Here is a 121896-nt window from a genome sequence, read left to right on the forward strand (position 1 = left end):
AGAGGCCAATAGATTTGACTGGTTTAGATTGCTACTCCTATGCAAAAGTGAAATTGTAAAAATAATTAAAATTGTAAACAGGACTTGCTTGAAGCAAGAATACTTGGAATGGTTGTAGTGTTGCTGACATCTACTGAGGAAAAGTGAAATAGCACCTCTTGAAGAGTTGATTAGAGGGAGGGAGTTGGACTCTGCTCTTGTTTTTCAAAAAATCTGCATTATATTATTTATCATCATGTATTTATTTAATATTTATACTCTGAGCACTCAAATGTATCAATCAGGATAAGGTACCATATAAACACATACAAAGAAATGGCCATTACCCTGAAGAAATTACAATCTAAGTCCGTGATCCTGCAAATTGTTCTTGTGTGGGTACAGAAGTCTGAGTGCATGGAACAACTTAACTTGCAGGGAAAGGGCTTAAAAAGACTAGTGCAAATGAAGGCAGAATCTGGCCCTGAGTGCAAAAGAGTGAATGCCCATGCTGCACAGCTGATAATACCTGTAGAACATGATGGACATTCAAATATAATTTGCCTCATTGTGAAAAGGGAATTTCAGATAAACTACACCAGAAACTAAAAAGGATAAAAATATCCTCATTGTGAAAATGTTAATTCAAATAATGATACAAAGGGGACCTTTTGGATAGAAGATAATTGTCTGCTGCTGTAACTGCTGCTCATGATGCATGATCATTAAATGCTTTCAGTCAATTCAGGAATGTAGTAATGTTTTTGCTAGGATTATGCATCTCATAAAGTTCATTTTTCCCAGTCCGAACATGGAACAATTTAGTATTATCCATTATTACAGCGCTTATCTAGTTATGAATTTTATTTACCAAAAAATAAAACAAAAGGTCTATATATCTATCTCAGGATATGATAATGATTATGAACCCTTGTTTTAAAAAAATGACAGCTACATCATGCAAAGGTGTAATAGCTCTAAAAATTCTTTGAGAATCTTGATGACTGTGATCAAACTTGTGTATATCCCTTCTACTGGGCAAAATTCTCATCACTGAAGTTATTATAAATTTACAGGAGCATAGATTAAATTAGAATTTGACCCAGTAAGTGTTTGCAGAACAGAGTGACACAGTCACATTGTTAACAAAACAGCTTAATTAATTTACCTTTTATAACACACACACATGCACACACTAATTTGAATGTGTGATTATTACATTCATTAGGAAAAAACCTAACATTCAATAGGGCCAGGATTTCACTCACTGCCTCCAGTATATATTTCTCTATATGTGTAATTCTCTTTTGTTCCTGCATATTGTTTAATGGAAATATACATTAATGGAGATCCATATCCTGCATATCCTATTTGCATAAATGTATCACTCAGAGATTTTTAGTTATGCAGAACCAAATCTTGCTTGCCTTTTTCACATATGTAGTTCCAGTGATTGATGGAAAGCCTCTTAAAGAAATATTATACATTTATACTCTTAAATCCATCCAATTTTAAAGGACAGCCCTTACATTCCAGAGCACCTAAGTATTTAGTGGAGTGAAATCCTACAGCCTAGCCTTTTAGCTTCTATAACATTCCAATATAATGTCTCAAATAAGAATTACATTGATTAAAAATTGAAGGAGGAGGAGGAGGAAGACACAGCTGAGCAGCCCTTCATTATAAACTGAACAAAAATGACTTCCTTATTGAATTATAAGTCAATTTCAAATTACCTAAAGAGAATGTTGAAACATTTGGCTTGTTAGAAATAACCCAGTTCCAAAGATGAGTCCCTAAAAGAGCTTGTTCTGGATTGGGCTCAGATTAATATCAACATTTTGGAGATTCTAATAACAAAAGACTGCCAGAAATATGTTATCTATCAAATGTACACAGAAGAAACATGTGAGAATATTAAGACCAGATGTCACAAATATCTTAGAAAATACTTATACTCTCTAAGTACTGCGCAAGGCTAGACGTCTGAAAAGTTATACAAGATAAAATTAATGTAGCTTTTTTCAGATTCCTTCCAAATACCTATAAGTTGTTATAGACCAATTTATGCTTGATGACACCATGGTGGAAAAGAAGGTTTGTATGTTTTCTTGCCAGTGGCTCTAACCCTTAAGAGTCCTGAGCGACAACAGTTCAAATAAATAAATAAAGTCACCTTTCCTTGTCTGTTATTCAAAACATCAAGCTCTGTTTTAGAGAAAATGTATCAGACTGTTCAACTATCCATCACCATCCAGCTGTTTAAATTCTAATTCCTCCTCTAATGACCGGGAGACATTTTTTTCTACATACCTAAGTGAAAGGGGCCCAGTAGAAGAGTGACTGCAAATCTTACTCAAAGTAATTAGTGCATTAAAAAAAAAAATAGAGGCTAAAAACAAAAGGCCATTTAGATCAGGGTTTTGTGACCCAAAATTGGATCACCAGAATGCATCAAGGGGTCACAGTATTGGCTGGGCTCATCTCTCCACCCCAGGCATTGTACTCTGGTGCACGGGGTCACAGCACCACTCAGATTTAGTCAAGCTGCCCCTCCATCAGGGGCTAAATTTGAGTGAGTGGTGCTGCAATCCCATGCACCAGGTCACAATGTCACTTACATAAATGTGGCCTGGCCAGCGTCGCCGTCCCTCAACAGGAAGGCTGGGCCAAACCTGAATAGCAGTGCAACCTCGGAGGTCACAACACCAGGGGCAGAGAGCCAAGCCCAGCCAGGCCCACAGGACAGGAACCCCATCTTCCATATTCCGACACTGCAAGACAGTAAAATCACCAGAGTTGGCAGTACTGTATTTCTCATTGGAGGAGTTTTTTAAAGTCAATAACCAATAAATAAACCCAACACAACAACTTGGCATGCATGGATTTGAGCACATTCTTAAAATTAAACACATGAATCAAGGCCTAAAATATTACAAGTGAAAAAATATGCATCCTCTTCACAATTATAAGATGTGAAGGCACACATGGCATGTATTAATGGCTTAGTGTCTTCCTTTTGAATAATCTGATATCCAGTTTCTGTAGCAAGTGGAATAGGGTTTACATTGTTTTTTAATTTCCTTTGTTTACTAATAAAGAGCAGTCAATGTGTCTTATTTACCTCATGGAATATAGCAGAGCAAGAAGGGATGCTTCAGTCTCCATCAGTGGAATGTGCTGATGGGAGTAGAAGGAGGTGCTGAGGTTTTATTTACTTATTTTGTTATTATCTTTAAGCCCCAGGGCCCCATTCCTGCTCACCTTGGCTGAAATTCAGATCAGGGCTGTCAGCTTGGGAGAGCATAATACCTTCAGGTTATGGACCATTTAGAAGTTTTTCTCAGCTCTCACTGAAATTTTTTCCTTGGCTCAGTTAGCCAGTGAAGGACACAGTGGTTCCCCAGGTCCCTCCAGTCATTCCCTATTAATTCAGTTGCCACCTATGGTGTCAACTTCAGAGACTGCACCCTAAGAAGGAAGCTGTGCTTGAATGCCTCATGTGGGGTATGATCCTGCAACCCTTCCTCACAGATATAGTCCTCCACTACGAGCCTTCCTGTGAGTTAAGGTGGCAGGACTTGGGTCCTTCATGTTCCACAGATGTATTTCCCGCTCATGCTGGCATAAATCCATTGACATCAGTGGACTTTCACTCATGTAAAACTGGTGTATAACATTCAGCCTCTTAGTTGGGTGCCTGATCCCAGGCAGCCCCAGGACATACATTATTACTATAAACATTTAATCACCATAGCTTTCTAGGTGACAATGCATGAATTTCATATCAAGTTCCATGATGAAGAGCAAATTGACTCAGTGCTCCTGAACCTCAGCAATAAAACTACTTACTTAGACCTTGATTCAGCAAGGACCTTCAGCAAATACTTAACTTTAAGTACGTGAGCCGTCCCATTACTTATTCATGCCCCTAACATAGGTTAAGAGAACGCCAGCTAGACGAGATGCCCCAATGATTGCCTTACTCAGGCATAGGCTGGTCTCTGGCAGTACTAAATTGCACAACAACATCAGAACCTTTTGGAGTTGCCCTTTCCTGCACCTTGATTTATCGACAGCTTTAGAATTAAAAAGAAAAGAAAAGATACTTTTCTGCTTGTTACGTTTCATATAATCAGACATATCAGACCGTAACCTCCTTCCCTTTGCAGGCGGACTCTGGCATCTGTGGAATGCCGTGGTCATATAAGGTTAGAACCTGAGCTGCTGTTCTCTTCTCCCCCAACTGAAGGACTTCAACTGACCCTCCATGTGCCTAGAACCAGGAATTGCATTTGGAAGCTGGAAGAGCTGCAAGTTCAGGTTACAGTCTATGTCATATCACCATTTGGATTCCCTCACAAATGCCAGAGTCCTCCAGCAAAAGGGGGGGTCTGATATTTCTAATGAGAAAGAAGAAGCAGACAGGAAAAACATTTGTGTGGAAGAAAAGAGTGATACTTCATAAAAGAACACTAGTGGGCAAACCTTGTAATGTAAAACTTTGCAGATTCCCTTTATGATAATGGCAATAGACTTTATGGGTCAAATCCTCAGCTGGTGAAATGGGATACAGCTCAACTGAAGATCCAACTGAGGATCTGGCCCACTTTATTTATTTTATATAAGAACTGTGGTATCTTAAGTATAATATCTGTTTACTACTATGATTTTATAAGACAAACATATTTTAAGTTGTATTTAAACACTGCAAAACTTTAGAACTGTCTCTTGTTAATACTGATGTAAATCAGGGATTTAATCAAGGTTAAGATTTTTTCTGCATCTTAACTTATACTATTGTATAATGACAGGTTTCAGAGTAGCAGCCATGTTAGTCTGTATCCGCAAAAAGAAAAGGAGTTCTTGTGGCACCTTAGAGACTAACAAATTTATTTGAGCATAAGCTTTCATGAGCTACTCACGAAAGCTTATGCTCAGACAAATTGGTTAGTCTCTAAGGTGCCACAAGTACTCCTTTTCTTTTTATACTGTATGTCAGGCAGCTTTTAAAAGGCAAATATGGAATAGATTGCTGCGTATTTTTAAAATAGTTAATTAAAATTACACCCCTGCAAAACTTTAAATATCACTTTAGAAATGAAAAATAAAGACACCACATTTAGGAATGATTTAAAAATGTAAATATGCTGGTATTAAGTATCCAATATTCATCAGGCTAAAACCAAAAAGCACCATTAAACGGACCTTCACTATACTACGTGGGAGTTTGCAGGTCAAAAGAGGGGTCAAGGCAACCAATATGAACACTTTTCGCCTATATACAAAGAACGCATTAAAAGAAATGTAGGCATGTAAATTATTTGTGCTAAAAACAGCTTGAAGTGGGTTTTACTACTGTTTTCCATCAGCACTTTTCAATGAGTTATCTTCCTTTTCTTCAGGAATGAGTCAACTATCACTTGGGGAGAATGCTATTAATAAGTAAGAAAATTACCCAGAGAATCCAGTCCCTGTGGTGAGATTGGATGGCAAAGATGGCCAGGGTAACTTTGACAGTCAATTTTCAGAGTAACAGCCGTGTTAGTCTGTATTCGCAAAAAGAAAATGAGTACTAGTGGCACCTTAGAGACTAACCAATTTATTTGAGCATAAGCTTTCGTTAGCTACAGCTCACTTCATCGGATCCGATGAAGTGAGCTGTAGCTAACGAAAGCTTATGCTCAAATAAATTGGTTCACTTCATCGGATCCGATGAAGTGAGCTGTAGCTAACGAAAGTTTATGCTCAAATAAATTGGTTAGTCTCTAAGGTGCCACTAGTACTCCTTTTCTTTTGACAGTCAATGCATTTCAAATTAAGGGCCTAGATGGCAGTCCTCATTGAAGTACAACTTCCGTTAATTTCAGTGGGAGTTACAAGACAGCATAATCAGGCCTTAAGTTTTTCCCCACATATAGAAGTGAAGAGTATTGGTGCCTCATAAGAGAGGAGTATTTTTCAAATATGTAATGAGACAGTGCAACATATATAGAATTATAGACATCAGTAATAAGAAACATTGGTTAGCTCCTCCAGTCCTACCCTTTACCAATGCAGAATTGTTCCCTATAGTGCATTTATTAGCACTTTGTCCAATTTAGTTTTAAATATCCTGCCTCTGCACAGGGGGCTGGACTGACCTCTTAAGGTCTCTTCCATTCTTACATTTCTATGATTCTGTGAAAAATGGGACTTTCCCTTAGGAGACTATTCAACAGCTAACATACCTTAGAGTTAGGAAGTAATACTTGATATTCAATCTATATTTTCCTTTTCTTAATTTCATCCTCTTGCTCTTATTTATTCCTCCTCACACCCCAAATACACCACTCTCAATACTTCCTTTCCCTCATCAGTGTTTATACAAGAGTGAAATGAATTACATTGCATCAGCTACAATGCTGACAGCTTATGGTGCAGTTTTAACAGTAAGAAATCAAGTATTCTAATAAATATAAGGTTTATAATTAATTTCCCCTACTTATAAGCTATAGATCAATTAGCAAGAAGTGAAATTGCAAGAGTGAAGCTTTTAGATTATCATACTTAAGGTTGATTTGTAGCTTTCTCTATACTCCCCTACCCATCATTTTTATAGTATATAGAAAAGGCCTACAAAGCACAAATTGCATTTTATTTAATTAACATGGAAATTTTAAACAAAGATTCAGATGAGAATAACCAGGATAAGTTACTGGTTATTTTTAGGATATCAAAGCAGAAAATGTATTTTACAGATCTCAGAGTTGTGATAACGTAGAATAAATTCTCTACATCGTACATATCCCTGCAAACCTGCATCTCACTAATTCACTCCGCCCACCCCCCATGATTGGCACACACAAGACAGCAGACTTTTCCCTCTTTTCAGCACACTTTTGATGGCAGAGGGCCACTTTGGGCATCTCTACAATGCAGCTGAGAGGCGTGATTCCCAGCATGGGTAGACAGACTTGTTCTAGCTCTGCTAGCTTGGGCTAGCCATGCGAGCACAGACCATATTCTTAACACTATTACTTTTACAGAACTAAGCAAAATCAGAAAAGACCCTTTTAAAAAGATATTGGGAAACAGCTTTTTTTTAAAAAAAAAAAACTGTAATCTTCTTTCACCACTATTTTAGTGGGCTGCATGGCTGGAATGAACTATAGTGCATGGCCAGGGTTTTCAGAAAAGGCCCTTCCACCCAAGGAAAAGTTCAGTTGCATTCTGCTTTAATAGCATTTGGCAAGCTTATGCTATTGTTTTTATACAAACAGAAGTAAATTTGATATGAATAAAAACTGCATTTAATGTGAATGAAACAAAAATCAAATTCTGTAACCTTCAAAAGAAATTATATACTTGAATGATTAACTATGATGTATTTATAAAACTAGAATAATTGAAAACAGGATTTTAAGGTGATTCATGTAGGCTGTGCTGAAATATTTATTATTGCAAGTCCAGAAGATCTGTCTGGGTTTTGTCACTGGAAATGTCTAAGCTCAGTGTCCAGATGTTTATTTAAGTTGCTCCCACATAGTTCTAATGTCAATTACCAGAGGTTATCAGAGAGCATCACTGTGTATCTTCCTTGACTAATATTCTCATTTCTTCTGCATCTTTGATGTTTTCTTTCATTAAAATTCCTGGCCTACAGCCACAAAAATCTGCTGTGCTAGCAAAAAAATGGTCTGCCGGCATGACATATGATGATGCCCTATGTCTGTGCAAGGATAATATTTATCATCAGCTATCATTTAAGTAGTATTATAATCAGTACAGTGCCATTTTGGAACAGCTAAAATGAATAATATGAAATTAGGGGCTGAGAACTTATAACTAATATGAGACAACATAAGTCAGTAAAGAAAATATTATTTCACATAATGAGGATTTTGGGAATCCATATATTTATCTTATTCCTTAAGTGGGAGGAAAAACCAACTGAAGACAAAGGCATTTCACACATAATTAGGAATGGATCTCATGGATCTGTAACTCCAGAAAACACAATTGCACCAAGAAGCTCTCCTGAGACATTTAGGAAACTGTGGAACTTTCATAGTAACCAGGAGGCAACAGAGCATTCATAATCTAACAGAGACTTGAACACATCTGTCATCTTACACACAGACCTGAGGTCTTTCCTAAATTCAAATGAAAATATGAATAATTATTGTCTTGCAGGCTAACTGCTTTCTTTGAAAGCTCATTTATGCTCTTCATCCCCTTGGAGATCAGCAGTCTCCTTTGGCACGTATTAGTTATGAATAGGGCCTTATCAAATTCACATCCGTGAAAAACACCTCATGGACCATGAAATCTGGTCTTTTGTGTACTATTACCCTATACCATACAGATCTCATAGGGGAGACCAGCGTTTCTCAAACTGGGAGTCCCGACCCAAAATCGGGCCATGGGGGTGTTGCAAGGTTATTATAGGGGAATCATGTATTGCCACCCTTACTTCTGCACTGCCTTCAGAGCTGGGTGGCTAGAAAGTGGTGGCTGCTGGCCAGGCACCCAGCTCTGAAGGCAGCACTGTCAGCAGCAGGGCAGAAGTAAGGGTGGCAATGGGCAGCTGGAGAGTGGCAGCGGCTGGCCGAGCTCTGAAGGCAGCAGCGCAGAAGTAAGGTTGGCAATACCATACCAGGCCATCCTTACTTCTGCGCTGCTGCTGGCGGGGGCTCTGCCTTCAGAGCTGGGCTCCTAATCAGCAGATGCCGCTTTCCAGCCGCCCAGCTTTGAAGGCAACACTGCCACCAGCAGCAGCGCAGAAGTAAGGTAGGCAATACCACAACTCCCCTACAATAACCTTGCAACCCTCCCACTTCCCTTTTTTGGGTCAGGACTCCTACAGTTACAACACGGTGAAATTTTAGATTTAAATATCTGAAATAATGACATTTATGATTTTTAAAATCCTCTGACCATGGAATTGACCAAATGGGCTGTGAATTTGGAAGGGCCCTTGTTGTGAAAAATGTATTACAATTAAGGCTCTCAAGCAATTTAAAAAAATTAAACACAGGATTAATCACGCTGTTAAACAATAATAGAATACCATTTATTCAAATATTTTTGATGTTTTCTACATTTTCACATATATTGATTTAAATTACAACAAAATACAAAGTGTACAGTGTTCACTTTCTATTTATTTTGATTACAAATATTTGCACTGTAAAAATGATAAACAAAAGAAATAGTACTTTTCAATTGATCTACTACAAGTACTGTAGTGCTATCTCTTTACCCTGAAAGTGCAACTTACAAATGTCGAATTATGTACAAAAAAACCTGCATTCCAAAATAAAACAATGTAAAACTTTAGAGCCTACAAATCCAATCAGTCCTACTTCTTGTTCAGCCAATTGCTCAGGCAAACAAGTTCGTTTACATTTGCAGAAGATAATGTTGCCTGCTTCTTGTTTACGTCACCTGAAAGTGAGAACAGGCATTTGCATGGAACTGTTGTAACCAGGGGCGTCGCAAGATATTTACATGCCAGATACGCTAAAGATTCATATGTCCCTTGATGCTTCAACCACCATTCCAGAGGATATGCGTCCATGCTGATGACAGGTTCTAATCGATAACCATCCTAAGCAATACGGACCGATGCATGTTCATTTTAATCAGCTGAGTCAGATGCCACCAGCAGAAGATTGATTTTCTTTTTTGGTGGTTTGGGTTCTGTAGTTTCAACATCAGAGAGTTGCTCTTTTAAGACTTCTGAAAGCATGCTTCACACCTCATCCCTCTCAGATTTTGGAAGACATTTCAGATTCTTAAATCTTGGGTCGAGTGCTGTAGCTATCTTCAGAAATTTCATATTGGTATCTTCTTTTCATTTTGTCAAATTTGCAGTGAAAGTGTTCTTAAAACAAACATGTACTGGGTCATCATCCAAGACTGCTTTAACATGAAATATATGGCAGAATACAGGTAAAACAGAGCAGGAGACATACAATTCTCCTGTGTGCAGTCACAAATTTAATTAACCCCTTCTTTTTTTTATTGAGCGTCATCAGCATGGAAGCATGTCCTCTGGAACTATGGCCAAAGCATGAAGAGGCATATGAATCTTTAGCACATCTGGCACATAAATATCTTGTGACACTCGTAAATGTAAACAAACTTGTTTCTCTTAGTGATTGGCTGAACAAGTAGGAGTTGAGTGACTGAGTGAACTTGTAGACTCTAAAGTTTTACATTGTTTTCTTTTTGAGTGCAGTTATGTAACAAAAAAGCCTACGTTTGTAAGTTGCACTTTCATGATAGAGACTGCACTACAGTACTTGTATGAGGTGAATTGAAAAATACTACTACTTTTGTTTACCATTTTTACAGTGCAAATATTTGTAATCAAAAATAATATAAAGTGAGCACTGTACACTTTGTCTAAGTCCCATTCAAATTCAACAGGATTTAGGCTCCTAAATCACTTCAGCACTTTTGAAAATTATATCCACAGTCCCTATGACAAGGAGCTTACAATCCAAACCAAGTGACAACTGCAAGGCCAGGGATAACAATCACATATAATATTTTTTTGCTAAAAAAGTTTGTAATAAAATATCGTCATCTGCCCCTCAATCTGGGCTCACCCACTTCACAATAGAAGCGGTATTGGAGCTCTACATGGTTACCACAGCACATCAGCTCAGCCCCTGGCTGCCACCAGCCTTCTGCAGTCTGGCTCAGACCCTCTCATCACTGCCAGTCCTGGAAGGACAGAGCTTTACGCAGCTGCCACATACTCCCCCAGCAACTGGACGCTGTCTATACAGGGAACCTGAACATCAAGCCTTAGTAAGCATACATTTCTCCTTACTCAGGCCTTTCACGCTGCACTTCCAGGGAGGACTCAGCAATGTATTATGAAAACAATCACCAACTCATAAATCTAAGTAACATTGTCATGGAATTGTGGGTTTCCTGCCACAGAATTTGAATTTGTGTCACAGATTAGATAGGGCCTGGGGTTTAAGATAGCAGTGGGGGAGATGGTAGAACTGCAGCTCAAATATTGGTGCAGCAGAGGAGATTATGTTATAACCAGCACAAGGCTAATCCTATCACTATTGGGCAGTCTTTTAAGTAAAAGACATCACTACCGTGAGGGTTTCTCTTAAAAGACATTTCTATGATCAACATCAAAAGAAAAGTATAAACAGAAATCTTTCAACGAGATGGGCAGTCAGCAAAAGTATACAAAGGGAGTCTTATAAAGTGTTCATCTTTAGACTAAGACTAGATTTTGGATTGCAACAATTTAAGCCTGTTACAAATACACAATTATACTGGACACCTTGATCTAATAACTAACTACATTAATACCATCTGTGTACACAGAGAGGGAAGAAATATAAATATCTAAATTAAACATTATGGACTTCAATGACCTCAGTGATGACTTCAATGGATGTGCACTGATTTACACTAGGTGATGACCCAGTCCATAATGTCAAATTTAAAATGTAAGCTGGAGGGATACTACTTAGTAGAAATTCCTGTAACTTCCCATGGTAAGAAATAACTCTCACCACATACTGGTATCAATTGCCAGTTGTATTTCACTGTTTTAATATGAGTGTTTCCATTTTCCTGGTGAATTTTCATCCTAAAGAGCCATGGTGATTTCGGTAAAATCTTTTATTGGACCAACATCTGTTGGTGAGATACAAGCTTTTGAGCTTACACAGAGCTCTTCTTCAGATCTGGGAAATGTACTCAGTGTCACAGCTAAATACAACGTGGAACAGATTGTTAGACTGTTGTAACAAGCCAGAAATCTAGTGTGTCTATTCAGTCCATAATTCTTAGTATCTAGCAAAGTTATGCATTTAAGCTCCCAGGCTCGTCATTTGAAGGTGTAGTGCAGGTTTCCTCTGAGGACGAGGACTGAGAGGTCAGATGCAGAGTGATCGCTCTGTGAAAAGTGTTCACCCAAAGGTGATCACTCAGACTCAGAATGAATCTGTAGGGGAGGAAGTCAGCCTGGTCATGGGATTTCAGCCAGGGACACACCACAGCACAAGAGCAGGAGCTGAGGAAGCAGATGTTGAGGGTAAACCAGGCTAGCAGTTGGCAGAACAGACCTTGTGATGGAAGAGAGAGGCGCAAAAGAGTCAAGGGTGGAGGAGAGTGAAACATGGAGAGAATCAACAACCATATGGACAAAAGACAGGGACAAGAGGACAAGGAGGAAAGGGCTGAAAGCAGATGAGAACTCATTAAAGCTGATGGAGTGGGTATTACAGAAAGGCCAAGACACAGGGCATGCTGGGGGAGCTCATGGGCAATGCTGAGACCAGATGATAGTCATGGGGGAAATCAGCTAGAGAGAGATCAGAGCAAGAGCACTGCTAGTTGAAGAGCTAGGCAAGTCAATGGCCTTTTTAGTGAATGAGAGAATTGAACCAGGGCTGTGTGGTACAACAAAGAGATGAGGGTGAGGAAACTTTCAGAGAAGGGGTCAGGTGGGTCATCAGCGTGGAAGCTGAAATCACTAGAGAGAGATAACAGGAGTCAAAATCAGAGAAGCAAGCTGATGGGGAGGAGTTGGGTGGATGGTAGATGACGGCAACACAGAGGGGAGAGGGAAGAGTCAGATGCAGGGTTGTTCAAAACACAGAGTGGGAAATAGCGAGAAGTTGGAAGCAGCAGGAACAGAAGAGGAGAAACTCAGCTCCCTCACCGTGTCTGATCCAGGGCAGGAAGTCAGAGAGAAGGACAGGCGTTTATGGCTATGTCTGCACTGCAGCCGTGAGGTGTGATTCCCAGTGCTGGTTGAGACTTGCGCTAGCTCAGCTCAAGCAGGCGCACTAAAAATAGCAGTGTGGATGTTGTGGCATGGGTGGCGGCTTCAGCTAGCTGCATGACCTTGGACCATGGGGGTCAGGTGAGCTTGGATCCAGGTGGATAGCCTGAGTTCTGGCCCGTGCTGCAACATCCACACTGCTATTTTTAGCCACTTGCTGGAGAATGAGCTAGTGTGAGTTTGTCTACCTGCGCTGAAAATCCCAGCTGCAGTGTAGACATACTCTAAAAGAGAGGGCAGCTGCAGAGCCAGTGTCAGATGAAGGGATTCTAGTCTCTGTGAGGGACAGGAGCCAGGAGGGAACAAGATATGGAGTGGTCCTAGATGGCTGTGATCTTTTCAGAGATGGAGTGGGTGTTCCAGAAACAAGAGGAGGAGAAAAGGAGTAAGATAGATGCGAGGTTAGGAATGATTGACTAGAGGGGCAGAGGAAGTGGCATAGATGGGTGTGGGAGGTGGAGAGGATGAAGATGGAGGGAGGACCAGGGCTGGAGCAAATCTCACCAGAGATGAAGGGGAGGAGGTAGAGGAGTGTGTGGATGTGAGAGCTGGATTGGTGCTGGGGGAAGAAGGCGAACCTTTTGGGAGCTGCACAGCTGGGAGAGTCAGAGTGGGACAGTGGGGCTGAGGAGGATACTGGGACAGAAGCCTCTTCATAGTGGAAATACGTAATAGGGTGCAGCAACAGTACTTAAGCCAAGAACCTGAAGTGATGAATATTGTATCCAACTGAAACTGAAGAGGGACTTTATATATGCAAAATCTAGTCTCCAGAGCATCCTTACTCTTAAGAGAGACCTGAGATCTACATTGATTAATAACTTGACATTTGGTGGCGCTGAGCACCTGCCACTTTCATGGACTTCAACCGAGGTTGCTAAGTTTTAACATTCTGAAAAATCAGATGTTAAATGGTCAAGACTACGGGATGTCCCTCGTAAAAGATGAAAACTTCAACAGTATTCCTTAATAGCACAGTCAGACATTGATTCATGAATGACTGAATGCCACTTATGAGCTGCCAGCACTTCCTGCACGACCTGGCTTTGTCCTTGGGAGATTCTCTGCTTGCCCCTCCCAGTCAAGAACTGAGCTTAGAAGAGCAAACCAGATAGCAGTTTAAAGTGGTATGGTTGCAAGAATCACCAGTAACTAATGCATAAGAAGGTTTAAGATTAGTGTGGGTGGGACTTACATAATTAAACAGGAGCAAAATCCAAACTCTTCTGGCAAGCTTGCTCCTAAAACCCACAGGATCACAAATTAGACATACTTACACAGTTCCATCCCTTTAAACATGGGGCACTGAGGAGCAGAGTGTCTGCTATTCAATCTTTCAATATACAGGAAAGTTAGTTTATTGCAATTGTGTCAGAAAACTTGCAGGATTCCCAAACTTTTAAACAAATATAACCAATTTCCAGTCAGTTTGCATTCTAATATAATTTTTAAAACCTGAAGATTCAACATATGTTTTCCTAACCAGTTCAACTGAGTTATTTTTGTACTAAAGGTTAACTGTCACTAAACAGAATAAAATTTTAAAAGCATGCATAACAGAAGTTAAAATGCTGAAAGTTTTGGATCTAATCGGATGCTTCATTATTCCAGAATGTACAAAACAACTATTCTGACTACATCCTGCAAGCCAAGGCTTTTCTCCTTTTCGATTAGCATCCTCCAGTTTCCTAATACAGCAACACAATTTCAGAATTATCCTTTAGATCAGAGGTGGGCAAACTACAGCCCGACTGTCCTACCCAGCCCTTGAGCTCTTGGCCAGGGAGGCTAGCCCCCGGCCCCTCCCTGTTGTCTCCCCCTCCCCTGGGATGATGCAACCGCACAGCGGCTTGCACCCGCCTACCTCCCAGGCTATCCAATAAGCCTGTCCTGCAGCTCTGAGCAGCATGGTAAGGGGCCAGGAGAGTTGGATAAGGTGCAGGAGGTCCCGGGGGGGCAGTCAGGGGACATGAGGCAGTTGGATGGGGCGGAGGTTCGGGGAGGGGGGCGGTCAGGAGCCAGGGAGCAAGGGGGGGTTGGATGGGGGTGTGGTCCCGGGAGAGCAGGGGACAGGGAGCAGGTGAGGTTGGATAGGGGGTGGGGTCCTGGGGGGGCAGTTAAGGACAGGGGTCCTGGGAGGGGGTGGTCAGGGGACAAGGAATGGTGGGGTGGATAGGTTGTGAGTCCCGGGGGGCCTGTCAGGGGGTGGAGGTGTCGATAGGGGGCAGGGCAGTCAGGGGATGGGGGGGTTTGATGGGGTGGGGTCCCAGGGGTCGGTTACGGGAGGGGGCGGTCAGGGGACAAGGAGCTGGGGGGGGGTTGGATGGATCAGAGGTTCTGAGGGGGGGAAGTCAGGGGGCAGGAAGAGGGATGGGGAGATAGGGGGTGGGGGGCAGGCTGTTTGGGGGCACAGCCTTCCCTACCCCGCCCTCCATACCATTTCCCAACCCTGATGTGGCCCTTGGGCCAAAAAGTTTGCCCACCCCTGCTTTACGCAATAACCTTGCTAGCTATGATTTAGCTTGTTACTTATGTTTGGAAGCTAGAAAGGAATCTGATGTTCAGGGTCACATATTTGAAGGACACAATGCTTGAGGCTTCAGAAACATGCATCTGTACACAAGACAGGTAGCTATGTAGGATTTGCACAAAGCGTGTTTTATGGGTATGAGCATACTTTTACAAGTATTGCACTTCCATGGAAGGGCCCTTACGTTTCCAGGTGTCAATCATTCAAAGCAGACTACACTATAGTATATTTAACACTAGTGGACAAACGAAAGTCTTTTTACCTGCCATGGCTTGAGTTCTCCTACTACAGCTAATGCTATTCCCAATAACTAAGTCAGCAGCAGGGACCTGCATTTCTTATGCTGCAGAGGAGTTTTAGAACCCAGATCTTGGCAAGGAAAATAAAGAATTTTCTATTATTTTTTTATCTGAGCTGTATTTCTTTGCAATTAAGAAAAGCTTTTCACTGGGGCTCTCCACTTTCAAACGTCAGTTGAAGCAAAGAAAATGATGCTGTGTTTGAGAGATTTTTGTTCTTCAAGGGTTGGCTAGTTTGCATTACTGAAAAAACACCCAAGACTTTATTTCTTCCAATGAAACTAGAGGAAGGATCTCTTCTATTAATTTCAGCAGACAATAGTATTCCAAAAGTTTAATCAATGTACAAAAATAGTATGAAGAAAAAGAACACCAAGACCTTTAATAGAAAATATTAGTCTTCAAATTAATTAAATCTTTAGATTTGCTTAACAAGGGTCACCATAACTGGAGAGAATGTCCCTTAGAGCCTGAAGAGGATTTAAGTTATTTTATAACTCAGAGTTCTTATCTATTCACAATAGGTTTAAGGGTGGAAAAATATATTATTCCTTTTACGTTCATTTTCCCTCCAACTATAACCATCTTCTTGTAGACACTCTGTCACTGCTTGAACAGCTACTTTAGCTGAGCTATATGAAGCCCAATGGGCAATTTTCAGAGGCACTGAGCACACACTCTGCATATGAAAATCAGGCCACAAACACCAATATCATTTGTACTCAAACTATTAATCCCTTCCCAGAGCTGCAGTGCCACATCTCCTCTAGCAAACACAACAATCTACAAGGCCAAGAATCCTGGTTATCGAGTTTTTAAAAGGATAGCACAAGAGATCAATTACACTGTCCATTGCCAGATATTTTCCTTTTTGAACTCAGTCTTCCAATGAATGGTAGTCTTCCTCATCCCTCACTTCTCTGTATTTCATTGAAGTTTCCTCCTCAGGTTCATACCTGACCATTTTAATATTCAACCTTTCTGCTAGTTTTTGTGCAGCAAGTTTTGCTTGCATTTCCTAAAAACGAACACACACAGGAAGGAAAGAGAGACAAGTTAAACTATAATTTGTTATTCATCCTGGATGTCAAAAATCTACTAGCTAAAAAATAGAAACATTACAGAGTAACTTGCATGATCACATTAAGTGTCAACCCAACTATTCTTAATATCTGCAAGAAACAGTGGACATTTCCTTAAATTTAAACAAAAAGATCTTTAATATTTTGATTTAGAAATGATTTCATTTTATTACTTGAGCAGCAGTTTCTCCATGCTGCAATTCTTACATAAGACCTGCTTCCACTTGAACAAGATCAGGCCTATGTAGAGATGTTGCCTACCAGAGTCATGTGAGAAACAGAACTCCCAGCTCCAACAAAGACTGTGGCCTTTGGCAACTCCTATAATTTCTCCAGTTCCAATTTTTCCACCCCCCTGTAAAAAGTTCTTGTCTATTCACAATAGGTCTTAGGGCGGAAAAATATATTATTCCTTTTACATTCATTTTTCTTCCAACTAACACCACCTTCTTGTAGACACTCTGTTACTGCTTACTACAGTATGTTGAACAGCTACTTTAGCTGAGCTATTTACCTAACTCTCAGGAACGCTCAGATTATTAATTGGCAAGTGCTTGTAAAATATTAAGCAGCACCACACTGAAATTAAATAGCCCAACACCAATAAGTTTTTACTAGCTGTCCAGTTTTAAACGTTACCAATCTGTCATCATATGGAATTCAATGCCAAAATCCAGCGCCACAGGAGATCTCTGTTCAAAATGAAATTTCCTTAACCTCCAGTGACTACAAAGAACTTGGTCGTTGCCAGTCACAGTGCAAAGAAAATCAACGGTAATTACGTGCTCGCATTTTTCAGATCTATAACACTGGATACTTCTTTTGCCTTTATTAGCATGAATGGGGCATCCAGCATACACTAGTGACTGGTATGCTCATTACCGAGCATACTTTTTGAGTTCAAAGCACAGAGGTGACAAGTGACACTGCAACGAATTGATCATTACTATATGCAAAGAATAAGGCTAAATTTTATTTACTGCTTGATAAACAGCTCTAAAGACTGAATTTGAAAACACCACTGACAGAATCAAATAGAAAAATTAATCTGACCTTCTAAAGAGAGTCTGAGAGTCTCGACTGACTAACATATGAAAGGCATACCCTTTATACCGTGGCTTTCCAGAATGGTCTCAGCAATATAATTACATTTTCCAGTCCAAACAGTAACACTGATTCATACCTCATATATTTCTTTTTGCTGTGTCTGAAGTGCTACTGATTCTTCTACAGATAACAGTTGGGTAGGTGCATGATGAAGTGGTGGCAGCCGGGCTGCTGTGATGTCATCCAGATGTTTCTTATCTCTAAGACGTCTTTCTTCTTCGGAAATTGAAGATCCAAGTCTCCTAGGTGAACGACTAGGTGAGGAATCATGAGATGAGCCACTCCACTCAGCTGGTAATCTAAAAGGGATCAAATGTGAAGTTGCGACCCATATTTGCAATGTGAATTTAAGATGTAGTTTTTAATTCTAGAAATAGTCATTTCTGATACAGAAAGACTAAGAAAGAGACCGTATAAATCAGGTCATATTATAATGTACCACATAAGTGAACAATAAGTTGAACTTTCATAGTGCTTCTTCATGTAAAAAGGTAATTAATTTTCACAGCACTTTTACAAGGAAGGAAACTTTACCAATGAGGAAAAATTCATGGACAGGTTAAGTGACTTCCCCAAAGCCACACCGTAAATCACTGCTTTCGCAAGGATTAGAATGGAAGAGTTCCCAGCTCAGCAATAAGTCCATTAGAATATGCTGCCTCTCTCAATCTACTGAACGCTATCTACTTCAATTAACTTCCCTGAGGTTGAGTACATTCATTTTTTCACAGGAAATGCTCCAGCACATTGAAGGATCATGCCCTACTTAAGTACAATCTCTCTCTATATACATGTTTCTAATACTAACCATAAAATCACATACTACACAGACACCTGGAGTCACTCTTTCCTGCCTTCCTCTGTGAATATCTGAAGTTTTTAATCAATGGAAAAAATGAACTAGTGATTTCATACAGTTTGTAATCTTCTAATGTAGTGATCTGCAGCTACAATAGGTTAATCTTTTCAATTATATGAAGGCACTATGATGATGCTCCATGATGCATATCAATTGTTTCCAGAATAGCACCTAGTAAAGGTGCAAAACGCTATCATGTCACCAACTTGTAGCAAATATTCTTTTCGGGGGGAAAAAATCTCTGCCAGAAGTTGTACGTCTAGTTCTATGTTTCTGTGTATTTTGTGCCCATAAAATAGCAATGGCTGGGAGTCAGGGAAACTTCAGCCAGACAATTTTGCCAATATAGAAATTAAAATTCAGAGTGATCCTGAAAAAGCCACCTGCTATTACCGTTCAATTGTAGTCCTAAAAGGAATATTTGCCAGTTAAGTAATAGCTTCATAGCGTGAAGCAAAAAAACCTTTCAGGATTGATGATGATTATTTATTACTCGTGGAATCAGGAGACTAAGCGACATTTTTTGATGATAACTTTTGAATCAGGATTTTAGCCCCAGTCTCCAGATGTGGGGGACTAGCACATTAAACTAGCATGACACTAAAGCATTTACAGTCGCCAATTTTATATAGATAATAGTTAGCCCTCCTATTTATGAGAAACTTCTATATTCCACAATACTTACACGTTGGTTTTAAATTTATTTTTAGCTCTTGGGTTCTTAGCTCTTGATTCTAGAACTTCAATATAATGTGGCTTTTTTGATGCCACGGTGGGAAAGCTTCCAAAGGGATTCTTCTTAAATTTAGCAATGTTCTGTTCTTTTTCTGATTTTCTTTCATTGTTATTCCCATCTCCAACTGCAACTCTTTCAAAGGCATCCACCAGCACGTCACCACTGCTGCCTGAAGCATCCACTGGACTTTCTGTTTCACCCAGAGAACTGTATTTAGGTATCTGCTGATCAATTTTCATCAGGCTGATTGTGGATGAATTTAAATTGGATTCACTTTTGTGAGATTTTGCATGGTCTTCTATCATACTCTCTATTTGATTAAGTTTTTTATGGCCCTTTGAAGAAGCTGTACGTGTGTCTCTTTTCTCGGTACATTCAGCTTCCTTGTCTTGCAAAACAGTTGTAGAAGTTTTGTTTACAAGAGTAGCAGAGTTTTCATAAATAGATGAGAAAACTTTATATGTTGATTTGTTCTCACTCAGGGCAACTCTTTGCTTGTTTGTATTAATCGCCTCTTGTTTTGTCTGAAACTCCAGTCTAACAACAGACAACAGTTCAGTTGTCCTCCTTAATTCTTCCTGCTGTGCTATGGCAAGCTTCAGCTTTTCAACAAAATCAGAGATCTTTTTACCTTTATCTGGAAGTCTATAAATAAATGTCCTAAAAATAAGAAAGAAATAGTTATGTGACAAGCCTCAGTCTTATTTCTGATATTCACATATGTAATATCAGATGGATAAAGTTAATAGTTTCATGAAAATATTAAAACATTGCTGGTTCCATGACATTAGAATTCTAATGTTTTCAGAATGCTTTAAGTTTGCATAAATGCATGACATCTGTAGTTTTATAAGTTCATGACTATAGCAGAAAAAAAGTAATCATTTTGCCAAACCAGTGAAGATTATTCTGAGCTGAAATAATGATTTGACAAATATTTTACAACGATTTCATTTAAAAGATCACAGAACTGGGAGGGGAAAATACAAGACTGAAGTGAACTGTGCTATGATTACTGAAGATATTTATCAATTGACTTTAGAACTGTGAATTTATAAAACTTGAGTATACTTCTAAAACTGTTGTCTTGACAGCCTTACCCAGAATAGTCTTCACAACTCTATTATGTTGTCAAAGCTATCTGTAGCAAATTAATCACAAAAGTGTGTGCGTGTGAAATCCAACCTATAAAGTGATGTGATTCTGACACAAATGAGTAGCATTCACAACCAGTAAATTGGGTCCAAGAAAGTTTTACTAACTGATTTTATGGAAAAATCAAGTGAAGTATCAGTAAGTAGATCTCTTAGGTGTAGTCTACACTAGAAAAGGTTTGCTGGTAAAGCTATACCAGCAAACCCTCCTAGTGTATACACAACTTACACTGGCGAAAATCTGTTTTTGCCACTATAGTTTATATCAAAATAAGCTATATTAGCAAAAGCACTTCTATGCCAGTATAACTGCATCTTCACAAGGGATTTTGCTGGTATAGAAATGTTGCAAAAAAAACCAAAATGCCCTTACCAACACCAGAAAAGATTTCAGTGTAGACCAGACCTTAGAGAATAGGGCTAAAATTGCACATTTGTGCAGGATATATGTTTGTTCTAGTTCTTCCTTTTCCCCACTCTTTAGTTTTCCTTCACTGGAAGGAAAAAAAAATAAAAGATATGTCTTTATACTAAGTTAGCTACCTCACTGTACATTTTTTAGAGGGGACCAGGCACAGAAGTTTCTACCTCAGCATAGCTAGTTGTAATCAAAGCCCCACTGATTGGGGTTTACCTCAACTAACTACACTGAGGTATAAAACTACTTGTGTCTTGTCTCCACTACAATTTTACATCAAACTTGCTATCTCAATGTGAAACAAGACATATCTTTTTTACAATGAAGACATAGCCTAAGTTTTAGACACCACCCCTCTATATTTCCCCCATAAATTGATGAGTGACACCCTCCCCACTTTGGCCTTTACTCATTAACTCTGTCTCTCACACACACTCTTTTTATTCAAAGAAGACTTGAAAGCCTCCTTAAAAACCACGTATTTCTGTAGATGACATGTTATATTTGCAACTCATTAAAGCCCTGACCCCGCAAACATGTAAACACGTGGGGTGGTTTTACTTATGTGAGGAGCCCCACTGACTTTGAATAGAGTCACTCATGCTTAAGTGCTTGCAAGATCAGTCCCTACTAACGGAAAAGCATCACTTATTTATTGTTCTTCACTGGTTCTTGCTCTCAGACTCAAGATCTAAGTGATCACCATGTGTTGGGTGAGGAAGGAATTTTCCCTGAGGTTAAATTGGCAGTGACAAACTTTTTCACCTTCCTTTGCGGTGTGTGGGTGCAGGTTACTTGCTAGGATTAACTGGGTCTACTGAACAATCACTTTCCTGGCTTTGGGTGTTGATGTACCTCACTCCCACCTATTCTCTGCCTGTGGCACCTAACAGCCTAGTCTCCCGTAGACTGTAATACTTTGGTCATTGGGTTTAGCATGTGGGTGCTGGGTGGCGTTGGCGGCCCGTAATATACAGGAATCAGACCAGATGATCCGGTCAGCCCTTCTGGCACTGAATTCTATGATTGTCTGATTCTGTATTGCTTGGACTCCCAAATCCTTCTGTCCTCTATCAGTGCACTCTCTGTGCTTGGCACAGCCCCCGTGAAGTGGCCCCTTCAATAGGGGAAAATTCTTACAGCTGTTGGGCCTGTTCTGCCCACCAAGTCCAATCTGTGACCTGGCTGTTATCCCTCTCACAAGAACTCGGCTCTTGTCACTGTGGTATCCACCATCCAAAATGACAGCAGACAGTGGGGGGACAGGTGCTCCTGCAAAGTCATTGGCAAGATCAGGCTTCACTGTGTCATGTCTGCGTGTCTTGGAAATGGTGGTGGCTGTGGGTGGGTGAACAGGAGGAAGGCAGCTATGAGCGTGCACACGCGTGTACGAGTAGGGGGGATGATAGCGGTGTGTTGGTCTTGCGGTAGTGGTACCTCTATTTGTGTGTGTGATGGAGGTGGTGGAAGCTAGGGGCTAAGGGACAGGACGCAGGGCAGCTCTGTGTGTGTGCGTGGTACGTGTGTGGGGGGATGACAATACCGATGGGGTAGTGGTGTGTCTGTGTGTGCATGCGCGCGTCTGTCTGTGTTTTAGGTGGTGGTAGTTGGGGAGATAGGAGGCAGGGCAGCTCTGTGTGTGGAGCAGCGATGACAGTAATGTGTTGGGGTAGCAGTGCGTATCTCTGTGTGTGGGGGCTAGGGGGACCGGAAGCAGGGCAGCTCCGTGTGTGGGGCGGGGGGGGGAATGAATGAGAGCGGGGTGGTGGGGCAGCTCCGTGTGTGGGGCGGGGGGGGGAATGAATGAGAGCGGGGTGGTGGGGCAGCTCCGTGTGTGGGGCGAGGGGGGGGAATGAATGAGAGCGGGGTGGTGGGGCAGCTCCGTGTGTGGGGCGAGGGGGGGGAATGAATGACAGCGGGGTGGTGGGGCAGCTCCGTGTGTGGGGCGGGGGGGAATGAATGAGAGCGGGGTGGTGGGGCAGCTCCGTGTGTGTGGGGGAGGAGGGGAATGAATGAGAGCGGGGTGGTGGGGCAGCTCCGTGTGTGGGGCGGGGGGGGGAATGAATGACAGCGGGGTGGTGGGGCAGCTCCGTGTGTGGGGCGGGGGGGGGAATGAATGAGAGCGGGGTGGTGGGGCAGCTCCGTGTGTGGGGCGGGGGGGGGGGAATGAATGAGAGCGGGGTGGTGGGGCAGCTCCGTGTGTGGGGCGGGGGGGGGGGAATGAATGAGAGCGGGGTGGTGGGGCAGCTCCGTGTGTGGGGCGGGGGGGGGAATGAATGAGAGCGGGGTGGTGGGGCAGCTCCGTGTGTGGGGCGGGGGGGGGGGAATGAATGAGAGCGGGGTGGTGGGGCAGCTCCGTGTGTGGGGCGGGGGGGGGAATGAATGAGAGCGGGGTGGTGGGGCAGCTCCGTGTGTGGGGCGGGGCGGGGGAATGAATGAGAGCGGGGTGGTGGGGCACCAGTGCATCTCTCGGTGTGTGCGGGGGGGGATTAGGAGGCAGGGCACCGGGGGGGGGGGCGGGGATGGCAGCAGGGGTTGGGTGGAAGGCGCGCGAGGGCAGCTGTGTGCGTATTGGGGGCGGGCAGCTGGGCCCCGGCGGGAAGCCGTTACGCCGGTTACCCGTCTCCGCCGCGCGGGCCCGTGGCCGGGGAAGGACGGGCTCAGCCCAGCCCCGGGGTGGTGGCCGCCGGGCGCTATCCCGCGATCTCGCTCCCGCCGGCCCCGCGCTCACCGAGCGGCCAGCAGCCTCTCCTGGCGCCTCAGCATCTCCTGCAGCTCTTGCAGGCTTCGGCCCCGCAGCTCCCCGCCTTCCCCTGGCGGCGATGACATGCTGCCAGCCGGCCGGGAACAGGCACCTGTCGCTGCAGGGGGTTCCCCAGCGCCGGCTCCGCCAGCGGCTTCCGCCGCACACAGTAGGCCGCCATGTTACCGGAAAGGACGGTACGGCAGCAGGGTCAGACTTTGTTGAAAGGCGGAGCTGTGCGCCGCTGATCCCTGGGCCCTTAGCCGGTCGTCCCCCCCCTCTTTAGATCCCGTTCTTCTACCAAGCGCACACCCAACCCAGGCCGGATGGGTCCCGCCCCCCCCCCCATCCGTCACGCCTCCATTTCCGTCCACACACTGTCACCCCACCCCCCTCTATCTCGCGCCCCCATCCCAAACATGCCCAATCCCCCTCCTCTGCCCCTAAACCTCCACCCACCTTCCCACTGCCGGACCACTGACCAGACAACCCCGCTCCATCAACCCCTGCATCCCCCACAGACATTATACCCCCATCAGTCTCCCCCCCCCAACGAGTCCCAGGCTCCTCCCTCCGGACAACCCTTCTCCAAACCCTGATCACCTCCCGCTCTACATGACCCCTGCTGCATCCCATGCACACAAATATACCAACTCATCACCAAACCTCACGCTCCTCCTCCCTCCAGGCCCCCTTATCTCTACCCACAATGACTTTGGGGTCTAATATCCCACGGCCCTGCCAACTGCACTCCCACTTTGCACAGAACTCCGCCCTCACCTTCCAGATAACCGTGTAAACGGTCACACATTAGAATGCAAATGTACTGTTGGTCTCTACCATAGATAAAACTCTGTGGGGCACTGAAATGTGTCTTAAAAATAGACGGTGTCAAAGATGATGTTGGAGTTGCGGATACAGACGAACACAGCTGCTACTCTGACCCCAGTTGTGAATGCGATCCTCAGTCACCCAAGTGTGTTGTACCTGTTGAGACCAATGATGCAGCCAGCTTAGAGTCTGCAACGTTTTCTCTAGCGCGATCCTGATGTCTCACTGGATATTAATGCAGTGTTGTAATTCATTAGGGACAAACGCTATTCATTCCTCCCTCCATGACTGTAGGAACAAAGATGTAGAAGAATCAGTGTGGTGGTTTTACTGCTCCAAGGGCAGGATTAGGGTGGTTACTCAAGTCTGAATTGTGGGGACTTTTACAAAGTCCCTCCACCTCTCAAATTAGCTCCTGGTAATAGCTGAAAAAGCAAAAACGATGGGAAAGGACAGCATCTATACTCTTCGTTCAGCACCCTTAGCAGCCCGCATGTATCAAAGTGGGAAAGTTGTTCCTTTCGCTCCCCCAACCTTGGTGCTTTTGCGGTTAGAAAGCAGACGCCTACAGCCAGATAGAAAATGTCCTCATTCCTGAAGCCAGGCATTTTGTTAAACTTTCTAGTAGTACTTTAAATAAACAAACAAGAATGACAGAAAGTAGCTGTCTACCACCCCAAAAGCAACATTTATATAATGCTGTCATATTCACTCAATTATTGTGCAGTAGGGCAACCCTTGTAAAGTGACTGGTGTAAAGAACAGATACCAGCATGAGACTCAAAATGGCAATTTTCAAATGCATCTGTATTCCCCCAAAATATTAACACAAGACAACCAGCAAAATAGGAGAAATGCACTCAAGACTACAGGGAGTGGGACTTAAACAGCAGAAACCAGGAAGAAAGGGGTGGGTTAAGAGTAGAAGGAAGGGAATTGAATGAGGATGGTAGGGTGGCGCCAGTTTCCTATTTCAAGCTGAGTGATGCAGATGTTTGAAAAGATCTGTGGCTTGTGAACCACAGGTTGCTGACTTCTGCACTAAATAAATCAAGTGACCCAACTGAAGCAAAGGGCCCTCAGCCCATCAGAGTTCAACTCAAGATGGATCCCCATGTCACACAGTCTGCATTCTTGAATGTGGTTGTTACGTTCATTGGAAGAAGCACATTTTGTAGTAAGCTGGATGAAAGAAATAGTAGAGAACAGAAGCAGATACTTGTGTCTGGTGTTCAACAGTCAGTTTACTGAAAAAGTAGTGAGGGTCTAGATTTCTTACTAAAACTGATTTGCACTTTTCACTGGTAAAAAAATCTAGCCCCTTCCATTTGTTTAAATGGACATTATCTTTTAGCTGACCATAGGATCTTACTAGGACTCAAGATTTTTAATTGTCAGGGATTGCTTAAGTAAGGGTAAAGGTGGAGATTACAGGGATTTTTGCAAATTGACATTTTCTATTGACTATTTTTAGTTCGGCCACAAATTTACATTTTGAAAATACAGGTTTTTATAAAATGTAGTGACAATGAATACATTTCTACCTTTTTAAAAAAATTCCCAAATGAGAACAGATTATTTGAAGTAAATAAACATTCCTCTTCACAATGCAAGAGCTAAACCTTGCAACACAAAAGAAACCAAAAGTGAAACTGACCTCATTGACTTTCATTGTCCAAACAGAGAAATGCAAAATCTAAACAAAGAACATAGATGAGACTTATGTCAAACTTGTTTTAAAATATCTTTGTGGGTAATACACAAGGTAAATATAGAACTTCAGACTCTGTTGGTTTGCTTATTTTGTTTTTTCTCAACTGGTTGTTATGAGTGCCATGATATTTATTAAACCCACTCCATCTAGTAGTAATAATAATAAAGCCATTAGCTGAATGGTGGTTCCCAGGTGGCAGATTTGGGTCTTTTAAAGTTTATCCCAATAGAGGCCGCTTGGTCCAAGTACTAGTAAAGAGACATTTCTCAGAGATTGTTAAAACAGTTGTTTTATGAACAGGATGAACTGAAGGCCAATCCCAGAGGGATTGAGAGAGGAAGCATGTTAAAATGACTATCCACCCCTTTGTTTGCTCAGCTGGAAGGTGAATGGAAAGGCTGAGGGCTAGGGGAAATGAGATTAATCAAGTCGGCAGCTACCCATTGGAAAAAAAAATACCATGATCAGGGTGAGAAAAACCCAACTAAGTGACTAGTGAGTGGATTGTCTTAGTGCCTATTGCCCCCAGCCCAGATCATCCCGTCCTACAGAAAATCCTACAGGAGAAGGAAGAAATCTCTGTTTGCCCCATTTCTCCCTGATCATTCAGTCAGGGGAGGCAGGTTTTGCCTCTGACAAATAGGCAAGAATACTCCCCCTCCCCAATTTAGGTGATCCCAGGGAAGCTGTAATAGGCCAAATAAAGGCTCTATTCCCCTGCATCTGCTCTGAATTCTAGCCCCTCCTCTGGCCAACTCCCAAGCCCCAGTAACCCTTTAGACCTATAAGTGGAAGTTTTTTAACTTACTCTTCACACAGCCAGAGGCAGGATGATGCGTATCCCTCAGCTCACCCCCTCCTGCCCTATATCTCCACCTCTTCTCCTTGTGCAAACCACAGAGAAAAATGTGGCAATGTCATGGAAAGAGAATGCCCCCTTTTTCTGTAGGGGAACAGGGAGGCGCACATACAGAAGGTTCTTTTCATGCACAGGTCTATGCAGGATGATCTACAGCTCTATCACTATTATACTTTGAGTTGCTGCTGTGTAACTTCCGTTCAATCATTATTACATGTGCAGAAAGGTAATAGCATTTACAATTTATATTTCTAACTCTGAACTGCAGCACCACCGTGCAACAGTAGGAGAAAAGGTGATGGGAATGAAATCTCATGTTGCAAATTACCAACATGAATCATCAGCGATGATGTGCTGGATACAAAACATGTGAGTTCCCCTATGGCATCACTCATAAGGACAATCACTCAGACTGTGACATTCATCTATCTTTAGCTAGCATCATTAGGAAGAATACTGAGTAGATGATGCCTGTATTAGGATAAGATTTAGAATTCCCTTTATGGTTTAAGTGTGATCAGGAATTTACGTGGAGGTCATCAAGTGATCCACCTATAGAAAAGAATGGGGGTGAATATACATTTCTGGTCAAATTTGATCTTGTCACTTATTCAGCAGAAGCCATTATGGATGCCTAGGCAGTGGAAAGTAGATGCTAATGCTCAAAGGTAGAAGTGGATCTGAAACACCCTCACCCTCCCAACCCCTACCCCTACCTCCCTGCTATGAACTGGCATCCGGAGCAATTGCGGGGAAGGGGAAGGTCGTGCATTCTCATGCCTTGCCAGCTGAGAGTACAGAGAACTGTTTTGCAGGAAGGAAACCCCCCAAACAGCCCTGTTTCGAAGACAAGTAGATCTCATCAGACAGAACGTGGTCAGCCTAATACAATCTAGGGACTTTGGCCACTTCTTTTTCTACTGGGGTTCAGAAGTAACATATTTAAATTGCACATCAGTAGGGTTGCCGATTTTGATATGATGAAATCTCCAGGAATACATCCAATGACAATCTTTAATTAAAGATTAATCTTTATTTCCTGGAGACTCCAGGCCAATCCTAGAGGGCTGGCAACCCTACACATCAATAGTATTTTCACAGCTTGTCTTGAAGAACATTCTCTTTGTATTAGAGCATGTTTTGCCTCCACATTAGAGGGGAATATTTCTTCCAGTCACCAACTGTTTTCTTGAACACTTTGTTCAGCACTCATATAAGGTGCTTATTATTTCACAGGATTGGTCCCTTTGTTTCTTATTATAGTAGATTTTACTATGCTCCCCACTTTGGATATTGTCCCAACAGAGGGTGCTATTAATAACAGCTGACTGAAGGCGACAGTCTGTTTTCTGTCATGTCTGAAGTCAAATGCAATTTATTCCTCAATAGTATGAGAACAGTTGCTATGCAATTCAGTGTTATTTGTATGGCAAATATCTTGGAACCTACAAGAAGATCCAATTATAAGAAGAGCAGCAGAGAAGAAAATCCACTCTTCTGATAAATAAAATAGAATAAATGAGGTGACAGATGAGACAAGGATAGGAGAGAGGAATATTGCTCTTTATATAGGGAGATTAGGCTTTCAAGTAATTAGGCAATGTATCCAAAAGTATACTGTTTGACATATTATACAAGTCACTGGGGACATTCTGATAGAGATAGATGTTTGCATGTGTGAATTTTTAATACTTCTGGAAGGTACCAGAATGAAGCTCTCCATCCAAAGGATAGAAATAGGAAAAAGGCCACAGGATTAAAGCCGGTCAATGTTTTTCAACTAAAAAGTTTTATTGGAAAAATGTGGATGCATCAAAATTTTTGATTTACCAACTGGGAAGTTCTAAAAAAAATGAAAATCTTAATTTAAATTGATATTTCAAAGCAAAACTAAAAATGTTAAATTTTGACTGGAAATGCCATTGACTTTTGGGTTTTGGAAACAAAAATTTCAGTTTTCCATTTTTTATTTTTTTCCTGGTATCTCCTACTTAAAAAAAAATAAAATAGATGTTTCCATTCTCTGCCCCTCCACCCACTAGTAGTGTGTGTTCCTGCACTGATGATGGTGATATCTCCAGCACAGCCTATGGGTTTAGTAAAGGGCCAAATCCTACACTCCTAAGTTTCTACACTTTTTAACCTGCTCATCCACTCATAAAAACCCCCAATGCCAAAACCTCTCCAGCACATCAAAGATCTTCAACCTATCCTGAAGGACGATCCCTCACTCTCACAGATCTTGGGAGACAGGCCAGTCCTTGCTTACAGACAGAACCTGAAGCAAATACTCACTAGCAACCACACACCAAAGCCACTAACCGAGGAACCTATCCTTGCAACAAAGCCCATTGCCAACTCTGTCCACATATCTATTCAGGGGACACCATCATAGGACCTAATCATATTGGGCACACTATCAGAGACTCATTCACCTGCACATCTACCAATGTGATATATGCCATCATGTGCCAGCAATGCCCTTCTGCCATGTACATTGGCCAAACCGGACAGTCTCTAGGTAAAAGAATAAATGAATCAGACGTCGAGAATTATAACATTCAAAAACCAGTCGGAGAACACTTCAATCTCTCTGGTCACTCAATTACAGACCTAAAAGTTGCAATTCTTCAACAAAAAAGTTTCAAAAAACAGACTCCAAAGAGAAACTGCTGAATTGGAATTAATTTGCAAACTGGACACCATTAAATTAGGCTTGAATAAAGACTGGGAGTGGATGTGTCATTACACAAAGTAAAACTATTTCCCCAAGCTTATTTCTTCCCCCTACTGTTACTCACACCTTCTTATCAACTGTTGGAAATGGGCCATCCTGATTATCACTACAAAAGGTTTTTTTTCTCCTGATGATAATAGCTCACCTTAACTGATCACTCTCGTTATAATGGGTATGGCAACACCCATTTTTTCATGTTCTCTGTGTATATATCTTCCTACTGTATTTTCCACTGCATGCATCTGATGAAGTGGGTTTTAGCCCACGAAAGCTTATGCTCAAATAAATTTGTTAGTCTCTAAGGTGTCACAAGTAGTCCTATTCTTTTTAAGATTTTAGTAGTGCATTGTGGCAATGTACAGGAAAACCAGAGTCCACGTCTGAGAGGCACACCAAAGCTATCAAAATTGCGCATACAAAAGGACATCTAAGATGGTATTAGCTAAGATATAACACTTTACAGAACTCATCTTAAGAAACCAAACTAATAATACTGCTCATCATTGATTAGTCACTGGTTCTAATCTTTGCTATTGCTTGCATATTTATAAGGCTCTTTGGATGCAACATATTATTTGCTTCATTTAAAATATGTTTTTAGAAGACAATATACACTCAATGTGTGTGATGAATAATGGAAATTTAAGTTATAAAAAATGGGCCAATTTATTCTAGTGGTATAACTCCAGTGAGGTCAATGGAGCATCGTCCCTGATGTACTTGGGATCTGTCTTAATCTGTCCTTGGTTTAGACAACAGAATGGATAGTCATTTTTAGAACAGTTTTTTTGTGTTTGTTTGAGGGACAAGGGACCATTATGCCAGTTATTTTGTATACAAAACAAGTTCTCTTTTCTTTAATTAAGAGCCTCATCTATTTGATACTTAGCTCAAAGAGCAGTTTTCAGTCTTAAACAAGGGAGTGATTTCCTGTTCTCAAGAGTGTATCTGCCAAAGGAAACAGTAACAAGAAATTCCAAGAGCCAAACAAATCACTTTCAAATTAATACATGTTTTGCACCTCGAAGGGTTTGTAGGATAAGTTGTTTCTATGATTTTTATGGTAAGCTTATGTTATATTCAAATTAGTGTTGAGACACTAGAGTATAAAAATTCCTATAAAATACACAATATTTATTGCTGTTTATCCTTTTCAAATCCTACATACCATAGATATTAAAATGTACAATGTAACTATTATTTATACAGTGTATATGCAAACTGAATCCCCAAGTGCTTTCTTGATTTACATACAAGACAGCTAACAACATGGTTTAAATTACAAAAGAATATGTGCTACAAACACTGTATTGTGATCTAAATAAAGTGATATAGTTTACTCTTACATACTCGATGCACTTTATAGGACCTAGCTACATGGATCTCATTGACTATTTCCTAATTTCCAGTGTTGTAGGACACATTTATCCAAACCAGCGTTGACAAACAGGATATTGAAATATGAAAACAATTTTTACAGTTTGACTTACGTTCATATACTCAAAGGCAGAAGGACCCACTTATCACCTAGTTTGACCTCCTGACAGTGGAACTATGCTGATTTACACCAGCTCATGATCTGACCCTAAATCTTTAGCTGATCTCTGAGTAACAAACTTTTTTCCCCGTCTCCCTCCTTCTCCACCTTCATCATCAAGACCACACAGTACCCATCAATCAAGTTTGAACAAAATTCAATTATAAAATCCTTGTCTGTTTTTAGTCAGTGATTTCTATGCAGCATATCAGATATCAAGATGTCCTTTAACTAGGACTGAAGAAACTGTGTACTTCTCATTTAGTTTAGAAATTAATCCATATTTCAAATTATTCTATAAATTATATTTTTAAGAGGAAACTTCTACAAGGAAGACCCAAGACTCAGTTGCTCTGAAGCAAGCCCAGTGCAGTTTCACAGTCAGAGTGGTTGATTTTTTTGCTTTACTCAGAGTTAATGAGGCCTGTATGACATTTTCAGAAGAGATTCCATTGAACCCTTTGAAAGCATAATGAATTTCCTTTTGATATTTATAATAAAATACTGCCCAACATTTCCCCCATTTTCTCACAATCTCCAAGCAAATGCCATTTGCTGAGAAACTCCCCAAAATGACTCTTGTTTCTCAACCTTTGCCTGTGTAACTTCATTGGGCTCCATTATGACTTAGGGGGGAAAAAGGTTAACATCTTTTGTAACCATGCACCTTTCCCCCATCTTTTAATTCAGTCTTCATCCAGCCACCTGAAGTTTAAAGATTGCTCCCATATAATAAACCAGCCTCATCACATGATCAAACTGCTTGTGGAGCCATCTTGCCATGTAAGAGGTCAAGAGGTGCTTGTGTAATGGACTGTGACTGCGTACCCATGAGGACACCAGAATCACAAGTGCGGTTCAATTCAAAAATCCTCAACATCAAGAGCAGAAGCATCTATCCCTTGAACAAAGCAAAAACATAATGAGGGCCTATCAACGCTTGAAACACTACAGCGACATAGCTGCAGCGCTGTAGTATTTCAGTGTAGGCACTACCTGTGCGGATGGGAGGGGTTCTCCCATAGGCGATCCACTTCCCTGAGAGTGAGTAACTAGGTTGATGGAAGAATTCCATCGGCCTAGCACTGTCTACACTGGGGTTAGGTCGAATTAAATACATCTCATATGTCTACACTACGGAATAAGGTCGAATTTATAGAAGTCGTTTTTTTAGAAATCGGTTTTATATATTCGAGTGTTTGTGTCCTCACAGAAAATGCTCTAAGTGCATTAAGTGCATTAACTCGGCGGAGCGCTCCCACAGTACCGAGGCTAGAGTCGACTTCCGGAGCGTTGCACTGTGGGTAGCTATCCCACAGTTCCTGCAGTCTCCGCTGCCCATTGGAATTCTGGGTTGAGATCCCAATGCCTGACGGGGCTAAAACATTGTTGCGGGTGGTTCTGGGTGCATATCATCAGGCCTCCGTTCCCTCCCTCCCTCCGTGAAAGCAAGGGCAGACAATCGTTTCACGCCTTTTTTCCTGAGTTACCTGTGCAGACGCCATACCATGGCGAGCATGGAGCCTGCTCAGGTAACTGTCACCCTATGACTCCTGGGTGCTGGCAGACGCGGTACGGCATTGCTACACAGTAGCAGCAACCCCTTGCCTTGTGGCAGCAGACGGTACAGTACGACTGGTAGCCGTCATCGTCATGTCAGAGGTGCTCCTGGCCACGTCGGCTGGGAGCACCTGGGCAGACATGGGCGCAGGGACTAAATTTGGAGTAACTTGACCAGGTCATTCTCTTTAGTCCTGCAGTCAGTCCTATTGAACCGTCTTATGGTGAGCAGGCAGGCGATACGGATTGCTAGCAGTCGTACTGTACCATCTTCTGCCGAGCAGCCATGAGATGTGGATGGCATGCAGTCCTTCTGCACTGTATGCTGCCAGCCAAAGATGTAAAAGATAGATGGAGTGGATCAAAACAAGAAATAGACCAGATTTGTTCTGTATTCATTTGCTTCCCCCCCTCCCCTGTCTAGGGGACTCATTCCTCTAGGTCACTCTGCAGTCACTCACAGAGAAGGTGCAGCGAGGTAAATCTAGCCATGTATCAGAGGCCAGGCTAACCTCCTTGTTCCAATAAGAACAATAACTTAGGTGTACCATTTCTTATTGGAACCCTCCGTGAAGTCCTGCCTGAAATACTCCTTGATGTAAAGCCACCCCCTTTGTTGATTTTAGCTCCCTGAAGCCAACCCTGTAAGCTGTGTCGTCAGTCGCCCCTCCCTCCGTCAGAGCAACGGCAGACAATCGTTCCGTGCCTTTTTTCTGTGCGGACGCCATACCAACGCAAGCATGGAGGCTGCTCAGCTCACTTTGGCAATTAGGAGCACATTAAACACCACACGCATTATCCAGCAGTATATGCAGCACCGGAGCCTGGCAAAGCGATACCGGGCGAGGAGGCGACGTCAGCGCGGTCACGTGAGTGATCAGGACATGGACACAGATTTCTCTGAAAGCATGGGCCCTGCCAATGCATGCATCATGGTGCTAATGGGGCAGGTTCATGCTGTGGAACGCCGATTCTGGGCTCGGGAAACAAGCACAGACTGGTGGGACCGCATAGCGTTGCGGGTCTGGGACGATTCCCAGTGGCTGCAAAACTTTCGCATGCATAAGAGCACTTTCATGGAACTTTGTGACTTGCTTTCCCCTGCCCTGAAGCGCATGAATACCAAGATGAGAGCAGCCCTCACAGTTGAGAAGCGAGTGGCGATAGCCCTGTGGAAGCTTGCAACGTCAGACAGCTACCGGTCAGTTGGGAATCAATTTGGAGTGGGCAAATCTACTGTTGGAGCTGCTGTGATGCAAGTAGCCCACGCAATCAAAGATCTGCTGATATCAAGGGTAGTGACCCTGGGAAATGTGCAGGTCATAGTGGATGGCTTTGCTGCAATGGGATTCCCTAACTGTGGTGGGGCCATAGACGGAACCCATATCCCTATCTTGGCACCGGAGCACCAAGCTGCCGAGTACATAAACTGCAAGGGGTACTTTTCGATAGTGCTGCAAGCTCTGGTGGATCACAAGGGACGTTTCACCAACATCAACGTGGGATGGCCGGGAAAGGTACATGACGCTCGCATCTTCAGGAACTCTGGTCTGTTTCAAAAGCTGCAGGAAGGGACTTTATTCCCAGACCAGAAAATAACTGTTGGGGATGTTGAAATGCCTATATGTATCCTTGGGGACCCAGCCTACCCCTAAATGCTATGGCTCATGAAGCCGTACACAGGCAGCCTGGACAGTAGTCAGGAGCTGTTCAACTACAGGCTGAGCAAGTGCAGAATGGTGATAGAATGTGCATTTGGACGTTTAAAGGCGCGCTGGCGCAGTTTACTGACTCGCTTAGACCTCAGCGAAACCAATATTCCCACTGTTATTACTGCTTGCTGTGTGCTCCACAATATCTGTGAGAGTAAGGGGGAGACGTTTATGGTGGGGTGGGAGGTTGAGGCAAATCGCCTGGCTGCTGGTTACACTCAGCCAGACACCAGGGCGGTTAGAAGAGCACAGGAGGGCACGGTACGCATCAGAGAAGCTTTGAAAACCAGTTTCATGACTGGCCAGGCTACGGTGTGAAAGTTCTGTTTGTTTCTCCTTGATGAAACCCCCCGCCCCTTGGTTCACTCTACTTCCCTGTAAGCTAACCACCCGCCTTTCCTCCCGTCAATCACCGCTTGCAGAGGCAATAATGTCATTGTTGCTTCACATTCATGCATTCTTTATTCATTCATCACACAAATAGGGGGATGACTACCAAGGTAGCCCAGGAGGGGTGATGGAGGAGGGAAGGAAAATGCCACACAGCACTTTAAAAGTTTACAACTTTAAAATTTATTGAATGACAGCTTCTTTTTTTTGGGCAATCCTCTGTGGTGGGGTGGCTGGTTGGCCGGAGGCCCCCCCACCGCGTTCTTGGGCATCTGGGTGTGGAGGCTATGGAACTCGGGGAGGAGGGCGGTTGGTTACAGAGGGGCTGCAGTGGGAGTCTGTGCTCCAGCTGCCTTTGCTGCAGCTCAACCATACACTGGAGCATACTGGTTTGGTCCGCCAGCAGCCTCAGCATTGAATCCTGCCTCCTCTCATCACACTGCCGCCACATTTGAGCTTCAGCCCTCTCTTCAGCCCGCCACTTACTCTCTTCAGCCCGCCACCTCTCCTCCCGGTCATTTTGTGCTTTCCTGCACTCTGACATTATTTGCCTCCAAGCATTCATCTGTGCTCTGTCAGTGTGGGAGGACAGCATGAGCTCGGAGAAAACATTTCATCGCGAGTGCGTTTTTTTTTTTCTTTCTAAGCTTCACTAGCCTCTGGGAAGGAGAAGATCCTGTGATCATTGAAACACATGCAGCTGGTGGAGAAAAAAAAAAGGGACAGTGGTATTTAAAAAGACACATTTTATAAAACAGTGGCTACACACTCTCAGGGTAATTCTTGCTGTTAACATTACATACATAGCACATGTGCTTTCGTTACAAGGTCGCATTTTGCCTCCCCCCACCGCGTGGCTACCCCCTCAACCCTCCCTGTGGCTAACAGCGGGGAACATTTCTGTTTAGCCACAGGCAAACAGCCCAGCAGGAATGGGCTCCTCTGAGTGTCCCCTGAAGAAAAGCACTCTATTTCAACCAGGTGACCATGAATTATATCTCACGCTCCTGAGGATAACACAGAGAGATAAAGAACGGATGTTGTTTGAATGCCAGCAAACATACACTGCAATGCTTTGTTCTACAATGATTCCCGAGTACGTGTTACTGGCCTGGAGTGGTAAAGTGTCCTACCATTAAGGACACAATAAGGTTGCCCTCCCCAGAAACCTTTTGCAAAGGCTTTAGGAGTACATCTAGGAGAACCGCGAATGCCAGGGCAAAGTAATCCTTTCACATGCTTGCTTTTAAACCATGTATAGTATTTTAAAAGGTACACTCACCAGAGGTCCTTTCTCCGCCTGCTGGGTCCAGGAGGCAGCCTTGGGTGGGTTCGGGGGGTACTGGCTCCAGGTCCAGGGTGAGAAACAGTTCCTGGCTGTCGGGAAAACCGGTTTCTCCGCTTCCTTGCTGTGAGCTATCTACAACCTCATCATCATCATCTTCGTCCCCAAAACCTGCTTCCGTATTGCCTCCATCTCCATTGAAGGAGTCAAACAACACAGCTGGGGTAGTGGTGGCTGAACCCCCTAAAATGGCATGCAGCTCATCATAGAAGCGGCATGTTTGGGGCTCTGACCCGGAGCGGCCGTTCGCCTCTCTGGTTTTCTGGTAGGCTTGCCTCAGCTCCTTCAGTTTCACGCGGCACTGCTTCAGGTCCCTGTTATGGCCTCTGTCCTTCATCCCCTGGGAGATTTTGACAAAGGTTTTGGCATTTCGAAAACTGGAACGGAGTTCTGATAGCACGGATTCCTCTCCCCAAACAGCGATCAGATCCCGTACGTCCCGTTCGGTCCATGATGGAGCTCTTTTGTGATTCTGGGAGTCCATCATGGTCACCTGTGCTGATGAGCTCTGGATGGTCACCTGCAACTTGCCACGCTGGCCAAACAGGAAATGAGATTTAAAAGTTCGCGGTTCTTTTCCTATCTACCTGGCCAGTGCATCTGAGTTGAGAGTGCTGTCCAGAGCGGTCACAATGGAGCACTCTGGGATAGCTCTTGGAGGCCAATACCATCGAATTGTGTCCACAGTACCCCAAATTCGAGCCGGCAACGTCGATTTAAGCGCTAATCCATTTGTCAGGGGTGGAGTAAGGAAATCGATTTTAAGAGCCCTTTCAGTCGAAATAAAGGGCTTCATTGTGTGGACGGGTGCAGGTTTACATCGATTTAACGCTGCTAAATTCGACCTAAAGTCCTAGTGTAGACCAGGGCTCAGGGGTGTGGATTTTTCATACCCCTGAGTGACTTGGCTGGGTCGACATAACTTTTTAGTGTAAATCAGGCTAAGTTATGAAATAGTCTGAATGATTGCTATCAGCCGCTAGAGGGAGTCATGATCACATGCACTAGACAAGCATACCATATATGCATTTTTCAGAGTAACAGCCGTGTTAGTCTGTATTCGCAAAAAGAAAAGGAGTACTTGTGGCACCTTAGAGACTAACCAATTTATTTGAGCATGAGCTTTCGTGAGCTACAGCTCACTTCATCGGATGTATGCATGTATACATGCATGTATGCATACATCCGATGAAGTGAGCTGTAGCTCACGAAAGCTCATGCTCAAATAAATTGGTTAGTCTCTAAGGTGCCACAAGTACTCCTTTTCTTTTTGCATATATGCATTGGGTATAGAAAAATCAACCACCATTAGAAGAGTTCTGTGTAGCTCGAAAGCTTGTCTTTCACGAACCGAAGTTGGTCCAGTTTAAGATATTATCTTACCCACCTTTTCTCTCACCATCATCTCTGGCACATATTAATGTTTTTGAAGATCCTGCCAATAGTTTCATATCTCATTTATAATTCTGATAAATTTCAAACTGGCTGTAAGATGGTAGAAGCCCAGTTCAGCCAGCTTAGTCTTTCAGAAACCACCAGGGCACCAAGTCTCAGGCACCACAGTGTAATTCAAGGAAAGATCCTCCACACAAGATTAAAACAACAGTTACCACTGATCTCAGGGTGTGAGTAGTTTCAGTGTACTTGCTACCTGGTCACATGACAATTCCTCTGGTTTGCAGTATAAATATAGCTCCTCATTTCAGGGGTCTATAGAAAGTAACCCATTTTAATAAAAAGTAGGGGGGCTTGTCCTCAGGCCCTTTGCCAGTGGAGCGATTTCTATGCCTTTTCACTACGAGAAACAGATTTATCCCTTCACTGGCATTAATGTAGAATCAGTATTTTAGGATTTTTTTTTAAAACAAACATTTAAGAGCTACTTCTATGGTAGCACAGATTAAAATAAAACACTTTAGATAAGCAGATATTATACAGATCTCCATCCAACTGTATTTGAAGTAATTTATACATTCCTTGATTTTTTTTTTTGTGTGGTGGGGGAGGAAACAAACACTTACTTTGAATTTTGAAGATAGTATAATAATACTGAACTTTGCTTTTTAGAAAATGAACACTTTCAGTGTTCAGAAGCTGAAGTCCAGGTTCACTAGGCCCTACCTCTGCAGATTCACACACAGTGAGATCTACTGTGTATATGAACTTGCAGAATTGGTGCCTAAGTTGATATTCCATTCCATTGCTTTGGTCTCTTCGAACAATTATTGTTTCTGCAAGTGTTCCAAACTATCCACACCAATGCAGACACTTGTGATTCCATACTGCAAAATGTGCTATTTTATTTGCCAGTTACAAAGTGCAATTTCAAGACAAACTTCTCTAACAAGCATCCAAAAACATGAAAAACTTGGGAGTAAGCAAGGCATTTATTACATGTAGATTATTGATAATTTTAATTAAAAACACGACCTCTTACTTTGTTTCTACAGCTGGTGCCAAAGTTTAAAATCTTGGGTTAAGGTTGGGGAACACATTCATTTTGTGAAACCCTGAGGCATGCCTATTGTCGTCCAGTAATAATATGAAATGCTGGAGCAACATTAAGTAACAGTACATTTTTAAAAATAAAACGCAGCTGTGACTATAATATAAAGTTACTCTGTTTAAAAACTAATTTTAATAAAACCATAAGAAAACATTAAAAATAAAATTAGCATTGTTTTTTAAATTCTGGGATTATAAACAGAGTGTGAAAAATCATCTCTGTATTAAAATACTCGCAGGTAGAGCAGATGGAGTAATTTCTGCTGGTACATGGAAGCTGGGCATGAGATGGTAAGCCAAATTTTGAAGAAATGGTCTTCTGAATCAGAATCCAAAATCACATAATAGAATAATGCAGCTACTGCCTTTGAAGGCAAAATTCTGCTCTGTAGTTATCATTCCTGTTTCTGGGGCAAAATGGACCAAGAACAAATCCAAATCCAAATGTAGGGCCTTGACTACAAGACTTGGTCCTGATTCTACAAACATTTATCACTGAATATAATTGCTTACAGCTAACTGTAGTAGAAACGGAGGTCTCAATCCAACAAAGCAGTGAAGCTTTAGTGCTTACTCCTGAGAGTAGTAAGCAATACGTTCATTAGCAAGTGTTTGTAGGATCAAGTTCTTTGATAGTTACCCAAGGTACACAACTCCGCTGTAAACATTCTGCAAAAGAATGTTGGATACTGGTGAATCTTTTTTGGGCAAACAGAGCCCTTAGGACTGTAACAGGTGACCCATCCAAGAAGAAAAGAGATGGCTTGCAAATCAACACCCTTTTGCAGGAGAATTATAGATTTTACACCTAATTATATTAGATTGAAAATAAAATAAATTACAGCTTCATTTTACAAAAAGATATACAACACACAATCAGAAAAACTATACAACTGTACAACAGTCTCTCCTTCAGTGTGTTTGAAATATGTAAAATTGCACTATACCGCTTCCTCTCAAGAAGCAATACAGATTGCATTTTCAATCTGCTCTTCTTCCAAAACCCCATGCAAAACACTAATGTCAGTAGCAACTTCAGATATGGAGCTACTAAAAAGTTGCACACAGAAAATGTTGAGCAAGACTCTCTGCGGCTGGTCTTCTCTGTGGCTGCTTAGCTTAATTCTTATCAGACGTCAAGCTGCACAAGGCACTTGCTTATTTGTAAGGAATGCATTGACTTGCGTGTTTAAGATGTATTATTCTTCACACTAAACTCCAGGACTCTCTTGAATGGGGTGTACGTCCTCACAGGTCTTGAAGTTTCAGGAGACCTTCTGCTGTCGATGTTTGTACTGCTAAGAGATGGAAAGACATTTTAACTGTCAAAGTCTGTGGGGTTCAACTTGTTTTGCTTGACATGTCAATTTGGGCAGCTAGACACAAGTTCTTTGCAGTGAAGTTTATGTACTGAAGGTTCTTTTTGATACTAGCTCTAGAAGCTGTAATGCACATTAGATACACCCCAGATGTCTTTTTAAATGTCACGAAGAACTCTTGGTAATCTTATGCCAGATAATAGCAAGTTTGGGATGTGAGCATCAACAAATCACATATTAGAATACCAACACAGGTGCTCTAATTTAGCATGCTGAAGTCTCCCTAAAGCCATAAAAACTAGTGACATGGAATTAAAAAATAAAATTGACTGTAAAAACGTAGTTTCATGAAAACTAAACCAGGTAGATGTCACAGATAAATTTAAAGAATGGGAGAAATCTGAAAGCTATGCAAAGGCTGCTTTGAGATCTAAAGGGGCCCCAAGAAGCACCACAAAGAAGGGTTTGTTAGCTTCATAGTGCCATTAAATTACACTCTAGGCTCAAAGTTGCCAAACAAGCTGAAAAACGGACATGGTAGTTTTTATATTATGAGGGCAAATTATATTATACAAGATAGTTTACTGATTTCATGTGCCTACTTGCATTCCTCAAAATTAAATATTTACTTTGCAGGGCTGTTAAAATGGATTATTGTACCGCTGGGCATTTTAAAAATGGCAACGCTATTGGGCTTTATGGTTCATGGACAATTACTACTTTTTATTTTAAGTGAGTTTTGAGCAAGTTCTATCCCCCTCCTGATGCAAGTGCACGGAGCCTTGGTTACAGAAGAACTAACATGGTTCCAGTGGAGCATGTAAGAGAGAGAGAGTGTAGCCCATCCAAATGGGCTATGAAGACACCCTTCCCCTCAAAGAAAATAAAGCAGTTTAGATGCAGGCTCAGGAGATAAAACAAAACTAAGCAGATCCAGTGGCCAATCCCCATGCAGGGCTGGGGGCATGTACAAGAACTACGGCAGCCTTAAAAGGAGCTCTACTGCCACTACTCAACCTTCAGAAGGAGTTGCCACTTTTTCCTCCCACCCCTGAAGCTTGCATTGGTCAGGCTTGTAACAGGATTCACCTAGCTACATGCATATAGTCCAACAGTTAATATGTTAATAGTTATATTGTAATAGCTTTCAGAGGAGCTCTTACTGCAAACAGTGATCAACAATACGTTATTTCCTATATTAGGTTCCTGTAGTATCTCAAATAATATCTAGCAATTTTAAGCTAACACTGACTTTTTAAAATAGTGATGGACCATGTATGTTACGAATACACAACATTAGCCTAATCTGAATTATGGAGCAGCCAAATTCCAGCACTACCTAACATACTGGATACTTTACGCAACCCAACTGAAGTGCTAAAGTTCTGCAGCTGTGTTCTGCTGCACTCACAGTAGGAAAACTTGAACACTATTTTTCCTATAGGTCACAAGAACAGTTATTTGATATCCCCCCAAAAGGTGGAACTCTAGGGGGCCTAGGTTTAACTCCCTGCTCATTTCACCCTTTTGTAGTTAAATACTCCAGGAGCCTCTACCATGCTCCATCATTTAAAGGAAAGAGACATGTTTGTTGTAGGTGTCAGAAATTAAGTCAATGGTAAATACCATTTCTATGCTACACACCACTCTGTATGCCATGAAGAAAAAGATCATTAAATAAAAGTACATTAGCCATTAGGCTGCAGATAAGTTCTTGAGAAATTACTGTTGGTAGATATAAGTGCTGTTGTTCCAAATCCATATTCTGGATAGATTTATTGACAGTGATTTTCTGTGGAGAACCTTTCCAGTAAATTATCTGAAGCTCTGAATACCTGGATGGAAGATCACATCCTACTCCGATCTCTCTTGTTTCTACATTAGTCCTTGACTGGGTTTCCATTAAGTAGTCCAACCTGTCTTGTAATTCTTTATTCTGGAAAAGAAGGATTTTCTTCATGACCTTTCAAGTTGTATTTTCCGAGAAGACAAATATGTTTTAATGATTTTAGCTCATTAACATTGTATTTTCTCTTTTAAATTAATAAAGTCCAGCATAAGGCTTTCTTCATCAACATTCCAAAATTATTATTTAGAATACACAAAAATTTTGGAAAATAAAGTTACTGTGACCGTAAAAACACAAGTCAATCAATGCCCTACATACAGAATGCTAGATTTTTTAAATGTCTCTATAGTGTAAATGCATAACTATGTTACAGAAGTTCAACATGAATGTGAAGATTATTTGTTTATTACATGCATTCATGATGATCCTGATGTTAGAGATATTTCTGTTTCCATATTCAAGACCAGTTACTACATACAGTGAATTTACATAAAGAAAACATCAGACAGCATAGCTCCAACTCTAACAGTTCTCGTAAATCACATCAAATCAATTTTAACCCTTAAAAGAGTAAAGCTAATTTAAGTCCTTACCTCACATTCTAGGAAAGAGATTTTTTCTAGAAGCTGCATTATAAACAATTCCTTTTGCTTGATCTTTTTCTTTAGTATTTCGATCTATGAATGAAAAAAAAAAATCAGGAATATCTTAAGGCAAAGACGTTAAAAAAAAAAGAAGAAGAAACAAAAGACTATTCCACAAACCGAAACCAAAACTCACTGGATTTCAGTGTGCAGCCAATATTGTACTTTCTGTTCTAGAATGTGTACATATTCCAAAACAGTTTGGATTCAAAAGGGTCAACTTGGGTGGTTTACACCATAATCACAGACATGCACTAACATGGCTTAATGCAGATGCCATGATCATACATGTGTACTAACATGGCTTCTGACACTTCATGCATTTTTAGTCTTTGGAAAGTAAACAAAAGTTTTCAAGTAACAACTAGCCGATATAAAAATATGTAAAAAAATAAACTAAATTACAGGGTTCAGGGGACTCTGCTCTCAGGTTTTAAGCTCACCCAAAACTTTTATTACCTGGTGCTAATCTCTTGCCCTTATTTGGCATAGCATGAAAATTCAAATATTTCTATATGAAAACTTTTATATTTCATAGTTGGGGGAAAAAGTCATCATCAACAATTGCTTGTCAGATTGATGATAAAACAACAAAAAGAGGCCACCTCAACAATAATGTGACATTTTCTGGGCTCTGTAGGGAACAATATTAACATCAATACAGTATTAATAATTTCAGATTCCCCCCTTCATTAGGGCAACCTTTCACCACTCAATTTGTGCAAACTTGTCTTAAAAGCTAATTTACCCAGCTACAAGATGATCTCCCCGAGTAGTGGGATCTTTGCACATTATTGTAGCAATTTTTAATCACACATCCCTCCCAGCCACTACTGCAATGGGTGTGGCCAGAGAAAGATGGGCATGACCAGGATGCCACAGAGCTCCCCAGTTGCAGTACCAGTCCCTTGGGGTCATTGGTAGATGGCTCAAGGCTGTTCTTAAACTGGGGGGCTGGTTTGGAGCAAGTAGCCTCTGAAAGCCTCTGTTGTCTCCACTGCTGTCCCCCTGCCAAGTTATGCTGATGCTGCTTGCCTGCAGCTGAGGTTCTGGCCCAACACGTGCATTTCTGTCTCTTGTGAAGGAGTATTTTAAGAAACCTGTTAACTGATTGCTTAAGTGAGTTCCACTGAAGTCGATCTGTATGTTGTTTAGAACAGAACACTAGTATAACAGCTCAAAACACAAAATGGAGTAGACAAGATTGAAGAGATGAACACTGAAGGCTTTGCAAAAGTACATTCTAAGAACCTAAAGGAGAAAAAGGGACGCTGCTTATTGTGGGTGTGTGAATATGATGTAGTTTCAGGCACAGGAGAGAGATGCAGCACCAAGAGTGACAGAAAACAGTTCAGGTTACACCTACATTACAAAAACTACACTTTTCAAGAACAGCTTCAGGTTAACTAGTTGTGCCACTACAGTGGAACTGGTATAGCCTTAAAACATTGTTTTAAAACTATACACAATACAACTAAGCCATGCTAGCGGTGATGGTTTTTAGTATACAGTTTCCATAGCATAGGCTAGTACAAAGAGAATTTTGGAGGGAGGCTTGAGAGGAGCAGAAATGGACATTTTCCAGTACTTACTACATGTATGTAAGAAGTGATACCTGAACACTTTACATAGAGTGCTGCAATGCAAAACCAATGCTACATTCAAAGTACATGAATTACTCGATTGTTCCAGATTTGTATGTTGTATTAAAGGGCCATTGTCTAGTCAGACTTTAGACCTGAAATTTAGGTTATTAGTAATATACTAATATGTATTAGTAATAAATAACAATACACCAGACTGTACCCCTTTAAGAACAAAATGACACTACTCAGTTATTCATCCTATTAACAAATAAATATTTTAAAATTAGTTTTTAAGTTATTAATGGTATTTTGTAAACTGTTAAGGATTCCTTAATGGTCTGCATGAAGACACACTGACAAGTTTTATGTTACTAGAACCACTCCCCTAGATTATTAAAACGGAATTTTCTTTTAAATCTAGTTTTTTTATTTACTATATATACTTTGTTTACTTAATTTTTTTCCAGCCTGGACAATAATAATGAAGTCAAATTAACTTTGAGGTAAAGCTGGTAGAAATTTTTCAATGAAAAGATCTTGGGTGAAAAACAAAAACAAAAAAATTAGTGAAATTTTGACGGGCTCGGCTTTCAGCTTCTGAATGCTGTAATGTTTTGCTTCCACTACCTGGAAATACTTAAGAACAACCTTTTCTGGTGTTTTTTTTTTAAAAGGTCACATTTCTGTTTACATCCCAACTATATTTTGGAATTTGAGTCAATGGTGCCTCTCTAATATAAAATACAATTGTTGGTATAAACATAGCTTTTAATCTAAAAATAATATATTTTAAAGGGTGCAGGTCATGTCCTAGGTGCAGAAGAAGGGCTGAAAGCCAATAATATTTACTGAATTCTGCACTCTGTATGAAGCTAAGTCATGTCAGGACTTAAACAGTTAAGTTCCAGTCCACCTTTACTGAATAATCAACCATTTAAAAAAAAATCAAAAGATCACACTAACAATTGCATTCTGGTTTCACTGAAGTCAGGATGAATTTTGATGTTGGACTTCTGTGGAAGCAGAATTAGACATCAAGTTAGAGTTTTAGCAAACCTAGGCCCCATTCCTGCCTACTTCTGCATGTAGGTATATCCTCCTGCTCATGGAGTACCCATTGACATAAGTGATTTTATTGTTACCCGTAGATGCTGGAATACAACATATGAAAAAAAAGTCACTCATGCAGATTCTTCTTTAGACCTGCTATACTAGTATACAACCTAGCACTGTGCAGATGAAGGAAGGGGAATGCTACAGGAGCTGTCACTCAGCAAAACTGGATATGCCATAGCACAAAAACCTGAACATTTCCCCCCCGCCCAATTAAATTCAATAGTTTGGGCTGTGAGCCAAGAAAAATTTCATAAATGCCTATAACTGTTGCCACAAGAAAATTATAAAAATACTCATGAGCAATAAAAATAGGTATTTTCTACAAAATTCTCATTAAACTGAATGGATTTTATCCTGTCAGATTGCTGAATGGCTGTGACCTTTACATATAAAATTTTAAGGAAAAAAAGTAAAAACTATTTATTCATAGAAGTGCAGTAAAATTTTATTTTAAATTAATTAAATTTAAAAAACAGCCAATCAGAAGGCAACTGAAGTTCCAAATAATTCAATTTTCCACTTATAACTGTCACTGTGGTACACTGGAGAGATAAGGTGTTTGAGGTAATATCACTAATATGCATCAGAGTAAAACAAATTCCAAAAGCCTGTCCAGCTCTCTCTCCCTCTTCATTTCATCTCCCCGCCCTTTAAATTTTTTTTATTAAACTGTTTTTTGCTATTAAAAACCCCTTCTATGTAAAGCTCTCCAGCATATCTGAAAATAATCAATAAAAAAGGTCTCAGAGAAAGAGGAAAAGAATCTGAAATTTAAATATTAAATACAATGGCCATCACTTTCACAAATTATCCATTGCAAACCAATATAAAAAATTAATGAGTGCAAAAAACCCCAAAACAGTTCTAAAGAGAAAGATCTGGAAAAGGTTAGAGTAAAACACAGATGAATTAAAAAAAAGGCAAAGAACTTAAAACATAAGATTTGTGAAGACAATAATAAAAAGAAGTACAGCTAACATGGGTATTTATCTTAATAAAAGTGATGTGTCTAATTTGTATTTTTAATCATTTATTTTCAATAAATGTGTCATACAAAGAAGTGGCAATTCAATTATTGAAAAAAGGCAAGTGTAAATTCCATACTGTAAATTTTTCAACTAAATGATAATGATAAAATACACAGCAGTGAAGAAATGCTATGATCAACTCATCCATTTCTTTGCAAATAAGGGGTTTATTTTCAGTTCAAGCTGGTGCTCCTTCATCTGTCTTTCACTTTAAATAGCAGATTCTTCTCTGGCTAAAATATAGTTCCATTAGCATTGTCATTTAAAACTAGATTTTAAGTGATCTTTTCAGCTTTCATATCTTCATAGAAGAGTAATGTTTATAGCACCTGCAGACACTTGACAGCTATTGATCCTGGTCTTTAATTATTGCTATGTCTAACACTATAATTATAATTATAGTTCAGCCAGCATTTTTGTTATAAGTGGGTTTAGTCTTCCCACAATTTTGAAAGTGGAATATTCTGACAGTATAAATTGTTTTCTTATGGTGGTATTTGGCATTAACATTCTGTTCCCCTGCCATGCACAGAAGGAAATCATTTTGGTATCAGACATCTGTATGCGTAGTGAGAGCAGACTTTCAGCTTGAAACCAAGTACAGCTGTGTAATCAGAGGACAATTTTTCCCTTACTGAGGCAGATCCTGTTACTGGAGATATTACACAGTAGTTGGTGCCAATTCTGATTTTTAAATTAATTTGGAAAACAAATGTTTTTATTTAGAGTAGTAATCTAATTAGACACCAATAAACATTTCTGAAAGCCAACTAGGGCCTTACACCTCTACCTTTTCATAACAGCTTATTTTACTGGTTCACAGAGTGATTATAATTCAAAGCCTTTACACCATGAAAGTTAAAATTGAGCAAAGAAGATGGTTCAGTATCACACTGTCAAATACAAGTACATGTAGTCTGATTAAAATGGAATCTACGTATATATTCATATATATTCCACATCTACTCAGAATTAACACTGTATATACAGATCTGAATGATCTGAAAATGGTCTAGAGAGATTATACCTAGAATAACAATGAAAATGCTAGAATTAAAAGGAACATATTGAAATCCAGAACAGAACACTAAGATGGAAAGCCTGATGGATTCTTCCACCTCTCCCCAACATGGTATTGATTGGTTTTCATTCAACTGGTATTCTATGATTTGGCATCAGATTTACTGCATTTGTGTTCCAAGGCAGGAGCCACTAACGGCTCTGGAGTTCTGAACCATACACACCAACAGCAACATTTCGTGGCTCATTTTAACATGGCTTTATGGCTGCAGTTCAATTCTATTCATCCTTTTCTTCAGTTCTTTTGGAGGATTGTGCTAAAATTGTAATCTAGTAAGTATAAAAGTGTGTAAGAAAAGCAAAGATTCCTATGGCCTAAAAGCTTATTTGTTTATATCAGTAAAAATAATATGGGGTAAGACCAATAGAGGATCTGGTTGGACCATGTGGATTACACTTGCAGTGAGCTGTTACACAAAATACCTGACTCCCCAAATCCTATAACACTGTTATTTTACATATTATATATAAGTGACACTTCATTCAATCCAAGATTTTAGGTATGTTGACTAAAATGATCCTAAATCCATTAGGGGTGAAACACACCCAGCAGTGGACAAGCCACAGACGTCTCTCCACTGTGAAGGGAGGAGGACAGAGGTGCGGAAAGACTTTGCACCCCCTGAATGTGGCAGAGTTATTCTCTGTGCCAAATGCACATAGGCCAGCATGGAGGATGAGCAGGAATGTAGCCAGTGAGCTTGCAGTTATTCTGACCCTTTGAAGGGGACAGTCAGGTTCTTGGCAACTGCTGCAATCCAGGACCTGGAGGAGCCACCACAAAGGGGCTATAGAGCTGCTGAAGCCTTGTCCAGGAGCTGACAGTGGATTTAGACCTCCACTAAGAGGCCATTCACTGCATCTTTGGATAAAAGGTGTTAAATTCCCACCCTATGGCCTTTCATGTTGGGAAAAGACATTAAGAAGCAATCAAACCTGATCGTATAAAAACTTTTAGGGTACTATGATACCCCGATGAGGAGATGCTACATTTAAAGGAAACATGGGAAAGGAAGCAACAACTTTGGATGAGTATAAAAGATATATTCAATAAAGCCTTAAATTAAACACAATATATAGGTACAGTACATTGATATAAGTAACACTGCATAAAGTGAAAGTGTGATCTTCACTATGTTAGGAATGTAACAAGGGTATTGGCTCAAATACGCATACTTTCTGGTAAAATGTTTTTAAAATAAACAGAAGGGATACTTCAATCTTCCATAGTGCTTTCCTTTTTGCAAAGAGCTAGACAAACATTAACTCATGGAAACTAATCTAAAACACACACAACATCCCAACACACAGAAAGAGATGGTCTCTGCCATGAGCACTGGCAGTGTAAAGCAGACACACAGTATGTGAGGCAAAAGACCAAAAAGCCATGAAGTCAGTTTTCATGTAGGGATATCTTGCAGAAAGAAGTGGGTTTTAAGCAGCCTGTTCAAGGCATAGGTGAATATGCATGGAGAGAGAAGGAGCATGACAAATTAAAGATGATAATCAGGCTGAGAGCCTGACAGGAGGGATGGCAGAATTATCCACAATGAAAGATGTGGGTGAGAAGTGGAGCAGTTTGGGACAAAAAATAATCCTCCAACTCTTCTCAGACTCACTCCTGGATCCACTGCAGTCTGGCTTCTATCCTCTTCATTCCACTGAAAGTGTTATCACCATGGTCTAAAAGGACACCTTTCTGGCTAAGACTTAGAGCCTCTAATCCAGGGGTTGTCAACCTTTCAGAAGTGGTGTGCAGAGTCTTCATTTATTCACTCTAATTTAAGGTTTTTCGTGCCAGTAATACATTTTAATGTTTTTAGAAGGTCTCTTTCTATAAGTCTTTAATATAACACTAAACTATTGTTGTATGTAAAGTAAATAAAGTTTTTAAAATGTTTAAGAAGCTTCATTTAAAATTAAATTAAAATGCAGACCCCCCGGACCGGTGGCTAGGACCCAGGCGTGTGAGTGCCACTGAAAATCAGCTCGTGTGCTGCCTTTGGCACATGTGCCATAGGTTGGCTACCTAATGGCTGGCTACCTACCTGCTCTAATCCATTCTTATCCTTGATCTTTACTTAGCCTTCAGTACTGTTGGTCACTCCCTACTAGAAATCCTGTCCCCCCAGGTAGTTTTCATGGCATTGTCCTCTCACCATTCTCTTCCTCCTTCTCTGACTGCTATTTTGGTATATCCCATAACCCCTCTCTGGGGGAGCCTCACAGGGCTCTAACCTAGCACTCCCTTTACACCTTATCTCAGCTGTTCTTATCTTTTCTCACAGTTCTACCAACATCTCTACATAGAGTCACAATTGTTCCTCTCTTCAGACCCATACTGACTATTTCTCTAACACTGTTATTTGTATTACAGTAGACCCTAGCGATCCTAATCAGAGCTGAAAGCCTCACTGGGTTAGGGGATGCACATCATTCTGGATGGCTAGTCATCAGCTCAACTTTAATATGGCCACTTTAAAGCCCTTTATTTTTCTTCAGTGCTCACCATCTTACCTCATTTTCTGTTGTCATTGAGCGCACCCCTATCCTCCCTGTCCTGCAATGTCACAGTCATCTTTCACTCTCAATCTCTCAGCACACATCCAGATCATCATCAAATCCTGTATTGTCTCTCTCTCCACACTTAGAAAATCCAACCCTTCCATTTCATCCCATCATTTAAGATGCTTGACTATGCTCTTCTCTCTCACCTTGGATACAATGACCTCCTCAAATTCCCTTCCTTGCTAAAACAGACTATCAATCCTCTCTTTGAAAAATTGTTCCCCTGACATCTCCTGGCATAGTCACCCCAGTTTAAACCTTTCACTTTTTGCTTCAAGGCCCTACAAAACTTCACCCTGAACTACATCTTGGAACTCTACTTTGCTCTCTTTCATGTGAGCAAAGATGCTGGTTTTGACACCTACTTAATTTATTTTGCCCTCTCCCGTCCTCTTCTATACTGCCCTCTGTGCATGGAACAAACTCTGAAATTCAGAGCATCAGGCTCACACTCCTCTTCCCAATCTCTTTCGCAGACCCACTCTATCTGAAGCTCCAAACAAGATTGTTTCTTTTAAATTATTCTCAATCTAATACAATTCCTTCCCCTGGTTCTCCCAGAGTGTCTGTACTGAAAAGTTAATATTAGTTTTATACAATTTGCTCTTGAGATGGTGAGACACATCTGAGAGGAAATAGCCAGAAATGAAAGGTTAATGGTAGAAAATTAGATTTGGGAGTCATCAGCATAAAGCTAGGACTCTGAACCCATAAGAGTGAATAAGATCATTAAAAGAAGAGGAGAAAGGACACTACCCTGGGACAAAGATGTGGGGAAGGAGCAGAAGAAAATCTGCCAAAAAAAATGCTGAAGGAGCGAAGAGTGAGGTTAGAGAAGAATCAGGAGAGTACAAAGCAATTCAAAGCCAAGGAAATGAGAAAAATATTTTCTCTTTTTTGTCATTCTCTAAGAGAATGATAAAATAATTGCCTTTTTTAAAAAGGGGTTGTGTAAATGGCACAACCTTGACATATTGGTTTTTTGCTAAATATGATCCATTTCAGAGCTGGAGGCTTGAAAATGTATATTGATTTATCAGGTTGGAGTAGATCCAGCAGTTATTTAAATTCACCCAAGATTTACCACACAATGATATCATCCAGTTGAAGTTATTTCTCAGTACATCACATTGTACATTTATATGAGTATTGTATATTATAAAAGACATTTATATTTTACTGTTCATCTGCCATTAGTGAATTTGACACCTGTAACATGGTGATACATGACAAACAAAAATGGACAAACCAGTTATAAACATGACTAAACTTATTACAAACACACAATGGACTAAACAATACAGGACAGACAAGACATCACAACATTGACTAGAATGCTCAGCCTTTGTCATCTTTTTAGGGAGACAGTGGCTGTACAGGAAAGACCAGATTTCATTCTAAAAGTCTAATGTTTCATTCAACTTTAATTTTTAAATAAGCCAAGTTTATTGTATTCTAGGCATTAGAGCTGAGATTTTTCCAAGTGGCTCTATCAAAAATCAATAAGAATGAGCATCTTATTCCCTTAGGCCCCATTAAAAACGCCAGACTCAGATAATATCTTCTACTTCTTTTTATAATCACAGTTTTCACACACTCTCTCTCTCATATATATTATATACATATACATACACACACACACACACACACACATCAGTAAAAACAGATTTAACATAGTTGTAGTAACAGATATTATTACTCAAACTAGGTTTAGCGTAAATTATTGCACTAATTTAAGGGACTTTCTAATCTGTCTAGTTCTAGCAATATTAAACCAGTCTTTGATCTCAATCTACTGCTACAGTAGCTCTGAGGAATCACTGGTGTTCTAGTGTGTAAGAACTGTTTGTACAGTGTCTAGCATAACTGGGTACTGACCCCCTTGTTTAGGAACTACCATAATACAATAATAACGTGGGTTTAAGTATGCTAGCTGGTTTGCCGCTCCAATCCAAGTTGCAGGCGTCAATGCTTTGCAAAGTGCATTCTATAGATGAAGCTGGACCAGAAATGACAGATTGCCTCTGCCACAAATACATGAATGAACGTTTCCACCAAAGATCTCTGGTGGTTCTATTTTTGTTGTCTGTAGAGGTCTAATACATTCCATGTAGGATGTTGGACTGTATAGCTTCGTTTTTTAGATTCACTGAGGCATTCCACAAAAAGAAAAGGAGTACTTGTGGCATCTTAGAGGCTAACAAATTTATCTGAGCATAAGCATTATGATTCTCTGCCATTTATGCTTTGAAGTTGCTCTTCTTAAGCCATGTTCCCATATGGCTTTTCTTTCTACATGTGGGCTCCTTTGTTGAAAAATATAGAGATGTTGTATCCCACACAAGTATAGAGTTTTGTTAGTAAAAATACAGCATCCCAGTTTGGATGGTGATTCCACAGTCCATGTTTCAGTGTTGCTTCTTTTACAGTTTTAAAAGTATTTCCATATTAAAACTGGCAATATCATATAATATGCCTGGAGTTTCTGAAACGTCTTGAGTAAGCAGTTTTCAGCTGGTCATATAGCCTTTTTTGTCACGCTTCCTTCTCTTTTCCATTTGTTCAATATAATGTGTATCTTCATTATTTGGGTTAGGATTCACTCCTTAGCAGATCGTATACAAATATTCTCTCTTTCATGCCAATTTCTGCTACAATAAAAAAAAGGATATAGCTTCTTTTTCTTATGTCTGGCCGCCACTTATCTTCCAATGAATCTCAGACTAAATGTGGAGAACAGCTCGTGTGCCATGACCTGGAGACAGTTCAATTCAGTAGGTTAGGGGAATGTCATTCTAAATTTCTATTCTGTAGATAATTTCTTGCCAAGGAAAAAAACCCCTTCTTTCCCCTTTAAATCTCTCTCTCTCCCAAAATGCTCAGTTTCAAATTTCAAATTCAATCCTCTCTCAGTGATGAAATGCTTTATTATGTCAAATAAAGTCCCTTGTGTAATGAAAATGTGATCTTGTTTTTACAGCATAATACTCAAAAGCAAAGGAAAGAAACTTCAAATCTTTTAAATGTCACCAGGTTGAAATTTAGCACATAGTCACTCCGCCTAGATGAATACTTTTGTTTGTTTAAAAAAAACCCTAAAAATAATTTGATTTAAATTTTTATGTTTCATTGTAAGTTCTTTTAACTTGTTGTTTTTCTTAACAAAGTCTCTGCAAAAGGTTTTTGGGGGACGGAGGCAATTACAGCTATCCTCCACCATGGCAAAAGAAGGAAAAGATCACTTTAAAGAGCAAGATTTCACCCATGTCCATGCATTTAAGTAGACAAAAAAAGTGAGGCAAAGGTTTGGCAGCAACACCATTACCAGGTCAGAAGCACTGCTATCATCTTGCCTCAGGTCTCATAAGTCTGCATCTGCCTGTCCAGTTCTGTGTCATCTTATTGGTGGCTGATCTCTCCAGTGAAAGTGTTTTGAAGAAAACATTTCTGCCCACTTCAATGTAACAGTTCTGCATAAGAGTTTCACCATCTTTGACTTTCTTTCACTGCATTAGGCATTAGACTGTCTGGTTAATAACCAAGTGTTACTTTAAGATGTATACACAGGGAGAGCAAGAAGCAGACTATTGATAGTCTCTCAATTTCTCCCATATTAATGCTCACTTCGATTTATCCACTGAGATCCAGATGATCCACCTTCTCTGACACTTCCTTTCCTAAAAGAACCTGCACTGTAAACTTCCTAAAGTTGGCACAATTTCTTCTTAAAAATATAAATATGCCATGCCACCAGACATTGAGATTCTCCACCTACCATGGTGCTGGGGTCTTTCACATGCAGCCATTGGCATGGTAAGTAAAAAGGAAGTACAGTATATTGTGTAACAGGGCAGGGCCAGATGACTATAGGAAAGTAATGAGAAACAGGTACATTAGCTCTAGGCTAAACAAATCCCTGTTACCATGGTAACCAAACGGCAGTTGCTCCAGGTTAATCAAGACACCTGGCTAATTAAGATCCTTCTAGAAAGCAGTGGAGACAGCTAGGTTGATTGGGACACATGAAGCCAATCAAGGGCTCACTGGAACTAGTTAAAGGCCTCCCAGTTAGTCAGTTAGAGGTGTATGTCAGGAGTAGTAGTAGGAAGTTGTGCTGCTGGAGAAACTGGGCAGGACCAACCCGATCAGGCACAAGAAAGGGGGCCCTGAGTTAAGGATAAAGTAGATGTTGAGGAAGTGGGGGCTGCTGCGGGGAAGTGGCCCAGGGAATTGTACTTGTCCTGTTTCAAAAAGTCAGCTACAAATAGCTGCTACTATTAGGGTCCCTGGGCTGGAGCCTGGAGTAGAGAGTGGGCCCAAGCTCCCTCCCCCGCCCCCACTCTCCCAGATTAATCACAGAGACAATGAGACAGAGACTGTGTGCGAGAGAGGGTTGCTTCTTCCCACCTCCCTTGCTGGCTTATGATGAAAACGGCTGAGTAGGCTCTGACCCTTGCCTCTAGAGAGAGAAGGGCTATGAGGAAGGTCACAGTTAGCCTCTGAGGCTAGCATAAATCTGCCTGGAAGCGTGGGACCCACTGAGACAAGGTTGGAGCTTTGTCACAATTGGAAACACATTTATTTAACAAGTAAGTTCTGCTTTGAGAAAATCTGTCAGTGTTGTATCATCTGCGGTTCTTCCCTACTTATAACACCAGACTTTACCATGCAACAACAGCAGCTGGCAAGAAAGTTCTCTAACCAACTATTCTCTTTGTGTCTCACACAATAAAGAAACCCTATGAGGCTGCAAAATGGCTTTGTGTGGGGTCTAATGCAAAGAGATGTTGAAGGTCACAGATCCAGTCAATTTCCATTTCATCTCTAATTTAAACATTTATTTTCCTCTGGCAGTTAGTTTCTGTGCTTCTGTTTAATTTATGTCCTGAAATTACAACTAGTTTGTCTAGCTCAAGCTGACTAAACTTTTACTATAGCATGTAAGATGAGGGTTTCTTTTAAAATAGGGAGAACTTTGGCAAAAACACTCCTGGCATGTCGAACACAGAAGGTTGATCTTGGGCTTGATTTTTGGTCCCATTGAAGGCAATGGCAAAACTACCATTGAATTCAATGCCAGCAAGATTGGGGCCTCTGTGAAGAGCAGGGTTTAATAGCATTTATTTTAAAGTGACTCCTTCTGCATCAACTCTTAGTCACTCTGTTCATCTGTCCTCACTGCCTCCTACATCCATGCTTCACTTCAGACTGCTCCTTTTGGACATGTCTAGACTAGGGTTGACCACAACCTGCTAACACTTTTTTTTTTAAAATGCTGGACACTGTCTACACTTGTGTTTAAAAACATATTAGTGAAAGTGTACTAGCTAGCATATTTCCTAATCTAGACAGGGTCTCCTTCAGCCCCTTCTAGTTTCATGCAACCCTTCTTGCTTGTAGCATCCCCTTAATTATTGTTTGCCAAGTGTCCTCAGTCTCCTCCTACAACAGAACTGAAGATCCACCTATTATGTGGAGCACTGTAGCCATAAAAACTCATTTCCAGTCTGTGCTTGCTCAGTTTTGGATACTTCTGTATAGAACCTGTATTTGCTTTTAAATTATATAGACTCCCTGGGGCAGGGTCTCTTATTTATTTGGCACCTTCTACACATGGAATATATGGGATTTCACACAAACTCTTGGTACAAAGAAAGGTAAGGGCTAGCACAAAGCTGCCTCTATATAGGAATAAGTATTGCACTACAATGGAGCTAGGCTGAAAAACTGTTAAAAGGAAATACGTTAACTTTTTCGTACAGGAAAATCTTATGGCAAAGGGAACAGGAATTGGGAAAATAGGCAAAGAAATTGGGTAGACGGGTCTAAGTTTTGATATTTGCTTCTCAAGGTCCCTCAAATCCTGGTGTGCACAGTGAAAACAAATCCCCACGGGGTTGACAAATCTGGTCCCAGGTGCCCCAAAGTTGGAGTGCAGTCTTGCCACCAGAGCTATATCCTATTAGAACCTAAAGGAATTGGATCAGGCAGTGTCAAGGTTCTTTCCCCACTCTGAACTCTAGGGTACAGATGTGGGGACCTGCATGAAAAACCCCCTAAGCTTATTTTTACCAGCTTAGGTTAAAACTTCCCCAAGGTACAAACTACTTTACCTTTTGCCCTTGGACTTTATTGCTGCCACCACCAAAGTCTAACAAATATATAATAGGGAAAGAGCCCACTTGGAAACTTCTTTCCCCCCCCAAAATCCTCCCCAAACCCTACACCCCCTTTCCTGGGGAAGGCTTGATAAAAATCCTCACCAATTTGCATAGGTGAACACAGACCCAAACCCTTGGATCTTAAGAACAATGAAGAAGCAATCAGGTTCTTAAAAGAAGAATTTTAATTGAAGAAAAAGTAAAAAGAATCACCTCTGTAAAATCAGGATGGTAAATACCTTATAGGGTAATCAGATTCAAAACATAGAGAATCCCTCTAGGCAAAACCTTAAGTTACAAAAAGACACAAAAACAGGAATATACATTCCATTCAGCACAGCTTATTTTATCAGCCATTTAAACAAAACAGAATCTAACGCATATCTAGCTAGATTACTTACTGAGTTCTAAGACTGCATTCCTTTTCTGTTCCTGGCAAAAGCAGACAGAGAGAGCCTTTGTTTCTCCCCCCTCCAACTTTGAAAGTATCTTATCTCCCCATTGGTCATTTTGGTCAGGTGCCAGCGAGGTTATCCTAGCTTCTTAACCCTTTACACATGAAAGGGTTTTTCCTCTGGCCAGGAGGGATTTTAAAGGCGTTTACCCTTCCCTTTATATTTATGACAGGCAGAGATGATGCACTGCCTGTCTGACTAAACAGTACAGTCTCCTGGGATTTAATGATCATCCAGTTGGGATGGTACCATATTAAGATACTTATATGGCCCCCATTACCCTGGTGTCTGAGCGCCCAACAAACTTTAATCCTCACAGAATCCGGTGATACTGTTGTAATAAAGATGTTCAATTCAGACCTCAACTATCCCTCATTTTAAAGAACGCCATTGATCTTAGCCTCTCGCCACTTATATTCCATACAGATTGTTGCTCCTTCAGTTTGATTGCTGAAAATAATTTATAGCAGAATAAATAATAAAAACTGAGTTTACAGTGTTATTTATACTGAAAGAATGAATCTCATAGCATTTAAGTCTACATTTAGGTGTTAACAGGTTGAGAGGTAACTAACAAAAGCTTATTCTGTAATCAAGCAAGCAGATGCTTACCTGAGCTTCTCACTTAGCTCTGTAGTTTAAAGCTTCTTGTTAAAAAAAAAAAATACATTTTGCTTCACCTCGTACAAGCATTGTTGATATTTCTAAATTTAGATACCATATATTTCTGTTCTGGGGTTCCTAGAGTAACCTGTTTTCTCAAAGCCAGGCCACAGTGATGCCAAACTGCATTATAAAATAATTTCCTAATTGTAAAATACTCTTTTTCAATGATACTATTGAAAAGGATGTCATCATTCTTCATAAGATGAACACATCCCTATGAACAGTAGGACGGGTTTTTGTTTTTGAATAGAGACAAGCCATGAATGTACTGCAATAATGATTAATAAAGGTACCTTAATAAATTCTACCTCCCCAAGTTACGAGCTATTTCCTTTTGCAGTATCTAAATAATTTAAAAGACTAACAGAAGGGGCAGTTCTGGGTATACTCTGTTGAACACCCGAGTATGCCCAAGTCTCGGAACCTTACTTAACTGTGGAACTCTAAAATCTCCCATGTTTAGGAGATACATGAAGCCATCATTTAATTTACTTTCAAATCAGTGGTGCCACCGTCTTCATAGACACCATTTCCAGGAGTACAGGTTCCTTCACTGCACCAAAAGCAGAAATTCTGGTGCTGACATCTCAGGTATCTGTTAGCAGCACTCATTCGCTTACGCAATGAATCCACTCCAAGAAATTCCATTTGAAGCTTTGATTTCAGAATGGACATAAAAGCATGACCATCTATTGTGCTTTATCCATAGGTAAATCAAGTATTAAAGGGCGTGCACAAGCAACTGGAGGGGGGGGGGAACCATTAACACCCACCTCTTCCCCATCATGGACTGTTCCTTTTTTGAAGGAGCTCTAGTTTCTATCATATATAAGACTGCTTTACTCTAGCCTTTTGAATAAATACAACCATTTGAATACACAGTTAAAAAAAAAAAAAAGGCAGGCTGACATCAGTTTAGATGTAGCCTGAAAGAATACTTCAGAATGCTGGGGAAAGCATAAGTTAACCCATATCCTCATGCAGTTAAGGAAACAGGGTTCCCAAACCTATTGCAGTATGATCATCATCTGCTGCAGAATCCATTATGAACTGCAGAAAGTAGAGAATGCAGCGCTAATTGTGCTCTGGGATCTGCACAGAACCCTGATTGTAATGGAACTCTGTATGTGTGGATTGCTGTGCCCACATAGAGTTCACTGTAAGTTCAGGGCCCAAGCTTGTATTTGGCATTATCTGATCTGATGAGGGTTGACCAATCACAAACCCCTACATTGGGAATGCCAAAAACGGTTAGTGGTGAAAAAGGAGAAAGAAGAAAGGGAAGTTAGTTCACCTTAGAAGAAAATGAAAAAGAAGGTGCCACTGAAAAGGTCCATGTGAAGCTCATGATGAAACTGATTAACAAAAGCCAGTAGTTTCTTGTAGTTTTACATTCCTTATGGCTGTGTGACAATATGAATTTTCCCCAATTGCCATAATTAACAAAAACAAAAAAACTATTCAAGGCACCAGCCTTTTATCTTAACTAAGTGGAGACTTGCACAAGGGCCAAGAAATGACTTGATAGGTGTCTCATGACTTTCTATTCTCTAGGATGATGACAGTGATTAAGTTATACATATGAGCAGAAAGCTGGTTTTAAAGCTTTAGCAGTGATACAAAAAGGTATTCCAAGATGAATATACTCTTCTATATTATAAGGATCCAACCAGACAAACTCACCCTTCGGTTATTTTACTGAAGTTTATGAAGTTACACTAGGAATGAATTTGGTCCAATATTTTTGTATGCTTTTGCCAAAACACTCAATATGGAAAAACTGTAGTTGTAGAACCTCTAGTGAGCCAAGTAGGTACAACTATGTTGAGGCAAATTCCTAACAAGTTGCACCCATGCAATTTAGTACATATTTTGCAATAAAGAGCAAAAATTAGCTCATCCTATTTAGCATTTCTTCACAAATATTTCTGGAATCACTTTGCCTGCCCTGCATGTCATGGCTGAAGAGAGAATTCTCGTAGTTTTGTGAAAGAAGAATCTGCAGGGTGCTAGTTTGCTTATCTAAACTGAAATGAAATTCTAGTAATAATTCTTAAGATGTTCTGCCAGAAATCCATTAAATAAATGAGCACTGGAAAGAGAGAAAATGAATCCTGTCTATGCTGTGGTAGAAAGGTTTTAACAACAAGTTTGGAGTGGTTGGTTGACGTGTAGGTGGTGAAGCCATGAGTTAGGCAGGTCATCCAAGCGAAAGTGCCAATAAAACCTTTATACCACAGTGTTATGCACTCAGTATATGCCACAAATGTTACACCCAGAAATAGATATTTTTGTATATCCCCCCCACCCCCCGCAAAAAAAAAAAAAGTGCTTAGTGCTGCTGCTCAAAACAAACAAACAAACAAACAAAAAATGTTAAAATGACTTTTCTCATCTTTGGAACTAGGAAAACAAACTAGGATACAGAAATTTTCATAGCAAAGCAGTAATACCACAATGCTGAATTAAGGGAAGAATTCCTATTCAGATCAGCAACAGCATCCATAATAATTTTCCACCATGTTGAATGTTTGTCCAAATCTAATTGAAGGTGAATCTTCAGAGTCCTCCCTGACTACAATATTTGGGCCCAATACACTAGTGCAATTTGGCTCCCCTGCGTCACTCCAATTTAAACCCAATTTCATGTCCAAAACCCTGTGCCATATCAGCCCAGCCTGCCCTGTCTGGACTCTAGCTGGCCTGGCTGCTGGAACAGCACGGGGGCACAGGCTGCTGGTAAATCAGAGCGGAATTCACATGGAAGACTGCTTTACCTTCCACTGGAGACCAATCCAGCCCCATGTGGTTCTAGGATTAGAGAAGCATAAGGGTAGATTAAAGCCACCTCTTCTGCACAGTATCTTTCATAGGTATATTACTAAAAGCAAATAATCCTTCATCTTTTTCATTCCACAGACCACTTGTTTAGAGAAGGAACCAATCTCCTCACCCATCCACCCACCCCACATCCCCAACCCCAACTATTTGTGTGCATCAGGTCTTCATTACTCACTGCTTAATTCTGAAAGAGTTTCATTCCATGGACCACCAGGAAGGGATCCAGAGCTACCACGGATACAGACTATAGCCCGAGAACCACTGGTATAAACCATTTTAACTTCCTCTTTCTGCTTTGCAATATACAGATGCATAGCTCATGCACTATTCACGCAGTACGCAACATGGTGTAAGAAGGTAACGGGCTAAACAAAGCAGCAAACAACATGCAGAGCTTTTGGTAGTGGAGCAGGCAGAAGGACTTAGAAGAGAGCTCCCTCCTGGGCGATGTATTCAGCTTTATGGTGTACAGTGTTAAAACCTTCAAAAAGCGGTTTATGGAATGTATTGTTTTACTAGAGCTCACCTCTTCAACCATATGTTTGACTTTCTTCTGTTGGCAATGGACCATGTCATCCAGATGTTTGATTCGTTCTCTAAGACCAGCTGCAACATCTTCCAGATGCTGTGACCTGATATAAGTTATAAGAACTAAGTAAATATGTAGGAAGCCATGCAATGTAAATAAAAGAACAACCAAACAAAACAAAAAAAATAAACACAACGCCAAAGTCGATCAAGAAAAGGAACCTCATTAAATAAGCCAAATTCCACTGACAAATGTCATTTCCTATATTTGTCTAAAGTTCATTTTTATGGTTATCTGTTTGGTCTTTAGTCATTGTCAGACACCACCCACTTAGCTCACCTTTACCTTACATATCAGCTGCCAAAATTTAGAGAAGTTTCAAAAGGGATACTTGTTCAAACAGAATGATGATCTGGGATCTTCTAGACAATCAGCCCTGGAGAGCTGCATGCACATTATGGTTTGTTTTAGCACTTACAAACCATTATCTGATTAATCCCCGCTTCATCACCAAGAGGCAGATGTTACCAAGGAGAAAAAGTAAGAGTTCACAGACTGTGCTCACTGAGCTGTCCTACAGTTCTACATAGGATGTGGTACAGAAATTACTTTTTTTAAAATGTTGTGACTATACATACTAGAGAAAGAGATAATTAAGATATTGATTGCAAGGATCCTAGCGGCCTGATTTTGGGTGCACAGCACTTCTGAAAAGAGTCTGGCCTTTGTCTTTTATATCTATTTTAAAAAAGCATAGCAGATATGCATGAAACTATATGGACCTAAAAACTGATTTCTCAGCAATGCAATGTACTCTACCTAATCCATCATGATTGCACTCAACTTCTCTCATAAATAAAGCTGAGAAGGATGAGTTTTTGCAAAATAAATTCTCTTGCAGTTTTCCTACATAAAATAAGGCAAATATAATTTGGGAAGGAATTATCCAGCTGGAACATATTACAACCAAAGTTAATATAACAGATTCAGGTTTGAAATTTTTTTTAACAATGCTAGAAATCTCAGTAAGGAGTAAAATCTCACCTCTGTCTGTCTGAATGGGTTTGAGATTTTGCTCCAGATATCTGGATTTCATGTTGTACCAGTTGTTTTTGTAGCTGGTGGCGTTCCTAAACAAGAAAATGTTATTTCTCCACTTCTTCACATTGTAAATTCAAGTACATTTTATTGTGATTTAAAAAGGCCCATAATATGTTAAACAAAAACAGAAGCTGATTCAGCTACAAGTTATTACTATATTACAGGTAGAGCATGTATTTCCTACAGCCAAGAAGCACAGAATGGAAAAAACAAGGCTTGAATAAAGAGAACCCTGAATTCTCAGCTGAGCACAAGATAAATGGCAATGTTTTCAGTCTTCAGCGCCAGTGTCAAGGGGTAGCTTTGCTTGCAATTTTGTAGGTAAGTGAGACTCTGAAGGATAAAGACGTGTGAGCTGAAATGCAACTCTGAAAGAACATTATCTTTCTGACCCACAAAGGGACTCCATCTCTCTAAAATTCTTACAGGTCAAAGATATGATTGCATTTAAGGTCTTGGATGCAGAGCTTAAATGAACCACATGACCACTGTTGCTAAAATGAATATCAAATTTTCCATATTGTTCCTCCAAAAGGATCTCCTGATCCAATGTATTTTGGCAGAGATAGGAGGCGTCTCCCTAGTTTTCTCCCAAAATGTCCCTACTTATCCTGTTCAAATGTTACCCAGCATGAGTGCTGAGAGGATCTGTGCACTTGTAGGGTCTGATCCTGCTCTACGAGTCAAGGTGAGTTTTGCCTTTCATGTCAATGAGACCAGGATTGGGGCCTTAGATAACAGCCAAATATTTAAACAGCAACACAAGCAGAACAGCAGGAGTTCAGAGCTGACTGCATAAATTAATTAACAAAAAGTAAAGTTCACATGCATTTCCTAACACCAACGATCATAATGTACCACTTTACTCATTGAATACCACCTTTATCACTATGAATAACGCCACTAAACGCAGTGGGACGACCTGTAGAGTAAGGAATTACAATCTGGCCCAAAATGATTTATCCAACATTACTGCTAACTGATAGCTTCATTTATTTTAATTTATGTCACAGCTAGATCTTAAATTGAGAAGAGTCCACCTAAATAGTTATAATCCAGTCAATGCACTTTTGTTAGTTGGGTAAAGAGGACATTAACATACTACATATAGTTTAAACAAGGGTTAGTAATCCCATCTAGCCAGCAAGTGTGGATGGCGATATTTGTTTCTCTGTATTAGCAAATAATTAGTAGTTAGATTTAAATTGAAGCTAAAGCACACCAAGACCGTAGTTTAAGAATTGAGTTTTATTATGTTTTAGGATTAAACTAACCAAAACCCTACGTTCCTGTCACCACTCAGGATTTCTAGTGAGTCCTTACTTCTGCATTTCTGTCCTTTAGACAGTAAATTCTTTGGCAGGGATTGTATTTATTTTCATATATTGAACAATGCCAGACATGCTAAAGGCACTAAACAAATAATATTGCAGACTCCATTACTGAATATAATGGAATCACTGATCATTTCAGATTAATAATTACAATGAAATTTCCCTTAGTTGACACTGGGGGAATAAACCTGTTTCAGACATCAGGGAACTTCCAACAGACAAGGTTCAGATAATAATTGTATGTGTAAATAGAGGCACTGCACTACTAGACTTACATTAGAACAATTATCTCAAAACCAGTGTGAGTTTTGCCCGGAAACGAAGTCCATAAAATAGAAGAAGGCAGGGCAGGAGATATAAGGAAATGACAGAAACTGCTACAACTTGTTCTACAGCAGTGCTGCTAACGTCACAAGAGATAAGTATCTGGCAGCATTTCTGCTTTGAGGGAGTTACAAGTCAATTGTAAAAATATGTTCAAGGCTGCAGCATGGTAGACCATATTTGAACCAAGGAGAGAAACATTTGACAATATTGTGTGCAGAGAAGTAAGGAAGAACCATTTTATATATCAGAGGTAGACTAAAAACTGAATATCTGGGGTCACTGCCAGAGTATTTTGAAAAATAATCAAAAATAAGTTATGTGCATGGAAACACAGATGGTTGTTCATGCACAGAAAGTTTGACATCAAAATTCAAAAGGAATCTTAGTCTGAAGTCTTAAGAGTTTCATCCTGATGTACAGGAACCCTGAGGTGCAATTCCAGTTAAAACTAATTACAATAATAGGTTTTTCCCCGATGCATTTAGATAAAAATGCTTTCATATATATGCATTTGTTACCTAGGTCAGTGGTACATTTATAAGATTTTATGTCTAATCACTAAAGGACCATAAAGGATCCAGAAAAACTTGTACAGGCTATTAGGAGATAAAATGTGTTTGTTTTTTTAAACTGTCCTTTCAAAATAAAGATTAGCCCCATGTGTGTCTCAGCTCCAAAGCAGCCGTGAAAGTTTTTGCAAGTAACAGCTTCCACAAACAGCAGAGTGGGCAAAGGATGCCAACTTGCCATGGTGTGTCCTCAGCAGTCCAAGTGCTAAGAGCATGGACGGATGCAATAAAGGGTTTTTGATTTTATTAACAGGAAGAAGATAAAAGTGGTGAGTGAGATAGAGGCCATTGGAGGAGAGGGATGTTGTTGACTCACAGGGGACTGAAGAAACAGGTGCACTCCTATACAAGTCTTGCATTTCTGCTAAAAAGAGCATAGATATTGGCACCCATACTTTAACATTTGTGAGCAGAGAACGTTACCTCTTCCATGCGCTGAATGAACCGATCCAGCTCTCCAATCCTCTCGTCTTTTTCCTGTATACTTGTCTCTGTAATTTGCATCTTCTTATTTGCCTCCTCAATGGTCTTCAGAAGTCTATTTGTTTCTGCCTTTGAACAAACAAGTTTATGATCATATCCACAAACAATCAATAAAATTGATGAATGAAAAGTAAGGAGCTGATTTCTGTGCTATATACAATGGGGTTGTTTTTTTTTAAAAGTAGACTCAATAAAGCCAATAAAGTTAGGTGCCCAAGAACTGAGACTTTTTGCAAACCAAACATCTAGCTATAGCATCGAATATGAGTTTTGTGGCACATAAAATGTGGGTGATCAAAATAGTGGCGTTACATCCCTGTATTAAAAGGCTTCTCAGCAATTAGCTTTAAAAACAAAAAAGGTTTGCACACCACATGAATATTTGTTCTCCCCTCAGTGGATACACACGTACTCAGTAATGAGAGAAGAAAATGTACTATTCCCAAGAACAGTATGTTTAGTTCCCAAAGCCTGTCACTTTTAACTGCATTTATATCTGTATCACATTAAGGCTGGAGAGCTTGACTTCAGTTTCTGTGGCGATCAGTGAGTGGTGTTAGATAACCTTGTTATTGACTAGAAATATACAAAACATGATCAGAGGAAGCTTTTGGAAGGAAAAAAAAAATGTTCTCAGGATTTCTCTACTGAAATTTATTTTTTTTCCCCTCTTGAGATTTCACTAAAGTCAGAGGATTTGTACTTTCCATTTTCTTAGACCAGGAGTAGAAAAACCATCCACTTTTTTCATTTTGAAATTTAAATTTTTACTGTCCATTATGTTTAGACACCCTATTCTTCAGCTTTAAAACTCTAGTGATTATGAAAGTTTAAAAGTTGCTGTGACAAGACATGAAATGAAAAGAAACTGGGGTACAAATAAATTTAAGACTTCAAATTAAATTATATTGACAAATGTAAGGACTGTACTTCAAACACTGAACTGAAGAACACTGTTACAGACTGGCTGTACATACTATTAGAGTTTCTTTCTCAGCTATATGTTTCTGTTCTTCTTGTTGTAGTTTTTCTTCATACTGGCTGTACAGTCTTCTGGTCATCTCTCTCATTACGTCAGCATTGGCTTCTTGAGAGCATTCTACCTATAGGAGCGAACAAAAGAACTTCTACAGCTGAACCCTCTCTCGGTGCACCATTGCTGGAGACAAGAAAAATGGAGCTCAAACCAACCAAAAGGTAGAGATGTAACTGATGTTGATAGGTAGATCCTTCCCTTAGCATTGTTACAAAATATACTCTACTATTAGGCCTGATTTACACCAAGTCCACATTACAGCACTCTGGCAGTGTAAAAGGGCCTTTCAAATGGGTGTAAGTTACAATTACACCAACTTTAGAGCCCCTTCACACTGCCAGAGTTAACGTGCCATTAATGTAACTGAGAATCAGGCCTGACTCTTTATTAAGTTCTCTCATGACACCCTCTCACACACTTGAAGTTTGCTCCCACGTATGATGATTAATTCAAAATTCTCTAATTTTACAGGAGTATAGCTTAGAAATGAGCCTGAACCTAAACCAAAACCCATATCCAAATGCCCATGCACTTTGCACTGATCAAAATCCAGATCCAATATTTACAGTTTTGAGCCCATCTGTGCTGTAGACTGAAATAAAAGCTAAATAAAACTAAACTAAACTAAATAGCTTTGCTAGGACTTGATTCTCCTCTTACTTGCTCTGCTGCAAATCTGGAGTGACACCATTACAGTCATGGGAGTTACCCTGATCTAAGTGAGAGGAGAATTTAGGCCTACAAAACTATTAACTTAGTGTTATTTACATTGGTGTTAATCATGGTAATAAGAAAAGAATCAGGCACTTAGTGTTTAATGCTGGAACTCTAGTGCTCCTGGTTATAGAAGATCTCTGTTTTGAACATCTGAGTTATCTTGTTTCAAGGACTGCAAGATTTATCAAACCCTTATACTGTCTTACTCAGTGGGAACAAACTGTTCAAATGTTATTGCTCTGCATAAAAATAAAAAGATATTTTGTCTTCTGAAGAGGGACAGATCTCTCGGAAGGATTCTATTTGCATTGTAACTGCCTTCTGTGGCATCTGACCCAGATCTCTACATTAGGACAGAGAGCAAGTTTCTGCCAATGCAATCTAAAGGAACAGGAATTAAATAAACTTTAATTAAAGTATATGCTGAACCCCCAGAGTTACAGTAATGTGGTTAGAAATGACAAAACTAGGAAAGCAGAGTTGCAACAGTTCAACCCTAACCTCCCTAAAAAGTGTCAAAGTCGAGTATAATTTCCCGTGCCACCTCTCCCACCTTCCTTTGTTTACAATTTGGGTGGCCACCGCAATAACTAACAACGTTCTCAAGTGAGAATATAAAAGAAATGATTCTAACAGAGAGGAACATTCCTGACTGGCAGTAACAAGGGTAGTTGGTAATTTTTGCCTTTTCACAGCCAACCCCCACAATACCAAATTCTCTTATGTGCCCTCCCCACCCCCAAATTAAAAATCAGATCCTGTAGATGTTTCTGCATATGACTTAACAAGCAACTTTCACTATGCCAGCATGTGCTTAACTTTTAGCACTTGCTCACATTCCATTGATGCCAACTTGCTTGACGTTAAGCACATGCTTAAGTGCTTCACTGAATTAGGACCTACAGGCTGAATTCTGCCCTCAGATTCTACACATAGCTTTCCCTCACTTCATGTTTGGGCCAGGATGTGTCCTCAAGATTAGAATAAACTACGAATTTCTGTTTTGAAATCCTGATTTCTTTTCCTCTAATTATCCTTTCCTTCTTTTTATTCCCTACAGACCACAGCAGATGCAAGCACAAAAACCTTGTAAAACTATTGTTGAAAGGAAATTAGAACATAAAAATACATTAGTAAGCTGGTACCCTCCCTCTTTAGTGTGATGGATCTGGGCCATCTATCATTATGCACCAATGTAGGATACAAGAGCCTCCAAGATAATCATCTGTTTCTGACTTTTTAAAATGTCAGTAAATCAGTGGTCACCTAATTTCATGGAAGGGATTTAATGTATTTTTAAAAATATTTCTGATACTGCATGATTGTTCCAAGTTATTTGAAATGCTGTTAACTGCTCTGATATGATTTAATGGAAGCTTCCAAATGCAAGACAGTGGGACTCATAAAAAAGGCCCATATGATAGCTCCAGCTTGCATTTCATTCCCTTGTGCTTACCTGAAAACCTGTCCCACAACTAACTTCTCTTTTCAGGGTAATTTGCTCTTAGGGTGCACCTCTGTTGCCCAATAAATACTGTACATGTGAACAAAACATAACAGATTTCTGATGAAAAATTGTGAAAGGTACAGTACTGGCTGTCAATAACACTCCATGCATGGTCGGTGAAGAACTCTACACAAATGTGGCCAAATCTCTTTTTCCAAGAAATTAAATCTCATTGCCTCAGCAATGTCCTTATTGTACAATATGAATAAGGGGAGTTTACATACCGTACCTTTAGTTTCAGTAGCTGATTTTCAACTTGGGCTGTTTCCAGCTGTTTTTGCTTTTCTTTCAGTTTTTCCATGGACTGCTCATGTGTGTGTTTTAAATTCCTTATTTGATCCCTTATATCTGTGTTCTCCAAACTAACATCCACTAAAGTTTTCTAAAATGAACACAACGAAATGAACACAATTTGCAGTAATAACAATAATTAATAATAATAATAATAATAATAAAAATAATAATTCGACCAACCTACCACAAGAGACTTTTTGCAATATTTAGAATATTTTAGAGTTTATGGTTTTGTTGACATAGTGTTAACATAGTTAATAGCTTTGGCTCTTTAAAATTACGGTTTCCAATTATTTGCTTTACGAAAAAACTCTCTCCATAGGAGCATGTTCATTAAAATGCAGTCCCAGAGAGCTGTGATCAAGAGGAAGAGACACACATGCATTACAGTGCAAACACCACTTCCATTTGATACTGTAATACAACTGAAGTGAAATGTTGGATTTTCCCCTCCATTCTTCCCCTTTCCAAATGCCATATTTTAAGATAATAAACCTGAAAACACTGAAGTTTGACACCGGGAGGCAGGAGAGTCGAGGAGGCTAGCTGGGATGGATGCCAAGCTGAAAACATTTTTATAAACAAGAAAAATGATCTTTGTATGTTTACAAGAGTGGCTACTCAATATTTGTAAAATTAAAAAAAAATCATTGAAATTTCCATCAATAGAAAACAACAATGGGACAAAATCATGTGATGTGTCATTGATTTGTAAAATATGGAAAGAGTCTCAGTTTCACCTTTAATTTTCCATTAAGCAAAGGCTAATGGCTTTCACCAGCTGCAATGGAGTGAAACAACACTTTACTGTATATTAAAGGATAGCCTTTTAGCCAGCAAAAACTCCTGGATTTTTCTTAACTTCATCTTTTTCTGTCACATTTGATGGTTAAGATCCGAATGTGTATCTAACCATTATCCATCCCTCATGTATACTGTTAAACTGATGACACAAGAGGGAGTCTAGGATGGTAGCTGATGGATCAGGCCATTCTCTTTGATAGAGTTATTAACAGCATACCTGCAACTCAATTGATGCCGATGTCAAGGAGCTGTTCATTTCACTGAAGCTATCCAAGGCTGCAGCCTGCACTTGCATATGACTCTGTAATGATTCTTTTTCAACATTTGTTATCTAAACAGATTAAGAAAAAGATATAAAAAACAATCCTCACATTTTAAAATTCTTTCAAAAGGATGATAGCTGCCACCAATTTAGCACTGGAGAGACAAGAGATTAAAAACAATGGGATTAAGAGTTTGAATCTCTAGGTAAACTTCTCTCTATTGGAAATCCTGTGTTAACCAAAACTTCATTTTAAAAGCTTAAATTTTGGCCTTGGAAGCAAGCTATGCTGAGATATAGAAGCAGTTTTTCAGTGTCTTCTCATGGTGTGTGCCATCATGCACATTAATCACAACAAGGACTCAGGCTCTAACTCTTGTGGTCACAAAAAGAGAACTTTTCTCTAGCTAAACTTGGTAGAAGAAATTCATCTTTGTGCAGAGGGAATTCATCCCTTTTGGTGCTTAATTGGGGTTTACCTGGTGCATAGGCCTTGTGCTGACCCTGTGCACAGAGGCAAGTTTCACCCAATAAGAACTCCTGCAGAGTTTTTCTCACCTTGAAGTTGTACTTTGCATATTTTTAAATTTTGCCAGTTTTCAAAAAGAAAAGATTCTGGTTTATAAAAAATATGTGTGTGTCTAGAAACTGCTGTGAGGATCTCCACGAAAGATCAGAATTGCAAATGCATATAAGAGCATTCCAGTAGGTGAAACAACACTCATACTCATTTATTGTTATTTAGATAGCATGGTAAATTTTCACAATACTTTAGAGTAGCTAAAATATACAGACCCCCAAATTGACAAAGTCCCTGCCCCAAACACAAACACACACAAACACAAACAGATACAGGACAGCTGTTTATTAGCTGTCTGTGTCTTCAGTGCACAACTGAACGATAGGAGGAGGAGGATGTTTGGCAGTTTACTGGGAAAGCTGCTGTAGGCACATGGGGTGGAGTGCAAGAGGACATACAGTCAGGAGCAGGTGAAGGAAAGAAATGGAGAAGCTTAGAGAGAGGCGTGGCTGGAGTGCAGGGAGCATGACAGTGTAGGAGGAGACGAGACCAGGAACTCAGGGAAGCAAGTAAAAAGCTTTGAAGGTAAGAAGCATGAGCTTAAATGTGAGAGTGATCAGTGGGGAGCAGCCAACACAAACATTTACTATGTTTGAACTTTTCAAATATATATGTGTGACGGGCTGGATCACAGAAACCCCCTTGGGGCTGCCACCTGATGTGCCAAGACTACTTCTGCCCCTGCCTTCCGTGTCAGCTTGGGACTCCAGAACCCTGACTGGCTGTGCCAGACATGCTTGCAAGCAACAAACACAGACCCAGGTCTGAATTACGTCCCACAAACTGCAAGCTTAACTGAGAGCAGCTTACAGAAGTGTGCCTGTCTCTAACACTCAGATGCCCAATTCCCAATGGGGTCCAAACCCCAAATAAATCCGTTTTACCCTGTATAAAGCTTATACAGGGTAAACTCATAAATTGTTCGCCCTCTATAACACTGATAGAGAGATATGCACAGCTGTTTGGCCCCGCCCCAGGTATTAATACATACTCTGAATTAATTAATAAGTAAAAAGTGATTTTATTAAATACAGAAAGTAGGATTTAAGTGGTTCTAAGTAGCAGACAGACAGAACAAAGTGAATTACCAAGCAAAATAAAACAAAACACGCAAGTCTAAGCCTAGTACAGTAATAAAACTGAATATAGCTAAAATCTCACCCCCAGAGATGTTTCAGTAAGTTTCTTTCACAGACTGGACACCTTCCTAGTCTGGGCACAATCCTTTCCCCGGTACAGCCCTTGTTCCAGCTCAGGTGGTAGCTAGGGGATTTCTCATGATGGCCGCCCCCTTTGTTCTGTTCCACCCACTTATGTATCTTTTGCATAAGGCGGGAATCCTTTGTCCCTCTGGGTTCCCACCCCTCCTTATCAATGGAAAAGCACCAGGTTAAAGATGGATTCTAGTTCAGGTGACATGATCACATCACTGTAAGACTTCATTACTCACTTGCCAGCACACACGTATACAGGAAGACTTAAAAGTAAAACAGAGCCATCTACAGTCAATTGTCCTAGTTAATGGGAGCCATTAAGATTCCAAACCACCATTAATGGCCCACACTTTGCATAACTACAATAGGGCTTCAGAGTTATATTTCATATTTCTCATTTCAGAAACAAGAGCGATACATTTATACAAATAGGATGACCACTCATTAGATTGTAAGCTTTGTAATGATACCTTAGAAGAGACCTTTTGCATGAAGCATATTCCAGTTACATTATAGTCACACTCATTAGCATATTTTTATAAAAGCATTTAGGGTACAACATCACAATATGAAACCAACCAACCTTAAGGTGTCTAAGAACATAAAGGAAGATACATCAGACCAAACAGTGCCAATGATTATGAACCAAGGTCTAAACTTATCATGCACACAAGCAAACAAGGTCTACCTCTAGATAAAATACACAAGCATCGTGGACCAACCTTCATCACTATTTAACAATTAGCATTCACTAGCCAAGCCATGCACCAACTGAGCGAGAGCATACAGGGGAAGGCAGTGCTCAAGGCTCACTTCATAGAGGTGTGTGCACATGTAAAAAGTGATCAAGGAAGGACTCTTTTGGACAAATTGCAGAAGAGAGGTTAGGTGGGGAGGACCTAGAAGAAAGGTTCAGTGACCAAGGGCAGGATTTCACTTGTGCACAGGCAAGAGTTTTAGCAATAGGGATAAAAGTGAGGGGCAGTTTTTGGAGATGCTACAGACAGAGAGAGAGAATTTATGGCAAGGGCCCAGAGGTGATGGGAGCAGAAATAAAAGGATTCTAAAATGTTGCCAAGTATGAGAGCCTGGGTGTCTGGGAAGACGGTGGGGCTGCCAAAAGCAACAGATAAGATGGAGAAAAGGAGGCTTAGGGATAAGAAGTTTAGTCTGGGGAATGTAAGATGGTGGTTAAACACCCAAAAGGCAATACTGAAGAGACACTGGACTACACACTTAACTATCACTATGTCATTCCCTTGAAATGCCACACACAATTCATTTGACTGAGCCAGGATTGCATGACCTGAAAAGAGCTACATGTTACTGCTCTTCCTAACTACCCAATTTATGGCATTGGGATCTATTGACAAGCAACCATTACCTGAAAAATGATCCTATAATCATTAACTAGAAAGGGGAAGCTCAGCACAGGGTAGATGGAATTCCATAGTGCATCTGGCACACTTTACAGAGACAAAAATGGTGTGTGCCAAGAGTGCCTTTGGCCTTGAACAGCCCTTTATATTATTGTAGAAGTCCAAATAAACAAATAAATAAATTCATCCAATAATAGATCCCAGAGACATTTACATTTCTCCCATATTTCAGGCCAAATCCTGAACTCTTTGAGGTCAAAGCAAAAACTCCCATTGGCTTCAAGGGGATCTAGTTTAGTCCTTATGGCAGCATTTGGGACACAGTTCTCTGATCTTTAGCTACTTTTTGGACTCCACTTCCCTTCTACAGGACACAGAAACTGATGGAAAAAAGATTAAGTGAAAGAGAAGCAAGTATTCATATTTTCAGACACTCCCAAGTATCAGGAAGTAGTCCAACAATGTACTAAGGAATGATGATTTTTTTTTCCCTTCCAAATTTTTAAGTTTGCTTCCAAACCTATAGAGGTCATGATGCACACTCTAGTATAATGACTCGCAGAAGCTAAAGGCTCTATCAAGATAGCATTAGAGCACATAAGGATAACATTTAAACATATGCTTAACTTTAAGTTAGTGGGACTTAAACTTATTAACAAGGCTTTTCTGAATCAGGGCCATAGAAAGTAATGTTGGAATTGGCATCTATAGCATAATTGTTGAACCAACCAACCAGTTTTCTGAACTAAAGAACTCAGTTTGTATGGATTCAGGTAAGAGCAATTTTTAAAGTGCGTGTGAGGAAAAAAAAAAAAGGGGGGGGGGATAATTTTCCTGACACCTTCACTATTATTGCTGCAGTGGAACATGGAGAGGCTTCAGCAGAGTACTGAGGCTGCAGCACTTTTAGGGCAATCAAATATATTTAAATACTGTAGTAAGTTACAAAGGCTGGAATTTAGTTTAGTGGAATGACCTGTTGAGTTGCAAACGTGACCTCCAGTAAGCAACAGATGACAGATTCTTGTATAACCCCCAGTGAGTTAATTTGTCAGCCCACAGAACAGTAGCTTTCTACGATAAACACCATCCTCCAGTCAGTATTAGAATATTAATCATACATAATCACACAAGCAATGTAATTAACAGTAGGCTTTATTTACAAAAAGCAGGTAATGGGAGTAATCTGTCAGGCTCCTTTACATGACCAGACCTGAAGAAGAGCTCAGCATAAACTCAAAAGCTTCTCTCTCTCTCACCAACAGAAGTTGGGCCAATAAAAGACATTACCTCACCCACTTGACTCTCTAATGATCGTTTACAGACAGAAAAAGCCTCTGCCCTGTTTTCATTTTGCTTGAAATGAAATTTTCACTGAAGGCATGAAAAATAATGAACTTAAATGGCTCTAAAACATGATTTGTTTCATGCCACATGCTGTCTTTCATAAAAAAATGTTTGTAGGTAACCTTGTTTGGTTCACCTCTTATGACATCATTACAAATAAACGTGAACTTACTGTCAATTCATTTGTAAGTTGCTGTATTTTCCGTTTCATTTCACCATACTCGCCATACATTTTCTTTCTTACTTTTTCCAAAGTTGCTCTCACCTGTAGTCAGACAAATTATAAGCCTTTGTTATTCAGCCTTTATTACAAATATAATTTAGATTAGAAACCAGACAACTATGTTCTCCAAAGACCAAGATCACCTACAGTATCACCATTACTAAGCCAATGCTTGCTCACTGTGACATTGGTATCTAAGACACAACTGTGTAGTAGCTGAGGGTTTAATTACCTTTTAAGGCCCCTCTCTGTATAAACACTGATTTGCATGAATTTAGAAACTAATTTCATCACTAGATTCCAAAAAATAGGCTATTCACCAATTTGATTTTAATACAAAAATTAAACGTAACTTAAAATAACTGCAGGTATAAATTGTTATTTCCTATATGTATTTTTAACACTGGAAACAAAACTGAGTTAGCTACGTTAATCAAACATGAACAGAAGCAACTTTTTAGCTCAAGATTAACTAGTGTTTACAACGGACAACTAAATATATAAATGTTCTCTTACATGCTACCTTCCAGACACATAGTTAGAGGTCGCCCTTTTCACTCAGTTATGATTACCTACCAGACTGATTAGGTACTGTACAACAGTGAGCATAGCTGGGCCTATGCACAGCTGGAGTCAGGTCAGGAGGCACCGAGAGGTGGCTGCATTCGTGTGTACGTATGTAATAAAGGGGTTCTCAGAACAAATTTTTGGTGGCCTCAGAGTGCGGCCACCAACTCTTGCTGATGGCCGGTCTCACACTTTTTCCTAAAATACTTAATTAGCTTTAGGAAAAACAAATAAATATGCACCTACACATGTCCAAATCATTGTAATTTATTTATTGCTAGCTAGTAAGTCTGCTGTGAAAAGTGATATTAAACATACAAGTATCAATTTTCACAGCAGACTTACTTAGCCCTGCCAAGCCTGGGGACAAATTAAGCCCTGGATGTGGGGCCAGGGGAGGCAACAGGGGACTAGAGCCTGAAGCCCTGCTGCCAGAGCTTCCCTCTGCTCAGCCAGAGCCCAGGACTGGAGCCCAAAGCCCGGTGGCCAGAGCCTGCCACTCCAGGGCTGAACCCCAAAGCCTGAGCCCCATCACCCCCGGGAAGGTGGGGAACTCACTGGGCACCTGCTCCTCCAGCATTGTGCCCCAGGTTTCTCCAGAGGGGGGCGGGGCCCAACCCCTGTTGGTGGCCCCAGCATCAACACCAAGACAGGGCATCCAGGAGCAAAAGGAAGGGAGAGGGGACGCTACTCCCTCCCTCCCTTCTCCCCCAGAGGCTGTGGCCACAAGAAATGTCCCTGGTGGTTGCATTTGGCCACGGTGGCCACATTTGAGAAACACTGCTTTAGGGGGGGTGCACTCTCAGAAAGGGGTTTGTGCTGCATGGCCATGCCCCAAACCATGTAGTCCTGCCCCCTTTGGAACATGCGCAGCTGAAAGCACCAGGAACTCTCTCTCCTTCCTCTGCCACACACCATTCCTTGTGCTCAAGAAATAACTCAGTAGAGTCTCTCCCCACTAGTGCACCTACCCAGAGAGCTATGATTTTTAGTCTACTTTAAGTTTAAATGTTAAACATCACCTTATATGCATGTATGTAGTGAAGACAGACTAACACCTTGTTGGGCTGCAAAGATGCAAGTCATTGGGAGGAGGGGGGAGCGAAGCTTTTGAATTGGTTTAGTTGAACGCAGCTTTACATGGAGAGAGAGAGGGGATCACACCTTCCCCCAACCTCTATACACAGCACTGCCAGAATCAAAGCCTAAAAATTTGTTCTTGTCAGACTTTTATATTAGATAGATAGACCGACCCACCAACCTTTGGCTGTTTTTGAGAATCTGTTCAGACAACACTACTGCCATCCTTTTGATTGGAGGACATACTCTTCATTCTAATACTTGTCTGGACCGAAGGCTTTGATCCAAATAATAAGAGTGCATTTACATAGTATCATACTTCAATTGGCACAAAATGACTGGGGAGGGTGTGGGAAGGGATCTGAAGTTTTAAACAGGATATGTCTGTGAGCTGGTATACCATGTGAGAGGAAAAAAACAAACAAAAAAAACCACACAATGATGATGACAGCACTAGGGCAAACCAAACCAACCCAGCAAATCCAAAGACATGCTGTACAATTGTCCAATCAAAGTTCTTTGAGGCAGCATCTGTCTCTGTTCTGTGTATGTACAGTACCTGGCACAATGGAGTCTGGGTCCAAGATTGGAGCTCCTAGGTCAGTGGTCTCCAACCTTTTTATGCCCAAGATCGCTTTTTGAATCTAAGTGCAACCCAGGATCTACCCTGCCCCTTCCTGAGGCCCCAACCCTTCCCACTCACTCCATCGCTCGCTGTCCCCCACACTCACTCACTTTCACCGGGCTGGGGTAGGCATTTAGGAGGAGGAAAGGGATGCACGCTCTAGGAGGAAGTTTCAGAGGAGGAGGGGGCTCCAAGCTGGGGCAGAGCGTTGGGGTGCAAGAGGCGGTACAGGGTGCTGGCTCTGGGAGGGGGGGTCAGGGCTGGGGTGCAGGAGGGGGTTTGGGGTGCTGGTTCTGGGAGGGGGCTCAGGGTGGGGCTTGGAGTGCAGGAGGAGGTTCGGAGTACAGGAGGGAGTATGTGGTGCTGGCTTCAGAACAGGGCTCAGGGCTGGGGATTGGGGTGCAGCCTCCTGCCAGGCACCACTTACCTCCGGCAGCTCCCGTGGCAGGTGCAGCGAGGCTAAGGCAGGCTCCCTGCCTACCCTGGGCCCACACCGCTTCCTGCACCCTTGCAGCCACTGGTGGGAGGAGGGGAAGGGGGCACGTGGCTCCACGTGCTGTCCTTCTCTGCAAGCACCACCCCTGCAGTTCTCCCAGCCAATGGGAGCTGTGGGGACGGTGCTTGCAGTCAGGAGCAGCTCGCAGAGGGAGAACCCTACCCCCCGCCCCTGGGGCAGCGCTGGCCGCTTCTGGGGGCAGCGTGGGGCCAGGGTAGGGAATCTGCCTTAGTGGCAGCCACATTGCACCGCCAGACATTGCAATCAACTCGGAGATTCTCTAGGATCGACTAGCTGATCACAAAAATCAATCAATCGGTTGGTGACCACTGCCCTAGGAGCTACTGCAATAACAATCCCACCACCATTTTGGCTCCCATCATTGTAGCATTTAAATATCAAGGCAGTGAACTGATAATGGATCAGCTCTGCTCACTTGCCACTGCCCTGCATCCTGTGGAGTCATTTACACCCGTCAGAATGAGAGCATTTTCACTCACTTTTCACTGGTGTAAAGGACCATACAAGGGACAGGTCAATGGTGAATTGAGCCCAGAATATTACAAAAAGGGCAAGTTTCCTCAACTACAAGAAGCCACTTGGTAAGAGAGAGTCAATGATCCCTGACTATTAGAAAATGGCCTATTAGCATAAGAAAAAACAGCCTGCAAGGGCCTGTAAGCAAAAACAAGCAGATATTAGGAATCAATGTTATTACATCCCCTTAAATTGTTAGCCTGACTCACAGTGATTCTCTCTTTTATATGAAAGTTGATCTCTTGAACTTGAAATCAGTATAGCATCATCTGCACTGGCCAGCTTTACTCCATTCCATGGGTGGAATGGAGTAAAGAGAAGGACAGATTATTTGCTTTGTGCTAATTAGCAGAATTACTAACTAAACCTAGAGGGTCAAAGATCAACAGGTGAAATATTTAGCTCCAGCATGATTTGGCACAGTCTTACCAAAGCCACTGAATTTACACTTCTATTTCAGGAGAGCTGTTATTTATAGTTAGCTATAGACATGTTAGTTTCTCTTATTATCCAATACTTTCTATACAGTAAAATTTGTGCAAGAGGCCACTGTTATTAGGCAACCCCTTACCCTGAAGCTGCCCCAAAGCATCCTTAAATGAATTTGCTACTTAACCATTTTTAGTAACCCACCCAGAACTGGAGAGGATGGGTTTGATCAGTCTTTCAAAGGCAGCTTAAACAATTTTCTATGTATTTGATTTCAGATTATAAGGGCTTTGGAACAGGGACCCTATGAGTTGTTTGGCAGCTTACTTGCTGAACAGAAGCAGGACTCTAGTGCTCCGGTCAGTGTATGTATTAGGTATTCCCCTTGTACCCAACCCACAGAGGATGTGAGTCTGTTACAGTCCCCTGCTACAGAACAGAGGGTTTTTTTACTCAAGTTGTAGAGACTCAATAAACAACAACATTATAGAAAGGATATTTGAGAACATTTTTTAAAATTAAAAAAAATATAACTCACATCTTTAATGTAATTCATCTCTTCTTTCAGCTGATTAGCTGACCACCCATAAACCACCATTTCTTTCTTATGGTTATTGTCAGTCCTGTGTACCACACCATACACCATGCCATCAGAGAACTTCCCTGTAGACATTCCATTCGGAACATGGTAGGGTTGCTATTTAAAAACAAAAAACCAAACACCTTTTACCCTAAATAATACTAAACACAAAAACAAATTAAAAACAGCAAAAGGGAGCATGCTACAGACCTGCAAAGAAAGATACAGAAATTCCTTAGGTCTTATATACTTGCATCCTCAAGGAAGGATAGAAGTTTCATTAGTCTTAACAGAAATTATATGTGTATGTACAACTAGAGGACAACAGACTGGACTTCTGGGTGAGAGAGAGTAATGAGGTTATTAAAAAATTGTTCAAGACATTGACTTACTCAAATTCATTATCGGGAAATTATATATATATATATATGTATGGTTGGATTTGGAGGCTAGGGATAAGTAGATGTGTAGGCACAGTCCATAACAGCTGTTTTCCTTTGCCTGGAGCTGCTCTCAACTTTTGTTTATAAAATTTACTTTCAAAATGTTTCTTTATGCACCCTTTAAAATAAAAATATCCTGGAGGAAAATCCAGGAGACATGATATATAAGATGTTTTATTGCTCATTTTAAAACTTTTTCATGAAGAAATACATGATAGATGCAGTTTTTACAACTCTCTTATGCAATGTCAGTGCAAGTCTAAATATTTTGCACTATAATTCTTAAACTTTTATGAATAAATGTGGGTCATTTATACATATGAACCCTGATTTAACGTAGTTCTCAGGAAACATCTGAAACTTTCAATAAAAAAATATATAAGCTGCATTTAGGCTATGGATTTTAGATTACAGTGGTTTGATATTTAGTGCTCAAAAAAAAAATCAGGACTTACTTGTACTATATTTTGTTTATATTTTAAGCAGTCCAGTTCACGTTTGAAGCTTTTTTTTTTTTTTTTTTTTTAAAGCTGGCATACTCCCATGGTACCCCAATACTTCAGTTCAGATTCTGTTTCTCCTGCAGGATTTAGTAACATCAGTACTGCAAGACTTGAAGTAGGGCAATGAGCTGCATGGTATTTGCACATATTTGTGTAGGTGTTAGGTATGTTATCAATTCTTGTAAGGGGGACACAGAACTCTGAACTCAGGTCCCAGTAGGTAAAAGTACAGAGGAAGTTAAACTAAAAAAATATATATGCATGTGTGTGCCTCAATTTAAGAGGGACACTGAGTCCCCAATTCAGGCTTTCGACACCTCTGAAAAAAATTAGATACAAGGTGTCACAAATTGGGCACCCAAAACTGAAGTGCACAAAATCAGTGAACACTGCTGAAAATATGGCTGAAAAATATTTATGCATCTGCTTAACTCTATGCACATGAACAGTCCCATTAAACTCAGCACATAATGTAAATGTTTGCAAGATTGACAAAACATACATTTTCAGTTTTTTCCCCCCCTCTCTATATACTTAGCAGGACCTGGTAGATTTGGGAACATTCCTGAATGTTGCCCTTAGTCCCTCAGATAAAGATTTTGTAACCAAACACATATTCCCATTCAACAATAAGAACTTTTAAAGCTTTTAGGTGTTGAAACTTATTAAGTTTTTAACACCTCCACCACATTTCAACAGTCTAAATATTCTCCTTCCCCATCAACTGAGGGATGAGAAAGCTGCAGCTCAATTTTCAGTCTCTTATGATGTCACATCCCATTAGCTCTCCAGTTCTTCAGATAACACAGAGAAATAAACACCGACCCAGCATGCTCTTTCTAGTATAAAAAAGCTAAGAACAAAGGGGATTATTGGAGTTCACCTTTAAAGTACTAACATTAAAGGAACCAAAAATACATCTCCTGGAACTATTCACAAGACAATGAGCTGGCAACTGTAGTACATAATCAATTTGTACTGTATTCTTAGACACAGTACATGAGTTAATCTCTCTGTTTAGAGATTGTTTTTAAAGGATACCTTGTACTGATTTGGAGCAAGCTAGTTTGTCTATATTAGATAATCACACACTACATTAGCTGTGCACGTATCTGGGAAAACAACATTTACCATACAAATGAAAAAAGGAAATATTGCTGTAGCTTTGACATTTAAAAAAAATACATAATTGTGAAATATTTCCAAGCTTCTGTTACACTGATATTTTCTCCTCAATATCATATACAAATATCACCCAACCCCCTCCCACCACATTAAAAGAACATTAAAGTTACAAGATCGAGCCCTCGAAAGTTAGGAAGTTCCAGAAATAAGGTTGCCTGTGTAACCTTAATTAATTGACTTTGTGCATAAGCATGATGATACATTCTCTAATTCCATGCTCACATGCTTCTTTTTTCAACAGTACCTCTACTTCATTCATTGCACAAGATGGACCTGCTCAGGGGATGAATCAGGATTGTGTAGTAAAGGTGGCTGTTGTCTAGAAGACCACTGCCTCATTTATTGTACTAGTTAATAAGGCATGGCAGGAAGAGAAGGATGGTCTTATGCTAACAGCAGTTGAATGGTGCCCTGGACAACTGGATTCTATTCCTACCTCTGGCACACAGAGTTCTGGTGTGATGCTGGGCAAGACACTTAAAAAAAACCAAAAAACATCACATCAAACATTTCATGGGTAGTCATTACTTATGTGTTCCTCATTTTCTGAGTGCCCAGCTTGAGACCCTGGGGTCTGATGTGCAGAACACTCACACTCTGATTTGCTAAACTTTCACAGCTGCAACTGAAGTCAAGAGGCGCTGTTATTTGAAACTATCAAGTGCTGTATCATGCTAAGCACCTGAAAAAAATCAGGTCTTAGACATCTCAAATTGAGCATTGCATCACTACCAGTCCCAGTCTCTTTGCCCTGACATTCCCAGTTCCTCCCTCCCAACTCTTCCCACCCCTGTATTTTTGCCCCAATCACCTCTCTCCCTGGCTCTTTGTAGCAATCTCTTTGACCAGCCAGCCCCAATTCTCCCATGCACATCCTTGCTCCTTCTCATATCGCAGTTCCCCCACGCACGTCCTGGCTCCTTCTCATATCTCTTCCCTCACCCCATCCCCCACTCATTCACCCCCCACAGCTTTCCAACCCCAGTCTCCTCCTTCAACCACCTCCTGTCTCCCCACTCCTCTAAGCACGGAGTCTGATCTCAGTGTTGTCATTCCTCCCCAAATGGCTCCCAGATCCCCCGTTTTATTTCACCAGCTCCCAGTCTCAGCCTCCTCTTTCTCCCAACCCCAGCCTCCCTACCATCTCTGGCTCCCAATCCCAGTCCCACCCCACAACTCCCAGTCAGTTTCTCTCTTCCCCCGTTTCCTCTTCCTGTCCCAGGAAATCTCCTTGTCCTAACTACTCCTTTCCTTCTTCCCTGGTCCAGGTCTTCTCCCTTCTGTATTCCTCCTCCATGCGGTCTAACCTCATTCTGAGAAATGACTGAAACTTATGAAAAATTCAGAAAGCATTTGACAAGGTCCTCATCAAATGTTCTTAAGCAAATTAAGGAGTCATGGGATAAGAGGAAAGGTCCTCTCATAGATCCCTCACTGGCTAAAAGATAGGAAACAAAGGGTGGGAATAAACAGTCAGTTTTCACAGTGGAAAGAGCTAAATAGCAGGGTCCCCCAAGGACCTGTACTGGGATCAGCATTGTTCAACAATGACCTGGAAAAGGTGGTAAGAGTGAGGTGGTAAAGTCTGCCGACAATACAAAATTACCTTATATGGAAGCTGTTCCATAACCCTAAATCACTTTTGTTGCCCTTCTCCATACTTTTTCCAATTCTAATACACCTTGTTTGAGATATGGTGTCCAGAACTGCATGCAGTATTCAAGGTGTGGGCATACCATGGATTTATACAGTGACATCTTATTATCTATCCATTTCCTAATGGTTCCAAACACTATGAGCTTTTTTGACTGCAGATGGACATTGAGTAGATGTTTTCAGAGAACTACGCACAAGGACGCCAAGATCTCTTTCTTCAGTGGTAACAGCTAATTTAGAACCCATCATTTTGTATGTGTAGTTGAGATTGTGTTTTCCAATGTGCACTGTTTTGCATTTTCAACATTACATTTAATCATTTTGTTGCCCCATCACCCAGTTTTGTCAGATCCCTTTGTAACACTTCACAGTCTGCTTTGGACATATCTGTAGATCATAAGAACAGCCATACTGGGTCAGATCAATGGTCCATCCAGCCCAGTATCCGGTCTTCTGACAGTGGCCAATGTTCTTATGTTCTATAAAATCATGAATGGTGTGGAGAAAGTTAATAAGGAAATGTGATGTACTCTTTCATATAACACAAGAGCCAGCCATTGAAATTAATAGGCAGTAGATTTAAAAAACCACCATCAGGAACGATTTCTTCACACAAAGCACAGTCAACCTGTAGAACTCATTACCAGGGAATGTTGTGAAGGCCAAAAGTATAACTGGTTTCAAAAAAAGAATGAGATAAATTCATGGAGTATAGGTCCATCAATGGTTATTAGCCAAGATGATCACGGACACAACCCTATGCTCTGGATGTCTCTAAACCTCCGACTTGCAAGGAGTTGGAATTGGACAACAGGGGATGCATTACTTGATAAGTTGTCCTGTTCTGTTCATGCCCTCTGAAGCATCTGGCCCTGGCCACTGTCAGAAGACAGGATAATGGGCTACATGGACAACTGATCTGATCCTGTATGGCCCTACTTATGTAAATTCAGGTTGCAGTAAACACCCAGAGCATGGAAAATTTCAACCCAAATGGTTAAAGTGATCACAAACTTGTAAGCAACTGTAAAAAGAGTCTTATAATGGGAAATGTTGGGCAACCTTAATAAAAAAAAATGGTGCTAACAACCTCATCTATTACACAAACGCACATGCACTTGCAGTGCAACTATCAACATACAATTCCACGCTTTAAAAAAATAAAATACAAAAATCATCACAGGCATATTTTTGTATGCCAATAATCAAAGCTACATAATCACATACTACTCTACCCGTCATTAAAAAACCATTTACTTTGTTGAAAACACAAAGAAAGCAAGCTTGTTTTACAGGAACTGGGTGAGACACGATTTAAGACTAGCTTTACATTTCCTGGGTTATACAATTCGTTTGGTAGTTTCATAGCAACGCCACCTTAAATAATTACTTGCATTAGAGCATTAAAGAATAATTTCCGTCTCCCAGATGCCCAAAACAATAATCATTTCAATTGTGGCAAATTACTTCAGAAAGTAATATGCTTCTAAGGACCTGAACATTATCCATGGAACAGCTACTGCCTAGCAAGTATAGCTTTCAAAGTCACACAACTGGTTTATCATCATTTTAATGGAGCTCTAGTAGCTGAACTTCTTGATCTCCAGCAACAAACTTCTACTGGGTCTCCAAAATGTTACAGGACTCATTTAAAAATCTTGCTTATAGGCATTAACATGGAGATTAGGCAGGGAGCTATACAAATGACTGATTTTTTCGAGTTTGCTGGCAGTTCCAAAAAGACAGAATTGTTTAACAAACTGAAAAGTTAACAAAAAAAAAATTGTTCTGAATTTTAAGATTTGTTTTAAAAATTACATAAAATGAGGACCTTTATATGAAATGTCACTTTGAATAGAAAAAGTGAAAATATTTTGTTTTGAAAGCGTGGAAACAAAGTGTTTAGATTTTTTCTTCCTGGTTTTCAACAGAAACAATTCAGCAAATTCAACACAAAATCATGAAATGTTTGGGTTGACCCAAATGTCCATTTTTGCTGAAAAATTTTTCAGTTGGAAAATTTCAACCAGCTCTAGTTATAAACTTTCTGGCCACAACTGGGCTTTTCCTAGGCCATGGAACATATCTGTGCAGAATGCCTTGGGAAGATCTTTCCTGGCAAAGATCTAGTAGATTCAAACTAACCAAGATCTGTATCCATCCAAACCACATGGTCCCCCAAATACACTTATTTCCCATTACACACACAGGTGAGTAGATTTACATTTACAGGACAATGGAATTGTACATATGACATGTAGGTATATATATTACACAACCACTGCTTACACCTCTAACCATGCCTTTTTGTTATCACCACCTGCTCCAGGAATTGTGCCTCCTTTCAGGCTGTTCTGTAAGTTTAGAACAGTGTCCCAAGCTTCCTCCCTCTTTCTCCTCTCTTACAAAAGAGAGTTTAAGAATTCCTCTAGTTTGAAAAGCATTCCACATCTAATAAGTACATGACATTGTACATTTGTTCTCTGCTTTACACTGTATTGTTTTGGTTTATAAGGATCGGTTTCAGTTTTGGTACAGGTTTCAGAGTAGCAGTGGTGTTAGTCTGTATTCGCAAAAAGAAAAGGAGGACTTGTGGCACCTTAGAGACTAACCAATTTATTTGAGCATAAGCTGTTAGTCTCTAAGGTGCCACAAGTCCTCCTTTAGTTTTGGTACAGTTTTCCCATTGTTCAATGCTGTATAAAATTGACGGCACTATCTATGTTACTTTCCCTTTTACTGTCATTTTTCTCATCTTTTCCCTCCTTCCCTCCACTCAAATCTCTTTCCACCCCTGCCTCTCCCAACTCCCCCAAAGAAGTTGGTAGTTCTATCGTTTAAAGTTTATTTTTTCTAAACTATTTGTAGAAGGGTATAAGGGCACTACCTGGCCACAGTGCACCAGGGTGTTAATCACAATTCAGCTGCCTGTTTCACTTGCACAGCTACTCAGGGGAAGGGCTAGTGAAGTGGCCACCTGAAAGGCAGAAGGAGAAGAATTCCTTGGGGAAGTGCAGGCTCACACTCAGGGGTCAGAGAATTACCAATTATCTTGACTTATTTTACATTCTTGCTATAAAACACTTACCATCTTTCAAAAGAGGATCTTGCTGACTGCAACTGTTTTTTCTCATGTTATTCCACCAGCATGCACCTGACATTACCCACCTCTTCCAATTTGCGTTCTCCGAGCACTTACTTACCCCCCCCCCCCCATCTCTGGTCAGTGTTTCCCCATCAATATTTTATCTTTTTTCTCCTTTTCTTTCTTGTTCCCCTGTCATACCCCCTCCCTACCATATTCTCTTTCTCCCAAATCCCCAGGGTCCCCCTCTCCCTAACCGAGCACCATGGAGCGCTAGAGCCTTCACAGACAGCAAAATCTGTTTAAATACATGTTTACAGCCACACCTTTTCCGCATTCCAATACAGAGGGGAGCCAGGCTGGTAGATCCTCTCCCCCTGCTCAGGTATTCAGTGATAAAGGAGTAGAAATGGTAATCACCACCTCTCTCTGCTGCATGGTCAATGGTGAGGCAAGTGATAGATCTCTCAGTTGGGGATATTAAAAGTCAATGTGTGTCTTCAAAATGTTCAGGACCAGATGAGCACTGGTTAGGATCATTGCATTCAGCTGCTGAGCTTACTAAGTAAAGTTGTCAATGCTGGTGGACTTTAAAGCCAAGATCCAGCCTAACCACCCCCATTTCTGGTCAAAACCATCACATTACTGCTAGAGAAATGTAAAGGAAACAGTTTTAGCTACCACGGCATTGCCACACACTCATCACTGTGATATCAGAGCACTCCCTGAGCAGATACTATAGAAAAAGCACTGCATTTTATTTTAAAACTATTCTAACATGCGAGCTGCTGACCTGAAATTACAGGCTTATTTTGAGTGATTTCTGAGTCTGTGCTGCAATGTAAGTTAGTAGTGAGAATATACCATTTGCATGCACAGCAAATGCTATATGAATCTACAGTAGCTTCCAGGGATATGCTTTGACTTGATGTGCAGTAGCACAGACACAATACATAGGGTGATGTCTAATAACGATCTTCTTTTCTTTGAGATATGCTATTTATTATTCAGTTCCTTGCACTATTTTAAATAGACAGACACCTGAGATGTTGCAAAATGCCTGCTAATTACTAGGTGTCCTGTTTATCTCTCAACCCAAATAGACTGTTTTTATGGTGGCTCTGCTTCATACCAAACTGCCTAAGGTGCAATAAAGTTCTATTCAGAATATAAAGTGCTGCTTTTTGCTTCCTCTTTTATAGGCAGGCATGATGCCTATTAATTTACATGTACAATAAGAAACACATGCCAAGGAGAGCTTTCCCCCAATCAATATCCAATATTCCATTTTAAAATCAAATCAAAAGATATGTTCTAGACTTTCCTATCACTTCAGATTCCTCCTAAACAAGAGGGCAGGGTACACTCTAGGCATCCTTTTAAAAAAAAGGAGTAAACCCATCTAATTTAATGATTAAGACACATCTTGGTGTGTTAGGCTGAGAACCACTGATCCAATTTACCATTGTGGGCCGCATCCAATACTACCTATATGGCCCTGAGGATGTCACATGGGCCACAGTTGTGTGCTGACTGGACCACAGGTTGAGAACTACTGGTTTGGATACACAACAGTGGATTCATGTAGGGGTGTGGGTGCGTTTAATAAGAACTTAAAAGTTTTAGCAAAACCTAATTGTCAATTACCTGTAATATCTCAAATCAATTCCTTTGGCATCTACTAAAAGTAGTTAAAATAGGTTTCTTATTTCTTCCTATTCCCAGAGCTATCAGAGTATCTGCTATATCAGTTCTGTCTCCCTTTCGTTTAGAATACAAGTTACCAATGATATAGACAGTGATAATGTTCACACAGTTGATTAACTTAGATTTCCTGTAAAGAAGAATAGCATCTTTATTATATCTATTCCATCAGCCCAAATTGCTCTAATGTGATAGATTATTATTTTTTATATTACTTTGGTGTTCATGAAACTCATATTACATTCAGCCTCCTTTGCAGATGCTACATTATATTTTAAATGCATTATGGATATGGAAATGTGTCAATACATATCTATACAAGCATTATTTCTTGAAATACAGCATATATGAAATATAGACTGAAAGAAATACACCAGTTAACTTCTATGATTCTATAACATTGCCAGGAACTTTAGAAAATTCAAAGAGTATCACAATTAGCAAAAACTATCACATATCTACCAGTGCAGTAGCTGATTTTATAACATATACTGTAGCCTAGTAGTACCGAGCTGTTATATACTGCTTGTCATCAGTAGATCTCAAAGTGCTTCACAAAACCTATTTTAGCGGTGCTCAACCCTAGAGAGACTATGTCTCAACCAAAGGAGGTGCAGAGAACCCCAAAATACTCAGAGACACGTTATGAGATGACATTAGTGCAACTGATTTTTCACTTCTTACTAAAAGAGTATCAGCTAGAGAAGACTGTAATCCAGTGCCGTACCATGGTATTTTTATAACTCTTTGGCACTCCCTTTGACACAATACTAACCCTCTAGCTCTTATCCTTCTCAAGCAGCTGGTAGAGATGGGAAGGAATCCTGGGAATTATCCATTTGCTCATCTGTTGCCTTGTCACATGGAAAGCATTCTGCTGATGCAACTGTTGTGTTTGCTCTTAGACTCCACAAGAGTTACATGTGGTTCAACAGTCAGGTGGAGCTTCGTAGATCAGAGTTGGGCAGTGCCACAGGGCATGCTACCTCACCCTTTCTCTTTACAAGCAGTCCTCACACACTCTTACTTAAGTTCACCACAGCATATTATATTTGTCTCATGCAGTTTCATGTCCCATCACCATAATGCTTTTCCCAATCTTCAAGGTACTCCTTGACAGAGGGATGATGGATGGTCTTACTTTTGAGATCCTGAGCTTCTTTGACCTTCCTTCCAGCCTTTGCCCCTCTCTTCCGTTTTTTTTTTAAATGTCCCAGCTGATGAGCTGAATCACCTTGTTAGTTGTTTAGTCATCCAGTCCCTAACCAATTATCTCCTCAATTTGGGGATATTTGCAAGGTGCATTGAAAGATGAGTCAGCCTTAAACTATTCACGGTAACAGGTTCTTAGGCCTTCCCCTCATTGCATTGTTAGCCTGAGCTGCAACTTGAGTTTTGCACCTAACCTGACTCCAGTCCATGCAAAAATCTCTAGCTCAATTTAAATGGTGTTTGAAGCTCATGCTAGTTAGAATGGGAATGCAGTATCTTGAATTACAACAGCTCATCAACTACTAATTCAATCACTCTGGGCATGTCTACACAGCAGTTTAAGCCCAGGCTCAATCTAACCTCCACCTTTGTATCCTCACTGCAAATGTGCTAACCTAGGGCTCTTTCCCAGGGTCCCAAACAATGTTCTCTCTATTTTTTTCCATCCATCTGCAGAATAAATTTTGTTATGTGCACCGAGGTGATGTACGCCACCAGTAGAAGAAACAAAAATCCTAGATATAATATATATTTTTTAAAAGTTACCATAGGGATAATTACTCCAGCCGGGATAGGTTAGGCATTTTAGATCTCACTACTCAAAGAATTAAATTTAAGTGTAAGAGAGAAATAAAAATTATGAAATGTATAGACCACTCAAAAAACTAAAATAACATTTTGAAAGAGTAAAATTACACACACACACACACACACAGTGTGTGTATGCTGGCTGCTCGGGAAGTTTCTGAGAGACACCGTGCACTGTCTCTTTAAGGCACTCACTGAAAGCTCTTCTGTTCCCCTGAGCCCTGTCTCCCCACCCTGGCTCTGCAGAGATGGGGGACATGGGCAAGAGAGAGGGAGAACACGCGCTCACATGCACACTGGCTGCTGGGGAAGTCTCTGAGACACCGTGTGCTGTCTCTTTAAGGCACTCACTCCACCCAGAAGGCTTGTTCAGACTTCAGCAGCTCTCTCCTGCTCAAAAGTCCTGAGCCCTGTCCCCTCTGTCCTGCTCTGTGGTGATGGGATACAGGGGTGGGGGACAGGGACACCCTGACATCAGCACCCTCCTTCCCCCCACTCTGCACAGCCAGCAGGAGGGTCCCAGGAACAGCTGCAGGAGCAACATGGCTGCAAAAAGCAGCAGAGAGGGGCACCTGAACACATGCTGCCAAATGCGTGCAGCTCTGCTAATCAAGTGCACAGCATTTGAATCTCTCCTGGCAGGCCGTGCGGCCACGCAGCTTAGAGGGTACACAGGCCAAGACCCTTCAGGACTGGAGGGTCTGAGCCCATATGAAGTTGGGACCTAGGGTCCGAGCCCCATGGCTTCAGCTTGATGTGGGTCCTAGAAGTGCTCCTGGGTATCCCAAAGTTCCTGGCAGCAGAGGAGCAGCAGTGCAGGCAGCCAGAAGTGCCATTACTGTCTGGCCGAGCATGCTACCCCTTTCAGCTCCTCCCACAGCAGCGACTCTGGCTCCTCCTCGCTGCTGTGTGGAGCTTGCCCAGAGCAGGGAGCAAAATTGACAGGGAGGAGGTGGCTCCCTGTCACTAGGATGTTGGATTAAAAATGCAATGTAGATGGTTGAGACCAGGATTCCCTGCCACAGGTCAGTTAAGTCCCAGTAACCCTTGGTGTACATTACTGTGTACACATAGCCTCTGTGAGGGTGTTGTTTTGCAGTGTGATCACTCTCAGTAGGCTTGAGTGGAGCAAGTTGAGTGTTCTAACTGAAGCTAACTAATGCAGTAAAGACAAGCCCTTTTGCCTTCTATGACAAGATAACTGGCTCTGCGGATGAGGGGAAAGCGGTGGACGTGCTGTTCCTTGACTTTAGCAAAGCTTTTGACACGGTCTCCCACAGTATTCTTGCCAGCAAGTTAAAGAAGTATGGGCTGGATGAATGGACTATAAGGTGGATAGAAAGTTGGCTAGATTGTCGGGCTCAACGGGTAGTGATCAATAGCTCCATGTCTAGTTGGCAACCGGTATCAAGTGGAGTGCCCCAGGGGTCGGTCGGTCCTCAGGCTGGTTTTGTTCAATATCTTCATAAATGATCTGGAGGATGGTATGGATTGCACCCTCAGCAAGTTTGCAGATGACACTAAAGTGGGAGGAGAGGTAGATACACTGGAGGGTAGGGATAGGATACAGAGGGCCCTAGACAAATTAGAGGATTGGGCCAAAAGAAATCTGATGAGGTTCAACAGGGACAAGCGCAGAGTCCTGCACTTAGGACGGAAGAATCCCATGCACCGCTACAGACTAGGGACTGAATGGCTCGGCAGCAGTTCTGCAGAAAAGGACCGAGTGGTTACAGTGGACGAGAAGCTGGATATGAGTCAACAGTGTGCCCTTGTTGCCAAGAAGGCCAATGGCATTTTGGGATGTATATGTAGGGGCATTGCCAGCAGATCGAGGGACGTGATCGTTCCCCTCTATTCGACATTGGTGAGGCCTCATCTGGTGTAGTGTGTCCAATTTTGGGCCCCACACTACAAGAAGGATGTGGAAAAATTGGAAAGAGTCCAGCGGAGGGCAACAAAAATGATTAGGGGACTGGAACACATGAATTATGAAGAGAGGCTGAGGGAACTGGGATTGTTTAGTCTGCGGAAGAGAACAATGAGGGGGGATTTGATAGCTGCTTTCAACTACCTGAAAGAGGGTTCCAAACAGGATGGACTAGACTATTCTCAGTGGTAGCAGAGGACAGGACAAGGAGTAATGGTCTCAAGTTGCAGTGGGGGAGGTTTAGGTTGGACATTAGGCAAAAACTTTTTCACTAGGAGGGTGGTGAAACACTGGAATGCGTTACCTAGGGAAGTGGTGGAATATCCTTCCTTAGATATTTTTAAGGTCAGGCTTGCCAAAGCCCTGGCTAGGATGATTTAGTTGGGGATTGGTCCTGCTTTGAGCAGGGGGTTGGACTAGATGACCTCCTGAGGTCCCTTCCAACCCTGATATTCTATGGTTCTATGATGCTACAGCATGGAACAAAGATGGGTATAAAATTCAGTAAGTGCTCAAAATAAAATTCTTAGATTAAGGCCTTGTCTACACTATAGAGTTTGATTGTCGACAAACTTTTTTTTGTTGACAAAAAAGCGTTACAACCTCATCGCTATTGCACGTTCACACTACGCTCCCTCTGTCTGCAGGGCACGTCCACAGTTGGTGCTCTAGCATCGACAGTGCACTGTGGGCAGTTATCCCCTTCTGCAGCTAGGGCTTGTGGGAAGGCGGAGTGGATCGCAACACATCATGGGGGCAGGTTCAACATCCCATGATGCATTATTTTCTGTCCCAGCATTCCAGGGTCTTCCGACTACATTTTGTGACATTTTTCCAATGGCCTCTGTTTACTCAGCACCTGCCATCTCTGTGTGAAAGGATGGATCCTGCACTGCTCCTGTTGTCACTGTTATGAACATATAGTGGATGGTCATGCATTATATCATGAGCTCTCAATCTGAACAGGAATCAAAGTTGCCTGACCTGCTGTATGCCATGGAAAGAAACACCAGATGAACTTTTGGCATTCACGGAGCAGCTGCACACAGTGGACCGTTGCTTTTGGGTCAGGAAACAAGCACTGAGTGGTGGAAGTACATTGTTATGCAGGCCTGGGATGACGAGCAGTGACTGCAGAACTTTCGGATGCGCAAATCCACCTTCCTAGAACTGTGTGCGGAGCTCACCCCAGCCCTGCACTGCAAGGACACCAAAACGAGAGCTGCCCTCTTGGTGGTGAAGTGCATGGTGATCACAGCGTGGAAGCTGGTGACTCCAGTCTACCATCATTCGGTCACGAATCAGTTTGGAGTTGGAAAGTTGATCGTGGGTGCCGCGTTAACACGTGTGAACAGGGCCATTAATCACATCCTGCTACGAAGTACTGTGACTCTTGGCAATGTGTATGAACTAGTGGATGGCTCTGCAGCAATGGAATTCCTTAACTGGAGGGGCGATAGATGGAACGCATATTCCAATTTTGGCCCGGGACCATCTAGCAACAGAGTGCATGAATAGAAACTGGTACTTCTCTATAGTATTGCAGGCTTTTGTGGATCACCATGGGCATTTCACTGACATCAACGTGGGCTGGTCCGGGAAGGTGCTTGACCCATGTATCTTCAGGAACACTGGCCTGTACAGAAAGCTGCAAGCAGGGACTTTCTTTCCAGACCAGGAGATTCAGGGGATGGGGGACAGGGATGTTGAAATGCCCACAGTGATCCTGGAAGATCCAGCATACCCCTGACTCCCAAGGATCATGAAGCCTTAGAAGGGAAACCTGGACAGCAGGCAGGAGCACTTCACCAACAGGCTGAGTAGGTGCAGAATGACCATGGAATATACATTTGGCAGATTAAAAGTGCACTGGTGATGCCTTTATGGCAGATTATGGGAATGTTTTCCTCACTTAGATCTAGTCATAGCTGCCTGCTACATAATCTTTGTGAGGAGAAGGGTGAAAAGTTTGACCAGGGATAGAGCACAGAGGCAGATTGCCTGACTGCTGATTTTGAGCAGCCTGATACCAGGGCTATTAGAGGGGCACAACAGAAGGCAATTTGAATCAGGGAGGCTTTGAGGAAACACTCTGATAATGAGAACCAGTAATGTATATTTCCGTTCAGTAATCTGTTCATTATTTTGAATTTTCTTATTGTGCCTAACACTTGCGATGTTTCCCCGCATGGGATTTACCATAAGCAAATGATTAAACAACTACATGCATATGTTTTACTACCAGCAGCTATCACCAAGTGTGGAACACAAATAAAGACTGGTTATCTTTCAGAGAGAGTTTGTTTTGATTAAATATCAATTAACACATACAAAAGGCTTGGTGGGAAGGGAGTTAGCAATGCAAGGCAGTGGATGCTCTCATAGCTGTGCTTAAGTCCAGCTCTCATTTTGGAAGCTGTCCAAAGAAGTGGAGTGAACAGGATACTGAGATGTTTCAAAAAGTTGGAAGGAATGTGTGGGAGGAGTTTGGGAAGGGCGTGGAAAACAGTTCGGTATTGGCCGGGGGGGGAGGGGGACAAGCATGCATCTGTTCTAACTGAAGTGCGATGAGGAACTTCAGCATCTCTGTTTGCTCCTCCATGACTTTTATCATCTGCTCATGGGCCTTTTGAATGCGCTCCACACGGTCCTTTCTATCCCATCTTTCCATTTTTCTCCCTCCATTCTCTTTTTTCTGCCTCAGACAATTGGAGCACCTCACAGAACATGTTCTCCTTGCTCCACCTTAGTCACTTCCTTATCTGATGAAGGTGCTCCGCCAGTGTGTAGGTGGTTCCCCTGAATGCCACATCTGCAGAAGCACAAGAAACAATAATATAGAGAAGCATGATTGTTAGTGCATGCACAGCACTGCATCATGACATTAAAATACACCTCTTTTCACATATTGAATTGTTTCTCACTGTTCCCTGGCAAGCAACAGCTCGGTGGATATACTAAACATGGTGAGTTTGGCCCAGGGGGCGGGCAGTTGGGCATTCAAGATGGGGCAAAGGGTCTACTTTAAAAAAAAAAAAAAAAAAAAAAACGGGATCACTGGAGGCAAGTAGGGACAATATTGTAAATTCTGCCACCATTTTCCACAGGTGGGGATCACTGAAGCAGATATCTCACTCCTGGCGGTAAGAAAGAATGCAAGGGTGCATCTACTTCACGCATTCAGCTTCAGACCTGGATCCTATGCTGCTTGCCTGTGTGCCGCTTTGGTCCCTGCGCCAGTGATCGTCGAAGGAAAGTTTCTTACAACAGAGGAAGGAACAGAGCAGCTCTGCCAAGGAACCTTCGACAGAGGATTGGCGAGGACCTCCAGGAAAGTGTCCTAGCGATCTCTCTGGAGGATTCCTATGAAATCTTGGTGTGAATCAACACACTGTACCATCACACTGCTTAGCTGCACAGGGGAATGTGAAGCATGCTCAAACACAGCTAGTCTTGTACATTTCTATCCCTTCACCCACTTCTACTGGATACAGAACAAAGGACACCTATATGTCAAATAACTGAGCGGCATCAGCTCAAAAAGATCACTTACCAGGGGTCTGCTCTCCAGCATCTGGCTCGCCAGAGATGGACTGCTGAGACTGGCCAGACACCTCTTGTGAGGAGAAGAGTTCCCGATTCGCAGCACCACCGGACAACTCTGCCATGGGCTCCACATCATCCTCCAAGTCCACCTCTAGGGTCCATGACTTTGTCCTCAGGGTTAGGTCCACTGTCCACCGCCTCTAGCCCCATCCAAGTATCCACAGGGCTCTTGGCAGTGCAGATGGGGTCCCCGCGAGGATGGCGTCCAGCTCTTTATAGAAGCAGCAGGTCTTCAGCACAACACTTGAGCAACCGTTTGCCTTCCTCGCCTTATGGTACACTTGTCTCAGCACCTTTATCTTCGCTTGGAACTGCGCAGTGTCCCGATCATAGCAGCCCTTATCGCACAAACCATATGAAATCTGCCCATAGAAATCTGTCAAAATTCCTTCAGCTGGAGCAGAGCTGGGACTGGACAGCCTCCTCTCCCCATATACTCAGCAGATCCAAATGCTCCACTGTGGTCCAAGTGGGAGACTACTTGCCCAGTGGAGCCGCCATAGTCAGCGGAGAGAATGCGATGTGAGCTCTCCATGCTGAGCAAACAGGAAGTAGAATTTCAAAAATGGCCTTTAAAGATGGAGGGGATGATGCTTGTTTACCTAGGTGCAGGACAGCGGAGTTCGAACTGCTGACCTGAATGGTCAGGATGGGCATTGTGGGACCTCCCGGAGGCCAATTACAGTGACAAAACGAAGCGCTGTGTCTACGCTGACATTTTGTCAATAAAAACTTTGCCGCAAAAAGCTCCATGCCTCTCATCGAGATGGTTTTATTTTGTTGCCAAAACAGGTGAATTTGGTCAGCAAAAGTGGCATTGTAGTATGTACACCTCTCCTATTTTGTCGATAAAAACTGCCTTTTGCCAACAAAAATCTGTAGCGTAAACAAGGTCTTACTTTCATATCCAACACTAGCATTTTTCTGAATGTTTTTTGACAATATCCAGTATTTAAAGACAATACAACATTGTTATCAAACAGCTTTGCTGTCCAGTGACTGTCATGCAGTTCCTTTCGGTTCTTGGTACTGCAGAGCTGTATTTGCATACTTTAATTGTTAAATGCAAGCCTGCAAACTGAACAGTCACCTAACCCTTGTCTCTATTATCCCCATTTATAAGAGCTAAGGTTTCCTGTCTCACAAAGGCGTTCTGAGGATTAGTTAATGTTTGTAAGGCACTTTAAGAGTAAAGGTAATTTTATTAACGCTGAGTCAGTCGAATATGGGTGGATCAGCTCAGATATCTGATCACAATATCTTAAGAGATATAAAAGTATCTTATCATTCTGCAAATAAAATTTAAAAAAAGAATAAATAGAGCTCTTTGTGCATTCCCAGTTAATAAGCAACCAGGTAGGGTTTATACAAGCAATGCATTACAGTGACAATAAAATCCATCAGTAATAAATTACAAAATTTTCTTAAAGGTCTTAGGTGAGAACTGATTCACAGTCAGTAACTTTTTGCAGTTGTTTGTTTATATGGTGATATGCATTTAGCTATCTGATGGCATTGGGGGGTAAAATGCTCCACATGTTTTTGAATATTTAATTGCAATGCCCACTGCCAACTAGATATATACTCTTGTACATACTCCTGAATATCAGCAATTATTATTGACAAGAATTACTTACCTTTGGAAAACTATCAGACTGTTATAACAATGCAATAAGATCATACAGCCGGTAGATAATTCTGAATTTAACTAATATAAATCATGTAACAATATGTAGAAAGAATCCAGTGTCTTGGGAATATGTAAACAAACTTACCACTTTGCATTCTAGACTGTACAGAGGATCAATACAGTTGTTCCCCCTTAATACATTCTCTGGTATAAAACTGCCAGGCTCAACTTATGTTAAATTTGCAATTTGAATTTATAGTTGTAGAGGGAGGAGGTGGGAAATCTCATTTGCTTCCTTTAAATTCAAGGCCTCACAGTGAAAAAGACTGTCAGAAATAAAAACCTGTCTCAGCTCTGATCATTCATGGGCCTCTGACACTTCTTTTCATTATTGTGTCCCCACATAGTACAGTCAACATATATCCTCCTTAAAAACAAACTAAGACTACTCTTAATGTGGGTGGACCCTACATCCATTGCCCTAATTAATTAGCAGGAATTCCTTGGGTATCAGATACAAATGAGGAGAGGATTTAAAGTGGCAAAAAGTATTCCACATGGTACAACTACTCAGTTTAAATATTATGGGTTTGATTCTAATTTACACTAAACTATCTTCAAGTGAGTGTAAGTCACATTTATAGCCACTTTAAAACCCCTTTAACAACACCACAGTGATGTCAAGGGGCCTTAGCGTAAATAAGAATCCAAGCCTGTATCTTTGCACAATAGATACTTGATAAACGCCTTATATTTTGACAATTTTGAACAAAATTAAAAGTAGAGAAAACATTTGTCTCTTGCTAAGTCAGGCTACAGAGCTGTAACTCACGAAAGCTTATGCTCAAATAAATTTGTTAGTCTCTAAGGTGCCACAAGTACTCCTTTTCTTTTTGCAAATACAGACTAACACGGCTGCTACTCTGAAACCAGGCTAAAGTTGTGTTAGTTTAGAGATACTATGAAGTAGTTGTGTTTTGAGGGGATCCGAGTGCCGCATCACAATTCAAACATTGTTCTGCTAATATCCTGTTTTGGTTTGGTTTATTAAAAAGTGTTCATGTGGTCAAATAGTAAAAGATGCCCAGCTTTCCTTTTTAATCCTGGCTTAAGACAAGATAAACATATTTATGGCACTAAAAATCTGGCACCAGGTGCTTTTTTTAAAAAGGTGTTTACATGCCTAAATAACTGTAAAAATCTGGTCTTTAAAGCTTGGTCTTGCACCCCGAAACTCACAAAGTTTTGCCACTGCTTCTGTAGGAACAGAACTGGACCCTTTGTCTCTCTCACCGCACTGCTCTCGTACCATTTTCTTCCCAGAAGAACCTGGATTTCCTTCTTTTGTATTTTTCCCATCAGTATCGGTCTAACAACTTACACTTCACTCCCCCCCGGCCCCAAAAGTCATATGAAGGCCAGTTCAAACTCACATTTTTAAGACACCAATCTTGCAAAAAAACTTAAGCATATGCAGAACTTTACACAAACAAGTAGTCCCACTGAAACCAATGGGGACCATTCATACGTTTAAGACTTTGCAGGATCAAACCCTAAGATGGTAAACTATTCAGGACAAGGACCTTGCCTTTGCAGGCACTTGTATGGTGCCTAACACAATGGGGCCCTGATCTTGATTTGGGCTTCTGTTACAAATATTAAATAATAAAATCTTGCAAGTACCTCAACTGCCCATCACCTAGAGCCTATGTGTTGCAAAACTGTTCTAACCCTTATACCTCCAGGCACAATTTTGCTGCCACCAACTTCAGAGCTCACCCATACCTCAGTTTTGAACACAGTATAACTTTTATGTGAAATGTCAATTTTCTTTTCTTAAATTTGCAAAGATGTTGAAATTCCCATCAATGTTAATCTTATTTCTGTGGAAGGGATGAAACAAACACATTCTGATTGTTACTGATTGCGTGCTCGTAAATGCCAGCCTACACCCAATGCACTTACTTTTTTTGTTCTTTCCGGTTTATTTGCTCCTTGTTCAGAAAATGAGCCTTCATCAGGTGGCACTGTTAGGCGTAATCTACAGACATTCATCTAGAAAGAAACAAAGGTTTTCTTTCAGTTTTAAGAATGCTAAGAAAGGTCATTTTAACAGACCCCTCTACAAAATAAGATGCACTAGTTTTTGAGTTTTCATCCATGCCACAAACAATGGAAAAAGTTACTTTCTAATGGCTGGGTTCTTTAGCTGGCAAGAACTAATTCAAGGAGAACATTACATACCTGAAACAATAACATGCTGTTGACTGAAATGGGGTTTTGCTATGTTCACCCAAATGACATTGGGGATTGAAATACACTAACACTGAAAATAGTTTTCTTCAGTTTCTCTGCCTTGGATTGAAATTTGGCACATCTTTGATCTTTAAAATGGGAGATTCAGTATCTGAAAACACAAAATGCTTTCTAGAACAGACCCTGTTTTTATGTCGAGGACATACCAATAGCTTGATCCTGGAAACACTCATGAGTTTAGTTCCACTGAATTCAATGAGATTAATCACATTGGTAAATTATGCACATGGCCAAAAGTTCATAAACGCTTTCATAAAAAAGTGTAATCAAGGTCCCTCTTCCTATGTGATCTTGGAAAAGCCACTTCCTCGTTGGTGAAATGGGGTTAATAATACTATTTTCCCATCACATTGTTTCCCTTTGTTGTCTGTTTCGATTGTAAGCTCTTTGAGGCAGGGACTGTCTTTTATTACAAGTTTGTTCAGTGCCTAGCATGACAGGGTCCCAGTCTTGGCTGGAGCCTTTAGGTGCTACAATAAAAAGCAATAAATGATTTCTAAGCAATAGATACCAACTATTGAAATACAAAACACATTCTGTCCAAACAAAAATCCCAGACTCTCTCTGACATCTCCTTGTGGATGTCTAGCTCTTAAATTCGCCTCCCCACAAAAATCCCTCCCTCCCGCTTTCTCAGCCACTATGGACACCATTACCGTCCTACCTGTCACGCAGGCCTATAATGTGGGTATCATCTTGGATTCTGACCTCCATGTCTAATTCTTCACAATTCTTTGTGCGTAATAGGTCTAAGCTATGGCCTTTCCTATCCATCCACACAGCTAAAATGTTCATCCAGGCCCTCATGCCTCAATTACTACATCCTTTTCTCCAGCATTGAAAAATGCAATCCTGTTTCACTCATATTCACTGAAATTGCTACTGCACAGATCATTTTCTCAGCCTGTTGCTTTGACCAGTTCATCCCTCTATTAACTCCCCTTGCTCTGTCACTTTGAACATAAGCTACTGGTCTTCACTTTCAAGGCCCTTTAGATCCATTTATATCAGTGATACTCAGACCTCAGTGGTTCAGGAGCCAAATTAGTGATCAACATTACCCAAAAGACACCATCACATGAATTCTTTGTTTCATTTACTATAGTGCTATATATTCATATTTCAACAGTATGACGGGAAATATTTAGTTTTTACTCAGCAAAATAACTCACCACATATTATTTTATCAACTACAGTTGTTTAACAACATAGTAAAAACATCCAGATTGGTTAATAATTAAATCACAGTGTTTTAATATCATGTGCTGCAAAGAGCTGCAGGAGACACATTAAAGAGCCACTTGTGGCTCACAAGCGAGACTCAGTCTGAGTATCACTGATTTAGATCTTTAGATCCATTTGCAAAACAATTTTAAACACAAAAAGAGCTCAATGCCATTAATCAGCATTCATTATCAAACCTACAACAACAAGCCAAAGTACATGTGATGAAGGATGTTAAATTTGGTAACGAAACATTTTAATTTCCAGTTTCCAGAGGAACAAACAATGTGATTTATTTTTAAACGATGAATACAACCTTGACTGTGTCCACGTACACTGGCTTTTGACACTGATTAGGTGGTATCTGTAACTGTCATTAAAGAGAATTCCAGATTCTTCCTTTCAGCCATTATAACAGAGAAATTTAAGGCACTTCCTGTTTATAAGTTAATAACCGTACCCTACACTACTAAACTCCTTGACTTTGGAGTTTATTGGCACAAAATATGACTATCAGGAAGCCCATATACACCTCTTATCACCCCTTTTCCCCCACCCATCCCCTTAATTTTTACTTTCCACTGTTCTTTCCTCCCATCAACTTAGCAAGGCTCTTCTCCCTAATACATATTCGTTTACAGGCATGAACCAGAAGGGAGAGGTGGGCAGTCTTCCAATATAAGCAAACAAAGACAAACATTTATGAGTGTTCTTGTGGAGACAAGCACCTTCCTGACCCGTAGGATGGCAAGGGAACACAAGGGAATTTAGGGGGTTGCAAGGGAAGGTGATGAAAGAAAGAAGGCCAAATCTTGCTCCCAGTGATTTCAGACCAGACAGAATTGAATACAGTCTCCCTTTCAGTGATTTGACAACCTCTATTTCTTTGATTTTAGGTATTTTTCTTGTTCACAGACAAGAGAACGATAAACAGAAGCATACACCATCTTTGAAGCAAGCAAAGTGCATGGCATTCAACAAAGGAGCCAGTCAGCAGTTGATTTAAATATTCACAGTAAAATTATTTGTCAGTAATCATACTGAAATTATACAAGTCCCCATACGCTGACTGGTGAACAGTGACTGTCTGCCAGAGTACAGGGAATGAGATTCACATGCTATTTGGTTACTGCACCCAAACAATAATTATGCAGACCCACAATCAGAGTGCAGGAAACTGAATAACTGGGAAGAGTAATAAGTTAGGTTTAGCAATTGCACAGCATCCCCAGCTCTTTGACTGGTTCTTTCATTGGTTCTTTGGTTGGCTGAGACCACGGATATTTATATTTTTCCTTTCTCCTCTTTCTTTTTCTTTAAGTTTAAAAAAAATTCAAGGTAGCACCCTTTTCATACTTCATTCTCTATTATCCCCCCAAAACATTACTGTATTTATATTACCATAACGCCTAGGAGCCCTTCTTTTCTCTGCCCTTTATTTCCCCATCCCCTCAGGCGCATAGCAGTACGCATATGCACACACACTCCAGAAGATCATATTTTCATCAGTATTTCTGCTCTGAGTACTTCAAGCAGCAAAGTGAAACAAAAACTTTACTGTTTCACATTTCAGCTTGCAATGCTCACAGAATACTAAAGGCCAGACTGTTGTAGAGTTCATCAGTTGACAAGACTGGGATCCCCCATCAAATTCTACAGACCCTTTAGGAGACATAGATGAAGAAACTGCACCTCATCACCCTGCAGAAATGGAATTTTACCAAACAGGACTGTACCCACACTTTCACAATCACCATACATCCCCAATTAAATCAGAACCCATGTACCAATCCCAACATCTCTGCAAATGCCACAGAAAACAATCACACATTTTCAAACAGAACCAGTCACTAGCCTTTTGGACGAACACCAGCCTGACAGTTTGTCTCAAGGGGCACATGAAAGAAGTAGCTGCATGACGCCATAAAACAGATTGGGCATATACTCACACAACCTCACTTGGGATTCCAGAATCTCTGATGCCACAAAGCATTGAACCAACTCTCCCATTCAATTTTAATAGAAAATGTAATTGAAAGATTTTTTTTTCCCCCCACACAAGTTACATACACATGTGGCCAGATCCTCAGCTGATGTTGCCTCTTGGGGAAGTAGCGTTTTGCATTGTTTGTTCACAAATTTATTGGTCAAATCAAGGAACAATTGTAATGAGCTCCAGAGGGAATCAACCCCAGCACTCTCTAGCTGTGGGGATGGTTGCAGAAATTCCTCAGAAAAAGACGGGGTACCTCAGATACAGACTAGGGAGAGACTGAACTAAGTGCTGGGTGAAGGGCGGAGAAATATGACTGAGCTGAAAGTGAAGAAGAAATGGACTGAAACACTGGGGTTATGTGGAAAGACCCTTTCAGTTGCTATAACAAGTACTGTGTTGCTGTAGAGCTTGTAGCATAGACGCACCGGTACTCTGAGTAGGCAGCCAAGTTATGGACTGGAAGCATTCGCCCATCTACCTCCATGTCATCATAGAATATCAGGGTTGGAAGGGACCTCAGGAGGTCATCTAGTCCAACCCCCTGCTCAAAACAGGACCAATCCCCAATTTTTGCCCCAGATCCCGAAATGGCCCCCTCAAGGATTGAACTCACAACCCTGGGTTTAGCAGGCTAATGTTCAAATCACTGAGCTATCCCTCACAACAGGTTAGAATGAAATTGACCGTATCATGCTATTACTGAACTCCTGGTAGATGTAGGGGTATAACTTTGGTTTTATAAAGAATCAGAAACAATCTAAAAAAATCCATCACTTGTAAACTTTATAATTTGCAGTGACCACAGTTTTAGCAAACTACTCAACAAAGAAAGTAATCCCAATTTGGACAATACTATGTGCCCACTGTTTACTCTGCGATAACCACCAACCTATGAGCAATATTCCCAGAGCTACGCTGGATGTCATCTGTGAGACTGATGCACACACAGGGAAGCAAAGACAGGTTCACTACAGCTCTTAACATTAGTTTGCCAAATGGAATGGAAGTTAATAATTGGAGACATGCTTATATCATGCAGGATATCACCAAAGATAGTTTGTTGCAATATAGCACTTAAAAAGAAAATACTGAAGGTAAGTTTAAAATTTTAGACTATATTAAAAAAAAATAGGGCCCCACTTCCACAATCCTTATTCACACTGAGCAGCATGCTCCTTGAATAAGCAGGGGTCTGCTTTACACAAGTAAGAGTAACAGACTCAAACCCTGAATGATTATTTTGACAAATGTTCTGCAGACTTTTTTTTTAAAGCAAAATACTAGTGAAATATGTGGAGCCAGAATGCCAGCAATAGGGTTAGAATGACCAAAATGATATTTTTCTAGCAAAGTAATATTTGTCTATTGATAATCTGTCCTTCCTAAGATCTCCATATTGCTCCCACTGGAGTAAGACGCTCAATATTGACCCAACTACTGAAAATGTCAAAATTCCCACTGACTTTAGAGGGTGTGGGATCAAAAAGCCGGAGATGTTATTGGTTATGCCAATAAAGATACAATTGCTTCTGGCACTCAAGTGGTTTGGGGACTGGAATTTTGTCGAGTAATTCCCTGCTGCTTGCCTCCATAGACTTTTTTTGATCTTTGCTCAATGGGTGAAGCTTAAGAACCACTCACTCTGCATAGGGTCCGAAGTTATTCTAAACTTCTGAAGACAAGACAAGAAACAAGTCTTTAGTTTCAGTCAGTGCAGAAAGATTAATCTGGTGATAAGGTACAATTGACAGACAATCTGTGGAAAAAATGTAATTATAGCCACCTTTAGATTCATCTCTAAAACAACATGATTAATGGACACTTTTCCTGTGATTCCAGGTAGATGGAACTATGACATCTTGTGTTGGGTGTAATTTTACTTCATTTGTTATTCCAAGTGTTTTCATTCCCTTTTTTGAATAGCCATGTTTGGGAGCTAACTTTTCACTACAAAAGAGAGTTTTACTTGCAAATTAATTCCGTTGTTGCCACTAGAAAAAGGGACTGCATTCTTACAAATTACCAGAACTACATATTTTTACTTTGTCCTGGAATGTAGGCTAGAGTAGATTAAGTTAAAAAAAAAAACTTGTATTCTAAAATATACTCTCAATATTAACCTGTTTAGAAGAAAAATATCAAACATGAAACTTATTATGAATAATGAGGATGGGAATCACTTTATTCTTAAGAATTAGGAAGTAAGGCCACATTATACTATGTAATTCTCCACTAAAATATCTTATTTCCTTATTATTACTATAATAAAATAATAATAATAATTGCAGTTTCCAAAGCTTTCTAATTTTCCGGTTTAATAACTTCGCTTCTCACCCACCATGAGTCTAAGTTTGTTTACTCCTTATATTTGTGATGAAGAGTGAAGTCAGAGAGTTAACTGGCTCCTAGCATACAAAGGCAGATGACTTTGCTACAGCAACTTCACCAGTCTCACTGGTTACTGTATGCAACAGGTGTCATGATAACATTCCTCACTGGTTTTGTGTTCTCTGATGAACAGGTGGGTGTTGCTGTTAGATGAACAGAGATAACTATTATGTATTCCAAAAGAACAGCTCTGTGTTAGCTTGAAAGCTTGTCTCTCTCATCAACAGAAGTAGGTCCATTAAAAAGATACCAGCTTTGTCTGCACTAGCACTTCTGTCAGCAAAACTTCTGTTGATCACGGGTGTGAAAAACATCCCCCCCCCGACCCGCATAATTTTCACTGTCAAAAGCATCGGGGAGAACAGCGCTATGTCAATGGGAGAGTGTCTACTGCCAATATAGCTACCGCCACTTGTTGGGGTGGTTTAATTATGCCAGCAGGAGAGATTTCTCCCATCAGCACAGAGTGGCTACACAAGAGACTTTACAGCAGCACAGCTGCAGCAGTACAGCTGTGCCACTGTAAGGTCTGTAGCGTAGACATAGCCATTACCTCACCCACCTTGTCTCTCTAAAAAGATTAGTCACACAACAACACTGGTTTGTAATGACAAGCTTATCACCTGATCCTTGTTGATTTATTGCCACTACAGCAGGTAAAGAATGTGTGTCCTCTCATGATAACAGCATATGTTGTTATAGTACTGAAAAAGCTATTTAAAGTAGGGTGGGTGTAGGAACATTCTTGTCACTATATCTGCCAGAATTTTAACAACATTTAGAAGACTTGCCAAGCAGATTCTTACATCATCATTACCGATCTTATCTTGATTATGAAAGATTCCAAAATATTTAAATATTGTTCTATTTAAAAGGCTCATGGGTTTAAAGCAACACCCACTAGCTACAGCATCTAAGGCATTAATTTAAGCATCCTTAATCTGTTGTCATCTGCATGTGAAAGTCCTTGATTCTTTAAATCCAGCTGGATGTTTGTAAACAACTGCACACCTGGAAAAACTGGAGCCACAATATTATGACTAGTAAAAGAAAACCTCATTGTAGAGCCCACAAAATTTGATCCTGTTTTCAGTAGATAATTCGATTGGAACAGAAACAAAGATGAAGCACAGATTGGGGGGGAAAAAAAGAAGTCTGCCAAAATACATAGAGGGAAAGTTTTTGCTCTAAACTAATTACTGAAGATTTTAAAAAAAAACAAACCACTATTTTGCAGTATCCTGCAATATTTTCTTTGAACTGTTCTTCTTTGAAATTGTGCATCTTGATGTCAAGTGTGTTCTCTCTCTAGAGTAGAAACATTAATTCTGAAAAAACATAACATAAAAAACGAAAAGCACAGGTCCAGATCCGCAAAGGGAGTTATACCCCTAAATACCTTTGAGGATCTGGGGCACAGTATTTCTCTTGAGACCAATACGCTTTCTTTTACAGCTCTAGTCTTTGCCATGCAATAAAATATATTTTGGCACATTTTTCTTCTATTCAAAAGAAAAATCATTAGTAAACTACATCTTCCTGTACACATGTATAGCTAGAGGGCAAACACTGCTGGACAAATATACGTTCTGCCCTTTAAAAACAATCCTTATTAAAGTATGTACATTAAACCAAGTCAGACTTCTTTCTGTCATCCGATGAAGTGAGCTGTAGCTCACGAAAGCTTATGCTCAAATAAATTTGTTAGTCTCTAAGGTGCCACAAGTCCTCCTTTTCTTTCTGCTCTGTTCTAACCTTGCTGGCTACGCGGAGTAGAAATGGGGAACTAGACATTTGCCCTACATTGTAAAAGCTCCTTTAGCGAATGGGGGAGAAGAAAAGACTCCTGGATTCTGCTGCGCTCTCCACAGAGCGGAATGCCCGCAGTCTCTCCGCTCCTCCGAGCCAGCGCTGGCCGAGCCTGGTGTTGATAACCGGACCCCGCACACTAGGGCTCACGGTTACCATTGGCGAGTGCGGATTTGGGCAGCCGCTTGTGGCGGGAGGAGGGTGAAACAGCAGAACGTGCCCTAAGCCAAGGCGAGTTTCGGGCACTAGCGCCCACCCCTGCCCGAAAGCCCAGCTCAGACCAGCGGGGAGCAGCCCCAGGCGGAGCCTGGCCCACACGGTGCCCGCTCAGAGTTAGCCCGCAGGACTCTCTGGGGTCCCGCGCGAGGAGCGGCCCCAGGCCTGGCTTCACCCCTGGCTCGGGGGCAGCAGCACCGCGCGGGAAGCAGCCCGGGGGGACCCAGCGCCCCCCGCGGCCGAGCTGGGCAGGCTGAGAGGCCGCTCCCGGGTGACTCACCCGCTTCTCGCCGGGGCCGCTGCCGCCGGCGGGCGGCCTGGGGACGGTGGTGGTGATGGTGAGCGCGGAGCTGTAGCGCAGCATCCTCCTTCGCCGCCTTCCCCCTCAGTGACTGGCGCCGGGCCCAGCCGCCCCGCTCCGGCCGGGGCCAGCAGGTGCGGCTCCAGCCAACGCCCCGGGGAGGGGCCGCCGCGCCCGCCGGGCGAGCACGGTGCTCCCCGGACTCGTCAGGCAACCCGCGTTTTATCGCTCGCCGGGCGTCTCGTCAGCAACGCAGCGGGGCGGCCCCTGTGTGCCCGGCCTGTTCGCGGGGGGGTGCGCGGGGCATGGGTGGGTGCAGCAGGTGCGTGCACGGGTGCGACGGGGCCTGGGTGGGTGTGTGCATGCACAGCGGGTGTGTGCACTAGGCATGGGTGGGTGAGTGTGCAGGAGGTGTGTGCACTGGGTAGTTGTGGGTGTATGTACAGCTCTACAGCAGGCGTGTGCAGCTGGCATTTGTGTGGGGGGGGTGTGCACACAGCGGATGTGTGCGTCGGGTATTTGTGTGGGGGGGTGCATGTAGGGCATTTGTGGGTGTGTGCATACACAGCAGGTGTGCACACTGGGTAGCGTGGCTGTGTGCATGCTCGGCAGGTGTGCACACTGGGTATGTGTTGGTGTGTTCACAGCATGGGTGCGCACTGGGTATTGGTCAGTGTGTGCACGCACGGCAGGTGTGCACACTGGGTATTGGTCAGTGTGTGCATGCACGGCAGGTGTGCGCACTGGGTATTGGTCAGTGTGTGCACGCACGGCAGGTGTGCGCACTGGGTATTTGTGGTGGGTGCTTTGTCTGTTAGTTATTACTTGTATTTCAGCAGAATCTAGAAGCTCCACTCATGGACCTAGCATGGATTTATATCCTATTTGTGTACAGTGATTGTTCATAGTGCATAAGTATTTGTATGCATATCGTATGGAAGCATAGTGTATGTATGCAGAGTGAGTGCTTGTGTGTATGAATGTGGATATTGTAAATGCACAGTGTATAAATACATATGCATCGTGTGCCTGTTTGAATATATATAGTGTGCCTATACTTGCATGTATTGTATTTATTTGTGACAGATAGCCAAGCATTCCATCTTTTACACTTAGTATTCTGTCTTTTACACTTAGTATTCTGTCTTTTACACTTAGTAAACAGTATAAGACATAGTTATTTACTTGTAGTGTTGTAGGTGTGTTGGTCCCAGGATCCAGGGGGCAAAGGGGGGGAGGGAAGGTAGGCGTGGTAATTTTTTTTTAATTGAACCAACATCTGTTGGTAAAAGAGATGCTTTGGAGCTCCACAGAACTCTTCTCTTGTTTCTTTCACCAATAGAAGTTGACCCATTAAAAAATATTACCTCATCCAGTTTTTGTGTTTCATTAATTATTTATGCCCATAAAATGATATAGCATTTTACAGACAATAAGATATGGCCCATTCCCCAAAGAGTTTAGATTCTAACAAAGGAGGGGAGGGGAGAGAAAGAGACAATAATAAGGTTTATATACCTATAGTGGGTTGTTGTTAATTACAGGTTCTGGGTTAGTTTGGTCTTTAAAGCTTATTTAGCTTAAAGTCTTTGATACTTGTTTTTCCCGTTTCATTTTACTTCCTTCTTTCTTATTCTCCCTCTCTTTGCTTCTGAGAATAGAACTGAAGCAATTATACAGCCTGGACAAACACAGAAGTTAACTGTCAGTAGTATGGTGCACAGCAAATGAGACAAGGGAACTGCAAAACCCCTGTCTCATTCACCATGTAACTTTGTGTATGTATACACACACAGTTACTTTCTTAGGCTCTGTGTGTCTGCCTTATGCAGTGTAATCATGGTAATAGGACGTCACACCTGAAGGGCAAAAGTTGTAGAAAAATATACCATATTTGAGATGTACGTAATAATATAATTAAGGATATCATTATTAGCTTTGGTGTTTTCTGATTTCAGGAATGCTAAAGAAGTGGAACTAATCTGAAATGGAAAAAGGAAAACTTTGCAGTGAACTATCAAGTTTTCACCCCTTCTACCTCGAGTGTCCCCCTGCCCACCGTCACCCTTTCCTAGCACAATATAGAGAGCCATCTGCAGAGTTGGGATCCATGTGGACGGAAAGGAGTTGCACAGGCTTTTGATAAGGAGTAGTTAAGGTCTCAGGTTGGTAGTAGTGGGCTAGGGAGGACCCATCCCATCCTCCCCCCATCCTCACACAAATTCCCTGAAAAAGGTACTATAACTTCTGCAGACTCCCTCCAGAATGGGAAGCTCTCTTCAAGGTGATCAGGGGACCTGTGCTGTCAGGGAGGGGACCTACAAGGCCTCCATACAAATGGCCTTGGGCTTCTGTGGATAAGCAGGTTTGAAGGCCTGACCAATGGCTCTTCCCACACAGGAAGGAAGTAAAACTTCCTTCTCTGACTAATGAGGGGACAACTGCAATGAAATCCTTCCAGTTCGCCTCCCATGGGCGTTTCTGCAGGAAAGGGCAATCCAGCCTTCAATTAACAAAGGCAGAGTTTACAATGCTGTGAAGTGTACATGTCTACATGTAGGCATTTTAAAGGGATGGATTCTTCTTCCGCAAAGCAGCACCACCCATATTTCAGGAAAGAAAGGTCAATAGCTGGCAAGGTGTGAAGGAAGTAAGCTATGGAAGGAGGAGTGATTGTTTGGCAATGCCTTGTCAAATGGAATGATAATGCTGTAGGATTCATGAAGAATCATAAGTTTCCACATCAAGGCATGGACTCACACATGGGTTATGAAGCCAAACAAAATCCCATTTTTTATTGCTACACAAAGGGCTAGTCTACACTAGACTTGCTGCAGCTGTACCGATATAGCTGCTCCACTGAAGCACGACTAGAGCAGACACTCTATGCCGATGAGAGACAGTTTTCCCATCAGCGTAATTACTCCACCTCTCCCAGTGGCGGTAGCTATGTCAATGGGGAGCTTCTCCCACTGTCCACACCAGCACTTAGGTCTGTGTAACTTACGTCACTTTTCCACACCCTGAGTGACTTAAGTTATACTGAAGTAAGTGCCAGTATGTACAAGCCCAAAGAGTGAAGTGTTATACTTAAGCTTCTGAAGAGGCTTCACTTGCCAGTGAGATTAAAGGATATGCAGCCTTCATTGTCCCTTACCCATGAATTCCATTTACAGCAAAGACTATCACATGAACAGAATCATGGAAGGTATTTAGGAACCCAATTCAACAAGATATTTAAGCATGTAAGAAGCCCCACTGACTTCAAATGTAATTGTGGAAAGCATTTCTGTATATGTATTTCAGTTTGCTGGGTTCTCACTACCCCTTCTCTACCTTATTGAAGTTATTTTCAGTTACTGTAGGGTTCAATCTAAAAAGGAACCCCTGGGGTTAATTGCTATTTATATGATAAATTTCATATTTATATGAAAATATTAATGAGAATATGGAATTGTGTAGCAGGATTGCATTGATTTCTCATTATCTACTGTACTTCTAATAATTACACAGCACCTTTAAACTTACACAGCACCTTTCTGCTGAGGTTCTTGGAGTGCTTTATAAGCATTAATAAAGGCTCAGAACATTCCTGATAGATAGGTGAAGAATAATAACACAATGATATTTCTTGAGTGATTTCTTGAGTGAGTGATTTCTTGTGTAAGAGGTAGGAACCACAAAAGAGAATGTCCCACAGAGGATTAGTCACTCAAAGCCTCAGCTGGAGTGGGTCTGAGCACCTGCAACTCACCTAACCAAACAAAACAATGCCAATAGAAATGGGATTCAACTGCATTTGTGCATACATGTAATTGTACGCACTTTCGCAGTGTGTGTTTGTAGGACTACTCAGAGCAATAAACATTGTATCAGGCAGATAATGATTTCAGGATCAGGTCCTTAATGATCATTCTTGAGCAACACGCAGTCTAACAAGAACTACAGCCAAGGTTTTAAAGCATAACGAGTGTATTTGGTTGCCCAACATGTGATACCTTAAAGAGACCCAATTATCAGAAAGTGCTTAGCATACATCCTGTGAAAAATAATCAAGCAGCTTTAAAGTTCTTAGGCCACTAAAGATTCTAATTTGGGGAAGATTTTGCTATTGGATATTAGCTCTCTCTCTCTCTCTCTCTGTATATATCAATTGTACATGCACACAGAGCACTGGTTAGGTAGATTTAATAAAATTTAAAAGTGTAATTTATAGATAGAGAAGCGTGTGTATATACATACATACACACACACGCAACTTCATCCATCACTGAGAGGTGGCCACCTCATGGGTGCAATGTGGTCAAAAAGTATAATGCTATAAGTTCTTAGGGCTTCAAGTTTTATGTTATATCCAGAAGATGAAATCTCCAGTAGCACGTGTGACACCCCGGCACCCCAATATTCACCACTATCACGTAATTAGGATATGTTTTGTACAAAGTATGCCTTGTGAGGTATCATTCTAAAAGTCTTGATCTGCAAGTCATTAATATCTTGTATTGTATGTGCGATCATCTATGTGACATTATGAAGTTTGGCTATGTATGTGTTACTGAAACATGTTGTGAGGTTGAAAACACCCATAAGCAGCCTTTCACATACAACAGTAAAAAGGCCAAGCGATATTAATGGCTTATTGAGGAAATGTACACAAGCACAAGGATTACCCCAGGAATGATGTACAGTAGAAACCTCTCAAAGATAGCACTACACAATGGGAAAAGAGCTTTTCAGCAAGTGGGAAGAAGATATAAAAGGGGGGAAATGACATCATGCTGGGACCTCACTCTTCCTACAACACCACACCTGGAAAAACTTGAGGAACAAAGACTGAATGGGGGGGAAGTGATGGTCCCTAAAGGGATTTCTAGCTGTGTATGAAAACCTGGGAAACCCAAGCTGCAAAGCAAAGGCAGCTTGTGCCTTAAGAATCTGCCAGCCTGTTTATCACTCAGGTAGGATATGAATTAGCAAATTCTCACCCTATCTAGTATGTTAAGCTCAGTTTGCGGTTTTATTTACTCAGTAATCTGCTTTGATCAGTTTGCTATCACTTAAAATCTATCCTTTTGTAGTTAATAAACTTATTTTATGTTATAATCTAAACCAGTGAGCTTTGACTGGAGTGCTTGGGGAAAATCTCTGCTTGGTTTCCACAAGTGTGCACTGTTCTCTTCGCATTGAGGGGGAAGCGGACTGGGTATTAAACCAATATACTGGCCAGATTTGACCAGGGCAGGACAGTACTGCTTTGGGGGTCCCAGGCTGGGAAGCTGGTGGTTAGAGAGCCTGTGTGTAACTGCAGCTGGGTGTGTCCCTGCCTGTATGAATGCTGGTGAAAGTGCAGGCTGGAGGGCTTTGCAGCTTGTCGCAGCAGTACAGTGTGAGAGGGAGCCCAGGCTGGTGGGTCCAGGGCGCTCAGTGGTACCTTAGTTCCAGGTGGCACCCCGGGAGGAACCCATCACAGCACGGTGCCCCATTCCACCACACTGTGGCATTGTTTCAGTACCAACTCAACTGGAAGAGTAACACCTGCAAACTAACCATCTCTACTTCCTCTTCCTGTAGCATTTAGATTATCCATGTAGATCTCTCCTCTAAGTACAACCAGGCCTGACAACCTGCTTAACTGTAAGAAGTGAAAAGGTCACAGCTGACAGTGATAAGTTGCAGAGTACAATGCAATGATAGAAGATACTGAAGTATAAACACTGGCACAAAATAAATGAGTAATAGATTTATTCCCATAAGCATACACAAAAGAGGTGGAAGGACAGTTTAGAAGTAGGGCTGTCAAGCAATTAAAAAAAATTGTGATTAATTGCACTGTTAAACAATAATAGAATACCATTTATTTAAATATTTTTGGAGGTTTTCTACATTTTCAAATATAGTGATTTCAATTACAACACAGAATACAGTGCTCACTTTATTTTTTATTACAAATATTCGCACTGTAAAAAACAAAAGAAATTGTATATTTAAATTCACCTAATACAAGTACTGAAGTGCAATCTTTTTATAATGAAAGTTGAACTTACAAATGTAGAATTATGTACAAAAAATTACTGCATTCAAAAAACAAAACAATGTAAAACTTTAGAACCTACAAGTCCATTCAGTTCTACTTCAGCCAATTGCTCAGACAAACAAGTTTGGTTACAATTTGTAGGAAATAATGCTCCCCATGTCTTGTTTACAATGTCACCTAAAAGTGAGAACAGGTGTTCGCATGGCACTGTTGTAGCTGGCATCGCAAGATATTTACGTGCCAGATACGCTAAAGATTCATATGTCCCTTCATGCTTCAACCACCATTCCATAATACATGCGTCCATGTTGATGACGGGTTCTGCTCAATAACGATCCAAAGCAGAGTGGACCGAGCATGTTCATTTTCATCATCTGAGTCAGATGCCACCAGCCGAAAGTTGATTTTCTTTTTTGGTGGTTTGGGTTCTGTAGTTTCCGCATCGGAGTGTTGTTCTTTTAAGACTTCTGAAAGCATTCTCCACATCTCATCCCTCTCAGATTTTGGAAGGCACTTCAGATTCTTAAACCTTAGGTCGAGTGCTGTAGCTGTCTTTAGAAATCTCATGTGGGTACCTTCTTTGTATTTTGTCAAATTTGCTGTGGAAGTGAGACTGCTATAACATGAAATATACGGCAGAATGCGGGTAAAACAGAACTGGAGACATACAATTCTCCCCCAAGGAGTTCAGTCACAAATTTCATTAACGCATGCTTTTTTTAAACGAGCATCATCAGCATGGAAGCATGTCCTCTGGAATGGTGGCTGAAGCACGAAGGGATGTATGAATTTTTAGCATATCTGGCACATAAATACCTTGCAACTCCGGCTACAAAAGTGCCATGCAAATGCCTGTTCTCACTTTCAGGTGACATTGTAAAGAAGAAGTGGGCAGCATTACCTCTTGCAAATGTAAACAAACTTGCTTCTCTTAGCAATTGGCTGAACAAGAAGTAGAACTGAGTGGACTTGTAAGCTCTAAAGTTTGACTTTGTTTTGTTTTTTAGTGCAGTTATGTAACAAAAAAAATCTACTTTTGTAAGTTGTACTTTCATGATAAAGAGATTGCACTACAGTACTTGTATGAGGTGAATTGAAAAATACTATTTCTTTTGTTTATCATTTTACAGTGCAAATATTTGTAATAAAAATAATATGAAGTGAGCACTGTATGCTTTGTATTCAGTGTTGTAATAGAAATCAATATATTTGAAAATGTAGAAAGACATCCAAAATATTTAATAAATTTCAATTGGTATTATTATTTAACAGTGCGATTAATTGCAATTAATTTTTTTAATCACAGTTAATTTTTTTGAGTTAATCGCATGAGTTAACTGTGATTAATCAACAGCCTTATTTAGAAGAATGCATGTCATTTTAAAAATGAATCACATAAATAGCAACTTTACTGAACAAGGGGCAGGACTCATGACTGCTGTGCAAGTGAGCAAATTAAGACAGGTAGAGGAACAATAGACACACCCATTACTACTACTACAGTTAAGTTGTGGTATACTCCCTAGATGCGGTATCAAAGCTGTTCTTATCCCCCCAGCCCTCCCTCTATTCCCCCTTACACTAGTAATGAATGCATCTGGCATTTGTGCTATATAAGCAAATTGGCCTTAGACAGCAAGAGAATCTGGCCCATTGTTTTATCTTCTTTTTATACACCAAAAAGAACTAAATAGTCCTACGAGAGAAATTCACTACAGTATAATGAGCCATATTCACCTTGGTGTAAGTCCCCTGATATCACAAGAGTCCCATCGGAATAAGCTTGGCCAAGTGATTCTCGAAGAAAACCTAGCTGGAATTCCCATCTTTATCAGAGATTCAAGGAAAATTCCTAAGCAGGCCACAAGACCAAGATTTCCCTGGTTTCCCCAATAAATAAATCACTGCAATAATAGAAAGAGGAACATGGTTAGTCATAGCTTAATTTATTATCACAGAAGAAAATCTCTCATTGGACTTAACTGGTGTGCAGTAATAGGAGGGCAGTTCACCAGGGGATTGCTTGGGTTCTGCCTTATTTTGGAATTTCAGGGAGAAACACCTACAAGTAGCTTTGTCTGGAGAAGCATTACCTAGAAATACTTTCCATTGCAAGGGTTTTGCCTAGTGAGGCATTTATTTCCCCCATTCACTATAACACAACCCAGTTTCAAAGTTGTACTTAGCAGAGATATGAGGAGTCTCACATAACAGATACAAATGCGCCCAAGCTTTGGAGAAGTTTGGATCTGTATCGGGGATTTCAGTTCATCTCATTACATAGATGGGGCTTAGCCCCCAAATTCATAACTGGACTTCCACAAAATTAAGGTGAGGTTGGTGCCATGGTTTTGGTCTTCCTCAAAAATATTTTCAACGTTTGTGTTTGATTGCAATATAATCTGAAGCACGGTCAGAAGGGAGACTAAATAATCAACAAATAATTTACCAATAGCGCAATTTGAGTGAGTAAACAAGTTACATGGGGAAATGCACCTTTAATGAGAGATCCACGAAATGAGATCACACACCCAAATAGTTTGAAACTTTGCCATGTGTTTTACCAGTAAACCTGATCAGCCACTCCCAGGATTTCCAATGCATCATCCTTGCTTGTCCATCTGCTCAGCACATGGGTTAGGTTTATTTCTCTTTCACCTACCTCTTTCAGCATTACAGCACATCACCAATTAGCAGGAAGTCAATTGAGGGTAGAACCACCCTGCTTCTGAGTCCAGGTGACATAGTACAAGACCCAGTCATTCACCTTCAAGCCATATACCACACTTTGGGGTCCAGCCAACATCAGCCATTAAACCAGTAGGATAGGATTTCTAACATACATAGGCTTGGAGATGCCACAAGATCCAGATAAGCCTGAGGCTTGCATAGGTAAAATATTACTTTCTGAAAATGACACAGTGTTTGTCTACATGGGGAAATTGACCAAAACAGCTGTTGTGGAATAAGCTATTGCACAATAGCTATTTTATTCTGGACTAATTAATGAAAGAGTAATTATTCTGGTCAATTTCCACATGTAAACAAGGCCTCAGGAACAAACAAAGAAGGCCTGATCTAAAGCCTATTGAAATAAGTGGAAAGACTGCCATTGATTTCTACAGGCTTTAGATCATGTCCTCAATTTGTTCCCAGCCCTCCCAACCACCAAGCTTCTTCCTCCATCTGACATTCCAAAACGTTATTATAATGGAAACACAGGGTAAGTGAGTCCATGAGAAAGTGCACTGAATCTAAGTGTAACACGGAAACAACAGCAAACATTCAAAACAGTATCAAGTGCTGACCAGGGTATCTAAAAGATAACGCTATCCAGAGTTGACCCTAGATCAAATGGTACCCCAGGCGAGGAGCGTCTTTGCACCTCCCCCCTCCATTTGTTCAACATTTGGATATCTTGTGAGATTCTACGAAGACGCAGAACATTCTAGGAGGTAAATGAAAAATGAAGCCACATACAGAATACCTGAAACATGTTGCTTCAAACATTCTATTTTCCCTTTTGTCACTAACAACATGAACAGCACCCCGAGCCCAGAACCCCTCAAGCCCAGCACCCAAGGCAGTCGCCTGGGTCACCTGCCCCTAAATCCAGCCCTGACACTATCCAATGACAATTCCTAAAATTCAGACTTCATACCCTCTTCTTCAACAGTCGAGAGAAATCCACTCCTTACTCCTTTGCTCCACTCAAGTCTCTGACCTAACAGCTCCTGCTGTATGAATATCCTATTCTCATCTTTGTGGTTATCCATACAGCCTCTTATGATTACAACCATCTTCTCATTTTACAAGATTTATGCTAAAGTTAACATTTTCTGTAGCATTAACTGGGAACTCAATCTAAGCAACAACAACAAAAAAGCATTGAATTCCCTCCCCCACTTTACCATTGTAATTTCCCTTATAGACCTTTTTGCTATCATCATTCTACTACATTTGGGTATTTTGTTATGTTCTTGAGCTATTCAGATTCGAAGCTCTGTTGGGTAGGGACACCAGGGCTTTGTAGGGTGCTCTTACCTATATAAAACCATGTGCACTCAAAGTAGCTACCCATGTGCCCGAGAAACTTTTTAGAGAGCAGTTGGATCAAGTTTAGCAAGGTATCTTGTTGGACCTAATTAGGGTGGAGTAATAGGAGGGTAGATCACCTGTGCCTTGTTTGGGCCAAGACCTCATTTTGGGCTCTTGAAGAAACAGAACTAAGACTGGTTTTGGCTAGAGACGGATTCTCTAAAGCACTGTATCTTGCAGGAGTTTTGCCTGAATGGGGATCCATTGCCCACCGGGCTTTTCCCCCTAGTAGAAGGGGTACAATGGTATAATTGCTTTTTATGATTTGTGATGTGGGCTTTGGTACAAATTAAACATTGACACATAGAAGGGTCAGAGACTTGGGACTGCTGTATTTACCCCAAGCCACAGGTGCTGCCATATATAAATAATAACTGAAAAACTTCCCCATTAGCTTCGTCTGACTCATATGGCTGTAACTCAAATTCCTATTTATGGCAATTTTGTGGACAAGAAAGTAGACCCAAAACCTAATATTGTGTTTCAGTTTGAATAGAGATGTTGTACATTTATTTTACAACCACGTTGTTATAAGAGAGAGCAGTAAAAACAGATCAGAGAGAGGTGTTTAAAATAATGAATGGCTTAGAAAAGACCTGTCTGGAACTCCTATTTTCCCTTCACCATAATACAAGATCAAGGGGATATCAGATAACATTAAAAGGCAGTTGGTCAGCTTCTGGTCTCATTTGCATTGATATAAGTCTGGTAATGGTCAAGAAGTCAAGGGAGTTACTCAGGATTTATCTGAGTGTAGCTGTGATCAGAATCTGGCTCCATAGATTTAAAATTTGAAAAAAGGAATTATTTGAATGCAATATATAATTACATGTGGAACCCTAGGTTATTACTGAGGCAAAGAACTTCAAAGAGAGGTAAGCCACACAAGCATATGAAATTAGGCTATGGTCAGATAAAAGGATTTGTTTGTTAGGATGAAAATGACCAGGGCTAGGGTCAGAGAGAGATTTCCAGTAGTACAGTATTACACAATTGGCATGAGACGTGATGTGGGAGATGGAGAGGAGGGTTTGTCTTCCTATGATGAATCATTGGTAATTGGCCACTGTTGCAAACAGGATCTTGATCAGTGGACTATCACTCTGTTCCATCCAGGCAACTCCCCTATAATTTAGAAAAATACTAATACAGTAACACAGGGCAATCCTGCTCCATTTGATTTCAATAGTAAAAATCCCATTGACCATCATGGGGGCTGGATTGAGCCTCTAGTGGTAGGTATTTTGAGATAAAATCTAAACTAGAGAGATAGGAAACACCTGGTGTTTGTTTTATTTCTAGTTTATTATTTGAGTAAATATTTGGGGAGACCATGAGCAATTTAAAAATCCCCTTTCAATTAACTGTTTTGTGGTATATCACTTGTTTATGTTAAATCATTTGGGGTGCAAAGTTCAGCAGAAAATTCTGACTGCAAATTTGACAACGAGCTCTTGTAAAGAAGGTAGGGCATGTTTCTTTCCTGGTTATTATGATAAGCTGTCTTCAGATTAGTGGAGGGGCATCATGCAGTTTGTTAGTGTTTTGGTTTTCATATGCTGCTGTATAGTTTCAGAATTCAGATGAATTAAAAGAATAGACAGAAATTTACCCTTATGGAATATTCCTGTAGAACTGAACAGAGAAGGAGAAACTCTGGAACACTCTGCAGAATTTAATTGAAGATTATTTCCCTGCTATAGAATTCTACTGTATGAGAAGCCTATAGAAAGGCTCTTTGACATAAAAGAGCATGCACAGCTGCTCCATAGATAAGGCTGAAGCTATCTTCCCAATCAAAGGCTGATTTTTAACAGGTCTTCCTTGTTACAACTTCCACAAAAAAATATCTGACCCCCTGGAATTTCATTTGCCACCTCACATCCTAAGGAAGTTGGTAACACTCAGAAAGGAGATGAGAAGGCTTCAAAAATATCCCTTTTGTTCACATTTTCAACCTTTCCTCCCTTTTGGGCTCATGATGGGTTGGATCCTCCTCTGTGGCGCAGCTAATGCATGTCAGTGTAATGTGGTCTGATTTAACCAGCCAATTTCCAAATGCCTCAGTGTAATGGTGACATGGAGCTGATGTAGCATGGAAAAGAGGGAGTGGTCAAGACATCCTTATATTATACGGATCCTCAGGGTTTTGGCTCCCTGTGCCCACTGCAAACCGGCATAAATTACAGCAGTCTTTAGGCTGGCTTAATGCCGTGCAAGGGGACCATATCTGCATGTTGCAGTGCCAGGGAGCTTATAAGATTTCCCATGATCTAGGAATTTGATTGGTTTACAGGGAGTAAGGAGAAAGAACTGAATTAATACACTGACTTTTCACCTTTGGGGCTGTCTGGCTGAGACAGTAACTGAACATTTGACAATGACATTCAAGCCTGGGATTTTTAAAGGAGCCCTTGGGAGTTAGGGACCTAACTCCTCATGAAGTTCAATGGGAGTTGGGCACTAATGACCTTAGGCTACTTTCTTTTTATGGATCTGTCTACACAGTAGCTTGAGGGTGCTTCCCAGTGTGTGTGGACAGACCTGCACTAACTCTACTGGAAGGAACACACTCTAGACAACAGCGTGGCCATGGCAGCATTGGCCATGGCTTGGGCTAGCTGCCTGCCTGGGGGTACGTATTCAGACAGCTTGTCCAAGTTGCTGAGGCTACACTGCTACGTTTGCCGTGCTTAGCTCAAGCAGAGAAAGCGCATGTTTGGCTCCCACATTAGGAAGCACCCTCCCAGCTGCTGTGTGGATGTAGCCTATGACACGTAGATGCCCCCATCACTGCAGTATCTCTGCACTTCCCAACTTTAATGGATTTATCCTCACAACATCCCTGTGAAGCAGGGCAGTGCTCCCATGCCCATGTTACAGTTCTGATGGCCTGTCTGAGGCCAGGCCCAGGAAGGCAATGAATGATTCACTGTTCCCAAAGACTGCTGTGAGAGCACTCTAACCCATGCAGGGAGTCAAGTCGGACTGGGGGCGGAGGGGGGTTATCCCCATATAAAATTAAAGTGCCATTAGCAACCTGATGGAAATAATATTCCCCTCATATTTCCATAGTGAGAGTGGAGTTCAGCCTGGTGCAGAGGGCAGCATATGACCCTCTGCTCAGTATGAATAATTTAGTAGTTGTAGCACTGTGGTAGCACCTAGAGGACCCAGTTGAGGTGAGGACCCAATGTGCTAGGTGCTGTAAGAACACCTATCAGTTCTGTCCTTCCCCTGAATGATCTAATAAACAACACAGACGAAGGCGTGGTCCATTTATTCCCTTCCTTTCCAGCTGTAATACTGGAAAGTAAGGGAATAAATGTGTGACAGATGAATGTCTTTGTTTTGGGGTACTTTACCTGCAATGCAATTTTCCAGACTCTAGCAGCCAACAGACAGGATTAAGGTCAAATAATTATGAAGCAACGCTCTCTGCTACCACCTACTGGATAAATTGCAAGACTGACATTGATTTCAACAGGACCAGGCTTAGGCCAAAGGTCCAGAACTGAAGTCTAATGAAATATAACTAACACAAAAAGGAAGTAAACAGAGGGCATTAATGGCGGAATGAATTAGCCTAAAATATCCAGCTTAATCTGAAACTAACATTTACTTCTTTCCTTTGATGTTTATGGATCTTTTATTTTAAGGCTTTGTTCATTAAGGCTTTGTGATAAGTGCATCTTCAATTTGAAATATCTCACATTAACACTTTCACAGTTTGCATGTTTACTAGAGCTGGGTGAAATTTTTCATTCATATTTTTTTTTAAATGAAAAATGACCTTTTTTCAAAACTAAAAACTTTCATGAAGTTTGTGTATTCATCCTCAGCTGCTAGGAAAATACAGGTGCCATAAACAAAAAGTGCAGGAGACCACTTTGCTGAAGAGGCAAGAAAGAGAAAATAAATATATTTTGGAATCGATCCCCCACTTTGCAAGGAAAATGCTGTTCAGAGTAACAATTCTTAGACTTACTTCACAGTATGAGGGGAGGTAACTGGGCAGGAGGGTGAGGCTTAAGATAAAGAGCTATGCACAAACACTCTCTTTCATCATGCAGGTATTTTGTACCAGTCACAGATCTGGGGCTGGCTCTTAGTTTATTTTTCCATATTTAACTGGCTGGCAATCAGGAGGGCAAGAGGTCTCTGTGCAAGGAAGGTGATGACTAAGGAGCCAAAAACCTAGAGTTGTGCCCTAGAGGGACCAGGGCTGGGAAATACAAGTGCATTTGCCCTGAACTGTGACAGAGTGCTCTAAGAAACACCTCCACTCTCAGTGTGAAAGCCTGAGGGGAAAGATGGGCTTTGCAGCATGTTTGGAGGGTTAACAAATCTGAGCTTTGGCTTTGTGTCTCTCTCTCCATTCTTTACTTCTAGGCTCATTAATCACTGAGCTCTGCCCTGAGTGAGGTCCTTCCTTCTGCACAAGAGCAGAATCCCAAACACAGCTAATGTCATGCTAGCATCTATTGGAATCAATGCAAGTTCAATGGCACCAAGATTGAAGCCTTGGTCAGCAAGGCTGTACATGACATGTACATTATGTCTGATGAATCAGCTTACCTATTTGTGCTGGAACATAGTTCTTTACACAGGTTGATTCATTGCATTTCCTGGCAGTGAATGGCTGGTTTTGCCTCAAGCACTGTACTCCCCCAGCCAGTGAGGAAATATCTTCCCTGCAGGTCATTATTGCTTTACTCCTGAGGGCATTCTGCACCAAAAAATTAAAAATTCTGGGCACAATATTTAAAAATTCTGAAAAATTCTACAAGTTTTATTTGTCAATAAATAAATGCAGGGGCTCCAGCATGGCAGTGCACAAAGATAGGAGATCAGCCTGCAGCCTCCCCACACCCCATCCCGGGGACATGGACTCAGTGGTGAGGCTGCACCTGACACAGCACAAGGCCGGGGCCAGCCCCAGAATCACCCTGGGAACCTGCCCCTCTGCACCGGGTGTGGGGCAGGCAGGATCCAAATGTGGAGGGGCTCAGTGTGGGGGGATCCAGGTGTGAGGTGAGAGGATTCTGTGTGTGACAATTTTGGTGCAGGCAGCTCAGTGGGGGGGGTCTAGGTGGGGGGTGGGATTTGGATGCAGAGAGGCTTATGGGGGTGTGTGTCCAGGTGTAGAGGCAATGGGACTCTTCAGGGGCTTCCAGGTGAAAGTGGTTGGGGCTCAGTGGAGGGGTCTGAGTGTTGGCATCTCAGCAGTGGCATCTGGGTGCTGGGGGAGTGGGGCTTGGTGGGGTGGGGGTCCGGGTGAAACTAATTGGGGTCAGGGCATGGGGGTCTGGATGTGGGGGCTCAGGATGGTGCATGGGTGTGGGGATCATCAGAGTTGGGGTTTGAGTGCAGAGAGCTCAGTGGGGGTCCAGAGGCAGGGGGTCTGGGTGCAGGGAGCACCAGATGCAGGGGTTGAGGTTCAGTAGGGTGCGGTTCAGGTATGGGGGGCTTGGGAGGTTCTGGGTATACAGGGTGAAGCTTGCGGGGGTGTCTGGGTATGGGAGGTCTGGATGCATGGCTGGGTGGATGGGGGAGCAGCAGAGTGACCCCTCTCCTCCCCAGCAGCTGAGGAGCAATGGGGGCAGGAAGCAGGGGAGGATGCTGAGCTTTCTGCAGCTGGGGGAGGTTTTGAGGGGTGGGTCTGACACAGCCTCAGCCACTCCTTGCAGGGGAAGAGGAAGTCCCATCCTCTTCTGCCTCCAGCCCA

General features: G+C 41.2%; 1 protein-coding gene across 1 annotated transcript; it reads right to left on the reverse strand.

Moving 5' to 3' along the window:
* Window positions 1-14853: 14853 nt before the first annotated feature.
* MYZAP (myocardial zonula adherens protein) lies at window positions 14854-106175 on the reverse strand. The gene is made up of 15 exons (XM_073303761.2): window positions 106016-106175; window positions 97752-97841; window positions 78203-78361; window positions 73880-73972; window positions 69143-69256; window positions 68057-68209; window positions 65545-65670; window positions 64508-64636; window positions 61798-61883; window positions 60751-60856; window positions 42673-42756; window positions 42066-42166; window positions 19356-20066; window positions 17888-18110; window positions 14854-16640 (listed from the first exon to the last, which is right to left on the reverse strand). Exons 1-15 carry the CDS (start codon window positions 106097-106099, stop codon window positions 16500-16502), a joined length of 2400 nt encoding a protein of 799 aa, XP_073159862.2. The 5' UTR covers window positions 106100-106175; the 3' UTR covers window positions 14854-16499.
* Window positions 106176-121896: the final 15721 nt, after the last annotated feature.

This window comes from Lepidochelys kempii, chromosome 10 (genome assembly GCF_965140285.1).
Source record: "Lepidochelys kempii isolate rLepKem1 chromosome 10, rLepKem1.hap1, whole genome shotgun sequence".
NCBI classification, from domain to species: Eukaryota; Metazoa; Chordata; order Testudines; family Cheloniidae; genus Lepidochelys; species Lepidochelys kempii.

What these genes read in the sequence shown, in the direction of transcription:
- MYZAP (XM_073303761.2), bottom strand. Translation starts at nt 106,099, where the DNA reads ATGCTGCGCTACAGCTCCGCGCTCACCATCACCACCACCGTCCCCAGG. An exon ending in AACCGGAAAGAACAAAAAAA is followed by an intron (nt 78,362 to 97,751) that starts GTAAGTGCATTG and finishes GTTTTTAAATAG; the next exon opens with CAACCCTACCATGTTCCGAA. An exon ending in TCTCTTTCCTAGAATGTGAG is followed by an intron (nt 42,167 to 42,672) that starts GTAAGGACTTAA and finishes CTTCTTTTCCAG; the next exon opens with AATAAAGAATTACAAGACAG.